The sequence below is a fragment of the Triturus cristatus genome, chromosome 7, assembly GCF_964204655.1.
Source record: "Triturus cristatus chromosome 7, aTriCri1.1, whole genome shotgun sequence".
Classification (NCBI taxonomy): domain Eukaryota; kingdom Metazoa; phylum Chordata; class Amphibia; order Caudata; family Salamandridae; genus Triturus; species Triturus cristatus.
The window spans coordinates 373,302,235-373,446,413 of NC_140590.1; the positions used below are offsets into that span (position 1 = coordinate 373,302,235).

A 144,179-nucleotide genomic window follows, 5' to 3' on the forward strand; every position below is an offset into this window, starting at 1 on the left:
TCCACCCCCCCCACACACACACCCTCGTCAGCAGCCAACAGACGCTCATTGGCCTGTTTATTATGCATGCAGAGAAAACTCACTTTTCTTCCCCCTTAAATCCGCCATTACAATTAACAAAACAAAGAGCCCTGCTACCACATGTGGCGCCCTCGAACGTCTCATCAGGCCGCCCACACCCAATGCCTCAGAACTTCACGCCAGCTTTGTGTCCAGAACTCTCAAACGGGAACTTTGTCTACACTAAGAATCGAAAGCTCCTTGTTAAATTAAAGTTCTTAAATTGCGCTATCCTCAAAAGCGCTCCGCGCTTAAGGATGAGGAGTTCTCAATGCTCACCTGAGAGACGACCCAGAGAACATTCTGCTGCTGTCTGTACTTCTATCGGCGACGTTAGCATGAGATGGAGGAGGTAAAAAAATGCTGCCTGTAACGCAGCACTCTCAGGCACAGGGCATGCCTAATGAAGCATGAACAATGTGTGCCCGCTTTCAGCTACTTTTTGTGTCACGCGTCAGATTATCCCATTGTTAATGTGACGCTCAGGGCGCACTGTTGAATCACATTAGTGAACATGCCACAGGACACCACACAGCGCCACAACGTTTTTATTAACAACACACGTTAAATTGGAGGCTGAGTTATGCATCTGCATGAACACGTTGTGCGTATGGACCCAGCACGTTTGAAACATCCCAAACTAGAAAGCTTTATTACCCAGATCGGCAACGGAGAATTGAAACCGAAACTTAAAGTAAAATTATTGCGCAAGGTATAAAAACAAGCATTTGCAATGCAATAGGTCTCGCATTTATACGAGTTTGAGCTATTGGCATTGTAAATGACAATGCTTTTTATTTAAGTTTAGTTTTTTTAAAACATAAATAAAAGGCACTGTATATTGGCAAGTATGCATTGTTAGGCGAGAGTGGCAAACTGGGATGAGAGGGAGGTGAGAGCCTTAAAATGGCTAACAGTCTGCTACCTCCCCTGTATGCTTGGGGCTGGTGGTAGAGTGAACCAGGTTTATGGGGAGTGACGTGCCTTTTGGGAGCGGGTTCAGAAGCCCTTCCTCCCAGTGACATTGGTGGAGTGGGCTGTCCATCAGCTCCAGCCCCGACGGGCAGATGTTGTTTCCAGGGACGCGACCTGTAGAACATACTGGGACTTGGGATTGCTGGGCCTGTTGGTATGTATGTGCTTTCTGACAAAGTTACCATTTCTAGTCTCTAAAATTGTTGAATGTGAGACAAATGTGAAGGGCATATATATCCCCATGAAAGTAACTTGATTTTCCTGCAGTGATATAGATAGACACTCCAGTATGTAAAATACCCACAATTACAGTAACCTCTGGCAAGTGTCATGTGCTAACGTAACTGCTTTACAAAATTTAAATAAGTAAACTGGTTGTGTAGCATTGAGTGGGAATGTGAGTGTATATTTCATTCAACCACAATAATAAGTTATACATTACCTATTATGTGGAAAAGTAAAACTGATGTCTCCCTTTGTGGAGTATTTGTCTATGTATGTCTCCCATCCTAGATACAGCAAGGCCCAAGCACTGCAATCAGGACAATTGTAGTAATAATCTGCCCAACTACATATTTTGCTCTTTATTATGTGAACATGGCATAATATTTATAGGAAGTACACGCTTTGATAGGGAACGCATATACATGTACTGCACATTACTCCATTGACTTTGTCCTGCAGTGGTTCATGGCACAGCATATATTATTAGACATCACTTCCAGTCTGTGAGCAAAAGGGATCTTAAAGGCATGATATCTAGTAGACATAAGTTGCATAGCTGTGAAATAGGTGTAACATATCAAGATGTTGTTATTCTGATACACATTCTTTGAATTATATTTTAGCACCTATGTTGAATATGTGACGTGGGCACCTCTAACCGCTGTCTCATATCATATATTTCAAGTGGACACAAGCCATGCGTTGTTGCAGAGATTGCAAGTTATTCTGACCCTAACGCCAAAGGTATGTGCCAGTGCTCCCCTACTATAACTATCTTACTACACAAGTTAGTGGCTGGGTACCTAACAAACATAGGCACTGATAATGATTGTGAACAGGGCACCAGAGCTTTTTCCTTCATGTCGGGTGCAGGCAGATTATTACTTCCACATATATATACTCTCACAGTACTTCCACACAAGGCCATGTCAACATGGTAAAGTAGGCAAGGATGCTTACTCCGGCAAGGATGGCCATGCCTGTGGGTACCATCCAGCACAGGTAACATATCAGCATGCCTCACAAGTTCATGTGTAAGCCCCATCATCACATATTTCTTCACAATGCCCTTCTCCTCTCCAGCATCATGCATTGTATCCATGTTGACCTTGGTTGTTCTGCTGCATTCACCTGTACAATGTCAAATACATCACGTGTAGCAAAAGCATACATTCATTCTTTATCAACACAGCACACTGAGGATGTTGTGTATGTCTCACTTTGACTCAAATCAAAAATCCACTGACTGCCCACATAATGATCTCCGTTATGGGTGGCTGCATGTTGAACCCATGCTTAGTAAAACGAAAAATCACCCGGCAAAATGAAAGCTACACTTTTTATGGCACTCGAAAATCAGGTCCAGTGATCAGTGACCCACACAAAAATCATTAACATGGCTCTGTGGTAGCACACCATATAATGTTTGCCTTTCTGACAATAGGCTCCTACAAGGGATATTGACACATATATCTCAGATGTTAGCAATGTCCTTGACATTTCCCAATACGCCTTCCCCTTGACTGGAAAATAACTTGTATGTGGCATCTGCAGAGACCATGAGTTGACCCAGACTACCAATTTATTAGTAGTCTCCCTACACCATTCAGCACACCAGAATGCTTATGTGCCTTGTATGAGAACAAGTGTGGCTGCAGTAACAGTTGCTTTATGTATGGGACAGAAGAGATATGTCGAATTTTCCCATGAAAGACAGTCAGTCCTTATTGTTCAGTTTTGAGTTTATCCCTGTTATGTTCCAGGAGAGAAATCGTAAATCCCTTTGTCGGCCCATAGTAAATTCCCGAGGAAACTCTACAAGCATGTATCATGAAGGCTCAGTCTAAGCCTCGGAAGACAATATTACAACAAAAACAACAATCCACGCCCATTTCTAGACTAGTTTTTGTTTCTTCATACTCTACGATCTCACAAGCTGTTAAAAAGATTATCATTAATCGGTGGGAGTTGCTTCAAAATGAGGATGAGTTTAATGGTATCTTCCGTGAAAAACCTCTTTTTGCATATACAAAAGGGAGAAACCTACGATCACTACTATCAACTCCGCAAGTCCCCCCTATACTGGAGGAACAACTAGGTACCAAAAAATGCAATAACTGCATCCACTGCAATAATGTTATTGTAGGAGATAGTCTTACCCATCCAGTTACAGGCAAAGAAATACGACTACTCCACACAAGTGACTGTAATTCTTTTAATGTTATCTATTGTATCAAATGCCCTTGCGGCAAAGCTTACGTTGGTAAAACAGAACAGAAGCTCAAAATCCGCATTTCTGAACACAAAAGTAAAATTCGCACCAAATCTACCACTTGGAGTCTTGCCAACCACTGGGAAAACGCTCAACATACCATAGCACAATTACGTTTCCAAATAGTTGAAAGACTTACAGTCATACCAGGCACAGAAACCACAAAAAGGTTGCTTCAAAGAGAGATTTATTGGATAAGAACTTTGCAAACTATGGTCCCTTTGGGTCTTAACTATCGTTATGATATGAGTTGTTTCTTGTGATGTACTTCATTGATCACACAGTATTGAACTGTTAGCTGTCACTGCAATACACACCTTTCTGGTGGTGGGTTTCTTTTACCTTATTGTCAATCTTTATCACCATTAATCATGATGACACTAAGCTTCACTTTTTTTTACCAGTTTTTGGTGGCACTCTTTTTTTAATTTCTTTTTTATAAGAAACCTTTATTACACATTAAAAAGATACAAACAAGGGCCTACAACCACAAGGGCCGGCCGCTAGAAAGCTCGGGAGCCAGCAAGGCAACGCCATACATTCAAATGAGCCAGAAGCAAAAGCTCCCGAAAGTTCGTAAGCACATATAACAGGCCGCGGCCATAGTCCAAGGGCGATCAAAAAGGACGGTTTCATATTTTCTATTAAAAAACAAACAATAACACACAAACAAAGCAATGAAAGTCCGAAATAGCAGCGTGCGCTCCCCAGGACGGGGGAAGATCCACATTATCTGGAATAACTCTTGACAGGAGGTGGTAGTGGGGGGCGGCGGAGAAGAGGACAAAGCACACACAATTACGTAGAATGTGCGGCTAGGGGGACAAAGCGACGTCGACCTCTCGCGGCAGAGGCGGAGCGCAGATATTTCCACGATAGGAATTCCATGGACCCCACACCTTAGTCCACCTCCCAGGCTTGCCTCTCGCCACATACACCGTCTTCTCCCTGAACATACACCAATCCATATTCTCCTTCCATACCGAAATCGTAGGCGGCCTCGGGGAACCCCACAACTGTGCTATATTGCGCTTAGCCACCATGTACCCCAAAGTCACCCACTGCGTCTGCGCCGCATTATAGTCATTTGGTTCCCAGACATTCAGCAAACACCTCCTGACCTCTGGGAACAAAGCGACATGTGTGACCTCCTCCATTACAGTATGTACCCCGTTCCAAAATCGTACGACCTCCGAACATTCCCATAGGATATGAAGAAAGGTACCCAACAAGCCACAGCCACGCTTACACATTCCATTTCTCGAATAACCCATGCGCATCAAACCAGGCCCTGTGACATACACTCTATGGAGTATCTTCAGCTGCACAAATCTAAGGCGGGCCGGGATCGCCACCTCTTTCGGGGAGGCCACCGCCGATACCCAATCCTCATCGTCCAGTTCCAATCCGTCGGCCGTCCACGCCTCCCGCAGATGGGTCAGAAAGTCCGTACGATCATTAATACGTTTTTTATAGATCAGAGAAATAGTGCTGTCGGGCACATAGCCATCTAACACTCTATCTTCCAACGGGGAATATTCTGGGATAGCAGCAACATCCGGAAAAGCCGAACACAGCGCATGGTAGACCTGTGCATATCGGAAGTACTCCCTATCATTTAATTTGTATTCAGTTTTGAGCATTTCAAACGTTTTAAAGGACCCTTTCGCCCAGAGGTCACCCACCTTACCTATACCAATCATATCCCATTTCTCAAAGCCTTTCGTTTTCCACAGACAACCCAAGCGCTGGGAGGCATACAACGGCGTCGCTCGAGTCAAGCGATCCCTCCACCCCATCGCAGCATTCGCCGCATGCCACACGCGTACCGCAACTTGCGTTGGTCCTGTCAACCGTGCATCCGGAGTCGCCGAATACAGTGCCCTATTGTAATCCCCGCCCGGAAGTAATAACTTATCCATCTCGAAGGCCGGACTCAAAGCAGGACCGTATATCCTGTGGTTCACCGCCGCCAACTGAGACACCCAATAGTATCTTTTAATATCGGGGAGGGCAACACCCCCATCATACCAAGGGAGTGTCAACTTGGCGAGAGCGATCCTCGGTCGCCCGTCCCAAAACAGTTGGCGCTGAAGACCCTCCACCTCACGGAAGTAACGGGCCGGCACGACATCTAGCGTATTTTGTAAAGCGTACAAGAAGCGAGGCAGCGACATCATTTTAAACAATGCCGCCCGTCCGAGCGGCGAGAGCGGAAGCCGTCGCCACCTCGCGACGTCGGCCTTCAATCGCTGGAGTGGAGGGAGAAGGTTTCGCTCATAGCGGACCGCGGGGTCCAGTGATATGAAGATTCCCAAATATTTGAACCCCAATGTAGCAATCTGAATAGGGCACCCCCGCGGCAGGAGGGGGGCCTCGCCCGAGAGGACGTAAACACATGACTCGGCCCAGTTGATAACCAGGCCAGAATTACGACCGAAGGAATTCAATACGTCCACCAATACAATTAGCGACTGTCGAGGAGAGGTGAGATACAGAAGGATGTCATCCGCATAAAGGGAGACACGGTCCTCAAATTCCGGCGTCCATCTAATGCCCCGCAACGACGGCTCCCAACGCAACCAGGCAGCGAGAGGTTCTAAAGAAAGTGCAAAGAGGAGGGGCGACAACGGACAGCCCTGTCGCGTACCTCTCCCCAGCGCGAAGGGAGCCGACACCCTACCATTCACCACAACCTGCGCCAATGGGTCAGCGTATAGTAATTTTACCCACCCAATGAATTCAGGGCCAAACCCGAATTTCGCTAACGCAGCCCAAATATACGGCCACTCTAAAGTATCGTACGCCATGGTAGCGTCCAAAGACGCCAAGATGGCCGGCTCACGCATAAACTCCGCTCTAGCAAGCACGCCATGCAACCGCCTCAGGTTCAGGGCGGTATTACGATGAGGTATAAAACCGGACTGGTCCTGATGAATCAAGTCGCCCACGACCCGAACCAGACGATTGGCCTATACCTTAGCCAGAATTTTGGGTTCCGCGTTCAACAACGAGATAGGCCTGTAGGAGGCACAGCGGTCTCGCGGCTTCCCCTCTTTATGTATCACAACTATGGTGGCAAGACGTTGGTCAAGGGGGAGGGAGCCCGTCGCCTGTGCAGCGAGGAACATGTCACGGAGATACGGTGCTATCTTATCTGGACGCAACTTATATAGTTCAATGGGGAGACCATTGGGACCCATGGCCTTACCAGAAGCGATCGAGCGAATGGCCAGAGCAATCTCATCCGGCGACAACTTCGCCTCCATCAATATGCTATCAGCCTCCGAGAGGGACGGCCATGCAATATCTCTAAGCAACAGATGAGAGTCCTCCTCCGACCGCCCAGAGACCGGAGAGTATACCCCACGGAAGTAATCCGCGAAGCAGTCAACAATTTCTACCGGGTCCGTCACACACACGCCATCCACTCTCTCCACAACCGGCACCACTCTCTCTCTCCTTCCTGTCCAACCAAGCAATCAACTTTCCGGCCTTATCTCCCACATCACACAGTCGTCCTTGTTGCTCTCTACTCATCCTTTTAGCAGCATCCGTGACCAGCGCTCTATAATCTGACTGTTTAAGGCTGAGAACGTGCAATTTCTCATCTGTAACACCCCGCTCCAAATCCCCCTCCATCTCGGCTATGTCAGTTTCCAGGCGAACCACCTCTTCCCTCCCACACCTCCTAGCATGGGAAATAAGAGACAAGGCATGCCCCCGGATCACCGTTTTATAACCTTCCCATAGGGAGACAGCAGACGACACTGACCCTACATTATCGTTGAAGTAGTGATCAATGGACTTAACCAGTTCCGCGCGAATATTAGGGTTACGTAAATACCAGGGGTTAATTGGCGCTACTCTTCCCTCTGCCCCAGGAACAACCTCCATCTGCAACAATAGAGGGGAATAGTGAGAAATACCTCGGGCCAAATGACGCACCTCCCCGATCATTCCAGCCTGGAACGCCGGCATAAGTATATAATCAAGTCTCGAGAGACTCCCGTGGGCCCCCGAGTGAAAGGTGTATTGTGCCTGCCCCGGGTGCATCAGTCTCCAGCAATCTATAAGTCCTAAAGTATCTAGAAAGCCACCAAGCCAGGCCTGGGCTCTAGGGAGATCCCTGGGGGGGTGACGGTCCTCTATACCGGATACAACAGCGTTAAAATCACCCCCTAACACCAGAACCCCCCCCAGGGAGTCCCAGGACCAAACGCCCCAAATCCGCAAATGTAGCCGTCTGCAATCCCGGTGGCACATAAACAGCAACGAGCGAAACAGTTCTACCCTCCCATCTCCCCACCAATGCTGCATATCGCCCTCTATCATCGTGGAGCACCTTGTCCACCTCCAACGGGAGAGAGGCCCTGACCAAGATACCTACTCCCCTAGAGCCAGAAGTGAAACCAGAGTGAACAGCAAGGCGATAGCCCCGCCTATTCAGGGCATGGAAGGAGTTCCCAATCAGATGTGTCTCCTGCAGGAAAACAATGTCGGGCGAGATCCGTTTCAAAAACTGCAACACCACCCCGCGCTTGATCCTATCCCCCAGTCCGTTCACATTCCACGAAAGTATTCTCAATCCCCTACCCCCACCCCGCTCCCGTGCATGATGCCCACATCCCGGAGAACACAACCAGGACAAATCAGCAGCTAACCTCACATTGCCTTGTGAAACAAACAAACATTCCCCAACTCCCCCCTCCCCACCAACCTTCCCGTTACAACTCCCCCCACCCTGCACCCCTGCGTGAGCCCATGTAGCCCCCCCAACTTGCAGTGTGCCTGTCGCCCTAACATTAACTACGCTACAAAAAGAAAACCCAGAGGAGGAAAGAGCCTCACTGAGCACCCCACAACCCCCGGGCATTGAAGGATAAAGCGCTGAATAGAAACACCACACCAAAATATGGAAGTGCCATCACAATAGTCAGTCACCGGGAACCAAAAGTCTATTCCTGTCCAGCCGAGCCCACTCAGTTCCCTTCGGTCTGTCCCTCTCGACGTCGTTGCTGAGGCAGGGTATCAAGCCAATCTCCAGCCTCCTCCGGCCGATCAAAGAAGTGCGTCCGATCCTCAAACTCAACACGCAACCTGGCCGGAAAGAGCATCGCATATTTCATGTCCATGTCTCTCAGTCGCCGTTTGACACCCATGAACTCCTGTCGCTGCTTTTGGACCAATTGTGTGAAGTCCGGGTAGAAACTTATATGAGTGTTCTCGAACTTCGTCGGCCCACTCACCCTCGAGGCCTGCAGTATAGCATCCCTGTCCCTGAAATGAAAAATTCTGGCGATGATGGGCCGTGGGGGAGCGCCCGGTTTGGGCTTACCACCCGAAACTCTATGGGCCCGCTCAACCGCAAAGAATTTACTCAAGCCTTTGGGTGCGAGATGGTTGATCACAAGGTCTTCCACGAAGAGGTCAGCCGCAGGGACCTCCGATTTCTCCGGCACCCCGATTATGCGCACATTATTCCGCCGAGCCCTACTTTCAAAATCCTCCAGTCGACGGACAGACAAAGCAGTGGACGTCTGCAGATTACGGACCTCGGCTTGCAGATCAGACACGTCCGTTACCAGACTCGATGTCGTCAGACCCAAGGATTTGACCTTTTCATTCGTTTGTGAAAGGTCCGCTCTGACTAGTTTAACGTCGATCAAAACTGTGTCCAATTTATGGGCCAATGTATCGAATCGCTGGCCGACCGCCACTTTCATCTCATCGATGGCACCCATGACGTCCTGCAATGTTAACTTCGTTGACGATCCCGGGCCATCCTTGGGTCTCTCCGGTGACTTATGCGGGCCACCAGGGGAACCTCTCGACTGGGTATAGCGGTCCATGTTGTTAGCTTGGGTATGAGCTCCCCGCCTAGTCGTCTTGGATTTTTGCTTATCTCCGTCCAATCTAGCCGCCATTGTCTGATGGTCGTCAAGGGTGTCGGCCACCAACACGATGAGCGATCCCCGGAGAACCAATCTAGGGAGCCTCGGCGATCCCAAAGGGTAGTCCCAGCTAGTGTCCAAGAGCAGGCAGGTTACCCAATCGTCCCACTATAAATGTGTGCTGACAATCCAAGGCCCCTCAGTTTCAGCGAGGAGACCCGAAACCGAAAGTGAAAGTAGGGGGTGCGCACCGGCCCAAGTCCTGCATGCCGTTGTTGTTCACTTTCTGCCCGGGCACCATGCCAACTCGAGTCCGGGGCAAGGTCCGGAGTAGGCCGCCAACTTGGAATCGATACTATTCCGGTTCCCGATGTCCGATTTGAATTTGGACAGCAGGTATCACCTCCACGTAGGTTCGCCCGTAGAAGCCCGTCGATAGAATCAGGATAAATTCAGGATAGACGTGGGAAGTTGTGGAGGCCCTCGGGAGCCCTGTGCCTACGCGGCCATCTTGGTTGCGCGCTAGGCTCCTCCCCCTTTGGTGACACTCTTGTTGGTCCACCAATCATTCTTTTTCCCATCATTTCTTTGTTTCATGTTGTAGTAGCTTCGCGTCCACTTTTGGGCTCATTTTCTATATTCATTATTATATCCACACATTTCTTTACCCCTGGTTTGAGCAAAGTTCCTATTGTTTAATTCCCCTGAGCTCCTTACTTTTTCGGTAGTTTATTCTGCTGTAGTACGAGCTCTTTTTTCAACCTGTGGGCTTCCATTAGTTACACCAGTCCACGATGTCCGACACATCACGTTATTCCCCTGAGCTCCTTACTTTTTCGGCAGTTTTTCCGGCTGTAGTATGAGCTCTTTTTTCAACCTGTAGGCTTCCATTAGTTATACCGGTGAACAACCTTTACAACGCAACTATTACAACGCACTACACTTACAACGAAATTTTTACAACGCAACATCCACTACAACGCATTCCATTACATCGCATGACACTACAACGCATTTTTAAAAACTACCTTTACAACGCATTCCATTACATCGCATACTACCTTTACAACGCATACCATTACAACGCACCTACACTATCCAACACTTACCCTACTGTTGCACCCCCTGGAGTTAGAATAGTAATTTTTACCCCTATACTATCCAATACTTACCTTAAATGCAATTTAATATTATGCGTTGTAATGGTATGCGTTGTAAAGGTAGTATGCGATGTAATGGAATGCGTTGTAAAGGTAGTTTTTAAAAATGTGTTGTAGTGTCATGCTATGTAATGGAATGCGTTGTAGTGGATGTTGCGTTGTAAAAAATGCGTTGTAAGTGCATGCATTGTAAAAGTGTGCGTTGTAACGACATACATCCGTTATACCAGTTCAAGATGTCCGACACATAACGTTACGAACCAGTCCTTTTTTTATGTCCACACCCGTTGCGCTTTAATTGAATCGCCCGGCACAGGCATCATGGAATCCCTGTCTGCAGTAATGGCGTAGTGTTTGATTTCAATCTCCGTAACTCCTCAGGTAGGCGGCATTATTCATGCCCCCGTTATTCCTTTTATAATTTAACCTCACGTCTGTCGCGCTTACTATGGCCCTGATACCAACGGCGTCTTTTTTGCATTCCACAGCAATAGTCGATGTTCGTAAGCAGCCTTTCCATCAGCCCGGCAATCTACATTGCACCGGTGAGCTTATATCGCTTTCATGCGATCGTGTTCATTTTCATCTTTTTAAAAAAAACTTGGACCGTGTTATGATCATCTACCATTACTCCCACAGCTTTTATAGAAACTAACATTCAACATCTTGTAGAAGGCTACCAATGCTTATCCTTACGATCGGTGAGCTCTCATTTTGCGTTCAGCTCTTTTTTCTGACACACACCAGCACCAAGTCACGTTTGCTGTCTGGACCTTGTCTATCTATATGTTTTTCAGTTCACCCTTAGTTTGTTATATTCTTAGCACCAATCGTTCTGATAACTGTTTCACCATTCCCTCCAGCACGAGTGATCTATGTACACAGGGGCAGATTTATGTTCCCTGGCGCATCCCTGCAATTCAGCATGGATGCGCCAGGGAAGATGCATCACGCAAGTTTACCCTTGCGCCACAATAGATGCGCCGCATTTACAATGCAGCGCATCGTGGCGCAAGGATAAACAGATGCGTGACGCATCTGCTGGCGGAAGGGAGCGCATTGCTGGAGTTGCGTCGCAAGCGTGACGCAGCTCCAGCAAGGCTCGGGGGTGCCCTATCGGTACAATGCTGCGTCAATCCTTACGCCTGCTTCAAGCAGGCGCAGGGATTTGACGCAGCATGGCCGGAAAAGTGACTGAGTGAAATCTTGTAGATTTCACTCAGCCACTTTTCGGAGGCGTTCCTGCGCCGGAACGCCCCTCCCTGTGAAGGTACGCCCACATGTGGCGCAAGCTTTACAACGTGACGCATCTCCCTAGATGTGTCATGTTGTAAATCTGCCGCAGCATGGCGCTGGCTTTGCGCCGCCGTTGCGCAAAAGTGACGCACAGGGCTTATAAATCTGCCCCACATTTTATATCTTTCTGCTCCAACAGTGTTTTACTTCATTTCCACAATGGTGTATTCATCACAATAGATGTAGTTAGATCGAAGACTCCACATCTTTGTTATTCTAGCTGTTACACCACGACTACATGTTTCCTCGACTTTTCACTCACAACGGAACCCTCTCTGGTGTCTGTAAATCACCCTCATATACGCTTCAGTTAACATGACATTTCTATCTCATAGGTTTCCCCTGAAGAAGGGACGCGCCAGTCCCGAAATGCATCGGGCATGACTTCAAAAATTTCAACTATGAACGCTAAACTGTTTCTGACGCCATTATTATGTCGCTACATTATGTCATGATCACATCATTTATGTTTGTATAAAACAGAAGTGTATTTACATTGGATTGTTACATATGACTTAATATGTGAATTGCACTAAAATGTTATGTTTGAATTATAACTCCGTGTTTTAATTCCACATGAAAGAATTGTATGTTGATGTATATTTCATGAAGGGCTGTTTCCCTTAAGAAATAGTGCGCCGTGTTCATGACCTCGCTGGTTGTGTGTTTTTTCTGCTTTACTTTAAACACTTGGTCAGACAGCAAGTGTTACACTGCAGCACCCCTGTCCTTAATAAGAATAGCTAGCTGATAGGTTTATACAGGTGTGCGCCTCCTCACACATTTACCCAGATTTAGGAAGCCTTTGGGTTGATCTTGTGCCATGTAAGTTCACACAAGGAGAACACAAATGCTTCACTGATACTTACTAAGCCACACAAGGCCAGAATTGTGTGGCCTTGCTCGGCTTTGTCACAGAATGCACTAAGGAAAGCTGCTTCCGCACTGTTACGTAACATTTCAGGCTGGGACACATTCCTTGGGTGCCTCATGGGCATTTCGAAGCATACATCTATGAATTTTCACTCATTTTCAGAAGTATTAAAACTAGTAACCCTGATAATGGCTGAACATTGTAGTTGTACCTATGTTCAGACGTAAAAATGAGAAATATCTCTATCCCTTCTCATTATGTCCGCTTTCCACTTGTCCTGCTTTTTTCCAACTCACATGGAAAGAGGAACATGTCTAAAAGGATTGTTTGCAGGCAGGATGGTATAGCTTCATGTACCACAGAAATCAGTCCCATACAGTGGCAGCTTTAATGGGGCGGGGTGGGGGAGGGGCAAGGTTGGGGGGTAGTAAACTCGGACATACGACAGAAAGGAGTAACGTAATAATTACTTTCCACCATTCTGTCGTATGTCCGAGTTTACTACCCCTCCACCCTGACCCTCCCCCGCCCCACCCCACTCCACTGTCCCGCATTACGCCCTATGCTAGCCACCACTGGTCCCATAATGCAGACACCCTTACACTATGAATCAAGGGTACCAGCATTGGTGGTAGGCTGCACACAGTGAGCCAGTGCAAGGTGAAAGATGAAATGCTCCATATATTTGGAAATAATGAGCATTTCTGTTATCTCCCTTTCACAAAACGCACAGGCAACTTTGCTTGCTGCCCTGCATTGAGCAAATTATTTGTAAATATGCCCCTTGATGTCCTTTTCATCTAGAGACAAACCCACATGATTAGGTAGCGATGTAGTCCACTTCATTTGGTATATTATGTGTTGCAAATGGCAGTGGATGCAGCAACTGCTGTTTGGGCATCAGTAAATGATATGTGACCTCGGTGGCCATAGAGCACACACAACCATAGAGCATTTCATGGCCAATATGTATGTGCAGATGTGTTTTGATGATTCCCATTTATGTTATGGCCAAGTAAGTTCCTAGCATACAGCCAACCTGTGTGTTACATGTTCAGGTACTTGCAAGTAGATGTGGGCTGTCATTACTGTAAAGTACTATTTAAGTGTTCATGACATACTAAATCAGGGAAAGCATGTGTGTACATAACATGTTGAAAAATAATATTCTAAAGAAATGTGGATTACTATGACCAATATATAAATGTATACCTTTCCCACAAACCAAAATTTGAGATACTCCAGAAGGTGGCAAGTGGGTTACAAAAATGAGTAAAATCTATGAGGATCCGAAGCATCAGGGCACCCGGGACACATCTCCTGCCAAACCTGCCTTCCACATCAACTGGAGCAGCCATACCTCATGGAAGCAGGAAGGCCAGTCCAGAACCACAACTAGCACCGGCTCAAAAATCTGGACAGTCGATTGCTGCGTGGGTACCAGCAGGCTCTGCATAGGATTGCACAGAAATAGTTACCCTGAACACTCTTCCTCTTTTTCCTATGCTTGGCTCTGTAAATACACTTTTTCTATTTCACAATTAGTTAGGTTTTATTTTTTTTTATTCGATATAGCTCAAGTGTAGCATGAGGTAATGTTTGTTAGTGTTAAGTTAGTTTTAAGTGTATATTTAGTGAGATGGGTTAGTAGATTACATGTGTAGGGGTATATGTTTAGATTCGTTTATGTATAGTGTTGAATTTGATGATGTTAATGAGGATGGGGTAGATGTTTAAGATGTGTTGTGTTAGGTAAAGATAAGTAGTTGAGAGTGTAGATAGAGTATTTAAGGTAAGATTTAGTTAGGACTTTAGTTGTGTACTGTGATTTAAATCATTTTTTAACTTCTTTACTTGAGTGCATGATGTGTTTATGGTGCACATTAACCATATCATTAAACGGTAAGGTAAGATGTTTACTGCAAACATAAGGATTTAGCAGTACTAGAGTGACGTAGGTACTCAACATGATGTTTACAAATGTTTTTTTCGTATGAACAGACTCTGACAGTGCACACATGGTCTATTATGGAGACTGTTAATCACAGCCGCAATACTCAGGCTGATGTGCTGCATTTTGTGAAAGGTAGAGGGGAAAAATTGCCTTTCTATGTTAGGTATGGATAATTTAATTTTTCTACTGGTAGTGGTAGACTGTGACCTGGCTAGTGGTGAAGCAGAGATTCATTGTTGAAGTTGGTAGGCAGTGTGAAGTTACAGGGATTATATTTGGTAGCCCTGAAAAGATAGATTCCTGCTCTGAAACATATTTGTAACATATTAGAATGCTCTGTGTCTTGTACAATACTGTACTGCATACATGCCAACAGAGATGAAATTAAAAACAGTAAATATGCCTTCTTAGTCGGCGACACTGTGAATGGCATGGCACTACATGATTACAATATAAGGCTATGTTCAAATTTACATACCCCGTATATTGTGAAGGATGATGCAGAACTCATGGACTGGCTCCCAATTATCAATTATACATAACTTGCCCGGTGCTTGTTGCTTTTGTTAACGCTATCGCCATAGTGCACCCAACACAGGTCGTGAGCCTCAGAAGGAATAATCTTAATAGATATATGTTGTCCTTACTTTGCCTTGCATGAAACAAAGTTTACGCTGGAACTTCATATAAGTAACACTCTATTCAATATGTGTTTCCCCTAATTGAGTTAGTCAAGAATTGCCGTAGTACCAAATTATCAGACACCTGTTTAAATGTAGTCTGTATACGGGCTAGTGAAGAAGAATTTGGAAGTGCACCTGACCAAGTGATTTGCTACTTATTTCTATAATGCAACTTATGTATGTTGTCTGCTGTATGACCCTTCATAATTTAGCACCTGATGTTGAAGTGACACTTTTACCTGACATATGTATACAACAAGATACTGTAAGAAACTGGCTCTACATATACTACACCAAAATGAGGTATTGTGTGTATAGAGTCCAAGTGATGCCAGAGGTAGGCAGAGGTTAAAGTTAGATAGAACCTTACTGTCTAATTGTGGTAGAAGGGTGGAGCAGTTAGGCCATATCAGAGGACAGTGTTAAGCATTTGATGTACACACTCAGTCAGCAAATTAATTCACACACTCAATAACTGAACTCTAGGCCAATTGTGTTTGTATAAAAATATATACTGTTATTTTTAGAACCAAACAAGCCTGGCACAGGTAGGCATGAAATACTTTTCAGTAATAAGTTACTGGATATAGAACAGTTTGAAAATGCAATAGCAATTGTACTTTGTTTGATTTACAGAGGATGCAGTAGGTTGTGACACTTAGCAAATACAGTACATTGAAATGAATAGGCTTTTTCAGTAAATTACAGGTATGTTACTTCTTACATTACTTTTCTACCTCAGTGCTGGATACCTAGATTCAGCACTGGGACACTTCCTGGAGACAGGTAAGTAATTAGGTTTTGGTTATTCGCATGATTTTTAAAGAATATTTTTAGATTTCAAAACTCCACACTTAGTCGTTTTTTGGAAGAAAAACAGTGCGTTGAAATGAATAGACTTTTTCAGTAAATTATAGGTAAGTTACTTTGTACGTTACTTTTCTTACTCAGTGGTGGATACCTGGATTCAAAAGACACACAATTGATGGACGGAATGCAGAACAAATCAAAACATTCACCCCCAGTCAAGAGATCTGGGTTAAATCCATCATTCTTTTGCTCACCACGCCACCCCAGTTTAGACCTGGCCATATGCAAATCAGTCTTGACCCTGTGCCTCATGGGAACAGTCCAACCCGAACTGCCAAGCCAGGTCCTCCCTGGACCGGTAACAAGCATCCTAGGACCGGTTTTGGGGTTTCACCCCTCTTCAGCCAGGATAGCTATATTCCAGTGGCACAGTGAGCGCGGGACCCACTTCTGGGCATACCCGGCGCACTTAGGGCGAGAAAGCAAAAGACACACAATTGATGGACGGATACCTGGATTCAGCACTGGGACATTTCCTGTAAACAGGTAAGTAAATAAGTTTTGGTTATTTGTCCGATTTTTAAAGAATATTTTTAGATTTCAAATCTCCACACTTAAAAACTTTTTGGGAAGAAAATTGTCAGTGTTATCCTACAGAGGAAAAACAAGTTAACGGTTCACAGGTAAGTAATCGACTGTGGGAGTTAAGGTTCTGGGGTTAGATTCAGGCGTCCCCCAGAGTAAATGATGCACTGTTGTTGCACCCTCAGCGACACTAGGGCGGCCGGGTGCAGTGTTGAGGCCCAATGTTATCCAATGGGGTAAGGGGGCCTACGGTTGATGGCTGCTGGCAAGCAGGCCACTGGGTTGTGGGAGCAAAGCTCCTAGGGTTAAGGTCAGGGCAAATGTGGAAGCAAAGTAGCACAATAGGTGCACCCTCAGCGGCACTGGGGCAGCCGGGTGCAGAGTGCTGTTTCGACGTCGGGCCCCCTGTTGTTTTCTAAGGAGAACCTCCGCTTTGCAAAGGCACTGCAGGCCTTTTGGGGTCAGATCTTCTTACCAGCTCCTGGTCGCTGTTAGGGGGGCCTTCTGGATTTAAGATGCAGGCGTCGGCTGGAGGCTTGAGGCAGGTCAGGGGTTGCCAGATCTCAGGTCAGGATTGCCGGGGTGACCTCCTCGTGGTGTTTTTCGACTCGAGCTCGAGCTGGGTTCGGCGGGTGCAGAGTGGGCTGGATTCGTGTTCTCTGGCTGGTGCCAGAAGCTGTAGTTTGAACAAATACGGCGTTTACAGGAGATGCAGTCTTTAGAAGTGAAGGCAGGCAGGTCCTCCGGTTTTCTTGAGGTTGCTGGCTGCAGGACACACCTGGATTTCGCAGGAGCAGGTTCGAGGGGGAGACAGGCCGGTATGGCTGGGGCCAAGCCAGTGGGCGTCGACTTCTTGTTAGCTCTGCACGGCTCTTCAGTCCTTCTTCTTATCTTATTTCTTGTTTCTTGTTTGGATCTGAGGAAGCAAGGTTGAGGGTGCCCCCTAAATACTAAATTTAGGGGTGTTACAGGTGGGTAAAGGGCAGGGACCAATGGGTCCCTTCCCTGGAGTCGGTTCACCCCCTATTCTGCCACTCTCCAGTGGGAGGGGGGCAGGAGCCTGTCCCTGGTTGGCTGGGTCACCCAATCCTCAAGATGGCGGGGTCTCGAGGTTGTGCTTCACCTCGCCTCCCCCACCTGAGGGGTGGAGTTGGCAGAGGTGGGCACACCTCTCTTCCTCACTTGTTTTTCCCGCCGGTTCTCCCGCCCAAAGTGGGGGGTAGAACCAGTGGGGACCAGTTACTGAAAGCAGCAATTGGTCTGGAAAGGCTCGCAAAGGCGGAATGCCTTTGAAGCCTCTCCTTCGGGAACCTTGGGGAGGAGGCTTGGCACCTCGTCCCAGGATGTGCATTGTTTCAGGCCCCCGAGAGCAGCAGCCCTCGACCCAGTGGTCCAGAAACATGTCTGTTGGTGGCAGTCTAGGCAGCCACTCAGTCAGGTCACTAGAAGTTGGTCGAGTTTCAGGGGGCATCTCTAAGATGCCCTCTGTTGTGCATTGTACATTAAATCCCACACTGGCATCAGTGTGGGTTTAATGTGCTGAGAAGTTTGATAACAAACTTCCCAGTCTTCAGTGTAGCCATTATGGTGTTGTGGAGTTTGTAATGAAAAACTCCCAGCACCATATACTCTTAATGGCAGCACTGCACTTACGGTCAGAGGAATGGACTTGGGCACTGTAGAGGTACGGGGTTCATGCATCTGTACCCTCACCACTGGCATAGGGCACCCAGCTAGAGGGGTGACTGATGTATGCCAGGGTAGTGGTTTGTAGGCATGTCACACAGGGATGTGTGTCATGTCGACTCTTCACTTTGTTCTGCACCAAGACACGCAGCCTGCAAAGGCAGTGTGTGAGTGTCAGGGCACAGGACCTCTAAGGGTGGCACAATAAGTGCGGCAGCCCTTAGAGGCCTTCTCTGGTCACAGTGCCCTGGGTACCTGTGGTACCAGTTACCAGGGGCTGACAAGATGCCATTTGGATTTAGGCTTCAATGCAGTTTTAGGGAAGGAACATAGGCCCTGGGTACCTGATTAGCAGGAGCCCAGGGCAAACTCAGTCAAAGAACATCAGCAATGCAGCAAAAAGTGGGGGTATACCATGCAAGAAAGAGGGCACTTTCTCACAGATACTCACTAATGTTCAACGAGCAACTGTAGATCTAAAACTGGGGAACACTACATCTTCTTCCTCTGGTGAATGTGCTGCCTCCTTTGGCTGTTGTTATGGTACAGTTGAATGCTGTGGAGTAATGGTGGGTGCCTCTGATGCACACAAAAAAGACGTTGAAGATGAATGCCCCATTTATGGAAGAACATGAGTAAGTGCCATGAAGGCTGCATAGTGTTCCCTGGCAGGGGATTGTTGGTTCACAACACGACGATGTTGCTATTGAGGGCACTATTTGTTGCCACAAAGGAGCCCATCATGGACTCCTTTCGATTCCATAACTCCTCTAGTCCTTGATGCAAGGACTGGATGGGGGAGATGATGGCTCCTAGCTGGGTAGCAACATAACTGGTACTTTATGTAGAAGGGTGTTGTTGATTGCTCTTATGCAGCATAACACCAGCAATGTCAGTTAAGGAGACATTAATCCCATGGAGCAAAGAATCTCGTACTGCCTCTGCCAACCCCTTATTGGGCTGGGACACCTCTGGACTCTTCTAGAGTGCCCAATAAAGTATCCATCCCCAACTTAACCACATCCAACATACACTGCTGGACCTTAACCACTCTCCTCTGAAACCTGACTAGAGGGTCATCGGGATCAGGATCCTCCCTAGGGATATGGTGAGCAGCTGTCTGTGACACAGTCAGGGTTAGTTCGCTTGGAAACCCAATAATTTCATCTTCCCATGTCAAGGTAGGAGGAGAACAATCAATGGTTTCCAGGAGTTGGTTGAAGGGGTCTTCATCCGCAGAGGGCAGGTAGGAGTAGAGGTCAGAATCTTCATCATTGACAGGCTGCTGTACAGGATAGGTTGGTGCTTCCTCTGTAACAGATGTAGATAATGTTAGTATTGTGCAAAGTCTGCATTTAATATAGTTATTATAAGGCACATTGTGACAGATATTTTGTTCACTTTCTCATACACTGCAAAATGACAAGTCTTTTTAGCAAAATGGCACTATTTGCAAAATGTAGGCAAGGCCAAAGCCATCACTATGTGCAGGTGCTGTAGTTAAACACCCTCATATGGGGAAATGGCTTTATTTATATGTAAGTGCAACAATGTACCAAGCTAACACAGAAATATGTTATGCTTGTACATCACTACATAGTTGTCAATATGGACATGTTACACACTTTGAAGGCTCACATTTGATAGACCAATGTATCACTAAACATAATTTCACAACACAGTTGTATTCCTTGCCTCTTGACATTGCCACACACACCTGTATATTCTCTACAGTTTGTAGAGCAAATAATACTCAAGTGGTTCAATGTTCATACTCTAACTATGTTCACCAGATAAGTAGGAACCATTAAATTAGTTGAAGTTTTCTGAATTAGTGGCCCTTCATTTTAGTATTACATTGGATAGCACTCAGCTATCAAAGTTGAATAATTCACCTTATTATTGTCTATTAATCTTTGAACCTTACAGGTCACATTTCTGCACATTGCACACGCAGCCATACATATTTTCAAACCTGTCCTATGTTTGCAATTCTTCACAACACGGTGAAGCATCATGATAAAGGGTAGACATTACAATATATGATTGAATGTGGCCTTTCCTGCACCGCAGCACCACAAATGTGCTCTATTTTCCAAATGTGTTGTAAGATATGATCAGATAGAGCATTTAACACAGCATAGTGAGTAGTTGTACATTAAGATGCACAGGGATTCTCCTTCAGGATTTGTCTTAGAGGTGGATTTTGAGGGATGTTTCCCTCTATTTCCATATTTTAAATTGTCATGCCATTATAATTCTAGGCCTGGAAATCTGTATGTTTTTCATTTGCAACACATGCCTAATTTCACCATTGTGGAGGTGAAACACCTATATATATCTTGAATCTTTCTATCATGACCTCTGTGCATGTATCATGCATGTGGCCGTTGTGATGGTATGACACATTCCTGCGCGCACACACACAAACATGCCTGTGCTGCAGGCACACTTGCACTATGGTATATAGGTGGCAGCCTTGGACTGAGACTGCACACACAGCTAGCTGATATAAGGATATTGAGCCTGTGTAATTAATTGTTCTACATTATTATACACTCGCTTTCAACCTACACACCACATCAAGCTAGCTCTAGTACATGCAATGTAGTACCTAGGTCCTGTTTATGCTTGGAGTCAGGTTTTTGTGCATCACAGGTGATCTGGTGGTATGTAGATATGTTACTAAGATACCAAAAAGACAGCAACGGCGGACCTCCTATGCCGCACTTCGTACCAGTTCCTATATGTGGAGGCGCTGTGCAACCAACCCCTACGCCAGCCGTTGAGTGGCGTCGCTGTGCTCCAGATCAAAAGACAATTGTAACAAGTGAGGGTGCGCAGCTCACAAAGTCCAACAGGCCAGTGTAGGTAGGAAAGTAACTTCTTTATTTGAAAAATATTTTTTTCTTAAAACACATTGATTTTAGACAATCCAGCCAACGCGTTTCGCTCCCACATAGGGAACTTCCTCAGGGCTGTAAAGATACAATAAAAACACATATGACTAACAAGTACAAAAAACACAGGAAGAACGCAGAAACTGCACAAACCCCTACAATGCAACGTCAATATTAATTCACAAATGACATGCACAATACTGAACTAAGGATACACAAACGGGCTGCAGGGACAGAAAAGAAAAATTAGTAAAAAATAATAATAATAAATACTAATTTGTACATACAAAAAAGGAGTGGAATATGTTAAAAACACATCATATGTTATAACAGGATAAGCACATATATTGCAACGATGTTAACAATAAAATTTGATAATTTTGTGACACTTTCTAATTTATACACCTTGGTAGCGGTGTGATTCCAAACAGTATGAATATACTATTCCTACGCCATAATAACAATATTGTTCGACCTAAAAGAGGGCATAAAACAGAGAATGAACAGAGGGAAAGGCACAACACACAAAGAGAGGAAGGGGAGAGAGGGCTGCCTATTCTCAACTCTGAAAATTAATTTGAGTACTGCTTACCGAAACCAGTATCATAAGGTACCAAACACACAAAAGGTCTGCAGAATGTGCGATAACTCTTTTGTCATAAAAAACACACACGCCGATCGCCGTTCTTCGTAAAAAAGTGACGTGCTCCCAATTGATCCTAGGCAGCAGTATAAAACAAAAGAGAGGGAGAGGTCCAAAAACACATGGTAAGGTGCATCAATATCAGACACACAAAACAACACTACAATAGGATGAAAGCACAGTGATGGCAATTTAATGGTGCCATTGTATCACAAAACAAAGAAACATGTGGCCACCCCTGTTGAGGGATAGGAAAAACTATCCAATCCGGCCCTCATTGCAGCTGTCCAGTTCCTGGTCAGTTTCTCTTTTGTCCTGCGTTTGTGATCATACCACATTTTCGTACATTCAACTACAGCCCTTCACGTTTGTGCCACGCAGTTTTTCTTGTCCACTACTGCTTGCTATAAAGCATTCTCTTGACTAATGGTAATTTGGAGGTCACAAACAAAAGATTCTCATTTTTAGTGACCTCTATGATCAAAATTTGGCTTTACTCCTTAGTAAAATGAATTTGCCAGTTTCTTGTTGCCAAAGTTATGTATACATTGCTACAGCAAGTTCACGATGCCCCTGTTACATGGGCACAGTCTTTTCAGAATCACAGTGCTCCAGTTAGATAAACATATTTTTTTATTGTCATGTCCTTACAAAGCACTCTATCCAAGCTTAAAAGCATGCGCACCAGAAACAACGGGGATGAAGCGTTACTTCAAATTGTTTATAACAAAAAAAAATACAAGCACTTTTAAAATCAAGGGTAAATGAGAAACTGGAGGTTTATGGTTCGGATGGTACAAGCAGTGCCAGTTTGGTAACTGTGAGGACACAAAAGACAGGAACAAGAGATAGATTGCCATTGCATATGACTGATGATAAACACAAATTCTCAAACCAGGTTCGAGTCTTGGCTGGTCCGCTCAAGCATACTGTGATTCTGGGCAAATCAATTAGAGCTAGATGTACGACCCTACCAATTTGCTGACCCCGAAGGCAGAAAAAAACATTTTAATTTTTTTTTTTTTTAAATCGCGGGGGTGCGCGCACGATGCGGTGAAAAACCCCCCAAAAAAAAAAAGAAAATGTACTTTTTTTTTTAATACGTAGTTTATTGTAAAATAAATATATAAAAAAATAATAATACATACATAACTTAGCATTTAAAAAACCGTACAAATTCACTGAAAAAACATAGGTTTCACACACGTTATAGTTAGGAATTAGCATTTAAAAAACCTTGCAAATTCACTTAAAAAACCATAGGTTTCACACATGTTATAGTTATGTGGATATTTCTCTCATAAAAAACCAAGGAAATTCCCCCGTTATAGTTAGTTCAGATAACTATAATTCGCGCGGCCGCCACTCTATCACAAGGATGATGTCATCAGTGATGTCATGAGTGATGCCACTGACCATGTCATGAGTGATGTAATATGTGACGTCATCAGCAGTGGATTGCGGTCGCGCGAGTTATAGTTATCTGAACTAACTATAACGGGGGAATTTCATTGGTTTTTTACGAGAGAAATATCCACATAACTATAACATGTGTGAAACCTATGGTTTTTTAAGTGAATATATATATATATATATAGATATATTCACTGAAAAAACCATAGGTTTCACACAAGTTATAGTTAGCTGTACATTTCACTCGTAAAAAACCAATGAAATTCCCCCGTTATAGTTAGTGCAGGCAACTATAACTCACGCGACCGCAATCTTCTGCTGATGCTAATACTGTATTTAGACACTTATTTGCCCATGTCTTCTTCCATTAAATTTTAGCTATACATATATTACAAATATTTTTTTTTCATAAAGACACATATGTCATCAGCAGAGGATTGCGGTCGCGTGAGTTATAGTTGCCTGCACTAACTATAACGGGGGAATTTCATTGGTTTTTTACGAGTGAAATGTACAGCTAACTATAACTTGTGTGAAACCTATGGTTTTTTCAGTGAATTTGCAAGGTTTTTTAAATGCTAATTCCTAACTATAACGTGTGTGAAACCTATGGTTTTTTCAGTGAATTTGTACGGTTTTTTAAATGCTAAGTTACTTTACGCCATTCGTGGCGTGCGCGCCCACTTTACGCAGTTAGTGCCATGCACGCACGGTGGTCACGCGGTGCGCTGCGCGCACCGCGTGCCCACGTTACGCGGGATGGGCCATGTACGCACGATGCGCTTCGCGCACCGTGCGCACATGGGGGACATATTATGCGCTTCGTTGTGAATGGTATTCATTTATACTTTCAATGATTAAACATGCCATGCATAAATGGTGCCCTTCGGGCACCATTTGCACACGGGGTGGGGATAGTGTGGATAATTTTTTTTTTTTAATAATGTTAACCGTACGCGTACGGTAAGCGTAATCGGCGATTTTTCGAAAAAAAAATAAAAAAAAATTTTTGGCCTTGGGGGTGGTTTGGGGACACCTATATCGATGCTGGGTGGTTAAGAACTGAATATACTGCCCCTTTAGATGTTTTTGTCTTTGTTTTTGCTGCCCCACTCAGAGTGCGAGAGAGAAAATGGCGGCCGCCGCTTCCTGGTTTCGACCGATTCGAATGTTTACTTAGATCGAACAGCCAATCAGAATCGCGCTCGCGCACGTCACCGTACGCGTACGGTAAGTGCACCGTAAGCGCACCGTAAGCTGGCTCAGATATATATATTGATTTAAAGGCTATTTTCTCAGAATCTACTGAACAGATTTACACCAAACCTACAAAAGGCACTTCCTTGACCTGTAGACTACCTCTCTGCCAAATTTCAAGGAACTCTGTTCAGCCGTTCGGGCTGTAGCTGTGTCTAAAGGTCCTATGGAAAAATGCATGGGAAAAACGTGTTTTGGGACCCCCCTTTTATCTCAGCCCCCGCTTGACGAATCCCCCCGAGACTTTCTGGGTAGGAGCGGAGCGTAGCGCCCCACCTATTTTGAAAATTTGGCGAGGATTCGTCGACCGGCGCCAAAGTTATTCAAAATAGAATGTTGCGGTTTTCCTATGGAAACAGGGTCCTAACTATAACTACCTACTGGCGACCGCCAGTAGGTAATATATATATATATATAAAGAAAGATCTCTCTTTCTCTTTTTTTTTATAGCTATGGCTTCCCTGGGGGCCAATTGTGGCCCCCACGGAAAGCACATTTTTTTTTTAGCTTTTCTTGGGGGCGATTGTGCTGCCTAAGGAAAGCCAATCCAGCGATTGCTCAATAATACTCTCGCAATCCAGCGATTGCTCAATAATTATACAAGAAAAACAGGAGCAAGCCCGTTAACCCAGTTGAGACCGGGTATATGTAATAACAACAAACAATGTCTCAACAGGAAAAATGAATGCAGGGACCAATCAAAACACGATTCAATCAAGGGAAGGGCAAAATTAAGAGAGATCCAAGGTAGAGAAGGAACAGATTTAATAATTGGATACACAAAGGTATATACAATTCAAAATAACCATAACTAACACATATGCACTGACAAAAAAATGAAAAAGTGAACGGCGCAGTGACAAAAGTGTGGAAGTGACAACACGGTACGGCGAGATTATTTCAATAAATTCAAGGTCAAGGAGAGTTATATACAGTAGGTAATTTACATATATACATGAAGGTCTCACAGGACCCTGAGATTAGCTGTAAATAATGTTGTCTGGTCGACGACGTTTCAACCTCCATAAGTTGAGGTCATCATCAGGACTATGGTTATTGTTATTTTCCAAATACCTATGTGTAAGAAGAAGGAGGGGAGATAATGAACAGAAAGGCCCAGAAAGAAAACAAAACGTTACAGAGTAGAGACAGAAGGGAAAAAGGACGAATGAGAAGGTAGTAGTACCTGTGTCCGTGGTCTGAAACCACTACAAAATTAATTGCAGGGAAGGTGGGTCAATTATGTGAAGTATAACACCGTTAGAAGGCGTTCATCGAATGTCTGAAAAAATGAAGAAATTATGAGGGTGAACAATTATTTAAAGGCCAAAAAATGGAGTAAAGCGCAATGTAAGGCGCTTACCTGTGGCTGACAACAGCGAAATGAAAGCCAATGGAAATGATGAGTAGGTCCAGAATTATTTAATAGGCAACCATCTAATGTGAAAGAAAAACGAGATGAAACTGATGTGCACGATAGGAAAAGAGAAATTAAAAGGAAAGAGATCGCTTACCAAAGATGGCATGAGGTTAATTAATGAAAGGGCATCCGGCGGTGATTAATACCGCAATATTAAAAAAGATCGTAATCTGCCAGATGACGGGAAGGAATCTCCGTGTAGGCGGGGTTGGTTGCCGAGCAACGGGATCAGTCCAAAGGGTTCTATCGACATGAAGGGAAAGGAAAAAACGGGCTTAGACAAATGGGCGTGTAAAAACTACGCCAGTTCGGAGCAAGACGTAATCCAAATAAAAAGGGGGGACAGACAACAAGAAAGCTTACTAGAGTGGTCCGGGCATCGGGATTAGTCCGAAAAAGGGGCCTCGGCGTCCAAACAAATGGAGACGTCAAGCGCGTATACGACGCGCCTGTTACAAATAGGCAATCAGGGTCATGTGACCCCAACAGGGCCACAAACGAGGGACTAACAGGTACGGACAGGGAAAAAGGACTAAGGATAGAACGGGGAGAGTGAATAGAAACCACCCGTCAGTATGGAGAAATACATTAAAGGATAATAATGGATATAAACCTGCCCGGTCTATAATTGAGTATAATTATTATCAACAACATTTAACAATTTCCAAAACCATTTGTAAATGAAACAGTATTAGTATCCATAATAGCTAAATATTAATAAGACATATAAACATTCAACACGAGTGGAAAAAACATAAATAACAAATAAACAACAATATTAATATTACAACATCTTTCAACGAACAGTAAAAGATTACAACAACATTCAAAGAACAGTGTATAAATTGAAACCCAATCGAAAGAGCAGGGAGACCGGGGAAGGGTGGGGACAGGGACAGGGAAAAGGGGAGTGAGGGGGAACAAGGATAATAGGGTAAATGCTAGAGGGAAGGGGACAGAGAGTGTATTTAAAAGCGCGGGGGGAAAGGAGAGAGTGGAGAATCGGAAGAGAAGGGGGAAGGTAAGGACAAGACAAGGATAGGCAAAGGTCTATTATTGGGGTGACAAACCAATTTGAAAGGACTCAGAGAATTAGGTAATGTATACACAAAATTGATTTTTTGGTGACATTTTCACACATACTGATTAAGAATACAGCAGACTGAGCATCAACGGAGTTGCAACCAGAGTGACAACAAGGGTCCTAGCCACTTGTAATGACTGTGTTCCATTCATCCAGTGAATTCAGGCCATGTGACACAGAATTACAGCGTGTAATCCAGCGACATTCACATTTATTTAGCAAGGTCTGTAAATTACCACCACGGATCGGTAATTGTGGACAATCTATGACTTGCCAGGTCATGTCCGTCTCTGAATGGTTATGCTCCTTGTAGTGTGTTACCAATGGAGCAGTAACGACGTTACATCTAATGCGACTTTTGTGTTGGGAGATGCGTTGTTTCACCATCTGTGTAGTTTGCCCAATATAAAGTAAGTCACATGGACACCGTATCGCGTAGATAACGTTGGTGGTACGACAATTTGAAAAATGTTTCAGTTGGTAAGTATGAGAAGAAGTGACAAAGACCTTGGTATTACTAGTCAAATCGCACACATTACAATTTAGGCACTTAAAGTGGCCTATTACAGGTGGTAAATTCCATAAGGTGGTATTTTCAGGTTTTTCTTTGATGGGCCAGGTAATGGCATGAACAAGCTTGTCATTCAAATTATTACCCCTCTTATAGGATAAAAGGGGAGGGTCTGTAAAGTGTGGGAAAGAGCGTAACAATTTCCAATTGTTCCTAATTATCTTGGAAACCGTATTACTGCTGGGGCTGAAAGTAGAGACAAAGGGGATACGGTTGTTGACACGTTTGACTGAAGGTGCCAAAATTATATCCCTATGGTTATACCAGGCTCTTTTAAGAGATCTTCTGACCAAATGTTTGGGATAGCCTCTGTCGATCAATTTAGCCGAGAGAATCGCAGCCTCTCGAAAATAATCTTTTCTCCACTTACAATTCCGCCGTATACGGAGGAATTGTCCGTAGGGTAAGCCGTCTCTAAGTCCTCGAGGATGGTAACTGGAGTAGGCCAGAAGCGTATTACGCTCTGTGGGTTTTCGATATAAAGATGTCCCAATTAAGCCATCCTCCGCATGTAATGTTAGATCCAAAAAGGGAAGGTCATTCCTGCGTACATCTGAAGTGAATTTTAAATGGGTTTGGATGGAATTCAACCAGGTGATAAACGATAAAAGGTTCTCATGTGTACCTTGCCATAGCATCAGAATATCGTCTATGTACCTGCGCCATAAAGAGATGTTGGTGAGGAAAGGGTTACTGTTATTCAAAAAAAGGGTAGACTCCAAATGATGGACATAGAGTACTGCAAAGTTAGGGGCAAAACAAGCACCCATCGATACACCTTTGATCTGAAGGTAATATGTGTCCTTATACAGAAAATAATTGTTGGTCAAGGCTATGTGCAGCAGTTGAACAACAAATTCTGTCGGGATGCGTGTGGGACGAGGGCGGGTGTTCAGTATTGCCTCCATGACCGCGAGTCCATCTGCCTGGGGAATATTAGTATACAAAGACTCGATGTCTAGACCAACCATAAAGTCTGATTCAGGATTAAAAGGAAGGTCGTCTATGAGGTTAATTAGATGGGTACTGTCCTTGACAAAGGTGTCAGTCAAGGGAACAAAAACCTTGAGAATAGAGTCGATGTATTTTCCCAGGGGTTCTAATACAGATCCACATCCGGATACTATTGGGCGTCCTGGGGGGGTCAATGAGTTCTTATGGACTTTTGGTAAGGTGTAAATTACCGGTATCCTTGGGAATGGACTGTTGAAAAAGTCATGTTCTTTTTTGTTTATAATGCCACTCAAGAGGGCCTGAGATGTAACAGAGGCAATCTTAGTTTGGATGGAACGAAGGGGATCTGAAGTCAATTTACGATAATGTAGGGGGTTATCAAGTTGTCGGAGAATCTCTGAATCATAATCATCACGATCCATCACGACAATCCCACCGCCCTTGTCAGCTGGTTTAATTATTAAGTTCTGGTTATTGCTCAGGCTGTCGATGGCCAATTTTTCTTTGAGTGGCAAATTGTATGGAACAAATTCCTTAAGTCGCTTTAACTCATTGACTTCCAATAATACAATTTTTTCAAAGGTCAGAATCTCTGGTGGCATCATAGTGGTAGGTGGTAAAAAAGTTGAAGCTGGTCTAAAAAGGGGCTCATATGGTAAATTAGACTCTGGTTTATCTGAGAAAAAATGCCTCAGACGAATTCGTCTAAAAAATAAGAGTAGATCTTCCTGTAACTTAAAAAAGTCACTACGTGCTGTAGGGACGAATGACAAACCCTTACTCAATACGGCTATCTCATCTGATGACAGAGTATGTTGAGAAAGATTGAAAATGGGGATGGTCGTGGCAAGGGTAGATAAATCCCCATGTGGTAACGAAGGAGCAGATTGGAGGGTTTCATGAGCAGTAGATGGATTGGTCTGTAACTCAATGTTAGATGTACTATCAATATTTATTGAGAGCGATTGTGGCGGTAACATAGCGACCACTGCAGGCAAAACATGCCCACTCCCCGAAGGAGTGAGATCAGAGCTGTCAACAATACCATCATGAGATTTTTTAGCAATGGCATTGGTAGGCTTTTGTTGAACGTCGACTGATAGTCGTGTTATTGTGGAGGACCCCATTGATAGAACTTTTGTCGGGTCTGTCTCTCGCCCGCGTATTGGTATTGATATCCCTGCCGTCTGCGGCCGCGTCCGCGGCCACGACCCTGTCCTAAAAAACCAGTGGGTAAGAGTGGAGGAGGAAGGGGATGTCTGTGTGGGCCCGTACTACTGCCTTCGCCACTGTCAGTATCTTCGGTGGAGGTATTGGAAGAGAGAGAGAATGTGATTGGTCGATTATCTCGAAAACGACCCCAATTCTTGGTTTTGGGTGGCTGATTGGTAGAACTATAAAAAGAATCAAGTAAATATGGATAGGTATAATTCTTGTCGTAATTCTTAATGTCCCTCTGAATTTTATTGATTTTTGCCTAAGGAAAGCCAACATGTTACAAAAAAATATATGCCCCCACTGAGCAGGAGGACCGACCCCCTGCCAATATCGCCGCCATTTTTTTTGTTTTTTCATTTTTGGGGGGTGATCGCGCCCCCAAGGAAAGCCAGCATTCAAAATGTATAAAATATGCGCCCGGGGGGGGGGGGGGGGGGGGGGGGGGGTTCCGACCCATTACCACGAGGGCCAACCCCCCAAAGACATCCCTGGTGTCTAGTGGGGTTTCCTGGCCGTGGATCGCAGTGCTATTGCGATCTACCACCAGGAAACCTTTTCAGGAAGGCCTCGTTTGAAAGGGGAGAGCCCTGAAAGTTGGGGAGGCCGTTTTCAGACGGATTTCCCCATCGGAGTCAAGTGCGGCCTTACCTGCTGCTGTCCTCGGCTCCGGTGGGGAAACCAGTGACGTCAGAGTGCCTCGCGGCGCGCTGACGTCACAGATGGGCGGGCGGGGGGAATAAAAAAAACAATCTCCGGTGCGATGCACCGGAGGTTTAAAGGGGCCCCTCCCTGGTGACGGCCAATAGACATGCGCCGCACCAGGGAGGTAGTGCTTGCGTCGGCCATTGGCCGACGCAAGCACCAAAGGGGTTAAATTCTGAGTTTCTGCTTCTCCAGACCAAGCACTATTAAACTATTCTGACTACCAGTATGGATGACATGTGGCTCCTACACCTTGTACTCCTCTGTCTTATGTAACATCTCCTATACGCTGAGCTACACACGTATGATTGATTGTCTGTGTAATGTGTGTGTGATGCAAAGTTCTCGGACACCCTACACTGGTATGAGTGGCGCTATATATGTATCTGAGAGAGTGTGCTATATATGCATCTGAGAGAGAGTGGTTATAGAGACTTGGGCACTCTTAAAGGGTGGCGCTGAGGGAATCTGTGGTGGAGGTGGTCATTGGGGGGCACCAACAAACATTGTTGCACCGGGCGCCACCAGCTCTAAACCCAGCCCTGGCATGCCTCATTAATATTCATGAGGCAGGTGCAATTTGCGACCCCATTAGGAATGGCTAGCACTCCCAGGGATGGTGGCCTGCTGGGGCCAGCAGACCACCATGTCTGTGACTGTTTTTTTAAAATAAAGCAGTTCTTTTTTTTTTTTTTTTTAAATGCACCCTGTTTTCCCAATAAGAAAACGGGCTCCAAAAATGAAACATTTCTGTTTTATTTTTTAAGAGCAGGCAGTGGTCCCTGGGACCACTGCCTGCCCTTAAAAAATATTTTCACATCCGTTCACAAAGGCTAAGGGGTCCCTTGGGGACCTCTTCCTGTTAGCAAGTGGCTTACCACCTACTTGAAGTAGGTGGTAAACTGCGAGTGTTTTGCGCCTGCAGATACGGTCGCAAGCCAATGGTCCATTCGTTTGTGACTCGCTATTAGGAAGGGATGCCCCTTCCTAATTGCGAGAGTCGCAAACGCTATTTTGCGAGTTACCGACTCGCAAAACACCATTTGTACATGCCAGGACCCTTTTCTGTGGTCGCAAACAGGCCGATGTCTCGTTTGCGACTGCAAAAAACAGTCGTACATTGGCCTTAAATATCTCCGTTCCTAAAAATTAAAGTGTCCATCTGTAATGTAACTGGTGCTCATGTAAACCGCTCTGATAACTTTGGGTAGAGTTTGTGCTATATAAAACTGCAAAAAAAAGTAAGGTGCAGGAGAAGACGTTGCTACACCAGGGGGATTGGGTAGGAGGAAACAGTCACAATCAGCAGGAAGGGGGTGAGGCAAGGAGAGGGTAGGGAAAGATTAAGCAATGAGAAGTAAGTTACAATAAAAGTGTATGAAAGTATGCAGAGATTAAGTATGAGAAGTTTAGCATGAATTACTTAGATATTGGACAAGCAGAAACGTTTTTAGCTTTGTCCAGAAGATCAACACGGAGTCAGATTGTCTTATTTGGATTGGCAGCAACTTACAAATTGTTGTTGCAGCACCAGAGAGTTTTGTATTTAAAAGTTTGTGATTCTTGAGGCGTCTCAGATTTTTTCTCCCTCCAGATCATTTGATGGATGATACTAGGTATTCAGGCTTGTTGTAAAGTCTTGTATGTAATTTTTCTTGCTTCAGTGTAAATCTTCGAGTACCAGGGTGATGTGATGGCACTTTTTGTTCCCTCACCCACAACATGTGGCATACTTCATCACTTGGTCCCCTCTGTGTGAGGTTCAACTTCCACTGAGAAATCGTGAGCTGGGTGGTCCCTCTCTGTATGTCAATGAGTAGCGTAATGATGTCTCTGGGATGAAAAGTCCCCAGCTTGACCAGCTGATTGTGCTTCCCTTCAGCCTGCTCTGTGGGAGCTCTCCCCTCCCAGCTGCCTCCCTATGTGGCCATGAGAGTTGAAGGGCAGCAAAAGCAGTGGGTGGTCCTGGGGGTTCCCCAACTCGGTGCTCCGCCTGTACAGCAACTTTTACTACTTTCAAACTGGGACATACTTCAGTATGAGGGAGTTAATTTAGGAACCTGGCACACAGTAGCAGATTTAGGGCAAAAAATTAAGCATTCATTGAAAAAGAAAGAGTTAACTTCACCATACACTGATTCAGTGGTTGATTTGTAAAAAATAAGAAGTGTTGGGGCTCTCGTCAGGAGGCTGCTTGCACCAGCCCATTTCTCCTGTTAGCGCCGCCTAAAACAGAACCAACTACTAACCATGGAAGTGGGGAGAGGATGTGCCCTAATGGCCAGAGCTGCCAACTTTAGAACTGGCAAACCAGGTTCGACTCTCGGCGTCCACTCTACATCCTGTGATTCTGGGCAAAATTACTTAATCCCCCTTGCCTACCATAAATTAATGTGTCCTTAAACTGGTGCTCATGAAAAGTGCCGGTGTTGATGATTATGTGCTGGTGCTCAGCACTGGAAACCACTGGCTTAAATTAAGCATTGCATTGATTCCCCTGACGGACTGACTGAGTGGACAACCGAAACGTGCTAGTACCCTTGAATGCTTCTGAGTGGTAGATGGGGTAACCCAATGACGAAGCATGCCACACACGTGGGAGAGAGTTGATCATCCAAAGAAACTCCATGCATCACTGATAATCCCTTTGTAGGTTTGGTAATGAAATGAAATGTGGCATTTATAAAGCGCAAACTGTCACTCCCAAAGGAGCCTCCTGGCGCTGTACAGATAACGAGCTTAACAGTGGAAAATAAAGACCTAGATGAGGGCAAGACAAGATTCGACAGTTCCGTAGATCCAGGTCTTTAGAACTTTCCTAGACTGCATTTCTGATTCCATCGATCTCAGTTTGTTTGGCATAAATTTCCAAGCCTTTGCACCTAACACCGTACCAGTTTTCCCTCCCCTAGTTTTCAATTTGAAACCAGGCACTTTTAGGAGGTTAGCAGATGTAGATCTGAGTGTCCTCATAGCATGGTGTGCTTTATGCATGTTTATAATACAGGAGAGAGATCAAATAGGAAGATTAATTTTAAAGAGAGAGGGGGGTGAAAGACATGCCAACATTGACAGAGTTTTCAAAGCACAAAAGGAGGGAAGTGAATGACCTGAGAGGACAGAAGGAGATGAGCAAAGCAGCTCAGAGACAAAAATCTTCCTTCAACTGAGATAAGAAGATCACTAATCCTGCTCTCAAGCACACGACAGGAGGTGGGGAGAAATGTACAGCAGAAGTGGTGGCAGCGAGAAACTGGCAACATCCCTCCTCCTTCTCTAGCTCTCCTGTCTCCACCCACCTGCTAATGTAATACACCACCCAGAGATCTATAAAACAAGGGGCAGGTAGAAGTGCAACCTTACTTTGTCTGGTATCGCAAGAGAGAAAAGGGATAAGGGAAAGCAGGTTAAAGCAAGAAAACAGAACAGAAGAAAATTGAATGAAATAAAATAAAGTCAAAGAAGGAAGAGGAAAAAAGAAAATAGGAAGGAAGGACAGCAGTTCAAAAGACAAAACATCAGAGTTCGAAGCATGGGGAACAGTAAAAGTGGGGCTCTCTCCAAGGAAGTATTGGATGAGCTGAAAATGAACACGCGGTACACAGAGGACGAGCTCTGCAAGTGGTATGAGAGCTTCAAGAAGCAGTGCCCCGATGGCAGGATCAGCCAGACAGACTTTGAGAAAATCTATGCCAACTTCTTCCCCGACTCTGATCCCAAGACATACGCCCACCACGTCTTCAGGAGCTTCGACACCAATGATGATGGCACGCTGGACTTCCGTGAGTACATCATTGCCCTGCACCTCACCTCCTCTGGCAAGACCAATCTTAAGCTTGAGTGGGCCTTCTCCCTTTTCGATGTGGACAGGAACGGGGAGATCAGCAAGACTGAGGTGCTGGAGATCATTACGGTGAGTACTCAATCATTCAGTGTCCTCACATGTATGTTAAAGAGGAGATTGGTTTGCTGTTACTTAGCTTTTTTTGTACAATATATATGTATGCATCATACACCTACCATGACATGATAGAGCGCAATCGTTGCTTAGCATAGTCCATGGTATCCGTGCACTTGTGTTTTTTCACATGAGCCTTGACTCTGGGTCAAAGATTTCTGCTTATTATTTTCAAGAATGGCTAGTGTATGTGTGCGATCACAGGGATTGGTTTACTTCACTGCCGATGGTTTTCCACGTTTGTAAGTACTGTTCATATAACCATAATATACTTTAGTTTGACACGCCCTACACTTTGAAATTTCTAAAGCATTTCAGCTCTAGCACACTGAGCAGCTCCTAGCAGGTGAACACGCACTGGCAGCTCTCAGCACTTTGAACAGTGGCAGCACCAAGGCTGGAATTTCACAGCACCTGGCTCACTTGCATTCAAAACCTTTTCTGAGAGGTTTTCGCCGGTATAGAGCATAGTCACGTAGGCTGTGGTTGGGCTGCTGCAAATAAGAGGGACCTGCTTCTTAACGTCTACTTTTCAATATGTGGAAAACCTGGCACTTTCAGGATATTGACTTGTAATAGCACTTAACTGAGAATGGTATCAGAACTTGCAAATCTACTCACTCGTCCACTCCTACATTCCCCTCAATGAGTAAAGCACCCGCTCCAAAGCGCTGTCTCTAACCTGCATGTCACTCATGCCTGAAGTGTACATGTCCACTGACCAATGACCGCTTGTACTGGTCTGCCCTGTTCGAGCTGTTCTACTGGGAACTGGAGGTTGCACTTGTTAATGTCTGTGAGAGTGGGAAGCTTGCTGTGCTACTGCCATCCTGTACCAATCCTGTGAGGAAGCAACACTTGCACTGCTGCTGCCTGATGAGTGAGTGTCCTGTGATGCAGGAAGCTTGCACTGCTGCTGCCTGATGAGTAAGTGTCCTGTGATGCAGGAAGCTTGCACCGCTGCTGATCTATTTATATTTACCCCTTGAAGGGGAGAAGCTTGCATATTTCTGCCCTAAGTTGGCCTGTTCTGTGAAGAAGGGGTGTTTCTACTGCACAATGGAGGTGTTTTCGCACCTTATGATTAAAAAAGATTATAGACAATGCACTTGCACAGCATGCCCCATGAACAAGGACTTTTCACAGTATTCGATGTGAGGTGTTTGTAGTCATGAGATAGTTGGGACAATATTGGCGTGCCAAACCATGCTGACAGAAAAGAGAAGCAGAGTCAGTGGATCTACCCTCTTCTTTTAAATTTGTGATAGGGAGATACCAGCATAAAACATTTTAGTTCCCCAACACAAACTTTTAATAGAGGTCGGAGAATGTAACTGAGAACATAAATGTTGACATGAGTGACATACCCTAACCAGATCCGGTAACCAGGGGATGGTACAACAAGTGAAGAGTAGTACTCGCTGATGTTTACAGTGCTGGAGGTGGACCCACTATTAACTATGCCACACTAGGTAGGTGGGGTGTCACCGCTCTGTATGTCACATGAATGTATGGGAATTCTATTAAAGGTTTGGTTCTTTCTTACCCATATGCTGTCCTTCTTGTGTGTTTATGTATGTTTTCGGAAAGTGTACAACAGTCCCTTATCCTCTTTTCACTTAGCTGCCTGCGTTGTACCAGTCTTGTATACGTGATGTTCCTCTTTCTGCTGCCATGCCACCTGCCCTTTTACTTATTCTTTGTGTTAAAGAAAGCTTCTTTGCTGCTGTCCATGTGGTACCTTTGTTGTGTTGTGAAACCCGGTATAAAACTTTCTACTACACAAAAGATAGAAAAATTTGAATTGCCAATGCTCAGTTTTTTAATGACGTGAAAAAGAGAGTGAACCCTCGCAAAATATGTGAGCAGAGCTTACCTTTGTTGTATGTTTTAAGTGGCTCCATGTTATGTGTAACATCTTCTGCAGGTCTGGCATTTTAGCCAACATCACGTTGCATGCTGGGGCTTTCAACTCATAAAAAAGTGTAACTGTAAAATACAAGGCCCACAATGCAACATGCTCGTTGGCTTAAAAGCTAGGAATGCGGATGTGTTTTAGTGTACCTGACAGACTAGTGAAATGCAAAATAAAATGTAGTTTCTTAGCTTCTGCCTTTTTTCCCCAAGGGTTAAACAGCCCAGTGGGTGAGAGAGCAGAGAAAGCCTTTCAAATGCCAAGAGGAACATCATACTTCTAGTGGGCAAGCATTGATACTCGGGGGAAAAACACATTGTTTCCCAGAATAATATGAGCAGCAGTGACACTATGAGAGGAAAAACAAAGTGCTGTAAAGTCCTTACCAAGCACCTGCCTGTGACCCTGACTTAAATGGTGCAGCACGTGCTGTCCCACGAGGGCCATCGTATATGAATGTCAGACATGAGAAGTGAGACAAGTCTTTTGTGACAGAAAAAATATTTTTTCAGAGTGTTGTGGATCATGTTAGGACACTGAAGGCAAAAGGTGGGCATCTCCTGGTGAATATTTGCATACTAAACTGGCTGTAGTATTATTCAACTACGTGAAGAAAACTGAAGAGAACTGTTGTTAGAAAGCTGCAGGAAGGTTTGTGAGTTAACATGAGGGTAGGTGGTTTGTATTTACGGTCTCAGTAACATGAGACTGAAAGATCCCAAACAGTATATAGCTAGTGCAAGGAAAAAAACATCTCAGAGGTCTGAAATTTCCTCTTGCCAGGTTAAATCTGTCCCATCATTTTTAGGTCCAGCCTAGAAACAGCATTAGCTGTCTCACTAACTTCAGGTTTTCCCAAAAAATAATGATAAAAATACATACATTTACATGTACACGTATAAGGAGCCTTAAGTCATCCCTCTTCTCCTATTGTTTGGTTCAAGTGTCATTCACATTTAGCTTCCACCCACCACAGCATACAGCGTGAAGCAATGGGTCAATCCATTTCAGCAATTGGCTCTCTTCACTGTGAATGATGGAATTTTGCTTGTGCACATCAGCCTAAAAATAATGTACGCCAATACCAAGAGTTAGGCCAATCTCTGCTTTTAATTCTGCTTTCATTTAATTTTGTTTTAATTTATTTTTGCATTCAAATATATACACTCCACCTAGAGACTGTAGCATTTCTCTTTTTACAACGTTTACACTTTTAATGTCTGTTGCAGTAGGCTTGCCAAACCAGATCTTTTGACTTTGTCAATGCTTGTTATTGTTAGTATTATGGTCTTCGTAGTCATGTAAGAACACAGGAGCAAAAAAACTAAAAGCATCAGAATGCAAAAACAAGAATAAAAATGGCAGGGTGTGCTCCACACGCCTGAACTTGCCATCTCTGATGCACCCACTCTCTCGTTTGAGCTGACTACCTTTGTACGCTAGGGCAAGACTTTGGGCTATGTCAGTTGGAGTTGCCTCCGATCGACACCGTCGTGATCTTGGGACCGACCGACCTTCCGTCGGTGATCCCGACACCGTAATTACAATGCGACCACACATAGTGCGGTCGCATACTCCCATTGCTCCATGGGAGCTTGTGCAGCGGCCGTAAACCGGCCAAAGCACAAGCTTCCATAGAGAAAGGGGAGATTGTGTTAATCCCTGCACCCCATGGCAGGCACCTCAAGGTGTCTGTCACACAGTGCAGGGATTAACAGGGGCGACTATAGGTGCTCCCTTTGCCCCCAACCGGAGGCAGCAAGGAGAAGGGGGCCCGCTAGGGGCCCCAAACTCACTTTCCTACAGGCTTTCCATGTCGGAAAGCTCGGCATGGAAAGGCTGTCGGAACCCAAGCACTGTAATCCCAACGGCGGAAACGCCGTCCATCGGGATTACGGGCCAGTCTCTGACGAGCCGACGGCTCCTGGAGCCCGTTAGAATCCAGCAGGAATGACTGGCCAGCTTCAATTCTGACTGCCTAAATTGTAATTAGGCGGTCGGGATTGAAACCGTGATGAGGCTCGGAAAGCCTCCAACCTGCAGTCAGAGGCTTTCCAGGCCTCATCTCAATAAGGCCCTTAATGTGGAAGATTTTTGCCAAAACTGAGTGAGGTACTGGCAATACATCGCAAAGCCCATTTGTTACTGGAAGGTGCCACTTATTAAGCTAAACCTTGGGACTGGTGTCAGAGGTTAGGGCCATTACCAAACACATTTTTCATAGCAACTATAGAATTAATTTGTTGTGCTAGTAAATTTTTACATCATTTACAGACTACATAACTTGACCCAGAGCCGGTATAATTTTGCACCAGTAGTTGCTCTGTCTAAGAAGTGTGCAAACGAAATTCGCACTGACTGACCAGCACAAATTCATCAGTACAAATGTCGGTGGAACATTGGAAAGGCAAGTGCTATTTATGACATCGAACCAGCAGAATGCAGAACATTGTCTTTGCACACCCAACATTAGGAAGCACCTCCTCACATGCTTCTCCATGGCAATGATCATTTCTGGTTTTCTGGGCGCATGTCGGTGTTCCGCATTCCGTTGCTCTCATCCTAGGATAGTGCTTTACATATACCCTCATATACATTCACATACACTTACCATGACTCAAGAATGAGGCAAATGCAATGTAATTTACATGTTTGCATTGTCCTCATATTCCTGACATTGCATGTGTACAGAACCTTGCCCATCAGCCCACATTTGGACCCCAATGATAAAGCCTGTGTGAGAGTATTGAAGGTCCTTATGTGTCACGTCTACAAGACTTGGGGCGCACCAGCACCTGTTCTGGGACAAACAGTCTTGGGCTTTGGAAAGGAGGTGGAGAGAATGGAGGGCTCAAGAAGAAACGTGGGGTCTCTTGATGAGTTGTCACATTTGCACCGCACATAGCAACCACCTCTTACATCGAATGCTCTCTGGAACCTCAGTCTCTAACACACCTCTGAACTTCATCTGTATTGTCACATGTGCTTTAACTAATATTACTGGAACCGCTATCCCCTTAGAGCCCCCTTTTCATGGATCTATAGAAAGATACAAGAGAAAAAGGCCTAACATTGTGGGCTAGGCTATCACTATTGGGATTGGACAAGGATTGATTGCGTATGGTGGATCCCCATCTGTAATTAATGGTGGTTTCCAGAATAATTCAATCAACTTCCATCCATCCCTTTTAAAGTACCGCCAGGTCCCTCAACCTCTTTATTCATCCAACTGTCTTGCTGCTTGAGAGCCTGTGACTTTTACCTTTCTGCTCAACACTTTTGAACAAGGTGTGTCTCACACTCAGCATCCAGATTCCACCTCCTGTCTCTTGCCCAGTTAAGGCTCCTTCTGGATTATGCTTCTCATCCTGAAGCTGCGTCACGCCGTCAAAATGCTCTTTAATGTAGACAGCGGCCTCTAGAGTGAGCCTACAGCTAGTGTGGCATTCTGTAAATGGGATTTTAGGACCAGACACTTGTGGCTGGCCTCAGTCATGTGTAAACTGACCATCCTTGTGTACATTTTAGTGATACCACTTAAAAATGGTATATGGCAGAACCGGTTATGGCCATATTATATTCGGACTGGGTACATTCAGCTGAAAAAGAAGGGTAATTCCTCCAGTTAAATAAAAATATCAACTTTTTATTGAAGTGTGGAACTGATTCTGAAAGCAGAAAACCGTCACTTTGTGCAACATGTTATATCAGACAGTTTAGCTTGTCTGCCCCAGTGGTTTGGTACCAAATTTTGTTTTCAGGATATTTTTTGACATTAAACTTGTGTCCTAAATATAATCTGCATTAATATTGCCCCATTGCTGTTAATGATAGAAAATCTACACCTAGTGGGGCATTATTTTTAAACAGTGTTAATACCATGATATTTGTGCCTGACAAGATTACTGTGTACAATGTCACAGAGGGCCGTACTGGCCTTTAATTCCATCCGGCATTTCCCCAGAGGGCTGGATGCCATTTTCTAGGTCGAAGCATACCAGGCATCTTGGTGACATTCAGAAAGCTTCCCTGGGAATGCATTCTGTCCATTGCTTACCACTGGCTTTGTAACTCATATTTCCTTGCTTTCTATTTGCTGGCTCTATTTGTTTTAGGCTGTCCAGCTTGAGTTAGTCCCTTCCCTTGCCAAAACCTTGTCTACTGTATCCTTCCGAGATCTCACTTTCTGTAAACAGGCCTTTAAATCTTGTTCCTATCTTGTCACATTTGCTGTGGATTTAAACACAAAGGTTAAATGTCAGGATCCATCTCATAAGGGGGGCTTGGAGTTTACTTTTCTTTCTGTGACTTCAAAGTGAGAGTGTTTATAGGTAAGCAAGTAGAATGGAGATTACTCTTTCCAATGGAACCTGCTTGTCCACCTTCTATGCTTCAGTTTACAAGGCTGTAACATTACCCTTAAAAGAGGCCTGCAGGAGGAGGTGCATGCACATTCTGTAGCAACAAACATTCATGTCAAGGTTCTTCTATCAAAGCACTGTTGGGTTTTGCTTAATGTGACCCTCTAGTGAATGTCTAATGATCTTATTCATTACAGACAGCGAGCCTGAGTACCAAACCCTTTTAATAATAGCACGCATTGGCAAGCCAAAAGGGGTAGCCTACACAACTGCACTTAATGAGCAATAGCCTCAGTATGTACAACATGCACAGCAGTAGCCATAAAAACCCAGACAACACAGATTACTGCTTTCCAGAAAGCTACAAACCGGAGCCTGGAAACCAACTACATTATTTACAGCACAGCCTTAAACATCCTCCTTATGTCAAAACACAGTTTTTATACTATTTGGTGGATGTGCGTGTTGTCAACAATGACATAGGTGAACATGTTCCACTGAAACAACAATCGCCTATCACCAGGGCTGGCTTTACCACTGCTGACGTCTGGTGCAACACTTTACGCCACTTCATTCAATGCCTTTCTACTCTACTCTGCACCACTGTACTCTATGCCAGTGCACTTTACCCCACTCTACTCTGCACCAGTCCACTCTATGCCACTCTACTCTGCAACACTGCACTCTATGCCACTCTACTCTGCAACACTGTACTCTATGCCATTACTCTATGCTGCTCCACTCTATCTTGCACCATTCCACACTATGCCATTCTACGTTGAAACACTGCCACTCCACTCTACCCTGCACCACACTACTAAACACCACTGCACTTTACGTCACTGCACTCTACGTCAATGCACTCTACACCACTTTACTCAAAACCAATGCACTCTACGCCAATCTACTCTGACTCACTGTACTTTACGACACTTCACTCTAGGCCTCTGTACGACACTCTACTCTATGATACTCCACTCTATGACACTCTACTCCACTGTACTCCACTCTGTAACACTCTACAACACTATTCCACTCTACAACACTCTTCTCCACTCTATTCTATGGCACACTCTACTCCATGTATGCCATTTCACTCTCCTACACTACTCCACTTTATGCCACTCCACTCTACGGCAATTTACTCTTCGCCACTCTACAACACTCTACGCAACACGCTTTATGCCACTCCACTCTGCTCTACACAACTCCGCAACACTGTGTACTGGATTTGCTGCCGCAATGTTTTGTTGAATGTGGAAAGTACGCTGATGTTCGGCTGCACAGAGCTGACAAATCCCAGGTTCGTATTAAAATTAGAACGATAAAAATGCAATTGACAGCATCTCGCCTCTTGCCAAAAAGTTTAATCCTAGATGCTGTCATTTTAGCCGACAACATACGAGGGCAATGGGAGGTTTCACATAAATAATGCATTTAAAGCACAAGTGTTTTCAAAGCACACTCGATTTCTTTGATTCACCAGAGGTTAGAATTACTTTACGTTTTTTCCTAGCTTCAGAGATGTTTGAATGCTTGGAAGTACCCATTTGAAGTGGATTTCATGTGCTTACAAGAAAGTCCTTGTTGACGCACTGCTTTAAGAACAATAAAATGTCTGTGGCTCTGTATAGGTAGTCTGGCCGTGAAGGGATGTGGCATCAAATGGTGTACTTTACATTTGAACATTTGAAGGGGTAACACCACTGGAATATAAGTCATCTCCAACAGGTGCAGTGGGATGGGAAATAACACGGGGAAATTGTCATTACCAGACCAATTTCCATATGTTATTCCGTAATTCCTCGTCTTTTTGTCCTGCCAAATTCAGGGTGCATGAAACCGTGCAAGGATTCGCATCTCAAGTCCAGGCACTGATCCCTCCTAAACGGAATTAAAGACGCTACTTCCATCTGTCAGTCCTAAGGGGATTAGCAAAGGTTGCAACTGGGGCAGAAAAGGAAAAAGGGGACAGGGGGGCATATCACGCCCACAACTACTGATGGGCTTCAGCCGGATGTGAGTGGAACAGAGGACACCGTTTAAGTCCTTGAGTGTTATCCGCCATGTCATTATTGATTGTGGGTCCTAAATAAAATTCAAAAGGGCACATCCAATTTGCAGACAACTGTAACAAAATGTGACGAGTGGTGTGGCCGAGCCGCCTGGCAGCTCCTATGAGATAGTGGGGCTCTTGTTACGATTCGAAAGGCATGCTTTGATTGGTTGAAATTTATTCAACTCTTTCCATCCATCATTGTTGGTCCTCTCTACCGGAGCACTCCAAGTGGCACGCCCTTAGAGGGGTCTTTTGATCAGAGTTCCACAGGGATTCAGGCTGCATCTTATGGACCAATCAAAGCCAAAACACTGGAAACAATAACCCATACAGCTATGTTCCTGTTTAGACCTACCTTGCGTCAAGAAATCTCTGAAAATGTTGCTGTTTGATCTTTAATATTGTCTTTGGGGGGAGGAGCCTAGCGCGCAACCAAGATGGCCGCGTAGGTGCGAGGCTCCCGAGGACCTCCGCGACCTCCTGAATTAATCCTGGCGATATCCTGTCCTTGTTGAGGGGACTGTGTTGGGGAACCGGAGCTGAGGCGCCACCCGTTTTTTGGGCTCGAATCGGACCCCGGACGCCGGTGGGAGCATCGATCGAAGGTTGTGGCCTTCTCCTCGCCGGCCCCCCGGATTGGAGTAGTGGGGCGATCCGGGGACAAAGTGAATAACAGCGGCGAACGGGGCTGGGCGACTGGCGTACCCCGCACTTTCACTTTCGCTTTTGCGCCCTCCTAGCTCTCAAGCGGGGTCGGACTGCGGAGCGGGGTGTGGTGGTGTGGCCTTGTCCAGGAGCCCGGCTGACCCGCCGGCGGTGGGTTGACCCGCGGTTCGGTGGTCGCCCCTGCCCCCCCCTGGCACCCGTGACTTGGTATAGCGGCCCGTTTGGGGTGCTTGGCACGACGGTGGCAGAGCCAGCATGTCCACCAAACAAGATGGCGACCGGGCGAAGGTGAAGACGACCCGCCGTGGCACGGCGCACCAGGCCAACAGTATGGACCGCTACACGCTCCAGAAGGGTTCTCCGGAGACATCGCGTGCATCCCCGGTGGGCCCGACGGAGGCATCCGCTCATCCGGTGGATCTGACCCTCCGGGACGTCATGGGCGCCATCGCAGAGATGAAGGCCTCGGTGGACCAGCGTTTCGACACCTTAGCGCAAAAAATAGACTCGGTCCTGGTGGATGTGAGCCTTGTGAGGGCAGACTTGTCCAAAACAAACGACCGAGTCGACTCCCTGGCCCACACCACAACGAGCCTCACGACAGACGTGGTGGCCCTCCAGAAGGAGGTGCGCCGGCTTGGCCAGGCGAGCGCCCTGATGGACCGGCGACTGGAGGACTCCGAGGGTCGGGCCCGGAGGAATAATGTCCGTATTGTGGGGGTGCCGGAGGGACGAGAGGCAGAGGCGGCGGATCTTTTCGTGGAAGAGTTGATCCTGACCCACCTCCAGCCCCGGGGGCTGAGTAAGCTTTTTGCGGTGGAGCGTGCTCACCGGGTCCCCGGGGGCAGACCTAAGACTGGTGCCCCGCCGCGGCCTCTCATTGCCCGGATTTTTAATTTCCGGGACAGAGATGCTATCCTCCAGACCTCCAGACAACAGGGACCGGTCAAGCTTGACAACATGGAGGTACATTTCTACCCAGACTTTACCCCGGCGGTCCAGAAGCAGCGGCAGAGCTTTCTTGGTGTTAAACGGCGCCTAAGGGACCTGAACCTCAAGTACTCAATGCTCTTTCCAGCTAAGCTGAGGGTAGAGGTGGATGGTCGCACGCACTTCTTTGACCGGCCCGAGGCGGCTGGGGACTGGCTGGACACTCTGCCTGGAGATCGGGGCCGGGGGGGCGGGGGGGGCGCGGCTGGCGAGGAGGGCCCGCCGGAGCAGAATTGAGGGGTGACTGCATAGGCCTTGCTCTGGACGTTGTTCCTTCACCATTTATTGATTGCGTATTTTCCCCTCCTATGGCGGTCGTGCGGGGTCTGTTGGGGGCTTCCCTCCTCCTCTGGGGGACTAGTTAGTATTTTAGCTATGGGGCGACAGGCACACTGCACTTTGGGGGGGCTGTCTGGGCTCATGCAGGGGTGCAGGGAGGGGGGAGTTTTGTTGGGACCGGGGGGTGGGGGGGGTGTGTTGTTTGTTAGCACCGCAGGGCAAACCCGCTACTATGTTGTTGTTTCTAGGATGCTCGATGGGGGACGACCGATTGTTTCGACGTATGATGGGGGGTAGGGATTTGGCTGTGTTGTCATGGAATGTTAACGGCCTGGGGGATAGGATTAAGCGTGGTGTGGTCCTGCAGTACTTAAAACGTATTTCACCAGATGTTGTCTTCCTGCAGGAGACGCACCTTATAGGTAACTCCTTTCATGCAATGAACCGGCGGGGATATCGTTTGGCGGCCCATTCTGGCTTCACCTCGGGCTCGCGGGGGGTGGGTATTATGATCAAGAACTCGCTCCCGTTGGAGATTGATGAGGTGCGCCATGATGAGAGGGGACACTACACGGTTCTGGTGGGAAGAATGGAGGGTAGAGTGTTTATCTTTATATCAGTGTACGTCCCGCCTGGGTTACAAGCCACCACATTTGCGGACCTGGGGCGCCTCCTTCTGGACCTTCCGAGTGGCCTGCTGGTGGTTGGAGGGGATTTTAATGCGGTAGCCTCTGGGTCTATGGATCGCCATCCCCCTAGGGACCTCCCCCGGGCACAGGCGTGGCTGCCCGGCCTTCTGGACACGCTGGGCCTGGTGGATTGCTGGCGATTAAAGCATCCTGCATTGCGACAGTACACCTTCCACTCGGGTGCCCATGGTAGCCTCTCGCGGCTTGATTACATCCTTGTCCCGGCGGCCCACGCAGGGAGGGTGGGGGAGGTGCGCCATCTGGCGCGGGGTATCTCAGACCACTCCCCATTGTTGTTGCATCTCGATGTCTTCCCGAGGGGGGATGGCAGGGTGGCCCCAATCAATGCATGGTATTTGCGCGACCCCACCATTCGTGCCGATTTGATCAAATCCCTACAGCGATATTTCGATGAGAATGTGGGGTCGGTCTCTTCGGCCATCTCCCTGTGGGAGGCTTTCAAGGTAGTCCTTAGAGGGGAGGCCCTCTCCTTTATCTCCCATGCCCGGCGGCGCGAGCGGGAGGAGGTGACCCGGGTAGAGGCCGAGATTGCAGAATTGGAGGGTGACCTGGGAAGCGGGGTAACAGACGACAAGTTGCATGTTCTACACCTAAAGCAGGCGGCCTATCGGGCCCTCGTCACGGAGGCGGCCAGGGGCCTCAGTAGAGAGCAGCAGGGGCGATTGTATGATGTGGGTGATAAGGCTGGCAAATTGATTGCGTGGTTGGATAAGAGGGAGAGAGCGAGCCGTGTGGTGCCTTTGATTGAGAGTGTTGATGGTGCGTGTGTCACTGAGCCGGAAGCCATTGTCTCCTGCTTCGCGGATTATTTCCGCGAAGTCTACTCCCCGGTTTCCCCCTGCTCGGAGGCAGACTCCCATGCCCTGCTTCGGGACATCGCACTGCCCTCCCTAACGGTGGAGGACAGGGATTCGCTGGACGCCCCTCCCACCTCGGACGAAATTGCCTTGGCTATTCGCTCGGTTGCATCCGGCAAGGCCATGGGCCCCAATGGTATTCCCATCGAGCTCTACAAGCTACGCCCGGATGTGTTGGCGCCCCACCTGCGCGCGATGTTCCTGGCGGCCCACTCGCGGGGTTCCCTCCCGCCGGACCAGCGTCTAGCCACAATTGTGGTGATCCACAAGGAGGGGAGGCCCCGTGAACGGGTCACATCCTATAGGCCGATTTCGCTTTTGAACGCGGAGCCCAAAATCCTCGCCAAGGTGTTGGCCAACAGGTTGGTTGGCGTGGTGGGCGATTTGGTCCACCAAGACCAATCTGGCTTTATACCGCACCGCAACACGGCGCTCAATCTGCGGCGCTTGCACGGGGTGCTCGCGCGTGTCCCATTTGTGCGGGAGCCGGCCATCTTGGCGTCCTTGGACGCCACCATGGCGTTTGATACGCTTGAATGGCCATACATCTGGGCGATGCTGGCAAAATTCGGGTTTGGCCCGGGTTTCATTAGCTGGGTCAAATTGCTATATTCGGGCCCATTGGCGCAGGTGGTAGTGAATGGGCGAGTCTCGGCCCCATTCGCGCTGGGGAGGGGTACGCGACAGGGCTGCCCCCTGTCGCCTCTCCTGTTTGCCCTGGCCCTGGAGCCCCTGGCGGAGTGGCTGCGGTGGCACCCTTCTATCCGTGGTCTCCGCTGGACCCCCGAGCATGAGGACCGTGTGTCCCTCTATGCTGACGATATCCTTCTGTATCTCGCCTCCCCGCGTAAATCACTGATCGTCCTGGTTGATGTTTTGCGTTCATTCGGTTGCAACTCAGGCCTGGTCATCAACTGGGCGAAATCCTGTGTATATGTGCTTTCCGGGGAGGCTCCGGCCCTACCACGGGACTGTCCGATCCAGATTGCCTCCCAAGGTTTTCGGTACCTGGGTATCTATATCACTCTTGACCCGGAGGCCCGCTATGAGCGGAATTTGTTACCCCCCCTCCGGCGTTTGAGGGAGGACGTGGTGCGCTGGCGGCGTCTGCCGCTCTCGCCGCTCGGCCGAGCGGCCTTGTTTAAAATGATGTCCCTGCCACGCTTCCTCTACGCCCTCCAGAATACTATGGACTTGGTCCCGGCACGCTATTTCCGTGAGGTGGAGGGCCTCCAGCGGCGCCTGTTCTGGGACGGGAGGCCGCGCATTGCTCTGGCTAAATTGACGCTCCCGTGGTACGATGGGGGGGTCGCCCTCCCTGACATTAAACGGTATTACTGGGCCTCCCAACTAGCTGCAATTAATCATGGCCTTTACGGGCCCGCCTTGAACCCGGCATTTGAGATGGATAAGAGGCTCCTGCCCGGTGGCGATTACAATCGAGCGCTCTACGCTGGCGCGCCCGACTCCCGTTTGACGGGACCGACGCGTGTCATGGTGCGTGTCTGGCACGCGGCTAATGCAGCTATGGGGTGGAAGGACCGTTTGACCCGGGCGTCACCGCTGTATGCGTCTGAGAGGTTGGGCTCCCTGTGGACGTCGAAGGGCTTCGAGAAGTGGGACACGATCGGAATCAGCACGGTGGGAGATCTCTGGACGAGGGGGGGATTCAAAACTTTTGAGATGCTGCAGGCGGAGTTCCAGCTGCAGGGCAGTGAGTACTTTCGGTACCTACAGGTCCGCCATGCGCTGGGCTCCGTCTTCCCGGATGTCGCATCCATTCCGGAGTCTTCCCCCCTGGAGGACAGAGTCCTAGATGGCCATGTCCCGGACAGCACGATCTCCCTCATATACAAAAAACTGATCAACGATAGATCGTGCCTGCTTACTAGTCTCCGCGAGGCTTGGGTTGCCGACGGGCTGGAGCTGGACGATGAGGATTGGATTTCCGCGGTGGCCTCTCCGAAAGAGGTGGCCATCCCGGCTCGCCTTCGTTTCGTCCAGCTCAAGATCCTTCACCGGGTTTACGTGACGGGGCCAAGGCTTCTGCGTATGGGTTTTGCTGGTGACGGAATGTGTAAGCGTGGCTGTGGTGCGTTGGCGACTTTCATGCATATACTGTGGGAGTGCCCGAAGGTGGAGCGATTCTGGCGTGGTGTGCATGAGGTCCTGCGTGTGGTGACGCGTGTTGCGCTGCTGCCTGAAGCGAGGAGATGCTTGCTGAATGTATGGGAACCGAATGACTATTCGGTCCCGCAGACGCGGTGGGTGACTCTGGGATACATGATAGCCAAGCGCGACATTGCTCAATTGTGGGGATCCCAGAGGCCCCCTGCGGTGTCGGCCTGGAAAGAGCATATGGATTGGTGTATGTTTCGTGAAAAGGTGGTGTATGTGGCGAGAGGTAAGCCTGGGGCGTGGGTGAAACTCTGGGGCCCCTGGAACGCCTACCGCGGGGGTATTTGTGAGCCACCACTGCTACCGGCTGCCTCGCCTGCTCCGTCTCCCTAGATGGCCCCCCTCCCTCAGCCGCGGGCGCGCGGTCCCCCAGTCCCTGATCTATTCCCATTCCCCTCTCCAGAGTTCTGCTGCTGGTTTGGATCCCCCACTTATGGAGCACGTGCTGTTATTTTGGATCGCGGGTTGCCCTGCGGGTGTGGTTTTTTGGTGTTGTTTTGTTTCAAGAAAAGGGAACCGTACTGTGGGCTTGGAGCTGTGTGGCCTGCACCATTGATTACTCCTGTTTCACTGCTCTGCACTGCCTAGAGACTTTCACTGTATGTGTGCAATATGTTTTTGTCATTCTAGCGGCCGGCCGGATGGTTGTAGGCCCATACCTGTAACTTTTACGAACTGCAATAAACGGTTTCAAAAAAAAAAAAAAAAAAAAAAAAAAAATATTGTCTTTGAACTGTGACCTTTGCGGGCCGATCAAGCACCCAGATATCCCTTCGGGGAAGATTTGTGCGATTAACAAATCTATAAAAAAAAAAAAGTTTCTGCTGTTGCTCAGTTCCTGTTCAGAGGGGTGGGGGCACTGCTTCATTTGAGCTGTGGTTTCATGGCCAGATTTGGACTTGGAGTAATAGGTGGAAAGCCAGAAAAGCGAATGAGAAAAAGAAAGAAAGCAAACAGTGATAAAACAATAATGCAGGGAAGGAATGTGAACCTTGAATATAGAGGTAAAGAGGCAGATAGTCTTTAACTAGATTCGTTGGGTTAGAGACACCCAGAACCTTAATAACGGAGAATTGGCGGCTCACTGCAAGTCGGACCTCCCCCCCGCATATCACAACGGTCAATGACCTCCATGATCACTACTCGGCGACCATAACTAACAATCATGATGATCTTACCCCGCTCAAACTAAAAAGAACCCAAATCAAAGACAGAAACCACTGGTTCAACGGGTCCCTCAACAATGAAAAGAGAGCCCTCCGGCAGACAGAAAGAAACTGGAGGCAGCACCCCTCAGCCGTACACTTAAAACTTCTCCGCAAGGCCAGAAATGTCTATAATAGGAACATACTCCACTCAAAAAAAGAATTCTTCAGATCGGAACTGGGGAACGCCAAGAACAGACCTCACAAGCTGTTCGAAATAGTCCAAAACCAATCAAACAAACTGGCCAAAACTTCTAAAGAAATCCCTCATTTCATAGGACGAATTCTCCACCTTTTTCTCCGACAAAATCACTACCCTAGGAAACAAACTCAGATCCACCACCCACTCCCAACCCCTTCCGGATCTGCCCCCTCCCTCAGCGCTGCACCCACAGGCATCACCCACAAATCAAGCGCACTGGACCAACTTCAAAGTGTATGACGAACACTCCGTCTCGATAATTCTATCGCACCTAAACCTGAACAACCACTTTAATGACCCACTCCCCTCCAGCTGCCTAGCTGCCGCCGCTCAATCCATCATTCCTAGTTGGACTGCAATAATTAACGCCTCTCTTCTACAGGGGTCGATACCTGATTCTCTGAAAGCCGGCCAAGTCCTCCCCATCCTAAAAAAAAGTCGCTGGAGCCTGCTTCCCCGGACAAATTCAGACCTATATCTAATAACCCACTCCTAGCTAAAGTTCTGGAAAAATATGTGCAACAGCAACTGAGTCAACACATCACCAACTTCCACCTACTAGATGACTTCTAATCCGGATTCAGGCCTCGGCACAGCACTGAAACCACCATTCTCCACATCATGGATGATGCCCTCCAAGCCCTTGACCAAGGCAAAACCTGTCTCCTAATCCTCCTAGATCTGTCCTCAGCTTTCGATATGGTCAACCACGAAAAACTACTTGAACACCTCAAACTCAGGATGGGGCTGGTTGGCCCTGTTCTTGAATGGTTTAGGTCCTTCCTCCAAATCGGTCACAGAGATTCGTAATCAACGGTAACCTGTCCCCTCCCTCTCCGATCACAGTTGGAGACCCCCAAGGATCAACCCTGTCATCCACCCTCTTCAACCTTTACCTCGAACCGCTAGCCGAAGTACTATGCACTGCAAATATCTCCTACCACATGTATGCCGACGACACCCAGATCTACATAAAAATCACTTCTCCCGACGAGATTCTCTCTATGAATGAGGCCTTGAAATTGACTGTCCAATGGCTCACCTCTAACCAGCTCAAAGTTAATGCAAAAAAAACTGAATTTCTCCTAATCTCTCCACCTAATACCAACCCTGATATTCAGGAATGGATCAAGGCGATCACAGCTTTAAACTGCCCACCAACCATAGTGGACTCTGCCAAATCCCTTGGAATAACCATTGACTGCAGTTTGAACATGCGTGACCACATCCAACTCGATGGCCAAATCAGCCATATTTCAACTGAGCTACCTAAAGAAACCGAAACCTTTCCTTGACACTCCCGACCTAAAAATGGCAGTCAAGGCTCTTGTCATTTCTAGACGGGAATATGGCTGCTCTACCCTCTCAGGTTTACCAAAGACCTCTCTCCCCCTCTGAAAGCCTGTCTCAATGCAGCCGCCAGATTACTAACAGGCTCAAGGAAATTCAACCACATTTCTTCACACCTGAAAGCTCTGAACTGGCTTCCTCTTGAGGTCCTTTACTCAAACTCCCCGGCATTTCTTGCTCAGAAACTCATGATATCCGGAGGAGCCAGAAACATTTTGTTCCAACCAGCACGCTTGCAGAAAAAAAATCTTACAATCGGGCCTTCTCTGGGGCTGCACCAAAAATATAGAACTCACTCCCGCCTGCCATTAGAAGAACTCCATCTCTGGCTCGCTTCAAAAAGGATGCCAAAACCTTCCTAATGGGCAAATTCCTCTTCTAAATACTGACTTGAAATCACCTCAGCGACCTTGTCTCGCTTCCATTTACTTTCGGCCACTACCTCTCATCTGGTCTATCCTGTTGCCATCCACCCGGTACCTCCGGGCGCGCACCCCACCCTGGGACCTGGAACTCTCGGTTTCGCGTACAATGTATTTTCCTGTGTTTATCCCAAATGTTCCCTCCCCCCCCCCATTAATCCTCTTGTTTACAATTTGCGAATTCTGTAAAGCGCTCTGATACCCTGCGGACCAAGTTAACTTGTGGTTACCCCAAATGTATCCCCCAACCCCCTCGAAGTCTCTTGTATACATCTTATGAATCCTGTAAAGCACCCTGATACCCTTACGGGTCAAGTTCAAGTTCGCGCTCTATAAAACACCAATAAATAAATAAAATAAAAATAGACATGTGTAAATTGACCAACTTCACAAAAACAGTACCAGCAATTGTCACTAGGTCTCCCACAAGCCAATGATTAAACAAGCATTGGCAAAGTTAACAGGTCTCACCTTATCAACCTATTGGCTTTGTCTATGGTTTTGTTGATGATGCCCAGTAGTGGTAAAAGGTAAAATGCAAGAAGTGTGCTGATCCTTTGTTCCATAGCTGGTAACTGTAGTACTCAGTCATTAAAAAGTTATTGATATTTTGCGTTCTGTTGTATGCCAGCCCATTCAATTTGTAGAAATTAAACATGAAAATATAGCTTTTCCAGCTAATCCAAGCGTAGTTACATCTAAAAAAAAAAAGATCACTTTTGAAGACGCTTGAAATCTTAAATGCCCACAAATTTAATCTAAAGTAACGTAAAGAAATCCAAGCCCCTATCTTGTTATAATTCATTGTGGAATTACCCCCCCCCCCCCCCTCCTTTGTAGGAATGAACAGTAATCTTAGTGATTGCAATTTGCCAACCTTATAAATCCCTTCAGTTATGTACTATCATGTTTGTCATTACTTCTTTTCAGATCGCCTGCTTAATTTACAGTGGCATTTAAATTTTTTTATTTGTGGTGTCCATGTTATAGGGAATCTTCACAGAAGTGCATGGCACTTCTAGCTGTAATTATGCCATCAACAGTGTGATGGTCAGAATGGAAGTGTCAAAACATCTCTGGACAGTATCTAAAAGGAAACTACTATGTCAATCAGTATCAAGACAGTTGACACCGTTCTCCACCCGCCAACCAGTTGGAGTAAAACAATGGATCAGCCTTCTCCTTAAGACCCCCTTTTCTTTAGTTTCTACTTATTTGGGCGTTGCATTCTGCCAATGTCTCCTTTGACACTCCATAGTCTTGAAGCGTCTTGATTAGTAGAAGAGCTAATACCATTCTATGTGGTTAAAGAGGTTTGTGTGGTGAACATCCAACATCAAATCAAATAATTTAATTAGATTGAACTATCAGCTGAGGTCAGTATACATAATTTGCATGGGCATTTTGTTAAACAAACCACACACTACAAGATTGGAGATTTTTGTCTGGTTGTCATTGATGTGCTTTGGTGAGTCTAAGATATTTGTAATGTAACGCTACTCTGACTTGCACGCACCACTGAGCATAGGCGTACCCGCCGACGCTGACTACAGGGACCACAGTTCTTTGGGGTAACACGCTAGTGGGTGGAGCAGTGTGCGACCATTTTGTTTAGTTATTTAGTGGCTCCCTGAGCCCCGACAGCCGACGGGCTGTAGGTTACGCACCTGCGTTGCTACGAGAGGTACCAGACCTGATATGATTTTAGCAGCCTACACATGCAACCCCACACTCTTCCTACTCCCTGCTGACGAGCGGCAACTACCGCGAAACACGTGTCCAGGGATGGCTAACGCTACTCTGACTTGCACGCACCACTGAGCATAGGCGTACCCGCCGACGCTGACTACAGGGACCACAGTTCTTTGGGGTAACACGCTAGTGGGTGGAGCAGTGTGCGACCATTTTGTTTAGATATTTGTAATGTAGATGAGCATGTTGAACCAGTGATGCAGGAAGGGTAATGGTTTAATCTGTATTTGCTAATGTGATGTAACTGCATAATACCCTAGTACTTATAGTGTGAACCTCTCTGTTTCCCTCTTAGAAGAACACAGGGAGCCAAATGTATTACCGGTTAATAAAAGCATAAAAATATAAAACACTCAAAACACAACATAAAGAAATAGTACATTTGTGTGCTTTTAAAATACAAATTATTGGCCTTTTGAAAAGAAAACTAAAAGGTGTTTACCTTCTATGATTATAGTTTAGATAATACATTGTTACATACTATTATATTCTGAAAAGGGTAATAAGCTTTTAGAATATGCATTCTGGCTCGTTTATGTTTGCATAATTCGTATTGTGTTTTAGGAACAATAAAACACATCAATGTTGTGAAAGTAGTATTAGCTAAGAATCCGAATATGACCTACCATTTGGGAAGTTTTGGAGAGCTGCAATTTGTACACTTTTGAATATGCACTGAAAATGCATTACGGCCATTTTATACAGACCACATTATTCTTGTCACTGGAGGAGAGGTTGAAGTGACCCCAGAGGTCTGATGTGGGAGGCCTTGGCCTGTGCACACACTTCACTTTGTTGAGAATAGGTCTTGACTGACATATTGAGTCCTGGACCCAAAAATGACAACTGACTAAATCCTGGGATCTTCGCAGTTTTGAATGACCAGCTGGGGTCATTTAGAACAGCTAAAGTTAAACTGTGCAGTAGCTAGGCATAAAGCAGTCAGACTAAACACAAGAGGAAATGTGTAACGTATTTGTGCAACACACGCAGACACACACGCATACAGACAGTAACACCACAAAAAGACTCCACACAGGTTTAGAAAAATAGGCAATAATTTAATTAATAAATCCAAACCAGAACGACAAAAATCCAATAAGAAGTTGAATTATAAATTTTTAACAAATGAAAAGAGTTCAAGCACTTAGAAGCAATAAGTGCCAATGGGGGTTATCTGGTCGTGCTGGACCAGGACACAGTCCACAGTTCAGTCTGACTGCGATGGGGCGTAGACCAGAGACAGGAGCGACACAGGCCAGGTGAACAGAGTATCTTGATCCTGGTTGCAACAGCAAGATGCAGAGTGCAGACAAGCGATGTGTCAAGGTTGGGCGCAGTTGAGGTGATGCATTGATTTTCTTCACACAATGGCGCCGATGCATCGGGTCTGCTGAGTGAAGCAGGCGGTTCGAAATGCGGCGGTTCCCAATGCAATGTGCCAGGTTGATTCACGCTGGAGGGGAGATGTGTCGATCTTCTCCATGCAGTGCCATTGATGTTTTTGTCCAGAAGTGGTGGTTCCAGATGCAATACAGCAGTTGTGATGTGCCTATTCTACTCCAGCAACAGGGCCATCTGCCGGTTCTGCTACACGCAGACCAGAGATGCTTCAATTGTTCTGGTGCAACTATCTGGCTCCACTTCCAGTGAAACAGACACAGGAGCAGGGTAAAGACTTTGATAGCCCTGAGTCTCAAGCAACAGGAGACAAGCCAACAAGACCTTGGTGATCACTTCGGCTGCAAGGCAGAGTCAAGCTTTCCTCAGCAGGCTCAGAAAGCAGCAGATAACAGGACAGCACAACAGAAAAGCAATCCTTCCAGGTCAGCAGTCTAGCAGAGGGTCAGTTCTTGATGCAGCACAGCAGTATTTATGGTAGAGTGCAGTTGTATGTCCAGAAGTGGCTTATTTGGCGGGGTCAGAGACCCAGTACATATACCCAGTTATGCCTTTGAAATGGGGGTGACTTCAAAAAAGAGTCTTTGAAGTGCACCAAGGTCCTTTCATTCCAGCCCTGGCTCCAGACTATGAATAGGGGGTAATCAGCACATTTGTGTGGGGACAGGGCACTGCCTATTCATGTTAACCTCGCTTCCTGCCCAGGAAGAGCCATCAAAATGCATATGAGTACTCAGACACACCTAACCTTCCTGTGTTTGTGGCTGTCTAGCAGGAATGCACAAAGGGTAGCTGTGACCCACCCCAGACATGTATTGGAGTCAGGTTGTAGGCACACAGAGCTGTAAGAGCAGAGAAATGTCCACTTTCTAAAAGTGGCATTTCTAAAATAGTAATGTTAGAGCCAACTATACTATTAAAGAGGATTTATCATTGCCATTCCAAAGATATGAAACTTGACACTGCTACTCCTTTCTAATCAGGAATTTCAGCTTAAACGTGAATTAATGAATTCCCAATGTTAACCTATGAGAGGAGTAGGCCTCACAGTAGTGAAAAACAAATGTAGACATTTTTCACTACCAGGACATATGAAACTAAAAAGTACATGTCCACATGTCCTACATTTTATGTACAGATTACCCTGCTCTATGGGTTACCAAGGGTCTACCTTAGGGGTGACAAATGTGTAAGAAAAACTGAGTTTAGGGATTGGCTAAGGGTTTAAAATGTCAAGTGGAATTGGCAGTAAAACTGCACACAAAGGCTCTAGAGTGGCAGGTCCGAGACATGTTGAAAGGGCTATGTGTGTGGGTGGCACAATCAGTGCTGAAGGCCCACTAGTAGCATTTAATTTACAGGCCCTGGGTATATGGTATACCGTTTGAGAAGGGACTTACAAGTAAATTAAATATGCCAATTGTGTATACACAAATGTTACCATGCGTAGGGGAGAAGCACACTATGCACTTTAGCAATGGACAGCAGTGGTAAAGTATTTAAAATCCTGAAGTCAACAAAAACATGGTCAGAAAAAGAGGAGGAGGAAGGCAAAAAGTTTGGGGTGACCCTACAGAGAGGGCCATTTTCCAACACCTGTTTGAAAAAGGAATTCCAATTATACTTGGGCATTGTGAAGACATCTAGAATGTTTTGAGATGAAACAGGCTCTTCTTTTTACTCCCGTATATGTCTCAATAATACAAGCCAATAGGTAATGTTCTAATGGAATCAAGAGAAGAAGGCTGACCATCAGCATGACGAACACTGCCACATTTCATAGATGTTAAATATAATGAGTTTTAATGATCTGTCCATTGATCTGATGATTTCACGATTAGCTCCTTCTAAATAAGGATACCAATGGGCTAAGGCCTCTTCTATAACTAACAATCCCCTGTTATATACATGGTATTGTTGCACTCTGTACTGGTCAGAGGTCGGGAAAAAATATGCCACTGGATGCAAAGCTTTTGTCTTTGGGAAGCTTTGCAATAATACTGCCCTCAGAGCAAAGGAAGAGGCATCAGCCTTTATTATATTGGGAAGACTGATGTCTGACTGCCAAAGGATGGGAGTAGTCGTAGAGGCCTTCTTCAAAGTTGTGATGGTTGGTTCTTGTTTCCCCACTAATATACAGTTCCTTATTTAGGCTGACAACTGTTCCGATTCAAATAAGAAAATCCTGAATAAAATGTCAGTAAATGTTGGCGAAACCTACATCTGGTTTTCTTTGATGCTACTAGTACAATGCCATTCTAACATAGCTTATATTTTGGGGTTGTCCATTCCAATTCCTTTCTCAGATATTTGAAAAGCTAAGAAGGAGATCTCTGATACATTAAAAAGGCATTCCTCTAAGTCAGCAGTGAGAGAAAGTCTTTGCAGCATGACGAGCACTCTTTAACATTCCCAATGTTGTGGTAAATTCTCAGATGAGATTAGGATGTCATACAGATAAACCTCTGTAAAAATATCCAACAGGTCTCTGAAAATGCCCTTCACAAAAATCTAAGAGGGATCGGGGGCATTGCCCAGGCCAAATAGCATGACCTGATATCTGTATTGCCCATACTGTGTATTAAATGCTGTCTTCATTCAAATCCCTCTGTTATCCAAACAAGAGATCAGGTTTAGAAAAAAACTTAAGTGATTTGATCTGATCCAATAAGACAGATATGAGAGGTAGGCAGTTGGGATTTCGTATTGTGATGTTTCATTCGCCCTAGTCAACACACAGCCTATACTTCCCATTTGCCTTACTTATAAAAAAAGATGGGATACCGGGCTGGAGAAGATGAATGTCTAATGAATCCCTTGTCCAAGTTATCCTTTAGATACCACTTTAGGATTTCATTCTCTTTTACAGCCCACAGATTAATCCTTCCTTAATGAACTGGTGTTCTGGGATTCAAATCAATTGCACAATAAGTCTCAATGCGGAGGAAGAGAATCCACTATCCTTTTGCAGAAGTCATGTGCAAAGACAGTGTATGCTGAAAGCACAGAATTTCCTTTGCAATTGTTTCTTTCCATTTCTGATGATCTGGTCTTTCGGAGTGCCAAATATTTCCATTCTTGAGTGTGTGTTTGTGTTGGTGTTGGATAACATATTTTTAAGCAATAAGGTATAGAAAATGAAATGGCTGCAGTCTTTCAGTCGATCACCGGGTTATCTAGTCTTAACAAAGTGGTCCCTAATACAATGGGGAAAGTTGGAGCGTCGAAAATATCAAAGTAGATAGATTCCTACATGGCCACAGAAAGGGCTCATAAGGAGAGGGCTAGTTTCTACTCTCACTGCCCCTAATGCGAGTAAAATGTTATCAATTTTCAGGACGTTTTTGTCTCCCCGTTTTTCTTGGTACAAATTGTGAATTGCAGCTTGATTGCAAGGTATAAAACAGCCAGAGGCACCAGAGACTACCAAAGCATGGAGAGCAATGGAACTGCATTAAGGGTAATGAGAACTTGTAAATAAAAGTGGGACTTCAGTGAGGCACGCTGTAAAATCTTTAAAAATGCTCCTCCTATGTCTGCCGTCTTGTGTTAAGCCAATTCTTTTCCTGAGAGATGAGGGTATTGTTGTACGAAATGTCCTACATTACCACAATATAAGCACAAGATCATCTTCTGTTGCCATTCTTTTCCCTTTTGATTAAGAGCCCTTCCTGCACCATTCAATTGCATCGGTCCTTCACTCACTACGTTTCATAAAAGACTTCCGGGGTAGGAGCATATCAAGTGTGGTGAGCAGGGCATCGCTTATTTCTCTTCCTTCTCTGTAATTCTGCATCAATTTGTAAAGTCAGGTCAACGAGGCTGTTGTTGTCATTGGATTGGCTGACCACCAGACAAAGAGTGTCCTTAAGTCTTCCTGAAGGCCTTGATAAAGGAAAGCAGCTGCTGCCTCACTGCCCATGTAACTTCAGCCATTAACTATTGAAACTGACATACAAGGAATAATGTCTTGATTTATTCACTGAGTAGCCCCCTGTGAGCTGTCTGTAAGGTATGATGTCTTCTGAATTTTGCCTTTAATTTGGTCATAAACTGGTCACAATTGGAAAGCCACAAACTCTTACTAATAATTAAAGGAGTCAACCAAGCCATGGCTACCTTAGTTACGTAAGACAAAATGAAGGATACTTTCGCAGTACCATGTGAGAAATACAAAGAACTTGAAACGAATTATAAATGACACTGAGCTAAAAAGGACTGACAGAATAATGGCTTCCCCAAAATCTTTTCAGGAGAGATTAGTAGATAGGAGGAATTAAAATATCCCACATCTCCCTAGGTGCTATTCTATTCAGACCCCCCCCCCCCAAAAAAAAATTACTACCAGTAACCAGAGGGGAGCTAAGTTTGAACTTGCATATTTTTGGTATTTTGATCTGATGAACGCGTTTTAATTGAAATACCCTCTCCTGGCTATCAGTCACTTGGTCTGCCTGAATCTTACTGATTGGCTTGTGCCGTTTCCTGGAGTGGTTCTCAGCGGGATCCATGTTGGAACTTGCAGCCTGGCGAACTTTCATGTTCAGTCCGATGATGGAGATCTGCGGAGAATCCCAGCCTTCCCCAAATCTTTCAGAAGATTACAGAAGCTCAAATTCCTTCCCAGAGTAACAAGCACTTGCAATGCAATAGGTCTCGCATTTACGCGAGTTTAAGCTATTGGCATTGTAAATGACAATGCATTTTATTTATGTTTTAGAAACAAAAGGCATTGTTATTTGCAATGTCAATAGCTGAAACTCATGTAAATGCAAGACCTATTTCATTGAAAATGCTTGTTTAAATTTGAGTGTCCTTGTCTTTGTAACAGCTAGATGTGCAGTACTTGTAGGGAGACAGCAGATGGGGCACAGTGACCGCTTTTGAATCGCTTGTTTCCACATGAAAGCCCGCGCACAGCACTATCTTTTAGTTCACATGGAGTTCCATGACCACGTGTTTTTTCCGCCCCAGGCTCCCTCTCCGTTGCTGCATGATTACGCGTATTGTACTCCACAGAGAGAGGAAAATGCAGTTGGTCCAGTCGTTGCGCACCTCGACAGCACCAGAGCTGTTCTCGGCGCCAGGACCCCGTAAGCCCATGACATCTACTCTGCACATGCTGACGAGAGGACACAAAGCGCACACACACATACTAATGTACAGGGCACAATTCCCTTTACGTCTAACCCTAGAAAAGGTCCCGAAGGCGAGAGGCGAAGGTAGCATTTAAAGAGAAAGGAGTAATCTGATGAGAGCGTAATGCATGCCCCTGGTGACCATCTTGGGCTGACGACAAAGAGTGTCTCTACGCAGGGACAGGAGATGTGCACGCGTACAGAGTGCACATCTCCTGTCGGTACGCGTGCACATCTCCTGTCCCCCTTCGGCAAAGAAACCGACAACAATAGATCTTGCCAAGGCGAGCAGCGCATGCGCTGCGTCAATAGGCGAGACCTAAAAATGAGGAAATGGGGTAGGGAAGAGAAGACACAGACACACCTGCTAGAGTGCAGCATGAACAGGAATACGAGGCCTGGCTCAAAATCCCTAGGTTCAGAAAGGCCATGTCAGGCTGCAGATCGTTCTTCTTCCTTGCCCCTCATCTTTGGAATAAACTGCCATTGCAACTACACACCAGTGAAAATAACTGCCATTTCAGAAAAGCGCTTAAGACCTACCTATTTTAAGAGTGCCTTCTTTTTGCCTGCTGCCCGTTATCTTGGTCCCACGCCCTGCTACCCCTTTGGGGGTGATTCGAGTGCGTAATAAATTAAAACAACATAACATAACAATACCCAGCATGACTGCCTTCTGGTAGCGGTCAAATGTGCAGCTGTGACCTCAAGTAGCAGATGTAGGAAGTTCTCGCTAAGTAATAAGCCAACAGGTCTACACAAAAGAGTTGCTGAATAGTAAGTGGTACAAGATAGCGAGCCACAATTGGAGGGAGTAGTGTACTTTGACTCATGGCTGTGTTGGCAGTGATGGCACCAGATTTCAACCAGGATACCAGCGCTGTTCTCCTGGACACCATGGAGCAGGCACTTGAGCAATAGGATGAACAACATATAAATAATAAAGCACAGCAACTCACAAGGGAACAGTTGAGCACTCAGGGGTACTGGGAGGAAGGCAAACAACAAAGCTGATAGGATGCAAGGCTGAGTGTATGAACGGAGTAATAGCAGGAAGGCAATACAACCACAAACTGATGCCAGGCATTTTGCAAAAGTGATGGAAAATAGCACTCTTCAGTGCCACGGCTGGTGTGACTGTGGTGCTGGCCACTCTTTAAGTCATATACTTTCTGTATTTTTGTCATTTGTTTGCTTTTTGCATTGCAGAAACTGTGAATACAATAATGGCAAGCTTGTTAAATCAGACCTGTTAGCTGTGCCGCTGTTTGTTTATAAAGTATGTTCAACAAAGTTTAAGTAAAGGAACTAGACCAGATTCTGTATATTGACATGTCTTGTTGAAAGAGATTTGTGGTTGGAAATTATGATACTCTTCCCATAATGACACTGATATGTAAAATATTTATACTGCAATGGAATTATCATCATGGCTATGTACTATTTGCCAGGCATTTTTAATGTTTTTTCACTGTAGCCTGCAAATGGTTCCACCCACTTTCTATCTTTGTGTTGTCGCTTGGCTAACCAAACTGATTTCTCATATTCTTTTTATGGTGATACTGTTATCTATTAAGTGCCTATTTTCTGGTACCTTCTGTGGCAGTTTGTTGTGTGCTTAGTATTGGTTTGCACTGCACAGTAACTGATGGTGCCATCCATTATTATTTACTGCAAAACATTTATTCCTCACTTTAGGAAAGTCCCCTTTTTTGCATGGTGCCCCACACTTTTTGCCTGATGTTGATGCTCTTTTGACTAAGTGTGCACTGGGTTCCTGCCAACCAGGTACCCAGGGCCTATGTTCTTTCCCTTAAACTGTATTGTTGCACACCCAATTGGGAACTCTCTGGCCACATGTAAGTCTCTTGTAAAAGGTACCATGGGTACCAATGGCCTTGTGACTAGGGAAGACCTCTAAGGGTTGCAGCACCTATTGTGCCAGCATTAGAGGCCCTGTACCCTGACACACACACATTGCAATTACAGGCTGCTTGTTTTGGTGCAGAACAAAGTGAAGAGTCAACATGGCACAAATCCCTGTGCGCCATGCCTGCAACCCACTGCCTAGGGCATAGGTCCGCCACCCCTCTAGCTAGATGTTCCATGCCACTGGTGAGGGTACAGGTGCATGAGCCCTGTACCCCTACAGCGTCTATGGGGCATATGTATCAAATACCTTTATTACGATTCTCAAATAGCGATTTTTTGGGAATCGTTATTTGAGAATCGCAAAACGGGATGTAATAAAAAAATTGGCACATGTTTTGCGATTCCTTGGCATTTCCTTAATTGCGATTAGCAAATTGCTAATCGCAATTAAGGAATACCTTCCCATTCATTCCTATGGGCTAGGAGGCCCATAGGAATGAATGGGAAGACATTCTCAATTTGCGATTCGCAATTTGAGAATCGCAAAATAAGAATGCAATTTCAAGGGTGCCAGGGTGTCAAAAGGACACCCTGTTGCACCACTGAAAAATATATGTGTGCACATGTGGCGCACATACATGCCCATGCCCAAATTACCACCAACCTGAAGTTGGTGGTAATTTGCGATTCCTTACGGCCAAATTGCACTTTTTCTGTGCTTCATACATTGCATTTAAGGAATCGCAATTTGCGATTCCTTAATTGCAATCGCAAAATAGAGAATCACAAATTTTATGATTCTCTAATTTGCAATGCCCTTTTGGGATGATACATCTGTGAATCGGCCCATTTGCGAACGGGAAAAGGGCTTGATACATATGCCCCTATGTCCCTATGTCCATTCTTAGACATTTTAGTGCAGTTAAGCTATAAAGAGTATATGGTCTGGGAGTTTCTCATTACAAACTCCACAGCACCATAATGGCTTTGCTGAAAACTGGTAAGTTTGATATCAAACTTCTCAGGACATTAAACCCACACTGATGTCAGTGTGGGATTTAATGCAAAATGCACTCAGAGGGCATCTTAGAGGTGCCCCCTGAAAAACAACCTGACTCTAGTGTCCTGGCTGACTGGCTGCTCATCAGTCGCCAACCTCAGACATGTTTCTGCACCCCTGGGTCGAGAGCCTCCCTCTCTCTGGGTCCTGAAACAAAGCACATCCTGGGCAGAGGTGGGCAGGGTCCACAAAGGGGACGCTGCAAAGGCTTGCCGCCTTTAGAGCTGACCCAGCCCTTTGCTGCTCCAAGCAACTTGCCCCCATCGGGTTCTGATCCCCACTTTGGGTGGGAGAATCGGTGGGAAAACCAAGATAGGAGGAGAGGTACCCCCACTTTTGCCAATCCCGATCCTCAGGTGGGGGAGGCGAGGCGAAGCACAACTCTCAATCCCGCTATCTTGAAGATGGGGGGACCCAGCCAACCAGAGTGAGGCTTATGCCTCACCATAAGGAAGGGGCCCATTGGTGCCAACCTTTACCTACCTGAAATGCCCCTGAATTTAGTACTTGGGGACAACTCTGAACCTTGTCTCCTCAGAAAAGAAGGACGGAAAGACATGCTAAAGGAAGAAGATGAGGACACCAACTTACTTGGCCCCAGCCCTACCGGCCTGTCATGAACTCGACCTGCTACAACCGAATCCCGGTGTGTCCTGCAGCCAGCAGCCCCCCAGAACCCAGAGGACCTGTCCTGCCTTCCCTAAAAAGAAGTTGTCTCCCGTGAGCACTGGATTTGCTCACCAACAGACTCTAGCTCTGGCCAAATCCGCGAGTTTGCACCACTCTGCACCCGACGCCCACGGCCCAAGCTCAAGTGGCCAAACACCACAAGGAGGTCTCCCCTGTGATCCTGACCTGGGATCTGGTGATCCCTGACCTACCTCAAGTCTCCCAACAATACCTTCAGCCCCTTTCTGGAGGATACTATGCTGCAAAAATGGCACTGTAACAAAAATGGCCCCCTCAGAGGCCCAAAACCGGCCGCCACCCTGACGAGCTACCGGAAAACTACCTGTGCCCGATACGGCCAGTCCGGTCCTGGTGTTTTTCCTAATAGTCTGATTGAGTTTGAGCCCACTAATGCATCATATTGACTGCATCTGCATCTAATTGCTTAGACACCTTTGTTACTATGTTTAGTTCTGCACTTGCATTGCTGAACCTTGTCCTGCAGGTATTCCTTCCCTGCCGAACAATGCTCACAGTAGTTGCGACCACACGGCCAACTTTCTCTTCTGGTAGAATTACAGCTCATCCTTTCCAGAGTGCCCTATTTCCCATAACAGACCCTAAAGAATTCTAATAGTGCCCACTGTATCTATCTGGAATGGCATAAAAGAAGCATTTTACAGTGGGTTACACATTTGCCACTTCTAGGTGGAAACCGTAGTTACTTAATTCACCTAGTAGTTTTGGGAAACAATGTCTTCCAGTGTGTTGTACCTTCACTGGCTCTAGGTAGACCATATAAAATCTTAACTCAGCTGACAGTTTTTTGGAAAGGTTTGTATTCCAGGGAATTCCACCAACTCTAGGTGAATGTCATAGATTCCTTAGCCACATGGAGGTGTTGTAAAGTCACATGCAGTTTCTATGGACTGCTCTAGATAGATGCGATAACAATGACAAAGGGCTAGATGTACTAAGCATTTTAATGGTCTGATATGGTCAGATTTTGAATTGTGACCTTTAAAATTATTTTCATATTTACTAATCTAATTTTAGGAGTCTGAAAAGTTTTTTCGATTCCTACAAAGGGATTCCGAATGGATACAGATTTGGTAACTGGAAGGGCCATTTTGGAGGTGTTCTTTACAAATATCAAATCGTATGTAATATATCAATGTTTTGTAACTGAAATCTGGTCACAAAAGATTGACATTTTACCAACACCTTTTAAGGAGGTGGTAAGCCACCTGTAAAAAGGAAGAGATCCCCTTCTCGTTTGTTCATGTAAAAAAAAGTTTGTTCGACAGGAGACAGTAGTCTATGGAACCCTTCTTAAACAAACAAAAAACAAAAAAAGTAAAATGTCGTTTTTAAACAGAGTCACATTTCCTTTAAGGAAGACGGGCTACATTAAAAAATGTTTGCTTTATTATAAAGCGATCACAGACATAGTGGTTTGCTGACCCCAGCTGGCCACCATCCCTGTGATTGCCTCCAATGGTCATTAGCCACAATTTGTGACCTACTTAATTTATATGTATGAGGCAGGTCCCATTCCAAACGATTACCATTTGGATCTTTATGAACCGACCTATAAATATATAGGTCGGTTCTAAAAAACATCTTTACTGGTCGCAAAAACACTAGCTGCAATTTTGCCAAATATCAGTACATCGGTCCCTTATTCACATGTGATCCGTGAAATCAGTCACTCGTAGTTTACATCAACCTGCCGGCTCGTACATTCTTTGTGCTCCAGTAGGATACAGCCGTAGGAATTGTGTTGCAGCTCTTGTATGAAGAGTGAGCTGCAGTAGACCAAAGCAATAACATAACATATGTATTTGTAAAGTGCACGTATCACTCGAGGGTATAAAGGTGCTGAATAACAGATGTTTATCATTACCCAACTCAATGGTACTCATTTTATCGACCTCAGAAGGATGAAAGGCTGAGTGGAACTGCCACGATTTTAACCTGTGTCCATGAGGTCGAACACTGGCTCCTGCAGTGGAGTGGACACATTAGTCAACTAAGCCACCCGACCCGGCAATACCACCTCCTCTACCAAGATCTCTCTTTTTCAACAGAATGTTTTAGCTGGGGCGAAGAGACTGACAGTGTCAGCCATTGAGGAGGTTGTAGTAGATTGTATATAGTTATAGATATACTTACACATTTTTTTACTATTCCGTATGCATGGCGCATCTTTGCATCATGCCATTCTGTCTACATTCTATGCTCCATGGGCCTTTTCAGTTTAGTTCTACATGCATGCAGTAACGTTTACTGGTATTAATGCTAGTAAGCTGAGCAGAGGAGCTGTTGGATTTATATTAATTAAACTATTACTTACAACTGTATGTCGCGTTTTTCTTTACTATACTGGTGATGAGCTGTCTCATGCCTCTCGGACAAAAGCAGTCCCATGGGCCCTTGGCGTGTTCCTATTCCACCTCCAGCAATGTGTCACTTCTTCGATGGCTGCTTGCTTCTGATCAGCAGAGCTGTCTCTTCTCAATCCAGAATGTAGCCTGCTCTCCTTGAGCAGTATCTCTGGGGTCCTCCGGTTTCTTTGGATTCCTGCACCTTTTCTCACTGGCAGTACCCCCTTCATTGCTACGTCACTGCAGTGCTTACTTTGAGGCAGTGGTCTCCAGCATTTAATCATCAAAACTGGCACATTTCATGAGCACCAGTTAAGAACACATTCATTTTTGATAGGCATAGGTAAAGTAAGTGATTTGTCCAGAATCATAGGATGTTGAACCGACTCCAAGAGTTGTACCTGGTTCCCCAGCTCTGAAGGCGGTAGCTCTGGCCATTACGCAACATCCTTTCCCCACTTTCATAGTTAGTAGTTGGTTCTGTTTTAGGGGGTGCTAACCGGAGAAATGGGCTGGTGCAAGTTGGCTCCTGACAAGAGCCCAGGCACTTATTTTTTTTACAAATTTACCACTGCCTCTCTGACAGCTTTTTGAAGACATTAGCAAGAGGACAACCACACAGCATGGTAAAGAGCAGCATGGCAGCCATCTTAAATGTAGAGAATCAGCCTAACACACAGGTGACATTAAATTACATCCAGGCACTGGCATCCACATGCAACATCAACACCACTGTGCGGCCATTTTGGCCTCCTGTCAGAGCAGACTTTTCAGTACTTACAATATATCTATGTTTGTGTTCATTATCTTGATTAGTTAATTACTGTACTTTGGTAAGCACCGCCCCCCCCCCCCATTCCAGCCGGTTAACCCTGTAGCATTAATGTCACTCCTTATGACTGCATTTTGCTTTGAGTTTTTCTGTATGACCTTTCTATCCCAGCTCTCCACCTTCCTTCAAGCGTTTGAGGTCAGGGCTCCATCATCATGCACCATAAATTGTTATTTATTATCCAGTGTTTCATTGTCTATGTGATGTTGAAAACCACCCCACCTTTCAGACTGTAGCCTCGGGGGCATACCGTCCATTTTTATTTGCTATAGATGGCAAAGCTTTTGCACTTTCATGTAAAAAGGCAGTGATGCTCAGTTTGCCTGGGATGGAAGGCGGAGTGGTGTTGAACACTTGCCTTCAGTTACAGCACATGCTGCTACCACCGCAGTACATTAAATTGTGCACTGGAGCCTTAAATAGGCTAACGCAACATTTTGCAAAAGGCTGATGACGGAAAAGGATGTGACGAACAGGTTGATATCTCTGAATGGGTTTCTTTGATTGTTTTAGTTTGGAAAACATCTGGTAAATTGCGACGGATGCAGTACTATCTCAAAGAATTAAGGACAAGGAATGCCTCGGTAATCTTCATTACTCCGGGTCTTCCTTGCCACAATGATACCATAGTGAGCTTCGGCTCCCACACAGAACCCTCCAAGCAAAATTAGCATTCTAGACCTTCCCATCCCTCCCCAATATGGTCGACTTAATCTTCCTACGTCTCGAACCTTAAAAGGAAGCCAGGCCCATCCCACTTTGTGTTCCTTTCCCAAGCCCCACAACACATGAAGCCGAAAAAAGGGAAGGCAGGGATGGGAATTCCAGTGTGGCCAGGACTACTTGAACTCTGATTAATGAAGATTACAGGTGAGTAACTGGGGCATTACCTCCTCGCCAGTCTTCCTCACCACAATAATTACATAATGAGCAGATGCCACAGCCGTAGTTGGCTTTATGACATACATAAAGTACACCAGCATCCACTCTCCATGTAATCACAAATCAATATGACACAAATATACACAGTACTTCTTAATCGCTCATGAACAGCTAGTGCTTGCTGTCCACACTACTTTTGGGTCATAATCCATGCATGCATCACTTCCCAGAACCACCCAATTATGATCCATAAACATGTACAGGGAAGCCAATGTGGCTGCATTGCGAGGCCAAGAAACAGAAATATTCCGCGTGGACCTCCCTTGAACTTCTGTCACTTGAGAATCATAAGCAAGCAGAATAGCCTGCTTAATCCACATGGAGTTGGAAGACTTAAGACTACTCTTAACAGAACCAAACGTGTTCTGTCCTCTCAGATACAACAACACTGCCCGTTTGACATCCAAAAGATGCAAACATTTTTCTTCCTCAGTCCGAGGTTCTGGATAGAAAGCTGGAAGACCACCTCTCTAGATCTGTTAGTTAAGTACGGAACCTTGGGGAAAAAACGTGGGGTCAGACCTCAAAATAATCTGATCAGGCAAGACTTACATAAAAGGTGGGTTCCTGAGAAATTTACCCAGCTACCCTATTCTTCTTGCTGACACAATAGCCACAAAAAAGATCACTTTCAAGGTCAAGAACTTCAGTTCCACTTTCACCAATGGCTCAAAAGGTGGAGCCTGAAGAGCTCGCAAAATCAATGGAGGAGAAGAACCCATGCAGGGGCCTGACACACCACTCTTGGACTTTGAAGAAAGAAACTCTGAATCAATCTAGAGACTAAGTGATCCAAATGATCTAAATGTGGGCTTCTGAAAGCCTTCAAAGCTGGCAACTGTGCCCGTATCATAGATGGAGCCAAACTCAATGTGAAACCATCTGATAAAAAATCTAACACATTCACTGGTTCAACCGACCCTGAGTCCAGCCCTTTCTTCATACACTAGTGGGAGAAGGAACCCCAAAGCCTAGAATATGATTGTAGGGTCGCAGAGCACTGGGAATTCTGGAGCAACTCAACCACTCCCTCAGAACAACCCCTAGCCAAAAGATTCACCCTCTCAACAGCCAGGCCTGAATGTTTAATCTCTGAGCAATTCCTGTCAGAAACGGTGGCTCCTTGAGAGCACAGGGATGGTCTGGGATCTCCCAATGGGACTGCACAACTAAGATAGGATACCATGGTCATCTGATCCACCCAGGTACTACTAATAGAACCCAGACTTTGTTCTGTCTGTTTTTTGTAAAACTCTGACAATCATCGGAATCTCTTGGAATGCCAATAGCAGTTACCCTGGCCACCTGAACGACATTGCATCTGTCCTTCACACCTCTGCCAAAGAATAATTGTGCAGAAGCGTGGAAGGACAGCATTACCCTGCATGCAAACAGATCTACAGTCAGACACCCAAACCTCCTCTGCAACTGTTGGAACACATCCTTCATTAAGGAAATAGCACTCGTTGGTGGAAAACCCCTGCTCAGGTTGTCGGCAGCCCAATTCTCCCTCCCCTGGAGATACACATCAGGTATATGAAATTGCACTCTGCCCATGATACTATCTCCTGAGTCAGGAGCCACAGAGACTGAACCCTGCAAACCGCCTCATGGTTCACATACCTTATCACCACCTGGTTGCCCGTTCGGACTTGAACATGATGGCCCTTGAGGCAGGGGGCAAACTCCAAGCAGGTCAACTGGACTGCCTTCAACTTCCTGTAATTTGAGGAGCAACCAGCTGGCAGATGGTCACATTTCCCATGAACAGACCAAGAATACAAGGTTGCTGGTATCCGTAGTTACCATTTGAGCATGAGTCACATGAAATGGAAGTCCCCTGGATAGATTGTTGTTATACAAACAACCCCTGATCTGAGGAGACGCCTGCAGCACCGGTAGGTCGAAAATCTTGGAAACATGGGGACCAATGCGCAAGGAGATAGTTGATCAGGGGGTACATGGGTAAGCATGCCCACATTACAACATTGATTGCTGCCACCATTAACCCCCGTAACTTCAACCACAGGGGTACTGGAGGCATTTACTGATTGAGAAGATTCTGAGTCTCCTTCTTGATAGTCTCTCTTCTCTCCACGGGTAGAAAGACCTGCTCCTTGACCATCTCCAAGTAACCCCCAATGAACACTAGATCCTGCTTGGGGACTAGACAAGAGTGTCTGGCATTGATGAGGAAACCGTGAACTTGCAGGATCTAGCTACTGTGCATAACGCATAGAACACTACATGATACTGGCCCCGATATTCTAAAAAACAAAGTCAAAATCTATGTCCCATCTAGGAATCTACGCTCCCAAACCACAGCAAGAGCCAGAACCACACGCGTGAAAACAACAAAGATGGGCGGGCGAGCCTTTTCCCACCTGGCGGCTACCAGTTGGAATGAGCTGCCTGTGAATCTTAGACTAACAAACAGCCACCTGCTCTTCAGTAAGCAGTTGAAAACATTTCTCTTCCATAAACCTGACTAAAATTTTTCCATCTTGTACTTCCCTTCACTTCCTTCACTGCCACAATAGCGCCGTGATATCCTATTTGGGATGATTGTTTGCGCTCTATAAGTACCTATAACATAACATAACATAACATAACATCCTGCATACCTCCTGGATGTGACTGGTTGCCTTAGAAAAAGAAGAAGCAGACATGAGCCAATCATCCAGATAAGGAAAACATGTATTTCCATCTTATGAATGACCCCCAACAAAGGCGCCAATACTTTCGTAAAAACCCTAGAAGATGTTAATCCAAATGGATTACCTGAAACTGGTATTGTTGTTCATTCATGCAGAATCTGAGAAACCTTTGGGAGGAGGGATGCTTTGGCACATGGAAATAGACACCCAACAGATCCAACAATGCCACCACTTCTACTTGATTCCGAAAGGGAAGAATTTCCTGTAATGACAACATTTTGAACTTAATATGAGGAATAAAAGAGTTGACCCTCTTTAAGTCCAAGACTGGTCTGAAATCTCATGATGCCTTTCTTACATGAAGATAATGGAATATCCATGACCCTTCTGATAACGAGGAACCAGTCTTATTGCCCTTTTTTACAGCAGATCTTGAATGCCAGTCAGAAGGGCCACATGCTTCCTTGGGTGGATGGAAGAGGGGTGTGCACACAATACTCTGGGGGTAGAGAATCGAAAAGGATGGGGTAGCCTTCCTCTATGACACTCAACACCCACTGGTCTGAGATTGACCTCTTCCAACTCTCCAGAAGCCTTGTAAAATATGTCCCTATGGCAATCTGTATGTTGGAGTCACCCAGATAGTTAGGACTTTGCTTGCTGGTGGGCCCATCCAATCGAGTGCTGAGACTGAGGTTTATCTATGAAAGGAACACCCCAGCTGCGTCCCCGTCCTCTAAAGGGCTTGCTGGCCCTTGAAGTTATCAACTGTTCAAAGGCTCTCTTTCCCCTTAGGGCCATAAATGGTAAACTGAGCATCACATGAATAATGTGGAGCCATAGTGCAGCATTGAGATATGCTTAAGAAGATTAATAAGAAGGCAAGAAACATCAGCTAGTCAGAACACACTCTAGACTGGTCCTAGATTTGTAGTTATGCCCATCAATAGAGAAACTTACAGTGGCGAATTACCTAAATATCATCTGATTGAAAAAATCTATTAAGTTTGACATAACATAGGAGACACCTAAGCAGCTTTGAACTAAAACAGATGAGTAGTCAATTTATTCTACATCAATATTTCTTTCATATCAATGATATGGAAGCAGCACCACTGAAGTCAGGGGAAAACAGCCCTTATTCCAAACAATGCTATAATGATAATATTCAAGAGACTGAAAAGAAGTGTAAGTCCCAGCAGAAGAATCCTACTAATTACTTGTGCCAGTCAGAGGGAAGCTGAGTGCAGATAGTGCAGACTTGTTCTGTTATGTTGGTTTGTATAGCACCCTAATCATTCAAGAGAGTATCCAGGCACTTGGACAGGTGTGTGGGTGTGTGGTCCCCAAGGTACTTAACGAAGAGCCAGGTCTTCAGCTTCTTGCGGAACTCAAGAAGTGAGGAGGAGGCTCTGATGTGTTGAGAGCGGTCATTCCATGTCTTGGGTGTGATGTAGGAGATTAAGCAACCTCCTGTTTTGGTTTTATGTATTCAGGGAATGTGTGCAAATGAGAGTGAGACAGAGCATTGGTGTCTGGTGGGTTGATAAGAGTGTGTGCAGCTGTTCAGGTATTCTGGGCCTGTGTTGTGTAGAGATTTGTAGGTGAGCGTTGGGACCCAGTGAAGCTTCCCAAGGGGCGGTTTGATGTGGGTGCAACATGGAAGGTCGAGTAGGAGTGTGAAGGTGATGTTCTGGAGTCTGTGTTAGAGTTGTTTGGAGATTCCGGCATAGAGAGTGTTGCCATAGTCCAGTATGCCGGTGATGAGTGTTTGTGTGACAGTCCCTGTTCCAAGGCAACCATTTGAAGATCGTGTGCAACATGCATAGGATGTGGAAGACCAGTACTTCCACCTTGCCATAGTTGAGCTTTATGCAGTTGGTCTGCATCCAGTCTACTGCAATGGCATGCAGTTGGTGAAGTTGGTTCTGGTGGTGGTTGTCTTGTCCGTCAGGGGGAGGATGAGTTGGGTGACATTGGCGTAGGAGATGGCAGTGAGGTCTTGTGATCAGATGATGTTGGCGAGCCATGTCATGTATATGTTGAAAAGGGTGAAGCTCAGGGACATTCCCTGTGGAACTCTACATATCAGTTTTTTGGTCTCTGATGTGAAGGGTGGCGGTCTGATCCTTTGGGTTCTTTCCATGAGGAAGGAAAAGAGGCATTTGAGAGTAGATCCTTGTATGCCAATCTTGTGAAGCCCTGACTGGCAAAAAAAACCTTTATAAACTAACACGTATTGCTGCAGAATATTGTTGGCAATCTTGCCTGTATGTAACAGTGTAGTTTGAATGGAGAGGCCCACCTAAGATGGTCATTGTTGGGTGATAAGATTTTCAGCACAAACACCATTTTATGGGCAAAATCTTCCAAGCCATTCAGCAATTAGCTTGGGAGAGACAGGAAGATGTTAGCCTCCTTACAGAGCTCTCACCTGATTTATGAGAGTGCTGGAGGGGCACATAGTTTCTGTCATACTGGACGCTTGCCATCCTTTTGGCATCAAAGGAACAACATTATGTCCTTTGCCTACCGTTTTGTCCTGTGACAGCTCTGCAACTGCCAATTGAGAAAGAAAGCTTCTCACAGGAGCAGAGTACAGCTATGTCATCTGAGAACTGTTTTTCTGTGGGGCCATGTTGGCAGCTGTGGGTCCAGAGCAGAGAAGCTGTGTTGCTGTGGGCAGCATGGATGATGCACGCATGATATCAAAGGTGCAGAAGGTGCACACTGAGTGCAAAGAGTGCAAGCTGGAACCGCAGGCTGGAGACTGCAGAGCGCTGAGGCTGGAGTGTTGGAGGTCTGAAGGACAGCAGGTAGTGATCAAGTGTCCCAGCAATGTCATTGCAGAGTACCACACAATGTCCTCATGATCCTTGGGTGAATGGGGTGCAGGCACAGAGTGGTTATATAGAGTATATTATGTATAAAGTTCTGAGGATGCTCCAACCCTCCAACCTCTTGCAGTAACCAACGTTTACATATGAATTTCCCTAATTTTACATGCGCTTTCACAAGTTGATAAACTCAAAAACATATCCAAGCCCTTGTGGCTGAGACATGGGGTTGAATATAAATATTGTGGTTGATGAGACATAAACATAGCTGGTTAAATGCAGTTAAAACAGTGGAGTGTTGAGTTTAATGTGAGGAACAATTCGTGTTATTTGATTAATGGAGGAAGAGTTTTAAAATCTTGCACTGAACCTTAGATGTAATCCCTACTAGTCAGTAGAATAAAGCTGGCCCTCAACATTGGTGAGCAATAGAAATCTTTTTTAATTGAGTGACCTTCTTGGTAAGTTCCTACAGATAAGAATATTCAGTCTCATATCCTCCAACATCTCAATAAGCAAGAGAAAATCTCACACACTCACCATTCCTTGAAGTTCTGAACTGCTTTATGAAGTGGCCAGTCTGCAATTTATTTTCAGTTTTCATTTGTGTAAACATAGTCCAGCTGGACATCAGAGGGCTTTAGAAAACTGAAGACTAACATATTGGGCAATTTAAAGTACACTGTTAAAAAATATATGCATAGCTAGATCAGAGGCATATGGTAAATAAATAACACAAATATAATAAACATATGCAACAAAGTTTTAAATTCATTCAAGGCAAGAAGGATCACAAGGAGTGAAAGAAGAGAGAGGAAAGGATAGTGGGAGACGAATAAAAGGAGTTGCGCAAGATATTAGGATAAAGGGGAGAAAATGATGAATTAATTAATTATTTGAAACTCGTACAGTGCAGTGCCACCCGCAATGGAATATCCTGGTGCTACAAGAGGAAAAGTAAGAGGAAAGCAGGAGGTAAGTAAATGAGGGAGTAACAGAGCCATGGTGGGCCAGAAAGAACCAGGTCTTCAAGTGCTTTTTTAATTGGGCTTCCAATTTGGTGAACCGCAAGGAACTGGGGAGTCGGTTCCATGCCTTGGATCCTAGTACCGAGAAGGATTTGCAGCCTCAGGTTTTAAGTCTAAATATGGGGGGTGTGGCTTTAGAAGATTTGTGTGAAAGAATCTGGCTTCTTTCGGTTGTATAGTGAGTGAATCTGGCAGTCAAGTATTTAGGTCTGGTGGCTTTGAATGCTCTGAAGACCAGTATAATGATCTTAAAGAGGATCCTTTTGTGTACCGTTAACCAGCGTAACGTTTTTAGAGCTGCGGAAGCAGAACTTCGTCTGGGGAGTTTCATCTCAAGTTTGGCCTCCACATGTTGGACCATCTGGGGTTTGTGGAGTGTTGATTTCAAGGATCCTGCATAGTGACTATTACAGTAGTTGAGTCTGGAAGTGGTGAGAGCAACAGCGAATGTATTTCTGGCAGCTAGTGGAAGGAAGTCAAAACACTTTCTTACGGATTTGATTAGATTTAAAAGCATTCTGTCACTGCAAGAGCTTGAGGATGGAAAGAGAGGGAGGTGCTAACTTTACTCCTAGGTGTCTTGCAACTTCTATTGTGGGGGGAGGGGTGCACAGAATTTAGCCACCATTGGGTTGGAGAATAAAAGTTTGACTTGCCACATAACATGATCTCTGTTTTATATGTGTTGATTTTAAATGGCTTGTTTTCATCCACAGGATAACTTCGGTGGGACAGTTTTGGAAGTTTTGTTTTGTGACAAGGGACCCTTTGTCCAATGATAGAGTCAGCTGCGTATTGTCTGTGTGTGATGTAGTGGCAATTCTAAAAAAAATCAGTCAGGGAGATTGGGGGGCCCATGTATATATTAAATAGCGCAGGGCTGAGAGATGAGCCCTGCAGAACTCCTAATGCCACTGGTCTTTCTGTAGATGGAAAAGGTCCTAATGTGCCTACTTGTCTCCTATCAGTTAAAAAAGATTTGATCCAGGACAGGGCTTTATAGGAATTGCCACAGTCCTCGATTCGGTCAAGGAGTATGAAGTGTGAGATGGTATCGAACACGGTGGAGATAGCCAGTAAAACCAACACAGCATGATGAAAAGATGCTGATAGATGTTAATACAAGAATCCAGATGAAAAGAAAGGGAAACAGAGCAATTCTAAGCAGTGGTTTGATAACTTACTTTACATGCTCAAGGTAGCAAAGACTGCATGAGAATCTATTTCCAGTTGATGTGGTTCAGGAGCTCATGGTTCTTTGGACTGTTTTTAAAGCATGGGAATAAAAAGTCTCATCCAAATGGGATTCCATCAATCATCCTTGTAACTAAAAGGAGTGTGATTATACTGGTGATCGCCACTCTTTCTTTTTGATATTCACATATTTGTTTTGCCAATGCTGCTTGTAGCCTCCTTCTGCTCTTGCCAATGGATTGAAGACAAAGGTCATTGATGGTCAATCTTTAAATTTATCCTACAGCTTGGATTAACCTTTATTTCTTGAGACATTGGGGTATTTAAAGGAATCCTATAGTGAGTGGTCTATTCCAATTTTCTAATTTTGAATGTTAACTTTTTTACTTTTTGAATAATATGTAACCCACCAATGACCTCTGGCAGGAATATTCACACCATTTTCATCTCACTATGTTTAATTGACTTAAAACAAATTACAGTTTTATGTAAAAGTAATTATTAAACAACTTCATGCAGCATACATGTAATTACTACATACTCCTGAGCAATGGCGCAGCTGGGGGGGGGGGAGTTTCCACCACGAGCTTCACTTTTTTTGGGGGGGGGCAGCGAGCACAAGGTAAGTTTTCTCTCCCTCGTCGTCGTCTGTCACCTCCCCCCCCCGCTCATCGTCGTCTGTCGCCACTCCCGCTCTCACCTCCACTGACCGTCCCTGGCGACAGCAAACTCTGTGATCGCCACTGCTTCTGAGGAAGGCTTAATAGTGAATGATGTTATAAAGTCAGAGCTTCACTGTTGAAGTTAGTAGTTGAACACCCACACTCCATCCACAGAACACCTCCCTGGAGCAGAGTAACGCAACACTGCGATTTGCTCTGCGTTGCATTACTCTGGATTTATCAAGTAACTCAGGGCCATGCAAGGTGGCCTTGCGTGACTTGATAAATTCGACTTCGGTTTTGCATCTCTCTTGCGCCTCCTTGCGTGGTGGAAGGGTGACACAAAACAGTCATAAATATGCCCCAGAGTCTATAAAAGGAGAGGAAGCAAGGAAGGAATAAGAATGTCAGGGATGGGCCTTCCAAAAGTTGCATTTTATATATCGTTCTTTGGTTATCTGAGAATTAGTCATTAAAATGAGGCAAGTCATTGTAATTTATTTTTTCTTGAAACTGTCTTTGTCAGCTTGGTTTCTTCAGAGAAAACGTTTGCTACTTCAGAATCCATCTAATAGAAAAATGAACTACGCAATACAGACCGCACTGGAAAAACCAATATACCGTCTCCTGATATGACCTGTATTAGTTTGCAAGACACCTTATGAAAAACATGTTTGTATTTGGAGAATGGTTGCAGGACTTAGCTGATGACCATCATCTGCAGCTGAGTGGCAGGCAGCCTTAGCCCAGGGCATGGCAAAGTCGATACCCTGCTACCGGGCCACCCCGAAGCGCACCCAAGGACCCTTCACCTGCCGGAACTGCAGCTTCACCAGCACCCGGCCCGCCAAACCACCAACCAAAGAACCCAACTACCTCAGATGCATCCTCCTCAACACCTGCTCCGCCCGCAAACACGCCATCGAACTCTGAGACCTTCTCGACTCTACCTCCCCAGACGTCGCCTTCCTGACAGAGACCTGGCTGAACTCACCTCAGCTCCCGACATCGCCATAGCCATCCTGGAAGGGTACAAGATCACCCGCAGGGACCGTACCAAAGGCGTAGGAATCACCATTGTCCACAGGAACACCCTCAGAGTCTCGACCAACACCGAAGACACTCTCGGCACCGCCGAACACATGCACTTCCAGATCCACACCGACCCCAACAGCACCCTCAGAGGAACCCTCGTCTACAGACCCCCCGGACCCCGACCACAGTTCAGCGACTCCATTGCTGACTTCATCAGCACACACGCGCTCGCCTCCACGGACTACATCCTCCTCAGGGACCTGAACTTCCACCTCGAGAACAACGACGACACCAACTCCACCACCCTAATCGACAACCTCGCCAACCTCGGACTCAGACAGCTCGTGACAACACCCACCCACGCCGCCGGCCACAAGCTCGACCCCATTTTCACCGCAAGCCCCCACGTCTCCTTCAACCACACCACGGAACCTCACTGGACCGACCACCACTGCATCCACTTCACCTTCAGGAAGCCCACCACACCCAACAGATTCCTCGACACTGCTGGAGCAAAGTCACCGAAGACCAGCTGACCACCACCCTTGCGCAGAGCCCACCCGCCGACTCCACCGACCACAACACCACCGCCCGCAACCTCAGACAATGGATCGACGACTGCGCTAACACCTTCGCCCCACTCAAGATACCGTCCAACAGCCACACCAGCAAGAAAGCCACCTGGTTCACCGAAGAGCTCTAGGCCTCCAAACAAACATGCCGAAATCTGGAGAAGAACTGGCTCCGCGAACCAACACTGGACAGCTACGCAGCCCACAAGAACACCACCCGCAGACACCATCAACTCATCAGAGCCGCCAAGAGGGCCTCATTCAAAGACCGCCTAGATAACAACACACACAACAGCAAAGAGCTCTTTAACATCGTGAAGGAACTCTCCAACCCCAGCTCTAACACCAACGACATCCCGACCTCGCAAGATCTGTGCGACTCGCTGGCCACCTTCTTCCACCGCAAGATCGCCGAAATCCACGACAGTTTCAACGCCACAACCACCCCGACAACCACCGCCCCCAAGACCACCACATTTCTTTGGTATGGTGCTTGTCATCATGAAAGCATTTTTGAGTTTATTCCCAGTCTTCCTTATGGGTGCCACCACATTTAATTTTCCCAAGATGGTGTTCCATAGGACACTTTTTGGGCGGTAGAAGTTTGCATGAGACAAATAGCACCTCCTGATGTTCCCAGACCTCACGGATGCGGATTCTCATCTTATCTTCATCTTCCTATCACCACTGTTCTGGGGTTCTTGGCTCCCTGAGTTAGTCTGCAGATCATGGCTCTATAAATCAGCTATTTGGGAGTCCTGATCAATTCCCACACTCTCGAGCTACTTTTCTGCACTTTTTGCAAATTTTTGGATGCAAGCCCAGTTGTGCAGCACAATTTCTTGTTTGTGTGAAGCAAATGGTCACAACACAATTTCCTATGAGTCATGCAGCATGGAACAAACTTAATACTGCACTTAAAAAGTGTCTTACCGCAGGACAGTGCAGACGTTTTTTCACACAGTATTGCATGATGTTGAGTAAGCCGGGGTATTTTTGTTTTCTTATCAGTATTGCACATTCAGGTATTTTGTCCCCTTAAGAAGGAGAATTTGACTCATCGTGGGTGAGGTTGCCAATAACAGAAATCTGGATTTAGGAGCTTTCATGTTTCACGTGACAGCTTATAACCTTATAATATAGAATATTCATATGTACATGTCAGTATTTGTAGAAACTTATTAAAACCATTTGTCATGTCTCCTTCAGCTTCTTGTTTTTGCTGGCACAAATTTGTATTAATATTAATATGATAAAAAAATGTCTGGAGGCCAAGCTCTGAACAATGGGTCTTATTTGCAAAAATATGAGTAACTTTATAAGGCATTGCTTATGTTTTTTTAAAAGCTACTATTTCTTAGAAAGTTTGCATTTTATTTGTTTTTGTAAGCACTATAACGTTTTATTTTTTTCTCTAACATGAAGAAATATGTTATCTGCCAATATTCAAAACATGAGGGAGTTTCAAGAACTTTCACAACCAGCCTCTTTTTTACGACATGGTTAGGTGCACAGATCCACTATGAAACGTCCTTGGGAATATTTATGAATGCCTACAAAGCTATGGCTTTGTGGATATTCAATTGGCAATTCCAGCATACCCCACCCCAATCATAAAGTTATGATGGTGGAAATCTGCTGTACTGGGAGACTTAGGGCCCGATTACGATGCCGGAAGGACCGGAGTCCGCCCGACGTCATTTGGGAACTGAAACCGAACGACCTCCTGTTGTCGGTTCCAGCCCAGCAAGTAGGATGCGACTGAACCCTATTCGGTAGCAATCCTATTCTTGACAATGGAAGCATGCATTGTTAAGAGCAGAGGTGCAGTTCATCCCTGCACCCCGTGGCAGGTACCTCAAGGTGCCTGCCACAGGGTGCAGGGATCAACATGGGGGCACCATAGGTGCTCCCTAGGCCACCATTCAGCAGCCTTCCACCCATGGTGGCCCTGCTGGGGCCCCCCAAAGACAGATTCCTGCAGCCTTTCTGTTTTGGAAAGGCCAGCACAGAAAGGCTGTGAAAATATGCCATTGTAATCCCTCAGCTGGAAAGAGCCGGCCAAGGGATTACTGAAGGCTTTCCGAATGGCAGACAGGCTCTCCGAGCCCGTTGGAGGCTATTTGGAAATCCGAATCAGATTCCCGTCTGACCGACCCCATCAAAATAGGTTGGTCAGAAAGGAATCCGAACAGCCGATTACAATGCAGTCGGAACAGCTCCAACCGATGTGCCAGAGACGTTTCAGACTGCATCATAATCGGCCCCTTACTCAAATTCTGAATTTATGAATCACTGTTTGGGAATCCACCCTTTTAGAACTCATATGGCATTTTCTACAGGCAACAAGTTTTGTGAATGATGCCCTAAAAGTTTTATTAAAAGTGATACAAGAGAGGTTGACCTCTTTGCACTGAAGAACAGTTTGTGTTAGTTACTTTCTAAGATAGATTCTCCATGTCCTTGTCTCCAGTGCCTTGACTACACTTCTGCTCATGCTGCTAGAGCCGGTACACCTCCGTTGGAGGTAGCTGCGCGCTCTACAAATAACAGTAATAATAATAATAATGTCCGCCTGAATTCCATTCCTTCTTAACTCTCTGCCGTTGTATCTTCATCCTCATCGATGCTCCAAAATATCAAGGGCCTGCCTAACATAGAATCTGCTTAGAAATGTGTGTACTTACTCCCACAGGATCACTCAAAGTATTTCTTGAAATTGACAAAGAATTCCAGGAGTAACTTTACCAATGTGAAACTACTGCAGCCGTAATCACATTCACTCACACAAAGTTCCATCATACTGGCTTCATTTTAAGTGCATGTAAATCCATTTACAAGAGCAAAATCCCACCATTATTGATTGCAAAGATCAAGCATTTCTAATATCATGAATCAGGGACTGGTTTTTGCCTAATAAATGTGGATATATGTGTCTCTTAGTTAGAATTTGGCATGTAAATATGTTTGCACTTTGAGTGCCAAATCTTCTGTGAAGCATTTACAATGCTTTTTATGTGCTACCCAAGTGAGTGACACGCTTGGAAAATGCAATCATTTTTTACCATTTCAGTAACCTGTTGGGATGCAATTGTCATATTTGCAACTATTCATTTTGAATTGTAATGGGAAAATCTAGTCATTTATTCACTTTTAAAATGTATAAACCCCACACCCATACAAAAGTGCATCAGCAACGAGTCTTAAATAAACCCCTACATTGGATATGCAGGGACTTAGTTTTATAATATATGTCCAGAAAAAAATGCATTCAATACAAAATGGATAGCAGAATAAACATGCAATAAAAATAAAACAATCTAGGGCATAGAAACCGCATAATAATAAACAGATTTAAAATATTTTCAAGAAATAAAGTAAACCACGTGTGGACATTAACAGGTAAGGAGAGCTTACAAATGAGTCTAGAGACAGCAAAGTCACTAGAATAAAGAAGACATTGGTAACTGAGATGGTTTTTATTCTTACTGTTTTACTTGATTTAAAAACTACTAGGTATTGTCAATAACAATTTTCTCTTAATGGGTGTGGGGGACAGAATTTCATACAAGCAACATCTAAATAAAATGTTAGCCATATTAACTATCAAGATCTTAAAAATGACTCTTAAAAGGATCTTGGTTACATAAGCACTAGCAGTTATTCTTCTAAAGTGTCAAGCAGAATCATAAAATATATTTGAAAAATATGCAGTTGGACAGGTTTGATAACATCTCTTTAACATGGGATCCTTATCAGTTCCCATGGGTCCATGTCATTGTATAAAAAAACAGTGTGTGGGGAACAATGTGAAACAACCAGCTATTTATGAAATTAAGACGGAAGATATTACAAAAATTATTGAAGAAGTCAAGTCTGCAGATATTACTTTAAGGTGGTAAACCGGAGATCTGGCAAAATAGAAAAAGCTTATTTCCAAAATACTTTTGCAACAAACAAGGAATTCTTTCAGTGTGATAGGTGTAGTACAGTATTTATTACTGAGCAAGATAATATAATGATACATTAAAGTAGTTAGAGGTAAAGAGAAACCTCATTAGCCAATCTATTGAAATGTAGTTATGTTTTATGATCTCCCACAGGCTATATTCAAGATGATTCCACCGACAGAACACAAGCACCTACCAGAAGATGAGAACACGCCGCAGAAAAGAGCAGACAAACTCTGGGCATATTTTAAAAAGCGTGAAAACGGTAATAACCTAAAGATCTTCAACATAATATTTCTTGTCTTAGCTATGGCACAATTATCTGCTCTGTAACTTTCAACCTTTCAAAACGCACCCCATAATCTGCTCTGTCAAGCATTACTCACTGTTTTTTTTTTCTGTTCTCCTCTCATCAGATTAAAGCCTAAAGTCTGGTCTCTACACCTTATCCCTTAATCACCATCTTTTTTTCCCTATCACTTCACACCCATTAAAAAAATCTACCAAATATTCTTCCTTCATGATGTATCTCCCTTTAGCTTATTGTCAATTAGTTAGTTGTAATCTTTTTAAATAGTTTGTTATATTCTTTTTATTTTTTTTTATTTTATTTTTTTAAATTATTTTCATTAGAAACAATACAACGTTCAGTCATTTAGCACCTACATACCGTGCAGTCCATTATTAAACATTCCTTTGACATTTTGCACATCATTATTATCCGCAGTCGTAGGTATAACAGTATTCCCTGTTAATCTCATATCTCCCCTCCATCCACCTCTTCAGAAACCCCGTCCGTCTGCAGCCTGGGTGGTTCACAGATGTAACCCCTGAATTTATTCCAAGCCCCCCATACTTTATTCCACTTTTGGGGACATCCTCGATTGATGAACACTGCTTTTTCGGCCACCATTGCCGTGTCTATGTCTTTGCACCAAGCGGCAAGTGTGGGTGACTCTTCCGCACCCCATTTTTGGGCAATATTATGCTTTGCAATCATTATGCCCATTGTAGCCCAATCTTGTGCTGGGATAGTAAGGTCATTCGGCTCCCAAACATTCAACAAACACCTCTTGTGTTCTGGCACCAGTGACACCTCCTCAGTTTGTGATATCATTCTCATTACCTTTACCCAGTACACTTCAATCTTCGGACATTGCCATATGGTGTGATAAAACGTTTCCTCCTCCCCACACCCCCTCAGGCAGTACGGGTGTGTGGTCATCCCTATTCTGCAGAGGGTTAGTCTAGTGTAGTAGGTACGATGTAATATTTTGAGTTGCACTAACCTGAGTTTCGAGGGTATTCCCACTTCACGTGGGGACGCTATTGCCCCCTGCCATTCGGTGTCGTCAAGTTCCCCTACATCTCGGATCCATTTTTCCCTGAGTGCTACCGTAGGATCAGGTAAATTGTTAACGAGCTTTCGATAGGTGAGGGAAGTAGCCTTTTTGTGCATATAGTCATTTAGTAGCCTATCTTCTAGGGGAGTGGCCTCTGGGACCTTGGTGCCAGGTGGTAAGGCTGCCTGCAGCGCATGTTTGATCTGTGTGTATCGAAATATTTCCGAGGGTGCCAGCCCATATTGTTCTTTAAGGCGTTCAAATGTGACCACCTCCCCTTTATTCCATAGGTCACCCACCATGGAAATGCCGATTGCATCCCACTGGGCAAATCCCTTACTATTCTTGAGTCTCCCAAGCCGCCGCGTGTCCCAGAGTGGAGTAAGTTGGGTTATAACTCCTTGCCAGCCCAGTTTAGCGTGTGCCGCATGCCATATGTTGACTGTCTGCAATGCAGGCCCGATTAAGGAAGGGGTTGTTTTTTGTTGTAAAGTACTGCATAATTCCTTCCTCTTCCAACCCTTGTCTATCAGCTTTGAACGCAGGGTCTGTTTGCGGGGCGTGTATCCACTGATTAATGACTTTCAACTGGGCTGCCCAATAATACAATTGTGTATTTGGGAGAGCTATTCCGCCATTATACCATCCCCTAACTAGTTTGCCCTGCGCGATGCGTGCCGGTTTGTTCCCCCATAACAGACTTGAGACCTCTGCCGCTATCGACATAAAGTAGCCTTGAGGTACTGGAAATGGCGTGTTTTCGAATGCATACAGGAATCGTGGGAGCACCATCATTTTAAAAAGCTCTGCTTTTCCTAGCACTGTCAGCGGTAAAGCGCCCCAGTGTATTGCATCCCTTTTTAAACGCTCTAGGGGAGGTACTAGATTCCTTTTCAAGAATTCATCCGGGCTAGTTGTTATATAAATGCCCAAGTACTTAAATGTGTCCTTAGCGATCTGCAATTGGCAATCTCTTGGGAGTTGTGGCGGTGGGCCATGAAGTACAAATAAGATCGATTTGGACCAGTTTATGGTATAACCAGATGCCCGACCGAAGAGTTCACAAATATTTAAGAGCACCAGAATGGAACGCTCAGGGGAGGCCATATATAACAATACATCATCCGCATATAACGAGATGCGGTCCGCCCATCCGATCCCTCGGATCACCGGTTCCCATCTAATCCATGCCGCCAGTGGTTCCAGCACAAGGGCGAACAGCAGCGGTGACAGTGGCCAACCTTGGCACGTGCCACGTGTCAATGGGAAATCTTTGGATATGTGACCGTTGGCTGTAACGTGTGCCAGTGGTTTAGCATATAATAAGCGTATCCACGCGCAGAACTTAGGGCCAAAGCCTAGGTGAGTAAGTACTGCGAAAAGGAAGGGCCATTCCACCATATCGAATGCCATTCGGGCATCCAATGAAAGGAAGACAGCTGGTTCTTGGATATACGGTATACAGGCCATCACGCCATGTAAGCGTCTCAAGTTAAGAGCTGTGTTTCTGCCCGGCATGAACCCTGACTGATCCGGGTGTATTAGAGCCGCAAGGTGTGGAGTCAGTCTTGTAGCACTAAGTTTCGCAAGAATTTTAGCCTCCGCATTGATCAAAGATATGGGGCGATATGAGGCACATCCTTCAGGGGGCTTTCCAGGTTTCGGGATCGCTACTATGGTGGCCATTCGCTGATCTAGTGGGAGTTCTCCTGCCTGCAAACTATCGCGATACATATGTAACAGATGCGGGGCAATTATCCCAGCTGTTTTTTTATAGAGTTCAATAGGTATACCATTGGGTCCCACCGCCTTCCCTGATTGTAGAGCTCCAATCACCACCTGTATCTCCTCGGCCGTCAGATCGGTCTCGAGCGTGAGAGCCGCCTCTGGCGTAAGCTTGGGCATATTATTATCATGTATGTAGGTCAGCGCCTCTTCTGTAACCATAGAGGACAGCGACGTATAAACCTGCTGAAAGTGGTGAGCTAGTGTACACACTATTGTCCATGGATCGGCTACCATCACCCCATCTCGTGTTCGGATTTGTGCTATCCATTTCTTTACTTGCTCCCTTTTGTCATGCCATGCCAGGAGTTTCCCAGCCTTGTCTCCGGTTTCGTACACCTTATGTTGTGTAGCCTTCATTCGCAACCTGGTCACTTCCCTGAGATATTCCCTGTGCTCTTGTTGTTTAAGACGCAGGCACTGGGCCGCGGCTGGGGTTGGGTTGCGTGTGTACTGGTCATTGGCATTATATAAATCTGATTCTATGGTGTCTAGCTCTAGCTGTTTTTCGCGTTTGTGACCCGTAATAGATGCAATAGCCTGTCCTCTAATCACGGTTTTATAGGCCTCCCACAGAATGGTTGGGGAGCGAACCGATGAGACATTTTCTTGAAAATAGTGTTGTGTCGTAGTGGTGATAGCTTTCAAAATCTTGGGAACATTTAAATAGCCAGGATATATGGGATAGATACGCTGCCGTACCTCCTGGCGACACGTGTACGTTAACAATACTGGGGAGTGATCTGATATGCCCCTGGGTCGGATTTCAATATTTACCACGTTTCTCAAACTGTCTGCTGACGCGAGGAAGTAGTCTATTCCAGAAAGGCTATTGTGAACTCCAGAGTGAAAAGTGAATTGCCGTGCTGTGGGGTGGCGGTATCTCCATACATCGGTGAGCCCAAGTGCGTCCAGAAAGCCCCCCATACGAGTGATGCCAGTCGTGTGTACCTTTGCGGGGTATCGGTCTATGGCTCCATCAACCGTGGCATTAAAGTCTCCCCCAATCAGTATTTCCCCCTCTGGAAGAGTAATCAGGAAGTCACTAAGTGCTGGGAGTGTCACATTGTGGAGGGCTGGAGGAACGTAGACTGATACTAAATTAATAGGTCGCCCCTCCCATTGACCAGCAATAGCCGCGAAGCGGCCATAGTCGTCCGACTTTGTCTGATGTACTAGTAGCGGCGACTGCTTCCTGATTAATATACCTACTCATCTTGAACCAGAGGAAAACTCAGAATGTACTACCATTTGGAACCCCCACCTATCTAGTGCTTTGCAAGTGATGCCGGTTAGATGCGTCTCTTGCAGCAGGGCAACCGTCGGTGAGCACCGTTTTAAACACTGTAGGACTAAACCTCTCTTTATTTTGACCCCCAGACCATGCACATTCCATGTAATCAGCGATAGGGGATTTACTTGTGTCACGGGGAACGTCTGCGGATTAGGCTCTTGCGGATCCTGCGTTGTCTGTACTGGTATAATGGATACTCGCTGTCACGGATTTGTTCCTGCAATGTACCTGGTGTGCAATGTCTGAGAACGTCTCATATATAAATGTCCTTTTGGAAACTGGAATCAAAAAAGAACATAACCATATTAACAAACCCCTTCCCTCCACCCCCCTCCCTGCCTCCCTGCTTGACGGAATTAAAACTACCCGCCACCCTAACTGTGCAGAGTGCTTAGTGCCCATCCCTGTTACCATAACTTGGGGTTGAGAGTTTGCGTCCGCTGTCCATTAGAACCTCCCCTGCAAACCTCATTAAGCGCGGCTTCTCTTTCCTTTGTGTTATATAGTATGGAGCATCATTTCAAAGAGGGAGATCTCCTCGGTGACTCCCATAAAGTTCCGTATGTGGTCAATACAGTCTTCTCATGGCTTATAGTCAGTTCCGGGGGAATGTCTCAAGTTCCAGCCAGTCGATGCCAGGGTGACCCCGTGTTGCGAGAGGCCAACAGGGTCCAGTTGGTTGCCTCCCTTTTATACATATCGGCACAGTTCTGTTTCAATGCAGGACTCAGTCCAGCAGGTTCCCTCACTCTTGTTCTTCTCTCCTCACGTGTTCTCCGCGGTGTGTCTCCTGTCCTTCCAATCTTCCCGATCGTGTGGCCTTCCGCCATCCCTCCAGCCATTCTTGTGCATCTTCTGGCGACAGGAAAAAAACACGTTTTCCCTTCCGCTTCCACCCTTAACTTCGCCGGGAACATCATGGAGTACTTAATGCCGCGGTCACGAAGGGTCTTTTTCACGTCAAGAAATCCGCGACGCTGCCTGGAGACTGCTGCAGTGTAATCCGGGAAAATGGTAATTGTGGCGTTGTCGAGGCGTATCGGGGGAGCAGTACGTGCAGCTTGCAGTATTATATCTCTGTCTCGAAAGTTGAATATACGGGCCAAAATGGGGCGTGGAGGTGCTCCCGGTTTCGGCCGTCCCCCGGGGACACGGTGCGCCCTCTCGACTGAAAAGTAGTTAGATAGGCCTCGTGGTTGGAGGTGATTGGTAATGAGATCTTCGACAAAGAGATCAAGGGCTGGGCCACCCGTTTTTTCCAGTACACCAATAAGGCGGATATTATTCCTCCGTGATCGCCCTTCTTGGTCTTCCAGCTTTGCAGCCATCAGCTTATTGTCCGTCATGAGCTGGGTCACTTGTTGTTTCAGAGTGGCTGTGTCGGTCACTAGAGTTGTCATGGTTCCCTCCACCTCCGTTATTCTAGTGGACAGTTTGTTAAAATCGGCTCGGATCAGGGAGACTTCCACCGCGAGAGCCCCAATGCGTGTGTCCACCTTGGTCAGTGCGGCCATAATGTCTTGTAGGGTTACTTCTTGTGGCGCAGCACTATTTACACTTGGTGCAGGTTGGGCTTCCTTATCTTCAGGGTCCGTCTGCGATTTGAAGTAAGCATATTTTTCCAACTTTGTCTGGTTTAAGCCTTTCTGATTCCTGTTACTCATGTTATGATTGTCGGAGTGAGTGCACACCCGCCTTGGGCTCAAAGGCGGTATTCACCGCCGCCAGCCAGAGGGTTAGTTAGGCATCCGCGGCCCGTCGGCTTTCCCACCCCTTCTCTTCTCTATCGGTGACTTCACAGTCACTCCCAGCTCGATGGTAGTTTTGTGTGTTTGGCCTGGAATTCTGTCTCGGCTCTGCAGAAGGACTGGGGAACACTGTCACTTGGGGGCGCCCTTCACCCTTACAATACTGCTACAGTTCATGCACTCTTCTCTCACCGTCCTCTACGTTGGGGTCTTGGTGGCGAGGTTGCACCGTGGTGGTGTAGCTGTGCACCCACCACACCACTTATTTCATCGCCACCAGTGTAACTGTCCTGTGTGGGGGGGCCTTTAAGGTCAGCTCTCCACTAGAGCAGTTCAGGGATGGAGGATCGTTTTTTTCATGAGAACGTTGTGCTCTCTGGCAAGATGGCGCCTGCCAGAGTATTCTCCCTCCTTTATGGTACTGAGGCCTTTTGAAGGGGCTGCACGGTGTCTGTGCACCCGCGCTTCAACTATGCCGCTGGTGCACTCCCGCAGATATCGCCATGCTGAGCGGGGGGGGGCTCTGAATTCACGCGCCCGCCCGCGCCTGTCACGGAGCTGGGTCACAGCCGCGCACCGCCCAGAGAGCAGCGTGTGCTTCGCAGGCACCCGCGCTTCAACTATGCCGCTGGTGCACTCCCGCAGATATCGCCATGCTGAGCGGGGGGGAGGGGCCACTGCCACCGGGGGCCAGCGTGGTGCTGTAAAGTGCAATCGCATGGTAGTGTGGACCTTCCGCCACCTCGTCCTCCAATTTGACACGAAAATGCCACCGGATAAATGATCGGATAGACGGGGTCAGTTCTGGGACGATCGGAGCCTCTCTAGGCTGCGACCATGTTCTTCGGCTGCTAGCCACGCCCCCTCGTTATAATCTTTTAAATTTGGGGAGAGGAGTAGGCCTAACTGCTACGGCGGACGACCTCGAATCTTGGGAACTGGGTTCGAGTCCCGGCAATCACGCTGAACATCATGTGATTCTGGGCAAAGCACTTAATCTCCCCGTGCCTAACAAAAATTAATGTGTCCTCATGTAACGCACCTTTTGCTATGTAAAGCGCTCTGATGCCCGATACCTTCGGGTCAAGTTTGCGCTATATAAATCTCCGTAAAAAACAGTCTTAAATCCACAAAAAATAAATTTCACCTGTAGTTTATTATAATCTTTTTTAATTTCCTAAATCAATTTTAAGAATGTTTTAACTGTTTTAGATATGTGCTATGGCTGTTTGGATGTAATTGTTTTCACAAAACCTTTATTGCTGTTCAATATTGTTGATCTGTTTGATTTTAGTTTGTTTCTGGAAAATGTCTCAAAAAGGAATCTTGAATTCAATTTTTACATTTTGACTTCACTTCACTTATTGTCAATTTTCACACAATTATCACATGTATATTTTGTGTTCTTACCCTACATCTTCAGTTCTCTTACCTTCACTTGCTTCAAATATATTCTATATCATCTCCTGCAATCCACTGCACTCTGTGGTCATGCTCCTACTACACCTATCAAATGTTTAAGTATATCTCATTCTCTAGTGATGTCAATGTATACTCCATTATCTATTTATAAATGATTCTTGTAGACTTTTCATATGCCCCTCTCTCTATCTCTCACAGACACTGCATCAAATCATTATATCTCGTCCTTTCTATCAATGTGTACACCAGTATTCTAGCCAATATTCCCCAGAGTATAGTTAGTTTACCTTTCTATCAGTTTTCACTCTTCAGATTAATTTAATATTCTTCTAAGTACGTTTTCATTCCTCTTCCTATTAACCCCTTCAGCGCGGCGCGGATTCCCGCGCTGTGCTGAAGGGTTCGAGCGCGGGCGGGGCCATGACGGAACGGTTCCGTCATCCGCACAGCGCAACCGATGCTCATGACGGAACCGTTCCGTCATGAGCATCGAAGGGGTTAAGATGTACCCTTCTAGGGGACAATCCTTAGTATGTTTTACTTTCCTCTCATATTGCATTTTGGCCCATCAGCTAAATGATCAGATACACTCCACTCTGTATCTCCACTCCGTATCTCTTCTTTTCTCGTAATATCAGTTATCACCCTAGCTATCTGTCATTTTTAGGTCTCGCCTGGCGTTAGAAGCGCGCATGCGCTGTATTCGCTATACGAGTGCCTTTTGCTAGTGATACAGTTTTAGGCCAGCCCATGTGGACAAACCCCCGCCATCTTGTTTTGCTTGTGCCAATAGCTTTGTATTGTCATGGCAACCAAGCTCAGACGTACCATCTTGTTTCAATGGACTTGCGCGCTCTCGTCCACTTTTCCGATGACCCTTGGAACAGCCGCCGCCGATTTTCGTGTAGGCTACTGCGTTTGCTATTTGTTGATGTTTACGTCAAAATAACTCTTGTGGGAGGGGTTGTCGAGTGCAGAGATCACGCGCCTGTTTTTGTCAGTTCGATTGTGTAAAATTGAATACTTACCTCCCAAACAGCATCAAGCGGCAATCGGGATATCCTTTATTTATTTATTTAATACGGCGCCCATATGATTGCTTGTGTTTACAATTCTGGAGCTGCACAGGAGCTTGTTGTTTTTTAACTTTAAAATAGAGCGCGGCGCCGCTTGAAGGACATCGCGCTCGGTTTGTTGATATATTTTTTAACTTTAACACTGAGCACAGCGCCCGCTTCAATGACACTGCGCTCAGTGTTAAAGTAAAAAAAAAAAAAAGAAACTGAGCGCGGTGTCCTTAAAGCGGCGCCGCAATCAGTTTTCTCTCTTTCTTCTGGCTCTTGCAGTTTTAGATGAACACTACATGCCAGGCAGTTCTTTTCTTCCACGACTGACACCGAGAGGTTCTGTTTACCGACTCTGGGATCATATTTAAGAGCAGAGTGAGCGTGGGAACCGGGCGGCACGGAATTTCATCTGCACGGCTAGGCACTCAGCAGAACTTTCGGCCGCTTGAGCCCTGTTTTACCGCTAGTTGACATTCCTTGTGGACCTGGTTGGTCCTGGGACATGCAGGCTCAGTAGTAGCCACCCTGGAAGTACAAACATGTACCTTCATAACAACGAGGACTTTCAGGAGGTAAGACTCCAGTGACCGAGGTATGTCTCTTATGCTCGACATCCCCACACTCATAACAGATTAGTATTTTGGTGCTATATGTATATGAGTGTTCTGCGTTCTGATCTCTATTACATTTTTTTAAAAAATAATAAGCTATTTTAGTTTAATAAATGAACCCTTCACGTTAACAGTATCACAAGGGCTTAGGGAATTACTCGAATAATTGCAATCAAAAACACAAGAGTAAACATGCTCTTTTTGACTGCACAGGGCCTAGGTGACATTGTCATGTGCACACCCTGTTTTACAGGCGTTTGCGTCTTTGGAACCCTGGCAGTGATATTTGATGGTCATGGAATTTGTCAGGTTATGCTATGTTCGGTAGTCATATGATGTGTTATGCCGAGGCATGGCATTGTGCTTTATGTTCTGGGGTTTTGTAGCATTTAATATCATGGTATGGTGTTGTATAGAATATGTTTGGTTTAATGGCATTATATTTATGATACATTAGTCATTTTGTGATATTTAGTATGTAGTTAATGTTGTGGTATGGTATTGTGCAATGTTTTATTTTTATGGTGTGGACCCGTGGTGTGGGGTATAATAACATTATATGTAGCACTTTTAACGCACCACAGATCCAGTCCCTTACAAATACTGCTCTCTGGTTCGCCGACGTTGTTACCACCGCACACCGTTACGGCGCTCCTGTGCTTCTTGTCAGAGAGTTGTGTGTTGCTCTGCTGTTTCTTTCCAGAGGTTGGCGTAAATGCCTCCATTGACTTTAAGCAAATACCCAGCTTTTCAGAACTTTGTTTCTCCTCCCTCCCCGGCTCAGCCTGCCTTGGGTTTCCCCTTCAGCCATCAAACGCCGCAAAGCCCAGAAGGCAGGAGCTGGTAAGCAGTAAGGGGCTGTAGCTATCCCCGGACAAGAGCGTGTGAGCAGTGAGGGGCTCTCTGCCCCAATTATTGTGCCCCCTACTGTTGTCACCTCTGCCCTCAATCGTGTCTGTACATCCTGTGCTCCGATACTGCTTCTCCTCTGTCTACACACAATCTTCTGTTCTTTGTGCTCTACCTCTCACTTTTCTGTGCTCTCTGCCCTATCCTGACTTCTCACAGTACTCTCGTACTCTCTGCCCTATCCAGACTTTTGATTGTACTCTCCTGCTCTCTGCCCTATCCTGACTTCTGACTGTACTCTTGTGCTCTCTGCCCTATCCTGACTTCGGACTGTACTCTCGTGCTCTCTGCCCTATCCTCACTTCTGACAGTACTCTCATGCTCACTGCCCTTGTGATACAATCCTCTGCTACTTGCCTACTGTCACATTCACCCTCACGCCATCCGTCTCCTTCAATCTCTGCCCTCTGGTCACTGCCCGCTCCTCCCTGTTCTCCTTGTTAATTTTGCCCTCTGTCTCTCCCGCATCTTCTCTCTCTGCTCACTGTCCCTGTCCTGTCTGCCCTCCCCTGTCCTCCGTGCCTGTTTTACACCTGGGGTCTCTTCCACCTCTCCTCTCTGCCTCCACCCTTTATACCCTCAGGGTTCACTGTGCACTGTCCCTTCACGTGTTCTCTGCCTCTGCTCACTGTTCCTGTCCTGTCTGCCCTCCCTCTGTCCTCCGTGCCTGTTCTACCCTTGGGGTCTCTTCCACCTCTCCTCTCTGCCCCGCGGCACTCTGTCTCTACCCTTTATACCTCTGGGTTCACTGTGCACTGTCCCTTCACGTGCTCTCTGCCTCCTGCACTTCCTGTCACATTCACCTTCACGCTGCCCTAGGTTTCGGCTTCCTTTCTTCCCTGCTCTCTGCCCCAATCCCTCTCTGGCACCAATGGCACTTTCGGGCCCCAGCGCATTTTTCCTTATCCGCAGAGTTTGACCTTTAGCCAAAGAGAGAACAAGCATTTTCAAAACAATAGGTCTTAATTATGTTTAAAAACAAAAACCACAAGCATTCAAAATGCAATAGTTCTCGCATTGAATTAAGTTAAAGCCATTTGCTTTGCTAATGGTATTGTATAGCAAAGCAAATGGCTTTAACTTAATAAAAGGCGGGACCTATTGCATTTTTAATGTTTGTTCTTAATATGTTTCTGTTCTGTTCACACCCATCACTACATTACAAAATCAATCAAATGTTTCTCTTCTCAGTTTCAACAAATTCTATCCCTACTAAGACATGTTCATTCATTATCTTTCTGTTACTTCACAGTACATCCTATATTGTTATCCGAACTATTTCATTGTTTCTCATCATTTTATTCATTCTAATTACTGGCTATACTACCAAATGTTTCTCTGTTTCTCTTGCCATTTCTTGTAGTATCATTTATAGCTATTTCTTGCAGAATATCAAACATTTATATCCACCTGCCAGTTTACTAAAACTTTTAACCCTGTTACATAATCAATCATGACTTATTCTTTGACTATCTTTCTCTTGCTATAAATACGCACAAAAACATATACCTTATGAAGCATCCATATACTTCTTTCCTTTCTGTCTTAAGAATTCTCACTTTTATGACACTTTCAAATTTCCTTCACATCTGCATGATCTCTTTAAGATACATAGCATCTGATTTGGTAATTAAAATGCGCAATATAAGGACATATCATATGCCCTTAATAACACTTCAAATAGGAGTTGACTGAGAGACACTTCTTGGGTTTTCCCTGTGTACAACACTTCAGAGGTAAGGAGAAATTGCATTGGATACCTGAAAGAGGCAATTAGTAATAGATTCCTTACCTTGTGAATTACCCACAGGCGTCAGACTGGACACGTAGAATTTTTTCGGCAGCAGTACCCCTGCGCATCGAAAGGTGGCGTTGGTCGGTTCCGTGTTTGTCGTTGACATCTAGGTCACCGGGATGACGTTGCGGCAGCTACTTAGATGCCTCCCTCGCACGCTGACGTCTGTTTTTTCTTTTTCCTCACCAGCCAGCGCAGATCCGGAGAGAGTGGTACCTCCAGTCACTTTTTGACTGACTTTCTGCCGACTTTGGCGACATCGTTTTTGAGTCTTCGACTCCTGGTGCACGTCAGGGATGCCCGGTTTCAAGGCTTGCGGTTCCTGCCGAGGGTTGATGTCGGTGACTGATCCGCACCACGTATGCCTGTTCTGTTTGGAACCCGACCACGACTCCAAGTTGTGTGCCGACTGCTGGACCATGAATCCGAAGTCTTTGCGGCAGTGGTCCCGAAAGCTTCTTGAGGCCCGGCAGTCTGTTCCGTGCCGCTCGAGGTCCCGGTTGCCTGGAAGGTCGAGGGACCGGTCGCTGAGCCACCACCACCACCAATCTTCTTCCAAGTCTTTGCACTCCTCCGGTAAGTTGAAGCACAAGAAGAAGTCAAAGAAGCATCGTCGCTCTTGGACTTCTCCCTGTCCGCTGGCTGACGCGACGAGGGATGTGGGTGGTGCCCCTCCCGCGGCTCTGTGTGCAGAGCCCGCTGAGTTGACTGGGTTTCCCTCCCTTGCCAGGACATGGTGCAACCCCTGCCCAGCTTCGGAGTTTTTACGAGGCAACGCATGCCATCTTTGAGCAACCCAACTCTGCCGGAGCGCCTTCTGGTCCCGCGGGCTCAGCTGGGGGCCCTAGACCTTCGACACCAGCGGCTTCGGCCCCGGCACCGCAGGGTCCTCTGGAATCTAGGCCTGGATCCGGATCGGCGCTGGTCGACCTGACTACACCCTACCCCGGTGCCGACTCCACCGGCACCATGTACACAGCCGACGCCGGTCGTGTCCCCAGCCGGCATCAACCCCGGCCTCCACCCTGATGTACACACGGAGCCGATCCGGCGTCGACCGACACCGGATCCAGCGCCGACAGGTACTTTTGTGCCCCTGTTCTACCCTGGTTCTTTCAGGCCAGATTGGCAACCAGAGGAGGGTGAGGAGGACTGGGAGGGGTGTGGAGACCCTTTGACTGACCAGTTGGGTTACGAACCGGACTGGAGAGAGGAACTGGGGGAAGCCAGTGGTCTGGATACCTCACTAGACCGTGGCATGTTGTCTCCTCCTACCATGGCTACGGAGGAGGGAGCGTCTTATGCAGTGGTGTTGCCTAGGGCGGCCGAGGCTCTCACCCTTGAGCTACCTATGGTGGAAGTCTGGACTAACCTCCTGACAGAGGGGCTTGAACCGGCAGCGAGCTCTTCGGAGTCCCTGCTGCCGTTTAATGAGGCCCTAACCGACATCCTTTTGGGCACCTGGTCCAGGCCCAAAAACGGGGCTCCTGTGGATAGTATGATTGCCACTGCTGGCCCCGGGCGACCCCACTTTCCTCTCCCAGCACCCCACCCCTGAGAGCTTGGTGGTCTAAGCCTCCACGACAAAAGGTACATTCCCTAACGCACCACCTGATAGGGAATCCAAATAGCTGGACCACCTTGGAAAGAAGATGATTTCTTCCTCCAGCTTGACACTGCGGTCGGTAAACATTGCATGTCTATTGGGCCGTTACAGCCAATATGTGTGGGATACGGTGGCGCAGGTGCTGTCCCAGTGCCCGGGGGAGGCCCAGGCCATACTCTCCCATGCAGCTGCTGAGGGGAGAGACGCAGCAAAGTTTACCATTCGCTGTGGACTGGATAGCGCCGACTCGCTAGGCAGGACGATTTCCACGTCGGTAGACCTACGACGCTACGCCTAGCTGAGGTTGACTGGTTTTTCTGGGATGTCCAAGCTACCCTTATGGACATGCCGTTGGATGGCCATTGCCTGTTCAGCGACAAGGCAGGCTAGAGCACTTTAAGGACTCTTGAGCTACGGCCAAGTCCTTGGGCCTCTCCACCACCTGCCCTCAGCAGTCTGCTCTTCGTCCCTTTCGTGGTTACGGAATGGGTGCCGCACCACGTGCCTCTCAGAGCCACAGGCCGGCACAAGCTGTTCAGCCTCTGTGTTATGCCGAGGACGTGGGAACCACCGCCATGGGTCTGGGGGCCAGCATGCGGGCCAGTCCACCACAGCCCCCTCTTCAGCAGCCTCCAAACCCTCCTAGTCTGACGTTTCAGGGCCACCAATCGCCAGTGGGCAGCAGGATTCCCCATCACCTCCCCCACTGGCGCACCATCATGTCGTACAGGTGGATTTTGCAGGTAGTCCAAAGGGGCTACTTGCTCCCCTTCGAGACTACCCCCCCAGTCATGCCACCTCAGTGCCATAGCATGTCGGAGGATCATCCGGCCCTTCTCCAACAGGAAGTTATGGCTCTCTTGGCCAAGAGAGCCATCGAGTGAGTTCCTGCCCCAGAAGTAGGTCGTGGTTGCTATTCCCACTTCTTTCTGATACCCAAGAAGGACAAGGGCCTGCGTCCTATCTTGTATCTCAGGAACGTCAACCGCTTCCTCTGGAAGGAGAAGTTCAAAATGATGACGCTAGCTCAGGTCCTTTCTGCCTTTGACCCTGGAGACTGGATGGTAGTGTTAGACTTGCAGGATGCTTACTTTCACATCCGCGTCCTGCCGGCCCACCGGCGCTACTTGCGGTTCACAGTAGGCCACGAGCACTTTCAGTTTACCGTGCTCCCATTTGGCCTTACTAGCGCCCCTCGGGTGTTTACAAAGTGATGGCGGTGGTCACAGCTCATCTGCGCAGATCATGGGTTCCAGTCTTCCCCTATCTTGATGACTGGCTGTTAAAGGCGGGCTCGCCCCAGGCAGTCATCTTCCACCTCCAGACTACAGCCGTTCTCCTGCATTCTCTGGGGTTTTCTGTCAACATGCCGAAGTCACACCTGACTCTCTCTCAGAAGCTCCTCTTCATCGGAGCAGTTCTGGACATGACGCAGTTTCGGGTCTATCCTCCCGAGCAACGAGTCCGGGATATTCGGGCTATGATTCCGATCTTTCAGCCTCTATCCCAGGTTTCGGTCAGGGTGACTCTGCGGCTGCTGGGTCTGATGGCCTCCTGCATCCTGCTGGTGGATCATGTCAGATGGCATATGGGGGCTCTGCAGTAGGACCTGAAGTGCCAGTGGGCACAGCATCAGGGGAACCTGTCCGATTGCATCCAGACCTTGGAGGGCACTGAACGCAAATTGCAGTGGAGGCTATCGAACCGAGATTGGGTCAACGGCAGATCCCTCTCCGTTCCTCAACCAGAGTTCACAATGGTGGTGGATGCATCCCTCCTGGGGTGAGGCTGCCACATGGGAGAGGCGGAAATCAGAGGCACTGGTCTCCGGCGGAGTCCGGGCTCCACATCAACCTTCTGGAGCTTTGGGCTATCAGTCTTGCACTAAAAGCATTCCTTCCCTCTGTCCGGGGAAGAGTAGTGCAGGTGTTCACGGACAACACCATCGCTATGTGGTACTGCAACAAACAGGGCGGGGTGGGGTTGTGGACCCTATCTCAAGAGGCTGTCCATCTCTGGATAGGACTGGAACATTAGGGCATATCCCTGGTGGTTCAACACCTTGCAGGTTCACTGAACGCCAGGGCTGACGAACTCAGACGCAGGTGCATGATGGATCACGAATGGGGTCTTCACTCGGAGGTGGTGCAAGGGGGAAGGCAGATAGTGGCAGTATCTACAGGACCCGTGTTGGTGCGCTTTTAAAAAAACTTCATTTTATCGATGTAAATGATTTTAAACTGTTGAAAACTCATCTTTGTGTTTTAATCTGAGTGGTGCCGCTCTCCTGCCCTGGTCTGCCACGGCAATTAGTGCCGTTTGAGCGGAGGGCAGTGTCTTGGCTTTGACACACTTCAGATTCCTGGCGCTGGGCTAAAGTTGGCGGTCTAGTTGGGGGGTACATAATGCGCATACCCGAGTGGACACGCGCAGCGGGCGCCCCTAAGGCTAGCCCATCTGTGCCCGGCAGCATCCCGGAAGCGGCCAGCGGCAGCCACGCTGCCCGTTTCAAGTTGGAGACACATGGTGGCTGTAGGGTCTTCAGCCGGGATGAATTGTTAGCCATAGATCTTCTCAGGGGAAAGTGCGAACGCCATTGGGTGGTGTCAAAAACTCTGACCAGGAGGTGCGATAACTGTAAATTTAGTTTTTGCACTGAGTTGGATGCTCCTAACCCTCCGGCTGCTCCTAGCACTACAACCGTGAAAGGGCACTGCATACGTGCGGCGCTAATTAATGCTTGCTCATTAGTTAAGCATGCCCCTGACTTATTTGAGCTTCTCTCAGATGAACAGTTAGATCTATTATTTGTTACTGAGACATGGTTGAATGAGTTCTCTGCCCCTGCGGTCGAGCTAGCCATCCCTAGGGGATATAAAATAGCGAGGGCAGACCGTAAAGTGGGTAGGGGTGGGGGTATTGCAGTGGGTTTTAGAGACACGTGGGTTCTAACCCGCGAGGAAACCCTAGGTATTGGTGATGGGGAGGCACTTGGTTTCTCTATTATGTCTCTGCACTTTGCACTGGGTGGTACGCTGGTGTACAGACCTCCCTGGCCCCCCAGGAGCCTTCTTGAAAGCTCTTGATGAGGTAATTGCCCCTAGGGCTCTGCGCTTCTCGAACTTTCTACTGGGTGATTTTAATATCCATTTGGATTGCGCGGAGGCCAGTGACACCAGGGAACTGAATGATTCTCTTAATTTGGCGCAACTCACCCAATAGATTAGCTCTCCGTCTCGTAGTGGGGGGGCATACTTTAGACCCGGTTTGTTCAAATTTTCCTTAATCCACCAGGGAACCACTTCAAGTGTCTTGGTCAGACCATTTTTTGATCCAGTTCTCCTGCACCATTGCGACACCTTCTTTCTCGAAGGGCTCCCCTCAAGGCATACCTTTGCCTTCTGTAGGGCTCTGTTAGACACACGTCCTATCGCTGCTACTGATCTAGATGGAGCATTAGAGAGCCTCGCTAATTGGATTTCCCAGGCTATTGAATCTTTATCCTCGCCCCTTTCCAACAGACGAGCAAGAAACGCCCCTTCTAAACCCTGGTACTCCAGCAAGCTTAAGGAACTAAAACAGTTCTGCAAAAAATTAGAGCATAGCTGGAGACATGTATATTGCCCCCGGCTAAAACAGCATTAAGGAAGGCTCAGAGAGACTACTATGCTGCTATTATGGAGGCGAAAAGCAGCTTTTATGCAGAGCGCATTGCTATGTCAAAAAACAAAACTAAGGAAATTTTTGCCATCGTCCAGAGTTTTTTAACACCTAGAGCCGAGCGCATTGCTTTACCTGCTTCTGTGGAATGGTGTGGGAAGTTATCGTGCTTTTTTATCGATAAAATTCAGGCAATCCAGGACAGCTTAGGGACTAGTCCCCCTGGGTGGGCTGAGTCCTTCTTCTCAAACATTCCAGTTTCTACCGCGTCAGTCTCCCCGCTGATGGAGTTTTCTCCCATTGCCCCGCCAGACTCACTGTCCATTCTTAAATCGCTGAAGTCAGGCTCTCCCACCAAACCATGCCAGGCTAGGATGCTAGCAGCGGCTGCATAGGTAGTTAATCTGGAGGTGAATACTATTATTAATCTGTCCCTCCTGACCGCCACTGTTCCATCGGAATGGAAGCAGGCTAAATTACTACCGCTACTGAAAAAGCCTTCCTTAGACCCTGGTATACTTGCCAGCTACCGACCAATCTCTCTTCGCCCGGCCGTAGCAAAGGTGTGCGAGAAAGCAGCCTTCAGACAGCTGTCCACCTTTGTTGAGTCATCTGGTGCCCTCCATCCTGCTCAACCTGGATTCAGGGTGTCCTATAGTACAGAAACTGCTCTTGTTGAGATGTCGGAGGCAATAAGGGACTGCCTGGATGCAGGCAGCAGAGTGGCTCTGATTTTACTAGACCTTTCTGCCGCCTTTGATACGGTGCCTCACCATCAACTACTTGCTCGTCACTCAAGTATTGGCGTAGCCGGACGTGCTTGGAATTGGATCAAATCCTTCTTAGAGGACCGAACTCAGCAGGTTTGGTTGCCACCATTCTCTTCGGCCTCCAGAAGGGTGGCCACAGCAGTCCCGCAAGGCTCTACTTTGAGCCCCCTGCTCTTTAATATTTATATCACTCCCTTGATTTTCTTAGCAGAGGAGTTGGGAGCGAAGATCATTGCTTATGCGGATGATACCCAGCTCCTCTTCACCTGGAGGGAAAATGACATGTCCCCGACTAAAGCTAAGAACTGTCTTTCTGCCGTTTTCAAATGGCTTGCTTTGGCGCAGCTGAAATGCAACGAGGACAAGTCAGAGGTCCTCTTGTATGGATCCTTTCCCCCGCTCTTCAGAGAGGCTTTGTGGCCCTCTGACAACCCTCTACCCAATTTGGTTGGCAACCCTGCCAAAAACTTGGGGGTTTGGTTCGGTGAGGATCATAGGTTCTCTATTCAGTTAAAAAAACTTGCGGAGGTGTGCTTTGGCACGCTGAAATCACTTAGAAAGTTTCTTCCTCTGTTACCCAGGCCAGCCAAGGAAATGGTGAACCGTGCTCTTATCATGTCACGCATTGACTATGCCAAGTTAAAAAAACTCGACAATACAGAATGCGGCAGCCAGGGTTCTGCTGGGAATTCCAGGAAGATCGAGTGTGAAACAGCATTTGCGGGACCTTCACTGGCTCCCCGTGGCCCGACAAGTCTAGTTTAAGGCCCTCACTCTGACGCATGGAGCTCTGCATGGAACAGGTCCGATCTACCTTAGGAAACGATTCGCCTTCTATGTCCCTTGCAGACATCTGCGCTCTGCTGGGCAGCAGCTGGCAGTGGTCCAACGTTTTTGCCACACTCGATTGGGGGCAGCTCTTTATACGTTAAAGCAGCGGAAGCTTGGAAATCCCTTCCTCTGGAACTACGGAACATTCATGATATCAGGCTGTTCAAGAAGCAGCTAAAGACCCTACTATTTAATTAAGCGTATCTATCTCAGATTCTGTGTCTTCACGTTGACCTCCCGCGCCGGGACACTCCTGAGTATCCGTGCGTGTTACAAATGCATTATAACATAACATAACAAGGTCTCTTTCAGCAGTGGGGAGCGCCTTGATTAGATCTATTCGCCACCAAAGAGAACACGCAATGTTAGCAATTCTGCACGTTGGAATTTCCAAGGCGGCACTCACTAGGCAACGCTTTTCGTCGCGAGTGAAATTGCGGTTTTCTATACCCCTTTCCGCCTATACCACTTCTGCCCAGAGTGCTGAAGAAGCTCAAGCGTGACCGGGCCCAAGTCATTCTAGTGGCTCTGGATTGGGCACGAAGAGTCTGGTATCCCGAACTGCTAAACATGGCCATCGATCCTCCGATCAGACTGCCTCTTCAGGAGGATCTTCTGTCGCAGCAGCAGGGGACGGTCATCCACCCGAACCTGTCAGGCCTCCACCTCCTTGTGTGGAGATTGAGTGGTGGCAGTTGACGTCTTCTGACCTGCCTCCCAAAGTCTGTGATGTTATCTTGGCAGCCAGGTGTTCCTCCACTAAGACGGTATACACCTGTAGATGGCATGTATCGCAGCAAAGGCTGTTGATCCCCTTTCTGCCCCTCTTTCTGAGGTTCTCTTGTTCCTTCTTTCTTTAGCCCAGCAGGGCTCTCCTCTGGGCACTATTAAAGGCTACCTTTCGGCCATTTCCACCTTTCTTAGGCTTCCTGATCAGCCTTCTCTTTTCAAGTCCCCTGTTGTAAATCGCTTTCTTAAGGGCATTACTCATCTTTTTCCTCCTGTTCCCTTCATAATGCCTCAGTGGGACTTGAACTTGGTTCTTACTTACCTTATGTGCACTCCTTTTGAACAGCTTTATAACTGTCCTCTCAGACTTCTTACTTTGAAGACTGCCTCTCTGGTTGCCATCACTTCTGCTCGCAGGGTGAGTGAGCTCCAAGCTCTTTCTTCAAAACCTCCCTTTCTGGCTGTTCATCCAGACAAGGTTGTCCTTCGCACTCGTCCATCCTTTCTTCCCAAAGTGGTTACCTCTTTCCATATTGGCCAAACCATTACTTTGCCCACCTTCTTTCTGCCTCTGCGTCCTTCTAAGGAGGAAGAGAGGTTCCGACGTCTGGATCCAAAACGTGCGCTTTCCTTTTACTTGGATCGCACAAAACAATTCCGGGTGGATGACCAGCTCTTTGTTGGCTACGTGGGCGCTAAAAAAAGTCTGGCTGTACACAAGCGGACCATCTCTAGATGGGTCATTTTGTGTATCAAAGCTTGCTATTCTTTGGCAAAGAAGGAGCCTCCTGTGTGGCTACGCGCCCATTCCACCAAGGCGACGGCAGATACCACCGCTTTGGGACGGGGAGTCCCCCTCACCGACATCTGCCAGGCAGCGGCGTGGGCATCTCTGCACACGTTCACAAAACACTACTGCCTGGACAGCCAAGTCCGGAGAGATGGCTTCTTTGGCCGTTCTGTTCTCCAGGACTTTCTGGTGTGAACTCGGTTTGGAGACCCACCTCCGTGGTTGGTATTGCTGTGGTATCTATTTGTCGTGGTCACCGGGATGATGTCGCGGCAGCTACTTAGACATCGCCCTTGTGTGCCGGCATCAGTTCTGTACACGACTTTCCACGCCAGAAGCGCAGAGCCATGCAAGACACTGCCCACTGGTGCACAAAACTAGGGCCCTGAAAGAAAATCCTTAACCCTAGAAGTCCGTTCACAGAACAGGGAGGATGAGTGGGGCGGTAAGGAATCTATAACTAATTGTCTCTTTCAGATGAACAAGTTACCTACCTTCGGTAACGATATATCTGTAAGAGACATAGATTAGTTATAGATTCCTTACCGCCCCATTCATCCTCCCCGTTCTGCGAACTGACTTCTAGGGTTAAGGATTTCCTTTCAGGGCCCTAGTTTTGTGCACCAGTGGGCAGTGTCTTGCATGGCTCTGCACTTCTCGCGTGGAAAGTCGTGTACAGAAATGACGCCGGCACAAAAGGGCGGTGTCTAAGTAGCTGCCGCTACGTCATCCCGGCGACCACGACGCCAACGTCGAACGCGGAACCAACCAACGCTACCTTTCGATGCGCAGGGGTACTGCTGATGAAAAAGTTCTCCGGTCTGACGCTTGGGTGTAATTTACAATGTAAGGAATCTATAACTAATCTATGTCTCTTACAGATATATCATTACCGAAGGTAAGTAACTTGTTCGTTAGGTGACATTGTGATGAACAGAAGAATCGTGTCACTTTGGTTAGACTACTTAAAGTATATGCAAATAAAGCATCTATTTTTAAAGTAAAATGTTTGGGTAGAAAATATTTTCACTGGATAATAACACCTTCTAGGAACCCAAAAATATTTTCACGCCTTCAACCATTAGCAAAGAACGGGTAGGTACTATTAGGATAGGAAGTACAAATAGAAAACATGGGTGGGTGTATAGATGATAGGAAGCACTCATTTGTATTCTACTGAGAAACGTTTAATTGTCACAAGACTAGAATTCAAGACCTTGATATGTAACAGAGATCACATTCGTTCTCCTAAAGTCTTAAATCTGAATATTTTGAGGGCTCCAGGGGAAATTTACACTACATAAATGTTTCTGCATCAAATAATGCAAATCAAAAATAATGTGCTAAAGGGATACAAAATTGGCAATTACTGAGAGAACTGAATTGGTTGTTTGCATAGGAAATCTAAATAAATCACCAATTACGAGCAAATACACTGTGCCAACTAAGTAATGTAAGTGTAGTACTGTATCTATAGCCCGTATTGTGAGATGAATACAGTGGACAAAAAAAGGCTATACAAAAAAGGATTAAAAGGTGGCGATTTCCAGAACCTCAAGGTGCCTGCCACCGGTTGCAGGGATAAACAGGCGGGGGCACCATAGGTGCCCCCTAGACTGCCATTCAGCAGCCTGGCACCCATGAGGGCCCTGCAGGTGGGCCCCCAAAGACTGATTCCCACAGCCTTTCTGTGTTGGAAAGGCCAGCACAGAAAGGCTGTGAAAATCTGCCATCATAATCCCTCGGCTGGAAAGAGCCGGCCGAGGGATTACTGAAGTCTTTCCGAATGGCGGACGGGCTCTCTGACAGAAAATAGTCTCACAAATTTGCCAATGGTACAGACCATTTGTCAGTTCAGATGCCTCTTCGAAAGGACACCATTATTAGTCCATACATCTATAAATGGCAACCATATGGAATTGCTCAACACTGTTAATATTATATTCCCTGAGAACATATGGGTGCCTGTGGTCCCGAGGGGAATTTGGAAGCCCAATCCGAATTCGGTTTTCAACTGAGTTTTGTTAACTATCAGAATCCAGTATAAACTGCAAAGCAGAATGTAACATACTGGGGTCTATTTATAGGACAAGCCACAAAATATTGCGCTACCAAATCACCTCTCCCATGATTTTCTCATTAATTCATTGACATTTTCCATCATGAGTGGGGAATCCAGGATTTAACAGTGCTATGGCCGAGGCATTTCATGACAAAACTAAGGCAAATGACGGCAATTAAAATCAGAAGACTGTCTGTCTCATCCAATGAGCGCATCTTCATATTGACCACAATCAACACATAGTTTAGACCTCTCTTCCTCCGTTTCCAACCATCAAGGATCCTGTGGGTATATTGCAAAGGAATATAGGTATTGGTTTTGTCCACTCATCTGTACAACCAACAACCGTTCTGCAACGAGACAGTTTCACACCCGATTTCAGAATTTCATTTCCTTTATCAATGTAACACATATGGTGTCCACTGATATATTGTGTTGCAAAGTTAGTTATATCCTCAGTACACTTGATCATCTGAATAACGAGCCTCTCGGACACAGCTAATAGAATACATTTGGGTCATTTAGAGGGTAAAGATCAGGCCAGAGATCAATGCCTTTGCTGTCCAGTCCAGTCCAGTCAACACTGGCTAGGTCACAGTCAGCTGATGATATCACTTGTAACACCAGGATAAACAGTTCTGGTTCTAGTTAATGTTTGCAAATGGTACAGAGCTCTGTCATGGATGATATTTTGTGTACTAATTGGAGCCTATGTACATTAAAGTAACTTTTCTCCCTCTGCAGATAAAATCGCTGAAGGAGAATTCATCCAGGGCGTGATGAAGAATGATGAAATCATGAGGCTCATCCAGTATGACCCCAAGAAATAAGCGATGGTCGCCAGAAGAGGGACACATGAAAAAGAGTGTGTGGATGGGGAAGGGAGGGAGTAGCCTGGAGTGAATGTGTGAGTGCAGACTCGGTCTATGGGACAACCACTCCCACTGTTTAGACTCCCTCCTATTCTAGCCAAAGACTCCACACTTCACCTCCACCTCCACTCATTAATATCTCCCTTTATGTTAAAGAATGTCAATGTGAGAGTCCGTCATTTTGATCACTCCCCTATGCACTCCCTACAGTAGATGTGTTAAATGTAGGTGGGGTGTATGTGTTTGTATGATTGTGTGTTGTTAATGGTGGGAAACAGAGGGGAGAATGATGTAAGCGAGGACAGCTATTATGATTTGTTAATTGGTATTTGTATGCACCAATGTCTCAGTGAAACACACTTTTAAAAAAAAAAGATTTCCCTAGAATGAGAAAACATGCTCAAAGTGTTTTTCTCTCAGTATCCAAAGAGGAGATCCCACTTTTAAGTGTGACAAGTCAGAAAATGTACTGCATCAGTAAAACAAAAATGTTATCAATCAGTCTGTCAACAAATACAATGGCCTATCATTTTATCAATTAGTCCTTCAATCATCCCATCAATAAGCTTATCAGTCATCCCATCTCTTGTCCTATCAATGAATATGTCTATTGAAAAAACAACCTAATAAACATATGTCAATTAACACAGCTAATCATCTTTCTACCTATATTGCAAGAAATTGATCAAATACACATGTCTATCCAGCTTTCTGGCCATAAAACCATCAGTCAAGCTGATTGAACATGCTTCCTCTGTATGAAGTGAACACTTCGAATTTGTGGAATTCTGTGATGTTGGTTGAAGGCAGGAGTTTTAATTTAATGTTAACAATTGTGTTTTCAGTGAGTTGAATCTGGTGCAGCAATTCTGGATAAACGGCTCTTCACGTGGAAGATATATTTCTAGGCTTAATGCATGAAAAAGAGCCTGCTAACAGAGGATGCGTATTCTAAAACACTTAAGCAATGGCCATGTGTAAAGTCCAGAACCGTTCACTCATTATCACATGTGATCTATATGTAGAAATCCATTATTGATTGTCTACTGTGGTGCTATTTAGTCTTGTGTGAAACTGAATACATTGGCTGGAATAACTAACACAATCAAGTTTCATTATTTGTGATTAACATAATGACTCAAATGCTGAATTTGGCTTAGCCAATCAGAATGCTTAGAATGTTGGCACTTACTACTGTTGCTTCCCTTCTTTTTAACTTCATGATAATGTCAATGAAGGACATGAAGAATACAGGGTTAGTTGGAAATAGCCTTATTATCTACATATGTTAATTGCTATTACCACAATATTGACTTGCATTTCACCCAAGCCCATAGTTATGGAGTGGACAATTAATAGCAAATAATGTCCGCAGTTAATGCCCTCAGTAGAGGGAAATGGCAATTATGCATAAATACAGTTCCTGTTGAAAGCACAATCTAGGGGCAACGGGGAGCGAACAGTAGTCCATCGGATTCCCCATGTCAGACTCTCATCAAAATCAGGAGAGAACGCGCAGCGTACAATGACAGACACTGTGAGGCATATTGGTGCCCATGGACAGGTAACATGAAGTAGCGCATAGTGTAAAAGAATACATTAGAGCTCTCTGCCACTTTACTGAGACACTAAATCCGAAGCTCGTATCAGTAGCCCATCTCTTCACACTGTATGCAGTAGGAGAAAGCTTTAACAATAGTGCCCTGGGGAAAACAATTCACACTTGTGGACCTAGGATTAAAGCTTAATTATGAGAGCTGTGAAAGGAAGGACACCAAACCCAAATGAGCTCTGTGAAGTCAGCTAGTCCCAGCCACAGAGACCAAAACCATATATTATTCTGTAACTTCTCTTGGTCCTAGTCTCCACACTACTCTTCATCTTCTGTCTGATTGAGGTAACAGCTATAGGAGAATATTCAATAAAATAGAATAGGAACCTACACTGTCCCGACAATTACCTTTCTATAATTGAACTATTCACCCACCGATTGGCTGATAAAGCTGTGGTCTCTCTACGCAGCGTTTCAAGTCATGTCCCCCCATTTCCATCATTTAGGTTTCATGAATGTTGGAAGTGAAGGGTCTTCATAAAGGGTGCAGCCACTGAAGGTCTTCATTTAAATGTTAAGGTAGCAAAATAGTATTTCTAGAATAAATCTAAAACCTGCCTTTCCCTTCCTACCATTCATAGAGTGTTATTCGTGTAAGCTGTCGCTTCTGCAATAGGTACTGGACAAATGTACCTGTGCTCCCAGCATGGCTAACCTTTACATGCATGGTTTTGAGACTAAATACATCTATCCATCAGACAATCCCTTTCATAACAAACTTAAACTTTGGAAACGATATATAGATGATATCCTGGTCATCTGGGAGGGTGACCAGGAATCTCTGGACATCTTTTCAGAGTGGCTTAACACGTGTGATACCAATTTAAAGTTCACTGGGGAATCTAGTAACCAATCCCTGCCTTTTCTGGACCTCAGACTATATCCACATGAGGGCAGGATATACACTGAACTGTATCAGAAACCGATGTCCCGTAATTCTTTGTTGAGTTACAATAGCTTCCATCCCCGGGCTCTCCTTAACAATTTACCTGTGGGTCAGTTTCTGAGACTGAGGAGAAATTGTACAGACGTAATGAATTATAAAAAACATGCCAATAAACTGACTGAAGAATTGGCTACACGACACTACCCAACATCATTGGTCAAGAGAGCCTCCAAACGTGCCCGGAACAATGACAGAGGGGCACTTTTGGAGACTTTCACAAAACCACGTCTTGAAAGAATGGTATGTGTTACGACATTCTCGAATTTAACAACCAACATCAAAAAAGCCATTAATTCTAACTGGCACATCCTCAACACTGGGAATTTAACACTAGAGCGCCCCATTTTCGCATTAAAACGCAGTAGTAATTTAAAAGATTTGATGGTCCATACTAGACCTAAGAACAATAACTGTCAGAATAGACAAACTACACTGTGGAATGCTGAACCAGTGATGGGACACTTCCCATGTGGATCGTGTTCAGTGTGTCCGTTTACTAAACATGTGACAGAAGTGGATATACAGTCAGATAGACCGTGGAGATTAAACAAACACACTAACTGTAATTCAAGCGGGGTCATTTACATGATCAAATGTCCCTGCTCCTTGATTTATATAGGTATGACCGCAAGAAAAGTGCGTCTAAGGATTACAGAACATCGTAGTACCTTTCGATGCAAGAAAGCCAACACACGCATGACGAAACACTTCTTGGAACAAGTTCATACTAAGAATGATCTACAATGGGTGGTCATTGATAAACCCAACTATGACGTTAATATGGGCCCCCTGGAAACCGTATTATTTCGCCGGGAACAACGTTGGGTGTTCCGGACCAAAAGCCACATTAGTGGCTTGAATGAAGATATCCCATGGGGGGTCTTATGATCTGTCTTGGGTCTATTTCTGACTTTATTTACAGACTCTAATTTAGGGAGCACAATTGTTGTTTTGAGTGTGTTTAGAGTTTGCATTGTCTCCATTGCATGAGTTGTAATTTGATTGTATTCAATAGTTCGTTTTACTCTATGAACTTATAGGTCATTGTGATTCAGTTTGACTTATATAGAGAATACTAAATACATTTACGACCCACTTTCCTTATTTGATGAATAGGAAGGTATATTTGGCAATTTACGATTACTATTTCTTTGGTGTTTTTGGGATAAACTACAATTCCCAAGTGCCCCGCGACCCGTGAATGAGAGTCTGTATTTCCGGGTACTTTTAGACATCGTGGGCATTAGAACGTATTGCTTTATGGATTTATACACACTTGCCATTCGTGTACGCTTTTTATGGAATATACATCTCTCAACCCTTTTCTGTTCTTGACTCGCTTAATGGGACGTTATATTTGGATTTGACAATACGAATCCCTTGTTGTGTTGGGATATACTACATTATCCAAGTGCTCCGTGACCCGGTAGTGAGATCTTACACTTCCGGTTGAATCTAGACATCACGGGTGGCGGAGGGAAACTTTAAAAGGGATTTCGCCACACACATTTTTCCCCCTTTTGGAGTTTTGCCATGTGAATACTTGACGCCGTTTATCATCAGGTAAATGGAGGGGTGGCGGATCGTTGTAACCTGTTTTAGAGGACGTTGGGTTCTTTGTAGATCTCTCGATATCCATGATAACCCTTGAGGTGCAAGCCTTTTTTTAGTTAGCCTTACATGCACGATCTCCTGGTTTTTAGCTGATGTAATGTATTTTAGAGACTCTGTTTTGAATGCTCATATATGGTGAGGACATTTTCGGGCTTCTCCTTTGTTCAATGCATTCACCCTTAACCAGTAGAGTGGCTGAAGGGGCATGCCGATCTCATATCAAGTATAGACGTTTACGATGCTGTCCATCTTTGTACAGCATATTGAGGTTATGTCTAAATGTGTGGACATTCTGTTACCATGATCTGGTGAAGAATGTGATTTGCCTTTTCTCATGTTGCTTTTATTGATTTTACTTTAGAAAACCGCGATCTGAGAGCACACTCCCTTTAGGGAAGAGGTAAATTAACATTACCCCCTAGGTGAGTGTTTTTTGGTTTTTGCTACATTCTTGTTTAGAGCGATGTATATTAATGTGCACACTTTTCAAGTCTTGGAATCCACGTGTGAAATGTTATATTTACGTGGTGTTTGGTGCAGGGATTTTTGCAATGGTGTCCATATTAATTATGTTTTATATATGCATTTTTTGTAGACATTGAACCTGACTGAAGCCGGTGTCTTTGTCCAAGATTCACCATATCTAACTAAGTATGGTTTTCTTTGATTTTATTTTTTCATTATTTAGTTTATACACAGAGTGACAACATCATAGGTCCTGATGAATGCCGTGAATTAATGTTCAAACTGGCAGAAACATGTTGACCACTGATAAATAGGATATTTTTTCAGTCCTTTATGACATGCTTTTACCTTAGCCCATGGGGACTACTATTAAAAATAATTTTTTGTCACCCAGGAGCTAATTTTAATGCACCTTTTTGTTTTGTAATGTGCACTCTGTCCCTTACTCCCGTTGCCTAAATTGGTTACTCTGTAAAACACCTCACGCTCCTCTCATTCTGTTTAAGAGAGTTGTAGCCCACACTGTCTACCTTGCGGTGGCAGTGTGTAAGAGGGGACCCAATAATGAAGCATGTCACCCTTGGGTGAGAAAGGGTTCTTGTCTTTATAAACTAAGACTTTTTGACTCTGTTGCGTGTTCCTTTCTCTGCTAGATACTGTAGTGACTTGTTTAGGTCACTATTATTTCATCACCCTTGTGAGATATATAGTTGGGAGTAGTGATGATTGAGTTTACTCTGTACAAATGAACCCCCTTGTGAGATACACTGAACAAATGTTATCATAAACACGGCTTCTCGAGCAGAGACATCCCTATGGGGCATGGATGTATTAAAGTATGACCCTGCTTCCTCAGCAGACACATTCGAGAATTCATCTTCATGGAGTCTTCCGTCTTATGTCTGAGCATGGGATCATTAGAAGAATCTGTCAAGGTTTAGATTGCTAACAGAAGTTACCAAGAATTGAATAGAAATTTGGTCTGCACTGCTTTGGTCTTCACAGAGACTTAGGCTGTTGGGGAAGTTTTTTTTAAAACACTCAGGACATGAAACAACTCGAGAGTTCACCGGAGAAAGACGTCTACATGCTTCCATCTAGTGTAAATATAAAATACTTAAATTTACTCAGGAATTCATATTTTAATCATACTTTTCTTATCTCTGTAACTAGGCATTCTTTGGTCGCACTCTATAACTCTTTGCTGTAAATGTCAATACCAGGAGGGGCAGATTTACAAACATTTTGCATCAGGTTTCTAGCGCACAGTGTTTATTTGGATTAAATTTAGAGCACAAGAAGTGCTTCGCACTGGAATGTTGCTTGAAAGTGACGCATAGCAGCGCACTGTGCTGCTATGCATTACTGTGCGTCAAGCGGGTGTCATGCAACCATCAATTGCTTAAGATGCAAAAGCCTATCTACTAACAATAGCAGACAGGGTTTTGCACCAAAAAAATATTGACTCTTTGAAGCTGGCTTAAAAAAGAGAAATGCTTCCATTTCTCCAAACTCTTCTGCCTTTGTATGTGCCTTGCACTGTGCAGCACACATCCAAAGTGGGAAACGTTTTCAAGTTTGTCTAGGCATAAACTTTCATACTGGAACAGTGAACTTGGTGCTAGGCAGCCTAGTTGTGGGCCAGCAGTAGGGAGAGAGCAAGCCAGTGCCATATCTTAGTAGATATGGTGCTTTTCTCCTCTCACGCAACGCAGAACAACGTTGCATGCTGCCCTGCGTTCTTTGACATGTTTGTAAATCCGGGCCTAAAGGTTTTGCAATAAGAAAAATATTTTGGTGTCTGCTAAGCTGAATGTGATTTCAAATGCTTTGCCCCTCAGCTTATATACATCTTACTCATTATACATTCCTGCATGGAGCAAGGTCCAATCACTGCCCCTCAAAGAAATGGCGCTTTGAACGCCATGGACCCAAGCACTTATTGGCCGATTGCCAGTTTGCCAGTTTGCCACTGGTTGATTATACTTATATTTTGGAAAAGGTTATGACCAAACAGGAGTAGAATCGCTTGGATGGTTGGCATGCCATTCTTGGTGTAGCCAATCAGGTTTCATCCCTTTAAGAGGATTGAAAGAGCACTCCAATCAATGACATACACCATCTTAAAATCACTGACGTCGGTAGCCTGACTGCGTTGGTCTTCTTAGATCTATCCATCGCTCTCAGCAGGAAAATGTATTCCCAGCACAAAGGTTCACCTTTCCAACACAAGATGTGTTCATGCGTTGTGAATGTAGTATCCTGGATGAATCCTAGCTGGCTCCAGCTGAGCGACAAAAAAAGTGATCTCCTTATATTTGGGTTCTGCACTGTGTGCTATGATGAGTCCCACTGCCTTGGATGATGATTACTCAATATGCAGAAGTAGTAAGAGATACATCACACACCCCTGGACAGACCCACCCACAATGACATTCCAGACTAGTGATTATTTCTTCTCCCACCTTCAACATCCTTCTATTTGTGCTGACAAGTGAGTGCAAACTGCAGCAAGTAAACATGTTTATAGACCATCGCTTGCGTACTTTTCCAGCTGCTGCTTTCACAATCTAACCCTGCACTATCTGAATGACAATCTCTCTCACCCACAAACTGTCTGAAGAATTATGTGTTGTCCTCAGGCATCTGTACCGTAGGTAAGAGTAACAACCAGACAAGATACCTGGTGCGATTAATGAAGGCTGCCTGGGTCCAAATATATGAAATGGCTGAGAACGTGCGGCACAAAGCAACTTTATATCACTTTAGGGGACAGGTGTCCCACTGTTCACATGATCTCAAAAGGTCTCCTTGCATTGGCAGTGGTTATGAGGCCCACCACAGATAAATCACTTAGCACAGGGCATTTGTGCAGAAACTGCTTTGTGAATCTGTTATTGTACAGCTGAGAAGACTGGTTGCTAAAACACAGTCTGAGGTGGAGTCTGTCCTGGTAAATTGTGGGTTTCACCTTGAAACAGAAACTCCGACAAGGCCGTAAAACACTTAAGGTCTGTTTACGAGTTCCTTTTAATATTCTGACCCATGCGCAAACTCCTGTTTACGCATGGGTCAGAATTACGAGTTTGAAGGTATTTAACACATACGATAATTATCAGATGAGTTAAATAACTTTACCTTCAATATATTTCGGCAGGTCAAACATGCTGAAATTTAACAGGAGAAAACATACAGTACTTACCATATCCTGTGGATTTTGGTGTGTTAAACACCAAGTACCGCATGTTATTCCCCATGAACTCGTAATAGTTTTATTTATCGCACCGTATAGATAACATTCCCTCTGGTATTGTTATTTATCATGTGCGATAAATATCACCTATACTCGTAATCAGGCCCTATGTGCCCACACTCTCTGAAAGCACCTCTGCATTTTCTGCATCCCAGACCGATTTGGAATTGTTGGGAGGTGGCAAGATGTTGGGGGACAGGGAACTGAGAGGCGTGGGGTTAGGCGGTGTAGCTACTCGATGACAAGGTTCTGCTGTGGTAGCAAGTTTGATGTGATGCATTGATCCAATTTTTGACAGGCCTACACATTGTGTTGATGAAATTATATTTCAGCATTGCCCAACTGTTGGAATTGGCCCTTTCTGGCTGGCTAAGGCGATGACTCAGCCAGACAGAACCTACCACTCCCGTCAGGGGCGAGTGATTACACACACCGTATAACCCGTGCTCACCCTCGAGTAGATTGGCACTGAGCAGTCAGGCTAACCACAGAGGCAAAGTGTAAAGCATTAGCACAGCACTGACTCTCTAAAAATACACTGAGCATCACAAAAGAGACTTCACACAGGATGTAAATAACGTTTGTATTCAACACACCTAATAATCAACACAGACATGAACATCATGTATTGCCGGGCATAAATCACACTTGGAAATATTACTAGCAGTACTAGGTCCAACTACTGTGTTGAAATTACATCAATAATATGCACACTTGGGAAAGATCCTATTCTAACCCCCCCTCCCAGCACCCTTATGCAGTACAACACATTGTCCACCCTACCTTCTCATAATTCAATACCACACAATTAGAGGGTGCACCCCGGGTCACAACAAATTATAAAACTTTTTTGCAGCACCGCAGGCCGAGGACGCGCTGGTAAAGCCAAAGTAAACCATAGTATTCTTCTGGCAAGAAATCAACGTGCAAAGCAACGACTCTGGCCATTGTTGTGAATCACATACGGTCTGCAGTCTGTGACTCTCACACATACATTCACTCGCACCAAAATGCGGTGAAAAGGTTTTCAGGTAGGTCTGTTCAGAACGCGCTCGCACACGTATGCACAGGTCTATTGATAACACACTGCAAACCCTATGGAAAAAGCCTCCCTCCACTATCCAGCTCACCTGACAGTCCAACACCCATATATGGAAGATAACCAGCCCTCCCCCCAAATACTAGGCCGCATGCTTCTGAAATTACACTTAGTCAGGGTTCCAGGGGAGCAGGTGGGGCTAGGTAGCCAGACTAATTAGGAGTCTGTCATCAAATGGGGGCTTGACAGCCACTCTGGAATTTCACCCACAGGATGCAAAGCAGAAGCGGGCTGAAGGCAATAGTCAGTCGCTCAAAAGGGGTTCCACCGGGGCCTTCCGGAACCAGCCCACTTCTGCAAATCACAGAGGGGTCACGCAGTCTCTTGACCCGCATCCGATCACTCTCGGAAGCGTTCCTGCAACCAAGTCAATCACTCTCACGACCCAAACCCGAACCAGACAATACTGCCTGGCAACACAATTGATGAATGGGGAATGAAGCAGAGGATTCTCTCAGAAAGGACACACTCCGTCAGGTACATGCCGATCAAAGGCGCACCAAGCAATCCAGGCACAAAGTCTGGTGCGCGTTGATACGGGTCACACAAGACCGTTCCGATCACACACAACAAAGAGATGTAAATTCAGTACCTCCCTGGAAATGAGGCACAACATCCGGTGCGCTTTGATATGGGTCGCACCAGGCAATTCTGGTTACGCACAATGAAGAGTTGCAAAGTCCGTAACTCCCTGGAAATTGAGGAGAATGCCTGGTGCGCATTGACACTGGTCGCACCAGGCAATTCCGGTCACACATACAGGATTACGTTCAGCAATGTCTCACAAGGTAGAATAAGGCACTACTATAGTCACGCCCCCACCTCCAAGGGCCACAACCTGTGATTCGGACCTCGCAAGCAATGAGCATGCAGTCTGCGTGTCCCGTGAGAGAGATGCAGCACGATCGACGAAGCAGGCCACGCTGGACCCCACAACAGTTGAATCCGCTCACCATGAACAAGATGCTTATGCGTGCCGCGGTTCCCACAATGCAGGGGACACACGCCAAAGGGAAGCCGGTCTCCAGGTACAATTCTTAGTTCCGCGATCATGCCACGCTACCAGTTAGGATCCAGCAGACGATGTGGGCGCCTCTCTCAAGGTGTCACAATTAGATGGTGTGGGTCCCTCATAGGAAATCTTTAGTGGGGCCATGATCTGACTTCAGAGTGTCAAAACCTCTCCCTTCAATCGATATAGCCAGGTCCACAAATGGCAAAGGTTTGCCGTTCCATTTGCATGCCCAGCGTCTTATAGCTGTTGCTGGGGAATGTGCTCCCCCAGCTCCAGTGTGGACTGGAGTCAAGCTAAAAGGCACACAAAGAGTTTTAGATCCCACTTTCTAAGAGAGACTTTTCTAAACTAGTAATGGCAAAACCACCTGTACCACAGGAAATTGTTTGTCATTGTGAATCCAATGATAGCAAACATGATGAGGCTGCTCCACTGCATCCACTATTGCAGCTTGAAGTAATTTCAACCATTCTCACATGTTAACCTATTGGAGGAGAAACCCTCATGGGTAGTGAAAACACACATGGGTAGTCCTCACTACCTGGGCAGGGAACACACGTGTACCTGCACATCCTTTTGCCTACCACTCGCTTCACTCCTTAAGACGTACCCTCGGGTTGCTCTAGTGGCAGTGAAAGGTCCTCTCAGGATGGCTAGTGATTCAAAAAGGCCAACCTGAGCAGAAGCGCAATTGTGCACACAAAAACCTGCAATGGCAGACTGGGCACATGTTTAGAAACACCATAGGGGCACACCGGCCTGCAATGTCAGGCTAGACACATGTTTAAGCACATCATTGGTGTCAGCACACACACCGGCCTGCAATGTCAGGCTAGACACATGTTTAAGCACATCATTGGTGTCAGCACACACACCGGCCTGCAATGGCAGGCTGTGGACCTGTTTTACAAACATAAGGTAAGCACCACTTCCTTAACGTGGCTAGGAGGGGCGCATGCACTTTCACACTACTTGTACAGGCGGAATGTGCCCCAGGCCCTAAGGCCTCTACAAGAGAATCAGCAAAACCCAGGAGGAAAAGGCAAAAAGTTTAGGAAAACGCTACCTGAAGAGTATCAGGTCTAACACCAACCATCCCCATGTTCAACCCCTCCCCCCTTTGTCCATATGCACAGATCATAAAATCACTGTATAACATGTGTATGACTGCAAAAGGTAGGCGATTGCTACATACATACCTGATAGTCACTTATAACTAATAACCATCAATATAACTGATGTGAACACTACAGACTGTGCTTGCCCGCAAGGTCAGTGTTTGCTCTTTCATGGTGACAACTGTCTCTATGAATACCATAGGCCCTTCTGAAACCTCTTAGTGTTTTTTTCTTACTCATCGCTCCAACTGGGTAAGATTCCATGCCTTTACCACTCTTTCAGCATAATACAAACTTTCTTGTGTCAGTTCAAGGAAGTGCTGTAGTAAGAGACCTATGAGCCCTAATGCAAGCATATAAAAACAAAAATGTATCCCCAATAGACTCCTGGGTCTGTTCCAACCAGTGCAGAGTCAAACTTCTCTTGTGTTGGGGCATTAATACCCGCACAGTGGAACGGCACCAGGAGAGAGCACATGCGAAAGGAATGCAGAGTGCCCTTCCTTTTAGAAACATCAGGGTATATCATTGGCCTGCCCCGGCTGAAGGCTGGAGTAATGGAGCACTTGGATACCTGTGTATTGTTAACAGGAAAAGCCTGAGTGTGTCGAATTCATTTTCTCCACATATTCAAGATTTAAGCAAGTTTTGAATAAAATAACCTGTAAAATTCTACTTAAAACAAGATGCAGCGGAGGGAGGGGGAGTTTGTGATGCAGTGATGTCAGTAGACCAGTCACCCTCAGGTGTTGGGATGGGATGCTTCTGGGGCATACTTAGACTTTTAGGCTGTCATTTACGGGCTTTTGATGTAGGGCAAGGAGCAAGGCAGGAATGCACCGTATTTATAAACTACGGTGCATTCCTGTCCTTTCTCAGCCTGACACTAGCGTATGCACCCAAGGGTGCCTCAATTGCATGCAGGATTCTTTTTGTGCAGGAAGAGACCCCTTCCTGCACAAAAACAATCCTTAGAGGCTTTCTTTCTATGTGTGCTGCAGACTGCAGCGCATATAGAAAGAGTTAAAAACAAGGAGAAATAAACATATTTCTCCTCATTATGTCTCACCTCGGGAGGCGTACGGATTTGGCCCTTCCCCATGTTTACATGATTTAGTAAATCTGGGGCAGAGTCAAAATCTATGGGTGTTGTATGGGAAAACCCACTGCAATGCACATTGAGCGCCTCCCAGGCACAGAGTAAGGTGACACAGTGATTTGTGCTGTATTACATTACTCAAGATTTAAGAGGCCAGTCAAACCCACGCACGGTGGCTTTGTGTGACTTCATAAGACGGATTGAAAACCCTGCTTCATACATATGCCACTTTACGTGGTTCAAAAGTGATGCAGGGATCTCATAAATAAGCCACTTATTTATCGAACACCATTTGTTTCAGTTTTAATAGTGTTTTGCTTATTTAAGAAAAATACGCGATTTGCTTTGTGTTCAGAGTCCACCTTGGCGGTTATGTATCTGATCTGTCCTCTTCTCTAGTGATTCCAGGGGTTTCTCCATCCTTCCTCACTTTAATATTAGGCCTCAACTATTGTCACTCATTCACAACAACGTTCAGCGTGTCTTTTACACATAGGACGCCGACATTTACATCAGATTCAGAGATTCCACAAACCCCTTCCTAATAATATTTGGCAGACACCTACCTGGCCCAGATTATCTTTAAATTAAATCTGACAAAGAATTTTTAAAAATGAGCCTTACACCGAGAACACCAGGTATAGCTCAGGATTACCAGTACTTCATTTGTAAAAAAACAAATGTTCCAGTGCCCTTGTAAGAAGACCACTGCAGCTTGCACCACCAATCGCCTCCACTAGCACTCCCAATGACAGTACCTGCACAAACAACCATCACACTTCTACAGGTGTGTTAATTCAAACTTTAAATATACATTAAAAATGACTAACACATGCCACCCAAGCTATTCTTATAGCTTTGGGTGGCAGGTATTATTGATTTTAATGTATATTTAATTTTTAAACAACTGTTGTTGTGCTCTTGATAAAACCAGATAGACAGCACCACCATGTGATAGGCTGTGATAAGAGCCGGTGTTGACAATAAAGTGCCGGTGCTGAGCACCAGAAACCACCGGCTCAGATTAATCACTGGGACAAACACCTCCTTGGTTTTATTCAATATACCGGGCCCAAAAGCCGGAGACTTCAGGCTTATTTAAGGAATAATTCCATAAAAAGTCTACACTAGTCATGTTTCTCTCCATTCCTGCAGCTCCGTCATATGGAACGTGCTTATGGTGGAAATAGGCAGTTTGTGGAATTTAAAAAAATACCTATTTCATGAAATAACATGATTGCTATTGAAAATGAATTAACTGATAGGTCACGCTGTGGACAAATGATTTATTTAACTGTTGGTTCATCTGGCAGTAATCCAGTAGTGGTTTGTAGCATCCCAGTGTGATTATCTAGATTGAAATTTCTGCTATAATAATTGAAAAAATAGTATCTCTGAAGATTTTACTTGAAGATAAGTGGGATCTTTTGTACAATTTCTCACATTCTCCTCCACTCGCCCGGGGTGGAAGGCATTAGTCGCTTGCCTGTTAGACCTCTTATAACTTACATTAGTTAGCACTTCAGATGCAATAAAAATATAAATATTATATGAATGACCTCTAGCAACAATAAATGCTACTAAATGCTTCTAAAGAATATATGCTACAGACCCTTTTTACGTTGGTTCTCATTCCAAATGTCCTTGCCAGACTGTTCTCCAGACACAGCCTTTGTTTAAACTAAGAGACCCCTCACAGCAGAGTAGTCCTGAAGCACCTACAACAGAAGCAAAAAGAGGTGTGAGGTTTCAGTGATTCCTTGTCATCGGCCAATCTGAAAGCATGATCAAGAATTACAAAGAGCTAGGTCTCACCGAAAAGGTGAACTTCAGCATGCAGGAAAGAATCTGCAGTTCTACTCCTCAACCCTACCAGCTACCGAAGGGCAGTGCTTCAGGAATTCTAATCAGACCCTTGCTAACAAAGTAGTAATTTAATTTTTAAAGTAAGCCCCTTCACTTTGGTGTCTGGATCGCCACCCAAAGGCCCCGAGGCCATACACTCATACACCTCCACTATCGGGGGAATCTGTCCTTGCCCTCCAGCTTGTACCATGTCAAACGTGAGGTGTCCTAATGGTTTCCCACTGTGCTTTATAATTAATACTAATAATCCACATTTGTAAAGCGCGAACAATCACCCGTAAGAGTCTCTAGGCGCTGGGGGCCGCCGGGAAGATTAAACAAGCTATTGCCCAGAGTCACATGGTGCTCGGCTAATCTGCCGCCGGCGCTGGGGATCGAACCGTGATCCCCAGATTCCGGAGTGAGTCGCCCTGGCTGCGGCGCCACACTTCTTCCACAAAATTGAGACAAATTTGAGGCTGAACATCAACAGACATCCACTCCAAAATCTTCTTTCAATGTTTACATTCACCATTACTTTAGGTTCTACCTACTAAGCTGATCAGCTTTCCTAGCTGAAGTGATAGTCTAGTGGTAACGTAGTAGTGGATAGACTGTTCACCTTACTCTAGTGCTTATCAACGTCCCAAATATAGCACTGTCTTCACAAGCAAATTAAGTTGTTTCTTCTACAGTCTTGCATCTGCAAATTGCATGCTAACTCAGAACTTTTCTCTATATTCTTAAAACCCAGAGCAAAAAATTATCTTTAATAAACTGCAGATAATCATCTCTTCTTTGTCTTTTAAAATGGTCCTCTCCTTCCTTTCCATTCTCTGCATATGTCTTCACTTTGAGAACAACCTTCTCGAAATCACATACATTTTTGGCTTAATCTCAATTAATATATTCCTGCAAATTGCCCATAACATATTTCAAAGATCACAACTGCTCCTTTTTTTGTACAATGAGACCCCTGCAACCTAACACAACCTTCTCGCCTCTATCATCTATTAACCACTAAACATCTGCATGAACTTACATGGCTTCCTTATCCCACTAATATTCACAGTTAACTCCTATTACTTTAATCTACCACAAGAAAACTGGAGAGTATGCAGGGAATGTTTGCTTGACTGTACAAGACTAAACCTAATAACCAACAATAGCAATTCCTTAATCACTAACCCGTTGTTCCGAAGCAGCATGCTGCCCAGCGTAAAGCGCTTCAATGCCCCGTCAAGGCCCGTAAGTGCTATGTAAATGCATATTACAAGTGCAATGCAACACAGTGCCTCTGTTATGCCTCCACCCTGGCAATATTTAGATATGGCCGGAATGTCTCACGTTTAGAGTATGAAGTCTGTCTACAACCCAAAAGAAACATGCATTGGCAAACCTAGCAGGTCTTGCATTGGCTGCCAGCCTTTCAGCTCTGTCAATTTTTGTTTCTTCATGATTTTTCCAAAACTTTATTATTAGTGAAGCTTATGGACTGTCATCAATCCCCCCCAAAACAAATTGGCTAAAAGCAAAAATATTTTTGGGTCTCAAAAAGCACATATTGCCATTGTAGTCCCTGACACAGAAAGAAACTACTTTGTGTGCATTTGTGCTTCTTGTTAAAGGGAAGAATGCAGTCACTCACAGTGAATTCAGCCAATGGCTGAACTGGGCTGATGCATTGCTGTAGGCAAGTGCCTATAAGTATATTATATATATAATTTTAGTAAAATCAAAAGGTATTGGCTAACATTAGACCTACAAATGTGTGAAAACAACAGGGGGTGAATGATTGCATATTCGGACTAGAAGTCTGAAATGATCTTGAGAAAGAGGACTGCATAGCTGTAGAGAATCCCCTCTTAGGAAACAGTAGACTAAGAAGCAGAAACAAGCTCTGCATGTAGGAGTAAAAGATACTAAAAACACCGGATAAGGACCAAAAATATAGTCTTCAGATCTAAACTATTGATGTGCATAACATCCAACAACAGCCATAAATCTTTTAAGTGTTACTGTGAGCTCCCTACCAACAATATGAAGGCTATGCTCATCTGGAGGGCAGAGACACTGCAATGAAAAATATTGTTGAACCTTGGTCCAACAAGAGAGAGGAGAGAGAGTGCTTTAGTCATTAAATTCATGGCTACAATATGGATTATGTTTGTGCTAACAGTAATCTATTCCAGATGCAATATGATATTCCACATTGAGCTGAAATGGACACGCAGGTTTTCAAATAGGATGAGGGTCCTGTGCCGAGGGATAGAACAGGGGTGTGCAAAATGTGTGTCATTTGCTTTCAGGTAATTGCATGATGTGAGAAATTGTGTTGCTGATTGAGGGAGGTGTGAGCCCTTCTCAAGGTGCAGTCACAATTCCTGTCAGGGTGAACTACAAAAGTCACTAAGTGAACCTGCGCTTAGCTCTCTGGTAGCTTGGCACAAAAGCAGTCTGACTTAACTTAGTGGCAATGTGTAAAGTATTTATGCAACACTTAAACAGTAATAAAGTGAAAACACCAAACAAGAAAAATCCCACACAAATTTAGAAAAATTGAATAAAAATGTAATCAGTAGAAATGGAGATATGCAATTTCAATTTTCAGGTAAGTATAGTGCCTCAAAGCACCAGGCCCCACTTGCGGTTATCTGGTTGTGCAAGGTTGCGTGAAAGTCACAAGCTCAAGCTGACCATGATGGAGCACAGGCCGGATACAGGGACCAGTTTAGTCCTGCTAAAAAAGTTACCTTCTAAAGTCTAGCACGAAAAGTCCCATTCATGATGGAAAAGTACACTAGGAGCACGGAGAGTGTTGCGGATGGTTGTTGCTGGAGATTCGCGTTGGCCGTCAACTTGGGTTGTCGATGCTGTACTGTGAAGTGCAGATCTCACGTTGCCGGTCGTTGCTGGCGGTCGCTGTAACACAAAGAGTCTAATTCACCTGAGCTCCGCATTGGGGGTTTGCATATGCAGCAAGATCTTGATGCGAACTGGCCCATTCGTGGTTGCGAAAAGTCTAAAACTTCAGGATTTCCCCTTTTTTCAAGGAGGAGCTCAACTGATGCCACACTAAAGGTCGAGAACCTGGGAAGCTCATCTTGGGGATCAAAAACTCACTCCAGCAGAGGGCTCATGCAGGTCCAATTGCAGGTCCAGTTGCAGCAGGTCAGCTGGGCAGTTGCAGAGAGGCCTTTAGAGCTTGTTATGACCACGTACCTGAAAACAACTGGTCAGCCACCTGACCCGTGGTGTAATCTCAGCCTAGAATGAAGGGTGCAGGTCCAGTCTTCCTTCTCAGCAAGTAAGAAAGGCCTCAAACATAGGTCAGCAGGGTATCCTTCTTCTGTCATATCTGCAGGTCCAGGAATATACTGAAGAGTGAGTATGAGGGTCTCATTTTTATACCTGGTGCCTCCTTTGAAGTGGGAGAAGCTTCTGGTGTTTTTCCCCTACAAAGGTGTCTGGAATTTCCTGCCTCCCTGCCTGGTCCCAGTCTGTCTGCAGGCACAATAGGCTAGTGTGAACTTCTTTGTGTGAGAGCAGGGCACTGTCTTTTGACTTGCAAGTGGGGCTGTGCACAGCTCCGCTCCCTCATCCTGCCTGAGATGGCCCATCCAGCCACACCTTGTCCCTCTACTGCGGGGCTTTCTGGGAGGAATACACAAAGGCCAACTGCCAACTATACTTAGTCGTGTGACTCAGGGAAGAGGCTACAGGCACCAAATGGTTAGGACAAGAAAAGGCCATTTTTCTAAAGGTGGCATTTTCAGAATTGTGACTTGAGATCCGACTTTACCATTAAGGAGGATTTAAAATTCCTCACACACCAAACGAGACTTCCCTACCTGCTTCCAATCAAACGTTACCACGTATTAAATGTAATAAGGTAACTCAAGGTTATCCAATGGGAGCGATAGGCCTCACAGTAGTAAGAAATTAATTAGTGAGTTTTTCACTACCAGCACATTTACAACTTAAAAGTAAATCTCTAACTTTTTAATTACAATGCATCCTGCCCTATAAGCTCTGTAGGGCCTATTCTTGCGGTGACTTATATGTAATAAAAGGTGAGTTTAAGTCTTGACCTGTTTTTTTTTTGCTTAGTCAATTTAGCAGTTTAGAAAACTGCCAACAGGCTGCAATGGCAGGCCTGAGACATGTTTTAAGAGGCTACTTTAGTGGGTGCACAATAAGTGATGCTAGTAGCATTTCATTTACCAGCCAGGAGCATACGGTGTACCACTTTAATGGGGACTTATAAGGAAACTAAATATGCCAATCAGGTTTAAGCCAATTTTACCATGTTTAGAGTCCTAAGGTAAAAAAAAAAATCGAAGTCATAGTAATAAGAGGGGGAAAGGCAAAAGGTTTGGGGGAAGACCATCCTAAGGCTGACCGGTCCAACATATGAAATTTCAAGAAAATTACTTGCAATTGAATGGAATTTGAATTTGTCATCCAGCACTATATTTTAATGCGAAATGCACTGTCATGTAAATATTGATGCAAGGATGCATTTCACACAAATCAAATAGTTCAAAAAACACAATTGCCACAAACAACAGCCGCTCATGTTCTGGCTGTTCACACTGCTCCTGCTCTCCCATGCTATAATTTTACCGTGAACGGCAATGTAATTACATGACTTGGTGTAATAGTGTATTTTCGAAAATGTTGAATAATAAGCTTAATGCAAAATACCCAAATTTACATCAATTACGCCGGTGTAATTTAAATTTCTTCAAGGTCCAGATGGAATCCACAATCCATAATACCTTGGAAAAAGGCTAGAGTGGTACAGCTTTAACCAGAACATCGAATTGAAAGTTAAATCAGAGAACCAAGTCTAAGAAAACATGTAGAAACAGACCCAAGCAGCGTGAGATACTTATCCTTAGTTTTAATTAAAGCTGTATTTAGTGTCAGTACAAAATAGTAATACAAGTCAATCAATCAATCAGGGATTTGAAAGCGCGCTACTCACCCGTGTGGGTCTCAAGGCGCGGAGGTGGGGAGGTATGCAGCTCCGTTTCAGCCGAAGAGCCAGGTCTTGAGGGTCTTCTTGAAGGTGTTCAGGGAGGGCGCGCGTCTGATGTCTGTCGGTAGCTCGTTCCAGGTTTTAGCTGCAATGTGGGAGAACGATCTTCTGCCTCCTGTGACTCTGTGGATGCACGGGGTTTCAGCTAGTGCGAGGTTGGCAGATCAGAGGTTCCTTTTGGGTACGTGGAAGTTTATTCTGTTGTTGAGGTATTTGGGTCCGCTGTTGTGAAGCCATTTGTAGGCATGGGTGAGGATTTTGAAAGTGACTCTCGTCTCCACGGGGAACCAGTGGAGTCTACGCAAGTCCTGGCTGATGTCTTCATGCCGTGGGATTCCGAGGATGAGTCTGGCCGCAGTGTTCTGTTTCGTCTGGAGTTTGCGGAGTAGGGATTTGTTGATGCCGGCGTACAGAGCGTTACCATAGTCGAGTTTGCTGGTGATGAGTGCGTGGGTGACTGTCTTCCTTGACTCGGGTAGGATCCAAGTGGGACACAGAAGAGCAACATGGTCAGGTTTCTGTTTTTGTTGGTTGGGAAAGAAACTTAAAATATGTTTAGCCGAACGTTGCACACCTCACCAAATTGAATTGAAGACCTTATATATAGTATATGATGCCATTAAATAATATTTCCAGTAGGTATCGTCCTGCAATCAAAGCGGAATAAAGTTGATGTAAGTTTAGCTGTCGACAGATCTGCATTGACGGGTTAAAAATAAGCTTGTTAGCGCATTAAAATTCCTCAATTCCAAACCACCTTAATCATTATAATCACACACATTTATATTGTACTGAATTACTGAAGAGTCTCCAAGTAGGTCTAGACAAAACTAAGTTAAAATCCCAGCACCCAGGAGAAGGTGTTTTGTTATACCTCTACTGTGAATACCCGCCAGGTCACGCTCCTTTCAATGGGATAAATAGCGCTTTTATAGAGTTTTACTGAGCTTTTACAAAGTTTTTAATCTACTTCAATTGCTGATATATCTAGTGTTCACTGGTTACACGCTGTCTTAGGGCATTATTTGTACTGTTAGCGTTTTTTGCACAGGCTTACCGGGTGGGGTTTCGAGCCGTTCTCGATCCTGGATTCCTCCAGTGACGCTGAGTGAGAGGCGGGTCATTGGTGGTTGACGGAGGCGGGAACAGGGCTCTGATTGGGCGAGGGTGCAGGCAGGACAATTTTAAACCCAGCATGCCTCGGCCGCGCAGCGGACACGCCAAAGGCGCGCCTAAGGCAAGCCCGTCTGCGCCCGTCCGCGCTCGGTCCAGGCTTAGGGCTAGCCCCATGGTTCAGGTACAGTAGAGTTACTGAGGTATACATCTGATCAGCTTAGAAGCTTTGATCCTGAGGGGGGGGGGGAAGGCTGGTTGTCCTAGGTACCGCCCTGAAAAAATTCCTAGAGGTTTTGGTACCGCTTGCAGGTCCTGCAAGGCCTCTTTGCAAGAAATCTTTGCAGGCCAGGGTAGAGTTGGGGGTAGAGAGGATCCAGGCCCGCAGACCCGAGGGATTAAAGCCGTACCATGGAATTGTGTGCTGATGAATGTCAGATCGCTGGTGAAGCATAGCCTGGAATGCTGTTTGTTCATGGAACAGCATCAGATTAAAATGGCTTTTATTACGGAAGCATGGACTAATAGTGCATCAGGCCCTGACATTGTGAAGGCCCTCCCTGCTAACTTTGTTTGTTTTACGCTGGACCGTCCGTCAGGAAGGGGGGGTGGGCTTGCTGTGATTTATCACAATAGTCTGGAGCCTTTATTCTCTACAGCGTCCAACCAAGCATGTGAGGCGCTTTCTATCACTACCCGCCTTTCCCCCAATAACACGTTCAAAGCACTTTTGATCTACCGTCCCCCTGGGCCTAGAGGTACATTCTTGGAGTCACTCAGCACCTTGGTAGAGGATGGTTTCTGCGCCCACTCGTTCACCGTTCTGGGGGACTTCAACTTTTACCTGGATGACAAATTAGATCCAGATAGTAAGCAATTGCTGGACTTTATGGATGCAGGAGGGCTGGTGGTGGGACCCTCGCATATTGCCGGGCATACTCTTGATGGCATATTTACAAACAGGCCGGATCTTGATATGGTGGAAGTCTTGCCACTCCCTTGGTCTGATCATGCTGCAATAATTTTCACACTTTCAACAGGGACCCAGACACAACTGAAGACCAAGCCTAGGGAGAAGATTGTGACCCAAGCTTGGAAAAAGATAGATGGGGCAATTATGGGTAACTACCTAAAGGCCAATGCCCCTGGTACCCCACTGGATGTAAATAAAGCTGCAGACTTGTATTCCAAATGGATCGAGAGGGCCTGCGATAAATTTGCACCTGGTAAATTTTTACGCCCAGAAGGGCCTCACCCTCGGCCCCGTGGTTCTCAGATTCTCTACAGACCATGAAATCGGACTGTAAGAAACTGGAGAGAATATGGCGGAATGGCTATTGTCCAACTAACAAACAAAGATATAAAAATAGCCTCTCTATTTATAAAAACCTAATACAGGAGGCAAAAAAAATATATTTTACGGAGCAAATAGAGAGGGCGAGCTCATCCTCCAGAGAACTGTTCAAAACTATAACTAAGCTCATGATCCCAGTTGAACCAATTTCATCGACTAGCTCTGTTCTTTGTGAGACTTTGGCCACTTTTTTTCAGAATAAACTGGCGGGGATTTTCTCCTCCTTTTCCGAAGTCTACAATGATGCCGGAGAGGCTGTTCCGAGTACGATGGTCGGGTCAGCTGAAATGCAGGATAGATTAAGGGGCTTTAGCCCGATACAATCGGAAGAGGTCAAGGATCTCTTGGTGGCGGCTCGCTCAGGAGCCCCCAGTGACCCATGTCCGGTGGCGGTTCTTCAAAGCTGTCCAGAAGTTATTGCCGCCACGCTTACCCCACTGTTCAACTCTATTATAGAGTCAGGTATCTATCCTAGGAGGTGGAAGGTTGCTTCCATCTTACCTTTAATAAAAAAATCCACTCTGGATAAGAGTGACCCTAATAGTTATAGACCTATCTCGCGGCTCCCACTGCCAGCAAAACTATTAGAGAAGGCCATAAACAGGCAACTTACCTCTTTCTTGGAGAGATCTATGGCCCTTGATCCCACACAGTTTGGGTTTCGTGCTGGGCACAGCACGGAACTGGCCCTGATTAAGGCGACGGAGGAGATCAGAGCGGCGGTGGATCAGGGGGGTGAGGCGGTCCTGATCCTGTTAGATCTGTCGGCGGCCTTTGACACGGTCCATCATGGAGTTATGATGGACCGATTGGCTTTGGCTGGGGTGGAAGGCACCACCTGGAACCTCTTGAAGTCTTTTCTGGCCGTCAGAACCCAGACAGTGGAATTGGGAGCAGAGGGATCTAAACCTTTTGCCCTCCCCTGTGGGGTTCCGCAAGGGTCATCCTTGAGCCCAACTCTTTTTAACATTTATGTGAGCCCTCTGGGAGCCTAGATTAGATTGTATGGCCTCCAACTCACCTCGTACGCGGATGACACGCAGATCGTGTTATCAGTACAAAGAGAGTCCCAGGTGGATTTGTCAGCAAGGTGTCACGATTGTCTTAAAGGCATCGCAAGTTGGATGGCCGCTAATTGCCTGAAACTAAATGCTGGAAAGACCGAGGTGATGATATTCGGAAATAATCCTAATATCTGGACTCCAGCTATGTGGCCTGACGCTTTGGGGAAGCCTCCAGTGCCCACACCCAAAGCTAAGAATCTGGGTGTGATTATGGACCAGAATCTGGACTTTGGAGGACAGGTCAGTGGAGTGGTTTCGTCCTGCTTTCATATCCTCAGGATACTGAGGAAAGTAAAGGCATTGCTTCCCACGGATGGCTTCCGGCTAGCAGTTTCAGCTCTCATCCTGTCACGTCTTGACTACTGCAATAGTTTGTACCTTAATTTGAAAAAGAAACACCTGTACAAACTGCAGATGGTGCAAAACGCGGCAGCGAGACTGTTGTTAGGCATGCCTAAGCATGCCTCAGTCCGTGAAGGAATGAGGAAACTTCATTGGCTCCCGATTCACAGACGCTCTCAATTTAAGGCCTTGTGTACGGTTTTCAGGGCACTGAAAGGCACTGGCCCAGAGTTTTTGAGGGATTGTTTCAAGCGGTATGTGCCGGGGAAGGCATTGCGCTCCATGGAGGGCAATCTAGTGGTGGTGCCCAGGATTAAAAAGGCCAGCTGTGGACGAAAGCTGTTCTCCTTCGGTGCAGCCACTGCATGGAACTGTCTGCCAGCACACATTAGGAAAACGGAAGAACTTCTCTCTTTTAGGAGGGGATTGAAGACCTGGCTGTTTAGGGATTAGACACTCGCTCTCCAGGGATGCTCAGTTTGTCAGCGCCAGGACACCCTCAGGTATAAGTGCACTTTATAAGCTCCTAATAATAATAATAATAATAATTAATTAATTTCTGCTTGTGCTCTTAGTCATATACATTTAAATTAAAGGGAAACAGAGACCAGCTATCCTGTCCTGGCACTGGGTGGGCAGTAAGCTTAGCTTTGACAGATATGCACCAAATGGAGTCCTGGCAGAGGATGCACTACAATGCCATTACAATGATGCAAAGCTTTATATAAGGGCCATACCATTTCCACCTGTTAAACTACTGGCTAACCAGACAGGTGTTACAATGGTACTGTTAGAAATTGGGTTACTGGATGACTGGGGTGTTAGCCCTGGTCAAGCAGCAACCACAATCCTTGTCAGAGTAAGGCACAAGAAAACCCCAAATTAACTTGTGCTCAACCCCCTGGTAGCTTGGCACAGAGCACTCAGGATTAACTTAGAGGCAATTTGTAAAGTATTTGTGCAACAATTCAAACAGGAATAAAGTGAAACACCACACAAAAAGGATCCGATGCCAGGTTACAAACATAGACCTTTCTTTAATACATAAAACAAGACCAAAACTGGAGATATTCTATTTTAAAACTTTAAGTAAAAAAAAAAGCACCAAAAAGAAAAGAACAAAGTGCCATCTGTGGATTTCTGGTCGCCACAGACCGGGACAAAGTCACAAGTTCAGACTGACCACGATGGAGCACGGGCTGGCTACAGGCACACAGTTAGGCCCACTGAACAAAGTACCAGTAAAATCTGGGTTGAGGAGAAATGCGTGGATCCGTGTTGTAGATGTGTCACGCAGCCGATGCAATATGTTGGTTCTGAGGTGTGGCAAGGCTGGGGTGTGAGGTTCTATTGTGTCGAAGATCCCGGCAATGGGAGTTGCAATACGAAGTCCGGCATCATGGTTTTGGCGTGCAGTCGCGGCAATGCGTTGGTTCCGAAGAGCTGCGAGGCTGCAATTCAGAGTCTGGCATTGAGGCTGCCATCGAAGAGTGATGTGAGGGCCTGCGCCGAAGATACATTGCGCAGTGGGGGGTTCGAAGGCAATGCAATCTGCTGTGGCGAAGCAAGTCTTTGTGATGGGTCCAATCCAAGCAGCAGAGGAGATGTGATGATTCTGCTTGGGGTTGCACCACACAGCAGAGGATATGATTTGGTTCTGCTGGATCCACAGAGACTGGCAAAGCACCTTAAGACCACTTCCAAGTGTCCAGGACTGAAGTGGCAACACTTGGCAAGACAGACACGCAGACAGCAGAGTCCAGGTGCAAATGCAAGGTTGTTGGAAGCCTGTTATGTCCCTTTGGCTTCAGATCAGGAGGCCAGCCAACTAACCCTTGGAGTCACTCTGGGTTCCAGGCTCAAGAGATGCAGGTCCAGTCCTTCTCACCCAGGCAAGAGGGTAGAAAGGAGTAGGTCAGCACAGCTGCGCAGCATTTTCTTCAGAGTAGCAGTCTAGCCCAGTGGCTGTTCTTTCAGCCAAATATCAGTTCCTCTTCCAGGCAGATTATCCACAGATTCAGAAGTGTACTGAAGTAGTGGTGTCTGGGGTCCTTCTTTTATACACAGTTGTGCCTTTGAAGGGGGGAGAAACTTCTAGAGGTATACCTTTGAAGTGCACAGATGCCCTGCCTTGGCTCCAGACTAACTATAGGGGGGTATTCAGTCCATTGTGTGGAGACAGGCATAGCCTTTTCAGGTGTGAGGCTTGGCCCAGCACCTCTCTCCCATCCTGTCAGTGGTGGCCCATCCAGTCACATCTTGACTCCCATTGTGTGGTTGTCTAGGAGGAATACATAAAGCCCAACTGCCAACTACACTCAGTCATGTGACCACAGACAGGATGCAAATACCAAATAGCTAAGGTAAGAAAATGGCAACTTTCTCAAAGGTTATTTTCAGAATTATAATTTTAAATCTGACTTCAATATAAGGATTTTAAATTAGGATTCCAGAAACACCAAACATGAACCAATTATCTCTTCCCATTTGGAAATTAAACTTATAAAATGTAACAAGACAACTCCAATGCTATCCTGTGGGAGCGATAGGCCTTGCAGTAGTGAAAAACAAATGTTCATGACCAGGACATGTAAAATTTTAAAGTACATGTTCAACTTTTTAGGCCCATTGAACTGTGCCCTTAGGCTGTCCAGGGGCTACCCTAGGGGTGGCTTATACGTATTAAAAAGGAAGGTTTGGGCCTGGCGTAAGGTTTATTTTACCTGGTTGAAATTGAAATTTAAACTGCACACACAGGCTCTGCATGGCAGGCCTGAGACATGTTTAAAGGGCTACTTGAGTGGGTGGCACAATCAGCAAAAGGTAGTAGGAGGAATGCAAAACGTTAAAGGGTGACCCTGCAGAAAGGGCCAGAGGTGTTCCCTGACTTTTTTCAAAAAGAAAATATACCATCAGAGAGGAGAATAATTGCTATAAAAAAAATTAGGGCCATGGTCTTTTAACTCACAAGCATACAATCATTTCATGGTTCATCAGGGAAACATTGATGTAACCTTTAAGGTTCGAAGTTCGAATTTGGTGGATCCGGGACTGCGGCCAGTCCTGTAATAACCACATGGGGCAGTAACACCTTTGCAAGCAGATGAAGTTGTTTTGTTTGACAGGAAAATTCAGCTCCTGCAAGAGCTTAGACCACAGGAGCAGGTGCAGCTGAAGATAACTGCTGACAACCAATGGCAAGAGCGCTGTAAAGGCGCAGCTCCAACAAGAGTCACACACATGATGCATACTTTAGCAAAAACACACAACACACATAATGACTCCCAGGCCGTGAGCTCCTTGCCCAGGGTGTTATACAAGCTGCAGAGATGCGGTCCAGGGCAGACGAAGGAAGGAGGATGCTCAGATTTCTGCGGCTGCCAAAGTCTGCTTAAGCTCTGAAAGCTATAATCTGCCCCTTCCTGTAACAAGACAGACATGGCAGTAAGAAGCTTGTCTTAATGAGCAACAACCTTAAAATGTACAGGGTAAGCGCCAGCTATTTTTACATCACATCAGAGACAGTTAGAGGCTTGATCACTGCAGAAGAAGCCCACAGGACAACCGCACTAAGCTCCTTTACTGCTCACCCTTGTCACAGCAGTGAGGAAAAGGATATAACCTATGATTGCTGTTCTATTAACTGTTTGTTCGACCTTGCAGTGACATCGTTCAGCTCAAACCAGGCAGCATTACAGGGGAGTCTTATTTTTGTCTCCAGCAGATGCGATACATTTGTATAGCTTACAGCGCGGAAAACTGGAGTGCTGCAGGTCCATTGGCATGCATGGCAATCAAGTGTATCCTGGTTTCCACCTTTGGTTTCTCTGGATACCACCTTTCGTTTCCCCGGATACCACCTTTGTTTTCCCTGGATACCAACTTTGGTTTCCCTGGATACCACCCTTGGTTTCCCTAGATACCACCCTTGGTTTCCCTAGATACCACCCTTGGTTTCCCTAGATACCACCTTTGGTACCTCTGGCCCACCATTGCTTTCCCTGCTATCAAGAATCAACAAAGAAAGGGTTTTGTAACTTGCTGACTTTCTGTAGCTTTCACTCTTTGCCAGTTCCACAGCCCCTGAGCAGCAAATAAGAGGCTTCTCAGCGGCTAAAGGAGGGACAAGTGGCCAAAGTCACTAAGAGGCAAATGGCGCATGATATCACTTCAGAAGCTCCTGTGGTCGTGGTGAATTAACATCCATGGACATTAGAAGATGATTCGCGATCGTGAATCTCAACTACGGAGGGGCAGCAGTCTTCTCTGTTGAGTCTGGGTGGGCGAATGGAGCTGGGATGGTCCTTATTGTTAACACTCCATGAAGGCACTAGACACAGGAAACACGAATGCGAGTCACACTACTCGTGCAAGAATCTACACTCAAAAAGCACTTTTTTAATTCATAGACATTTAGTATTTATATGAAGGCAAAACATTTTGAACATGTCTGGACATATCAGAGCTATTGGCACATATAGGAATATTAATTACAACAGTTCTTTCAAGAAGGCACCTTCACAGATCAGTGTTTTGTACAACTGCACCGAAAATAACATTCATTCTAAAAGCCAAAAAGCATAAATACATAGGGAAAAGCAATCGGCATACTGACCACTGACACAGTGTGGCATTCTTACTTGGGACTGGTGTAGGCATTTTACAATCCAACCAGACAAAGGACGTGAAGAGAACGAGATACCTGGGTATCAGAGAGGAATCATACATGGGTTGGATCATAATTCCCCCAGTAATAGGCGTCTCTTTTCATGGTGGTTTTAACCCTGTTAAGTAAAGATTCAGTTCAGTCCAGAGAGGACTTGTGCTTTGGACCAGTGCAGAAGGCTTGACTAAGGTATTATCAGCCCTGCGGGTACAGCAGAGTAGAAGAGCCATGACCACCAAGTATGTATAGATAAACGACCCTCCCTCTCCTATTCACATTCCACTGCTTTAGTGCTTAAGGGAAGAAGGCAATCTGCCAGCATTAGGAAGAGGTAAGTCTAGGTTTCGAGTTTAGACTATGCCAAAAACACCCAATGCAACCTTGATAAAATTCAATGATGGGCGTGTTTTCAAATTTTGTTCCAAGTATGGCGGGATGCCAGACCAGAGGAAGTGAACACACCTTCAGTGGTGGAACATGTGTGAAACAACACCCTTTGACTCTTCAAGCAGTTATCTGTGGAATATAATCCTAATTTAAATACTGTGTCAAGAGTTCAGTATATCCTATGAGTCAATTGCATTATACACTGCGCCAGGTGAGGGGTGACTTTCACTGTAGATGTGTGGTGAGTCCTCACACACAGACAAACAATTACAATCCCTTAACTGGAGAAAAGCATATTTCCCCTTTTCCACATAGTAGATAAGCCTCCCTTCCCTGTTTGTATTGTAGCCCTACCTCCCTCAGCAATACCTCAGCCCCTTGCTCAATGAACCACCTATCTTAGCCTCTCTCCATTCAGACGAGGACCTTTCCTAAGCTAGTGTATGGTTATTGTTTTCTACTGCATTGGTGCTGCTTTATATGACTGGCACATGTCTTCCCTTTTGCCTGCTATGTACATCCATTGGTATGTTTAGCAGAGCATTGTGGTCCCCCCCACTTCTGTGCTCTAGCGGCAGTGCTGCAGAGGGTGCATTGGGATTGTCATGCTCTAGTGGGTTCTATCCCCGTCCCCCACTCTTGCGCGTTTAGTAACTCTCTCCTTGGTGGATAAATGCGAACGGAGGTGCGAGCATAAAGCTAGCAAAGTTTTGTCCTGTTTCTGATCCGGTTTAAGTTGAAGGGCAGAGGCTTCATATAAGAGTCTGGAGCCATTCAAGTCGTTTCTACGTTCTTAATTTCATGTTAGGCCCTGAGGTTACAGCAACAGCAGGTAGGTCCTGCCAAGGTTCCATCTTCCCTCCAACTGCCCATACCTTCTAGCTTCCACTCCACACCAAACAGAGAAATTCTATTACATCAGTCACTCTCAATATTTCAGGCAAAATCTCCTTTCCTTACAAACAACGAAATCAAGAACAACCATTACCCAACAGTCTAAGACATGCATGCCTTGTGACTTCCTTGGAAAAAAAATACCACGTCCACATACACCCCTTATGCACAAAGGACATGTAGTCATGGACGCCCGGCTACATGACAGCCAAGGCACAGATCCTAGTGGCCTCCTTTGACAAAGGGTTCCCCATCAACCTAAAGTCTGCACGTTCAAGACACAACCAAAACAAAAACAGAAAGTTTAAACGGCATCACTTTAACTCAAATATCCCTTGACCGGACTCAAACACAAAACCTATGCCCACATCAACACTCATGCCCAAAGTCCCCAGACTTCCACATTACACTACTAAATTATGCATGTGAGACAGAAACAAACTCTCACATTTTCTCCATCTTCCACAAGTAACACACACTGCTACATGTTCAAACACAAAACTACAGCACAGCAGTCCAATGCTCAGTCACACTAGCTGGCAAAACTAGCACGACCAAGAGCCAGGCTGAGGAAAGCACTTAATATGCAGCCAGGAACTGCACCACAAAAGGTTAGGACGTCATTTTTACACAATAATGACAGCCTCCAGCAACTTCTCCGACAAGGTCTACACTTCCCCAATTTTGCATACCACGGGTTACTCCCCGCATGCAGGTTCTAGCGACAAGGTCTTGCTCTTCCCCAACTTTGCGTACCGTGGTCTACTCCCCCTTACAACCTCTAGTGAAAGGGTGCTGCTCTTTCTCCAGTTCATAAGAACGCACACACAAGGGTGCAACGTGCAGATCTGATGCGATGTGGTATTACTCTTTCTGACATGCACAATCAGCATGTATCGAATCAACAACACGCAGATGTGTACAACACTCTTCCCCCAAACTGCTAAATAGACTCCATGTGGAGTCGAAAATAAATGCCCACACCCAAGTCCCAAAACAACCAATTGGTGGATAATTTAAACTGCCCAACCTGTCTTGCAGTAATAAGCATTCAGCACACACAGCCATTAACATAAACTGCAATTCCCAAACAACAGAAGTCAACGTACACAGAAAATTACTAACCCGACGCATACAGTATGAATATGGCACATCAATGTGCCAGAATTACCAATGAAACTGTTCCCCAACCCAACCTAATGAACAGCCCACATCAACATTCTGTTACACTCTGTTACACCATTCACTCTCAGCATTCCAGACAGCAGATCAGACCTACAGGGAATGGGAAGACACATGATACAACTGAAACCTATGGCGATTTTATGCTTAAACCCCTAATGTCTGCTCAATTCACTGAAATGCGCTGAAGCTTGCAGCTAGCCATTCTCTGGATACAAAGTGCCTCTTTCTTAAATGGCATTGTTTGCACCAGTTAGGAGCGAAGTTCTGACAAAGTCTTTTCTGGAGTGTGGTGGCATCTTGTCATTGGGTTAACCTACACTTTCAGTGATTGTTCACACAAGCACTGACAGTGTCGATTGATCTTTTTAGCAAACAATATGCTTTTTAACATTACAGGTCAGTGGTTTTATAACTTTTAATGCCTCTTGTAGATAGAATTATCCAGCCCTCCCACCTAATGACAAGCATAGTTCTCACAATTGTTCTATAAAACTGTCAGCTCTGAACATATTTAGTAATTCAAATATTGCAAATTATTGAAATGCATGATTGTCAACATGGTAGTGGCAGCCTGGACTCACTAAAAGTGTAAAATAATCTACAGTGTGAGCCTTTATTGGAAACGAGGGAGAGGATTTTGAGGGTTATTTGGAGCCCTCATTAATCTCCTCACCTCTACTTTGACACCTACTTCGAGCCAAGACATGAGTGAAAAAAGACATTACCGATGGTCCATTACGGAGTGCACAACGGTTTCATTAAGCATAATGTTTGTCTCTGTTCCCTAGGAGCAAAATACATGCTCAACTTGACCAAACCATGGTACCCCTGGTCCTCAAATCAATTCAGGCCCCTGGACTAAGTTTGAAGACTAATGTTCTAGGTATTGTGGCAAAACTCCCAATATGCACCACTTAATGCATAACAAAAATTAAGTCCCAGTGGCACAACCCCCTGAACTCTGTAAGACACTGTTAGCCATGCTCACTTCATTAACTGCAATTCACAACAGGCATTTCCCCACCCCCTACAAAACAGGTTCTTTAGCTTGATCATAATACCAAAAAAGAACATATTCCAGATTTTTTAAAGCAAACCTTTCTTGGGGGAGAATGTCCTACAAAACCTGCCTTGCAGTGCTCAGATCTGCTCACTGCACTCACTCGAATAATGGTGATGTAGTGAAATAGCTGATCAGTGCATATTGACTGTCCTGTAAAACTTACCTAAAGATGCTTCAGAGTGATTTAGGAAATTAACAGCTGAAGAAAAATCTGATGAAATGGGGATTTGTGTTTGATTCCAAATACCAGAATCACTAGCTGACTGGTATACTCTGGCTGTACCCAGGGGCCATGCTTTATTGAGGATTTAGGGAGTTCTTGATGAAAGACCTGGAACTGAACAGGGATTCTTGAGACCTCCAAAGCCATGGGGTAAAGGTTGCCCAAGACCACAAGATCGTGATATTGACCTAACAGATTCAGAAGAAAGGTGAGAAAAGTTAGTAAGAAGGATTGGAGTATCTATTGTTATTTGTAATAAGTCTGGAAATCAGATTTGGGATACCCAAAAAGAGATTACTAGGAGTACAGGTGTCAATCATTTCCTGATTTTTGAAAACCAATGGACAATCATGAGAAATGGAGGAAAAGTGTAAGGAAGACCCTATTTCCATACCTGAAGAAATACATCTGTTGCTATTGCTAGTGGGTCCATTTTTCAGCCGTAGAACTGGAGACATTGGGAATTCAGTCTGGAGGCAAACCATTCTACAATGATAAGGCAGGTCTGTTTCTTTTTTAACGTGTTGAAATACCAGAATATGATGTTTGAAATTGCTGCAATCTTTGAGATATGGCACAGGAGATATTCAGCCATCACAAAAATGTAATGGTAAAGACAATACTCTCAAAACTATTTCCGTTGATTTGCTAATATCTTGGATCGAGTGCTCGCCCATCCTTCTGCAACCATCACCACCAGTCGAGAACTGGCCACATTAAGCACCCCGCCATGGAGGTATGGCATGGAGATGGTCTAGACACCTGCTTGCCAACTCTTTTTCAAATCCAAATAGCTTAGTCCGCTTCTTAGAGGCCGATTGTTCAACCTTTTAGCGAGCTCTATTGTGTAAGGGTCTTGGAAAAATACTGCTTCGATAGATTATGCAAGGAGATCTACTATGCACACTAATTGGTGGAGGGATATGTGAAATCAAGTGAATATTAAATGAGAACTCCTTTTTGATAGTGGATAGTTTGGCCTCCAGACGTTGAAGCATACACGATTTGGATTTCCCCAGAAATCACAGATATCCTATGAACTGGACCAGAGAAACAAGAGATTTGGGTTGATTTTTTTCTCTTTCCAAAAGAATAGATGTTTGTAACTGGTACATGAGTGTATGTTTGTCGTAGGACATTGAAAGGGTGCAGCCCAGGTACATTTACTCTCAATGCCTTGGTATCTGCGATGTGCTGTCAACAATTTAAAACGCTTGTTGAAACTCCAATAAGCTAATGAAAGACTGAAATAGTAGTGCAATGATTAAAGTAGTCCTCCCACTTAAATAGAACTTTTGATGAGGCTGAAAGATGGAAACTGACAGGTATGCCTCTTTTAGGTGCAGTCAAATCATTCAGTCAGAACACTGAAGACAGTCCCTCAGGTGGATATCTTGAAATGTCTGTAAAGCACAAATTGACTGAAATATCAGAGCTTTATTACCGGGCACAAGTTCTTGTTTTTCTTCTTTACAAGAAGGAAATTGTTTAGAATAAAATGGGGTTAATTCTAATGCACTCTTATTCAGTAAATCCTGAATGTATTGATCTCTCAAGTAAGAATGTTTTTGAGAAAGATACACTGAGCATGGAAATGAAGTTCGAAGTGGGTTGTTGAAAAATTCTATCTGATACCCTTCTACTGTGTTTATAACCCAGGGAGCTGTGTCAGGCATGCAAGAACAAAGCTATTCGACCCCACAATACAATGAACTGGTTTCAAACGTACTATTCGTAATGGTAGCTCTTGTTTGACCTCTGCAATGATTTCTGGTGCCTCTACGTCTTTGGGGATAACTAGCCTCTGTTATTTAAAAACTGAGACCTGCTTTTATTGCAGTTGACTGGCGGAACAGCCCCCTTTTCAGCTGGTCCAGAGAAAAAACACATTGGCCCAAGGCCTTCTTTAATGATAATTGGATTTTATTGATGCAACTGAAGGTGTTTATCTTTAATGAAATGTTTCTCAAACAAACGACCAGTCGTTGTTGGACCTTCTTCTGAGAAAGCTACTTTGGTAAGTTTATGATCCAGTTCCGCGAGTAAACCCTTGCATGGTTTCTAAGAAATAGCTGAAATGGCATTCCTCATTAAACAAATAATAAGGATCCAATTTGACAATTCTGAAGGATCAATTCTGACTGATTCTTCCATGGCTTGGTCGGCTACCTAAAAATATTTTATAATTGGATGCATCATGTCCAGTAATGTATTCAGAAAGGCTGACTAGGCTCTGACAATTCCTTTTTTGGTCTTTCCCAGGACAGCAGTTTGAGATTGTTTCCTATCACCACAGGAAGTGACATCACTGGATTCCCCATCATCCAACTCCACAAGAAGTGACATCACTGGTTTTCCACCCACGGCACCTTGCACTCCACCCAGGACCTACTTAAAGGCAGCTAAATGCATGCCTGCCTGCACTCACCCATGCCTGGACTGCGCTCAGCTTCTGGAACCCTGGTTCGCCCTCTACCCACTGCTACCCTGCCGCACTCCTCCGTGCTCTCAACTACAGCCCCTGCTCGCTGCACTGCTGCCACACCGCACAACACAGAAGCAGCATTTACATGCAGCTCCTGCATGTTCTCATGCACTGTCCCACACCCAAGAATCCTGCACCAACAGCACCCAGCACCCCACTCACTTGCTCATACTGACACAAACCAGCCACCAGTTCACGTTCACACAAAACAAACACAACACTCTTATACATGCTCAACACCTGCTCGCTCACCAAAAATGTGACAGAGATTTGAGACCTACTGCACGACCACACTCCAGACCTGCTCTTCCTCACAGAAACTTGTCTAAACCCAACCTCTGCACCAGACATCGCAATATCCATCTCCGCTGGCTACTAGATTGCACGGCAAGACCGTCAGTACAAGCTTAGAGGTAAAATTGCCATCATATTCAGAAATGCCATCAGCTACCTCGCCTACACAGACACATGGTAGGACTGACCAATGGGGCAATCAGGCTGTGCCAGAAGGGCTGGTCAGACAGCTCAGTGTGTTGGCTGTTTTTTTGGGCTGTTTCTTGGCCTGTTTCTGGTCTGGTGGGCTGTCATTTTTACAGTTGATTTCCCCGATAGTAACACAAACATTGCCTGCAACAAGCTGAAATCCATGCAGTCTTCCATACTTTGCAAAACACTTATACAGTCTGTCTTTGCAAGTTCAAAACTGCCTCAATTTGCAAATATGGGCCAATTTTGTTTTAGCTATTTAATTCACTGATGGAACTGCTTTTATTTGGTGCACAGGTCTATTTTCTGTCTGAGTCCGACCAGGCAGGGACACCCACACTGCTACATGGAACACCTTCCGTTCAAGATACACATCATAGCCAACTTCCTCCTCGCAGTAACCAGTGTATAAAGCACCACTGAGGACTCAGCATCAATTTTGCCAGCGAAATCACAGACTTCGTCGCACTCCTCATCATTAACACCAGCCCATTCATTCTCCCCAGAGGCCTTAACTTTCAACTAGAAGACCGCACCAATCCAAACTCTATGTCCCTTCTAGAAAACCTTACAAACCTTGGCCTCACTGCTGTTACTGAACTCACCCAGACCGCCAGATACCTTTTATACCCGATTTTCTACTCTACCAGCAACATCACTGTCGATAAGCCAGCGACTATGACTTGGACAAACCAAGCGTTCATCAGGTGCAGAAGACCCATCCTTCACTATACGATAGTATACGTAGACAACGGCAAGGTTGGAGGAGGGGGGAAATGTACACCTCGCTGCTCATCTATTTACTTTCCTCCCCATCCCTTCCACGTTGTATTTTAAACAAGAAAAAAATACCCTTTTTTGAGGGCGCAGGAAGCACGATTTGCTTTTAACTTAATGCTACAAGATGGGTGTCTGCCGTAATATCACGATCCATATATGCACGTGTGATGACCTACGTGTGGGTATTCTACACTTTTTGCTTATGCTGTACCTCATCAGCACAAACACTTTTTACCCCCAACATGCTGATATGGAGCTGCATCTGCAAAAGGATGAGCAAAGTCAAAAAGTTGGGCTGCTCCACTGAAAAGTGAGACCTATTTGAGCAAATTAACGTCTCACGAATGCTTGTTAGCATAGAAAAGAGAAAAAGGCAACATAGAAAAGAGAAAATCGATCCCGATAAGATCACAAAGGACTGAAGGGTCCTGAATAACTTACCTTCAAACCTAGGTGCAGGGAGACACTCTTTCCACCAGAGCCGAATGATGCCTTATAGGGGAGTCCGTTTTTCATCTTTCATTCAGGCACTATAGCCCCAGAGATGCCACTCTTGCAGATCTCTCGCTTCCTATGGTGTACACAGAAGGACTTCTTGCGTCAGGTTATAGAAGGATCTAAAGGCTTGAAAACTATGAGAACTTTCGTGTTTTCCAGCTGAGGAACAAGTCTTGGGTTTCTTAAAGGAGTTGTTCTAGAAGAGATGACTATATGGGATCTTCCAGTGATGGCTCATAACTTGGATCTATTTAGGTGGTGAATAGCTCCCTACAACTGAAAGGTAGGCCAAAGCCTGTGTGCTTTGCTTTCTGTGACAGGCAGGTGATCTGAGCCCACACCTGTCCCCGCAGAGCACACATTGTTTATACCACATTCAAATGATTCACCTCAAATCTGAGGTGAAACCGTGCTAGTCGTGGTTGTCTCAACTGCTTCTATTCCAGGTTTTTCTGCTATTCCTTGGGCTTATGGCTTTCTGCTTTTGTTTTCTTCTGGCTAAGGCGCAGGTGTATATTTTGGCAAATCCTTTCGCAGAAGCCATCTAATAACTTGACTTATTTGTCCAAAAGTGGTGTGAAGGACGCTGCTGCACCTTTTCCTCTAGGGTTGGCCCGCTCACATCATATTACATTTGGTAAGAGTGTGGGAAGCCGCACATATAAGCATACCGGTAGGAGCCAGGAACTAAACATTTATAATCAGTGCCTTCAACAGTGGCGCAACATTAGCCCCCGCACCCCCTGTGGTGTGCCCCCCCCCCCCCGAGCTCCAAGGGGCACCCTCAGCAAATGTGGTAGGCCAGGGGAAGCAGGCCAGCTTCGGACTGGTACCGGGCATTTCCCCCGGGACGCTGAAAATGTTGGGCCCAGTTTCTGTTACATGAGGGGTTAAATCAGCCCCTGCGCTCCCGCCCTCCCCAGCGTCTTACCTTGTCACCATGTGACGTGATGCCACACAGCCTCGAGTGAGCCCTACTCTGACGTCATCGGCCTCATCATGCAGCAGGGCAGACAGCTAGAGCCATGCCCAGGCCCCAGGCCAGCAGCAGCTCGAGGGACTGTAGCGTCGCGCTCTAGTCTTCACGCACCACGTAATGACGTAGAGCGCGGCGGCCATTTTGGGTGCCGGCATATAGCGCGGAGCCCGCAACTTCGGTTCCCTGGCGCTTTCCCGACATCGTGACATATTAATGTTCAATAAACCTATATTTACCTGCAACAATCTTTGGCATGGGCTGTTCTTCCAACCCTTGACCCCTACACAACAAATGGCGACAAGGGTCTGGGATCAACAAGGAAGAGGACCAAGAAGCAACTGAACCGGGTGCTACACACGGCCAGGTGCTCCGGGAATACAGTTATCGACCAACTACAGGTACACATCTTGGGAGAGCGAGGCAGAGGGGACGCACAGCGCCAGAAGCAGTAAAACATGCAGAGACACACACCGCACTCGGCGGTGGTGTCCTAGCCCGCCTTGGTAAGAGGGCCTGATCACGGGGCAAGGAGGATCGGCACCATAGACCACAGCCAGCCCCAGAAGCACACTATTACGCAGACAGTGTGAGCACGGCGGATACACTTCTGTCCACTAAAGCGGAGCGCAGAGAGGCCCAGAAACACAAGCGCAAATGCACAGAAACAAGCCCTCCACGTCTCTAAAGAGAGAGGGAGCGCGTGAGGCCCTAGCGGAGCAAGCAGAGCATAGCAGAGGGGGTGGAGAGGCGGCGCAACAGAGCCCTCCACGCCTGCACAGACAAAGTACGCCAGGCAGTCCGAGGGGAGAAGAAGAGTCACCAGGCAGGAGAGCAGAAATGTGTGCCCAACCGTCCTCACTCACGACACCGATCCCATTCTTACCCAAACCGGGAGATCCCTCGATGAAATGGGAGGATTAGAGGGAATACTTTATGAACTATCTAGAAGCCCTGGAGGACGAGAATGGAGAAGCATTTCCCAGCAAAAGGAGGAAGAGGATATTGCTTCATAACCTAGGAACGGAAGGCATCAGAGTATTCCAGAACATAGTTCTCACTCCAAGGCAGGCAGCGGATGACGATGTGTTCCAGCACGTGATTGATGATTTAAATAAACACTACAGACCAGCGGTGTGCACGTCTATAGACAGATACAATTTCCAATAACGGAAACAAACAGTGGGAGATTCCATAGATGAATACGTAGCAGCGTTGAGGAAACTGGCAGTCACGTGTAGGTTCGGTACATTACATGATGAATTTATCAAGGATCAAATAGTCATGCACACCACTAACTCGACGATACAGGACAAGCTATGGGTCAATGGAGAGGCGACCCTGAAGGAAGTTATAGCCATGGTAAAAAAGGCGGAGCTATCGAAGAGATGTGAGGAAGCAGCAAAAAAAGAGACGGCCCCTAGGCCCATGGTGAACAAAGTCACGGAAGCAGAACCACCAGAGAGAGGCAAGGGAGCAACAGGGGACACGAGGACACAGACCAAATGGGCGTCCAGACCAGCACCGGCGAAGAAACCGGGCAATGAAAGCAAGAACACGTGCTACAGGTGTGGCAGTCTGTCTCACCCAGCGTATGACAAGCGGTGCCCAGCCTTCAAAGCCAAATGCATGTTTTGTGGGATAGTTGGACATTACGAAAAGTATGTCGCCGCTAGCAAAAAAGAATAGCATTCAAGTATGTCGCAGAAGAGGAAGGAGAAAACGAAGAAGACGACGACAGTGTGCTGTGCATAGACGAACACATACTAGGGATCAACTGCCACCGCTCCAAGAAACCCCAATGCGACCTAGTGATAGTTGGAATACCAATACAGATGGTAGCTGATTCCGGATCCCCCTATACCATAATACAACGAACTGTGTGGGACGAACACTTCAAGAACCACCTGGGTTGCCACCTGGAACCCCCAGACATTCGCCCGGTCACATTCACGGGAGACCCCATTCCCATGGTAGGATACCGCTGTCTGAAATTCGAATTCAAGGAACGAAGTGCTAGGTGCAAATTAAATGTGGCAGAGAAGGGGCCTTCGGTCCTAGGGTGGATAGACCAAGGAGACCTGGGAATACAGTTGAACCCTGGTGGCACCACACAAGTCCTGATGACCAGCGATGACCAGCGGCCGGATGTAGGAAAACTGAAGGAAGAGTTTCCCACCGTGTTCGGAGGCAAGGTCGGCAAATTCACTAAATTCACGCACAAGATCGATCTCAAAGCAGATGCAAAACCGGTGTGCCACAAGGTGAGAAATATCCCACTGGCGATCAGAGAACAGGTACAGCAAGAATTACACAGACTAGAAGAAAACGGCATCATAGAACCGATAACAAGCGCTGAGTGGTTGGCTCCGTTGGTGGTAGCCATGAAACCGAACGGCAAAATACGCCTGTGTGTGGACCTGAGGGAGTTGAACAAAAACATAATAGTAGAAAAGATCCCTCTACCAAGAATAGACGAGATG

At 45.7% G+C, this 144,179-nt stretch overlaps 1 protein-coding gene across 1 annotated transcript; it reads left to right on the plus strand.

Annotated features, from left to right (window-relative positions):
* The first annotated feature begins 33,890 nt into the window (after positions 1-33,890).
* LOC146809705 (visinin-like) lies at positions 33,891-105,719 on the plus strand. Its single transcript, XM_085616543.1, has 3 exons — positions 33,891-34,549; positions 81,930-82,041; positions 104,943-105,719. The coding sequence occupies exons 1-3, from the start codon at positions 34,169-34,171 to the stop codon at positions 105,026-105,028; spliced, it is 579 nt and encodes a 192-aa protein (XP_085472669.1). The 5' UTR covers positions 33,891-34,168; the 3' UTR covers positions 105,029-105,719.
* The last annotated feature ends 38,460 nt before the right edge of the window (positions 105,720-144,179 follow it).

What these genes read in the sequence shown, in the direction of transcription:
- LOC146809705 (XM_085616543.1), top strand. Translation starts at nt 34,169, where the DNA reads ATGGGGAACAGTAAAAGTGGGGCTCTCTCCAAGGAAGTATTGGATGAG. An exon ending in AGGTGCTGGAGATCATTACG is followed by an intron (nt 34,550 to 81,929) that starts GTGAGTACTCAA and finishes GATCTCCCACAG; the next exon opens with GCTATATTCAAGATGATTCC. An exon ending in TTTTAAAAAGCGTGAAAACG is followed by an intron (nt 82,042 to 104,942) that starts GTAATAACCTAA and finishes CTCCCTCTGCAG; the next exon opens with ATAAAATCGCTGAAGGAGAA.